The sequence below is a fragment of the Lampetra planeri genome, chromosome 2 (genome assembly GCF_965212315.1).
Source record: "Lampetra planeri chromosome 2, kcLamPlan1.2.h2, whole genome shotgun sequence".
Lineage (NCBI taxonomy): Eukaryota > Metazoa > Chordata > Hyperoartia > Petromyzontiformes > Petromyzontidae > Lampetra > Lampetra planeri.
This window is the reverse complement of record NC_136108.1, coordinates 14,234,213-14,352,199: the sequence shown is the minus strand read 5'-3', so window position 1 is coordinate 14,352,199 and position 117,987 is coordinate 14,234,213. Positions and strand designations below refer to the sequence as shown.

At 46.3% G+C, this 117,987-nt stretch overlaps 2 protein-coding genes and 1 non-coding gene across 3 annotated transcripts; 2 read left to right on the top strand and 1 right to left on the bottom strand.

Moving 5' to 3' along the window:
- Positions 1-15,131: 15,131 nt before the first annotated feature.
- On the top strand, positions 15,132-94,238 carry LOC144728639 (unconventional myosin-Ib-like). The gene is made up of 29 exons (XM_078608208.1): positions 15,132-15,478; positions 28,855-29,004; positions 31,401-31,516; positions 47,812-47,906; positions 50,668-50,772; positions 51,240-51,286; positions 51,991-52,054; positions 57,176-57,274; positions 58,979-59,085; positions 64,804-64,957; positions 65,680-65,798; positions 66,693-66,779; positions 67,384-67,449; positions 71,035-71,139; positions 77,134-77,196; positions 78,558-78,758; positions 79,439-79,665; positions 79,981-80,181; positions 80,902-80,995; positions 82,515-82,664; positions 84,699-84,767; positions 85,222-85,308; positions 85,466-85,540; positions 86,412-86,546; positions 87,581-87,687; positions 88,200-88,332; positions 89,242-89,394; positions 90,805-90,932; positions 91,585-94,238. Exons 2-29 carry the CDS (start codon positions 28,876-28,878, stop codon positions 91,706-91,708), a joined length of 3,240 nt encoding a protein of 1,079 aa, XP_078464334.1. The 5' UTR covers positions 15,132-15,478; positions 28,855-28,875; the 3' UTR covers positions 91,709-94,238.
- A 2,338-nt stretch (positions 94,239-96,576) lies between these two features.
- Positions 96,577-96,658, top strand: TRNAS-CGA (transfer RNA serine (anticodon CGA)). The gene has a single exon. It is a non-coding gene; the product is annotated as a tRNA-Ser (tRNA).
- A 15,703-nt stretch (positions 96,659-112,361) lies between these two features.
- LOC144728631 (stomatin-like) lies at positions 112,362-117,683 on the bottom strand. Its single transcript, XM_078608195.1, has 7 exons — positions 117,527-117,683; positions 116,148-116,251; positions 115,656-115,728; positions 115,443-115,525; positions 114,631-114,834; positions 113,549-113,683; positions 112,362-112,903 (listed from the first exon to the last, which is right to left on the bottom strand). Exons 1-7 carry the CDS (start codon positions 117,570-117,572, stop codon positions 112,706-112,708), a joined length of 843 nt encoding a protein of 280 aa, XP_078464321.1. The 5' UTR covers positions 117,573-117,683; the 3' UTR covers positions 112,362-112,705.
- Positions 117,684-117,987: the final 304 nt, after the last annotated feature.

Sequence of the window (117,987 nt, the reverse complement as noted above, 5' to 3'; positions counted from 1 at the left end):
CTTCGTGCACCTTGCCGGCCTTCATAGGTTCTGCTCGCTAACAGCACTTACCCCAACAGTTTGTTAAGGCTATACAGGTGTAGTATAGCACAAGTCGTAGACGAGGTAGTTGAAGGAGGCACCTTTTATTGTAACACCTTTCGACCGTTCACACACAGGATCGCATTCTTCTCGCTCCCGTTGCCATACAGCCCAGCCTAGACACAACCAGAACCAGCGTTGCACCGACGGCGTCGACCGAGACAGCCAACAACTGTTCGGCCGCGCGTTTATCGAGTGAAAGCGGGTAGCGACGAAGGTGGCAAAGACGACAGCGACGGCGAGAAGAGTCCACTCCCAGAACTGGTAGCCCGGAGCTCTCGCTCTCCACTGCTTTTATCCTACTCGGCACGGCCTGGCTCCGCCCTGGCCGCGCCTCCCTTCTCGAACCCACTAGCGGGTTCCAGGGGCTTCCCGATGAGGTCTTCCGTGACCCTTGCCCCAGTTCCTCCACCCTGCCGGCAACCACCCGTGTTTTTGCTCAATGGCGTGTGCGCTAATTGTCCACCGCAGTTGCCGCTGCTGGACAGCAGTCGGTGCTATGTCACTACACAGGTATAGTGAGCACTCTCCTCACCAATACGCCGAGACAAGTAAGGGTTCCAGTAATAAAACTAAACTATTTTGTTTTTCAGATCAAGCACACTTAGCTATTAGCTCTTTTCCAGAAGCGACCTGGCCACAAATGATATATAATCATGTGGAAATGTATAGCAGCCAAATAATTTAAACGCACGTTTCTAAATTGTGGAGGTAAAAACCGGAGGACCCGGATACAAATCCATGTGACCACGGGGAGAGAGACATGCAAACTCTAAATAGACAGGCGTCAGGGTCGTGATCGAACCAACGACCTCCTGTATACAAGGCGAGGGAGATAACATCTCACCACCGTGACGCCCCAGTTTGTTCATTGCACCTCCATCACACACAGTTCCCTCTTTCATACACCTATCTCTCTTGCCACTGATCACATATTGTTATACCGGGCGGTTAGTCCTGGTCAACCTGGCGCAGGGATTGACTTCGGCATGGAGGGGTAGGCAATGCTAATGTTGTGGGAACCATTATGGAGGACCATTACACGGGCAGATTTGTCTTCGATGTCTCGTGATGAAAGCGAGAGCTGCCTCTGCACTTGTTTTAATTAAGACACTTTTTTAAGACAAAATAAATCGAGATGAGTAATTTGACACGCGCCTCTTATTGTGGGAAAAAATGGTGGATAATCACAGATAATAGGAAGAAATAGGGCCACAGATAATAGTAGTTTTCATGGACCCTACAGCTGCCACATATACTAGGAGTTGCAGTTAACAGGGCCGCATATAAGATGAATGTTCTTGTCCATCATGACGTATGGCCCAGCTCTCAAAGGGGCTCACAAGAGACCGACTCGTGTATTCTCCACTCTCACTGTGATGAAACCGCATTCGCAAAAAACCACGTCAGATGCGGATACCTATTGCAGAAATGGAAAATTAAAAACTCTCCAGTGTGCGACTGTGGTCATCCAGAACAAACCATACAACATATAACGACGCAATGCCCGATCCACAAATAGGAAGGAGACATCACGGCAATACACTTCGCTACTCCTGACACGGTTGTCCAGCTTGACCACCTGAATGTGAAATTGTAGTTGTTGCTCTTCAACTACATCAGCCATACGTAAAAATAAGACCATGATGATGGTGAGCCAAGCATCTGAGATCCTAGTGAACTCCGCCACGTATTCTTCTCGTGTCGTACCACCACAGTCTTTATGTTTATCCAGCAATGGGCTCATGATATGGCCCGGTCTGTAGCCCTGGTGAGGTCCTTCACGGACAGACCAATGGATGTACCATGGTCTCTGTTTCACCGCAGTCACACATGTCAGAGTCGTTTAAGAAACCCCACTTCCGCATGTTGACCTTCATCTGCCAACTCCCCTTTAGACGGCGATTCAAACATATCCAGGTTGATCGGTGTCTGTACCAGCTGCAAGATGTCCGGCAACGTCGAGGAGTTCCATTGTGGCTATGAAGCTTTTCCGTGACTTCCAGAGGCTTACAGCTACGGTGTGACATTGTCTTCAACATGGGGTGATATTTCCATTTTGCTTGCGACCGTTTTTTTTTAAATGTCTGGCATGCACATACAGGCAGTTAATATTTGTTGGTTTTAGACGTCCGGTCATATATTGGCAGCTGTTATTAAGCACAGGATCCAGCTTCTTTGCGTGCACCCTTCTTTCCCACACCGGACATGCATTTTTGACTCCATCACTAGGGACTCCTTTTCCAGAAACCAGTGTGAGCCTCTTCCAGTGAGTCTATGAGGCTCTACAAATGAGTAAGTGATGCAGAACCAAAGCCATACAATATGGAGCCCAACTATGCTCCTGGTCTAGGACCGATAATAACATGTAGTGAATTACACAATTTGTGTTTTATCACCTAAAAAAATAGCAAATGTGAAAAGATCAATTGCATCTATCCACCTAGATACCCTTTGTATTGCATGGTTAACTGCCGTTGTTGAGACATCTTTTGGGAATGCTGCATCAAATGTGTTTTACTTGTTACCAAGTTTTAACTTTAGTAGACATGGTAATGCTCCAAATTACTAAATACAATTCTTTATTTACTATTATTGGTTATTTAACAGTTCAAAAGAAGAAATTCCCGCGCTGTAATTTATTTTAAATATGACTCTACAAAAATCTTCTTCAACGGAGCACTACCTTGCCAGGGCGAATACAATTGAGTACTCTTGAGACCTGAGTAGTTATAGTACTGGTTAAGGCCACCAATACTAGAAAGTTAATTTGTTTTTCATAAACTTACTCTTAGATGAAGAGGAGCTAACACTTGAACGAAGTCAATTCTGTCCTTTGCAGTATACTAGAACAAACGGTGTAACTGTGAATTTCATTAAACAAGCAGGAACACGTTTTTGAAACTAAATTAGTGGAATTGATTTACATAGAAATTAAATACCGAAACCATGGAATGATGTCTCAATCGTTCCTTTATTCCAAACGGGAGATCAAATCGACTTGGAGATCTACAGACGCATTTGCCTCTTATCGCAGGTTTATGAATAGTTAATGATTATCGCCGGAAACAGAATTATGAACAAATTATATGCAGACGATCAAGGGAACAATCAATGCTTTGGAAAGATTTCTCTACCATTGACCACATAAATCAGATTTTGAAAAAGAAAAATGTATTGCATTTATTTAGAATTGCTTTTTGTGTTTAGTTTGTTGCCTTTACCCGCACTTCCGATTTGCACGGTGTGAAAGAATTCAACATGCATACATACGTGTCTGGCTTTTGTAGACCATGCAAAAGCATTTGACCCAGTAGAACTGATGCACTCATACAAGCTTTCACAAGGCAAGGGTTATATATATTTTGAAATAATAACATTTATTTACGAAAATGGAACAGCCACACTAAGATTGCATGAATAAAGTAACACCACACGCTAAAAGGGGAGTCGGATAAGGTACCATGCTTTCACCAGGCTATTCACAGTGACAAAATATATTTTCCATATACGGTACTGTATTGGTGAAACAAAGGAATGCATATTAATGAAGAAAACATTAACCGTCTAATATTTGTTGACGACACTCATAATGACGTCCAATGGGAATGAACTGCAGGGAATGGTAGAATAACGTAACAGAAAAGGCTGCAAGGTTGGAATCTGGATAAATATGAGAAAACCAACAGTCAATGACAATCACAGCACAGTCTGTGTACTTGGGACAGCTAATGAAGGTGGACCGGAATAAAAAAAGATGATAAAGAAGCAGACGAAAGCAGGTTGGTGTCCTTTTGGAGAGCTGCAGTTCATAATGAAAAGTATATACCAATGTGCCTAAAAAATGCCGTTTCATAATCAGTGTGCATATGGTCATTAACAAAAAATATAGAAAACTGAAAAGTGTGCGAAGAAACATGGAGAGATACAAAGCTTGGAATTACATGGAGAGGCAGACAGAGGAAGGCATGGATTAGGAAACCTATGCTGGCCAATGGCATTATCTATAAATAACATTTAGTGGGCTTGTGCAGGACGTGTCACGGCAATAAGGAATGATGATAGTCAAGCATAATAACCCGGTGATAACCGAGGAATGGAACACGCCCAAAAAGAAGTCAACCGAGTAGATGGAGCGATGAAATCCGTTCATTTACAGGTGCTGTGGATGTATTGTTGCATTGCGAGACTGTGAGATGCGGTAGCGGCTTGGGGAGGCTTTCATCCAGCAGTGGATTGATCATAGCAGAAGATGATGATGACAACACGACAGAGGTCGCAAACGGGTTTTGATTCCTTACCCGTACCCGTACCCGGTCGCACCAGGGTCGCAAACGTGTACCCGTACCCGGCCGTACCCTACCCGTACCCGGCCGGGTATCGGGTAGGGTACGGGTATCGGGTACCTGATTGCGACCTCTGGGATGAAGCCATGTTGCAGGCGCGGGTTGATTCTACGAACTTGAATTGTGAGAAGAGACAAGACGTTGGGAAATGAGTGACAAACAGTTACTCACCAGTGACTCACGGCCTACCCGTACCCGTACCCGGCCGCACCAGGGTCGCAAACGGCTACCCGTACCCGGCCGGGTACGGGTAGCCGGGTATCGGGTAGGGTACGGGTATCGGGTACCCGGTTGCGACCTTTGCAACACGAGTATCAATACAGTATCGCCACCAAAGACACAACTCCAGCTTCCACAAGGGGGCGACTCAGTTGCACCGTTTCCTTCAAGAGAGCAACACGTTTTCTTGGCATTTACACATTCTCTCAGAGTTGACACATGGAAAACGAAAACAGTCTGTCGACTGGCTGGATTTTAATAGCGGTGAATTGTCTGAATGGATAGACTTCGGTGGTACCCTGGCAGACATTGTAAATCGACAATAGAGGCACCAAACACTAATGTAGTTCATCTTCTTGGTTCGTTCGGTAAAGTCACGTAGAAGAGAAATAATACAAGTAAAACATAATTAAATAAAATTCTCACGACGTTTGGGCCACAACGCAAGCAGCCGTCCTCAGGTGAAGAACAGGGCTGTCGGACGCTGTCTTTCGGACGCTGTCTTTCCGACAGCCCTGTTCTTCACCTGATGACGGCTGCTTACGTTGTGGCCGAAACGTCGTGAGAATTTTATTATGTTTTATTATTATTATTTTATTATTTCCCTTCTACGTGACTTTACCGAAAGAACTAAGAAGATGAATCCCTGCAGTCACGAAAGCTTTAAATCGAAAAAAAACGAATGTAGTTGTGTAACATTATGATGAACTGTATTGTTAATTTGTATTGATAAGTATTCACTGCTCTGTAATATACGTTGACAACAAGCGTCATCTCTTCATACTGCCAGATTAATTTTAATGGGATGCAATGTGACAGTGGTGGTGGTGGTTAAGGCAGTCACGCAATCGGTATTTTATTGAAAGCAGCTGCCACAAAAGCGGAAGATCACCACAGCATGGCATTGTTTTAGGTGCGATTTTAGGACATCTGTCTGGTCAAGGACTCAGGCTAACGACGCCTGCATATGTCAACTGGTAATGCTATGCCACCCCTCATCAACATTATTATAGATACATCTACACATTTTCTCCCCTTATATTGCCGTATCTTAAACCTTGCAGTGGAGTTCCAAGTTATATATATTGATGTTTATATACACCGCACACACTATAGAATTGAGTCTGTGTATAGGGTTTGCTACATCCACTAATGCTTAAATCGTGTATTAATGCCTACCACAAAAATGCTTCTCAACCAAAAGTAAATGTTACCAAATATCACGTGAAATTCCATTTCCATTTCTCGCTTTCCCAATAATTGCATTACTTTTAGCCCTTTCTGGCCTCTACCTGGCCAGTCGCTGAAACAATTACACGCCTGCTTTTCAACGTCTACCCACCTCCTTCCAGATGTCTTTACGAACGCAAGCATAACTGACACTGGGATCAAGTAAAATTTGCACAGTCTCCACGGATAGTAAGATGTTGTGTTTCCCAGCAGTATTTATTTAACCTTCATACGTAACAATGTTGATCATGCACGCTTGCGTGCGTGAGTGTATTTTCCCGTCTCACACATATGTGTTGGAACATTACTGCAAATCTCACATGTGGGTTCCAGTGGATGCATTTGGGGCGTGCATGCTGATGGAGATCAAAGGGGTGTTGGGAGGCAGTCCTTGCTCATGGTGAGGCCGCGAGAGCGATTTTTGTTGCAAGATGAAAGGCACACCAGCCACAGGTGTGGCAGATTAAAGTATGTAATGCCCAGGCGTAGTTTCCTTTTGGGCCTCATTTCTTTTTATTATGTTTAAAAACCACTAATTATTACATGTTGTACTCTACATGAAATATAAACAGCACCTTGTTCAGTTGAATGTAACTAAATACGCTTTCGCAGTATACGATATGATATCGCAGTATATGCTTTATAACACGTGCTAATATTTTAGTTATTTGAAATTCTTATTTTCAGGGCTGCCCTGCACCTCAGAAATAATATCGGTGGGCCACTGCCAGCATCGTTTGTATTGCTCTGTCACCTGTCTGGAGCAGTTTTGACTCAATAAATGACCGTTCTTATTGGTGGTCAGTGCCGGATTATTCTAGTAGCAAAAGTAGCTACATATGCTACGGGGCCCGCACTTTCAAGGGCCCCGCGCTGAATGCTTTCAAGCTATCAATTCGGGCTCAGTGATTCTGCACTTGCTCTATTACTATAGTACTATACTGCTTCAACTTTTCTGAACGACTGAGTGTTTAAGGCTAGCGTTTTGTCGTATTATCTGGCTGTATAGCAAATGAAAAAATACAATTACTTTACGATGTAAGTAAAAATGTTGTGTTTTAATATTTACGTGTTTTATTTATTTAGGGCCCCTTTATAACATATGCTACGGCCCCGCACTAGCTTAATCCGGCAATGTTGGTGGTCCGTCAAACGATGATGACCTTCGGCAGGCATCACATTGCTGAAGGTATGGGCGGAAAGTCGGAGGTGCGCACCGAGGACGACCTGATGAGCCGACCTCTGGGAGACGCAAGGGCGGCTACAGTTCTGACGGCTGTCGACAGGGTCGTTGAGCTGGGGCAGTAAGTTGTTGCCTCCGGTGGAAACGCCTCTTATTTACGGCTGCGACACGACTGGCCTCCAACGTCTGGGGACACCCGAGTGCACCGCAGAACGTCGCGAATCTGTGTCCTCCCAAGTGGTTGTGGAGATGTTATACTCATGCAAAATTATCCTCGAGTATGTCCTTGCAGCTCTGGAATTATATCCACTGCAACGAGGTCGCTTGCCGTCATCGTTATCACGAAGCCCGCTTGGAAGGCGACACACGTGCTTGCTCTGTCTGAGGTCAGGTAACCAGTGATGTAAACAAATAAATAAGCCGATCTGAAAAGAGTAGCAGTCCTAACATGGTATCCTATCCTCGCAATACTGATCTGTGCCTTCTCGAGTTTGTCTTTTGAGCCGAACTAAATACTGTACATATACTTATAAGACGTATAAGCACTAAATTGCTGTGACTACAAGTGGGCTTATTTTTTTACACAATAGCTAAAAGGTTTGAAATTCTCCCCATGAGTGTTGTTTTAACATATTTATGGCGTGCAATAAAAACTGACAGCTTAGCAAAACAAGAAACTACATTCACGTACATTTGAATTGAAGGAAATATATGCATGCCTATATTTCTCATGACAAGCTCACAACCGGGAAACACCACAGACGTTGGAGAGCTCTAACAAACCAATCTGTCATTACAATTATTGTTCAAAGCCAACAGCAACCAACAGTAAATTCTTAATGAGGAGACACCTGCAGCAATTTTAGCGACTATTAGTATGATTGCAAAGGGCTGCTGTAGCACCAAGATAAGTAGTTGATTTTAGGCCATTGTGCATATAATTGTCCCCGGCAGGCCGGCACAAGTGTTCCCTCCCATGGGCAGCACAGCAAGTATTTCCTTTGCACGACAATGAACGTCGGGGATATTTGTGGATAATTTCAGCTGAGTGTTGTGCGTGCACATTTTATTCTGGGCAAGGCGCAGTCCAGTCACACCTCTTGATTGACCTCAAATATGGTTGTGTGGCAAGCAGTGGCTCAAACATACAGTCACACTAGTGGGTTAACATTACCAATGTACTGTATTGTGTAGGAGTAATAATTACAGCAGCTTTTAATACAATCTTAAGGTGCTTTACATCAATGACAATGGGGGAGGGAGGGGAGGGGTAAGAAGTGGCGAAGTTAAAATAGGAAAAGCCTTCAGTGTAGGGAATTGAACCGAACGTCTTGAGGAATCTTCACCTTGCTCCTCATGTATGCCTTGCTGAGGGCTGAACACATGACAGGCCACTTACTCTCGACTCGTAAAGCAAGCACGGTGAACTCGGGTGGATTTACGTTTGTAATGTGGAGTATGTCCTAAGGGGTTATTATTTGGCGAAATAGAGGGCCGAGTGTGCTCTATGACTGTGGATGAGGCTCTTATAATGAGCCTTTGAACAACTCTATCCCTATCTCCAATTCAAATCCTAGCTCTATTACCTGGACAAAAGCATCGACCCCCACTGTAAATGATTGCATATGGTAATGTATTGTGGCTAGGAGAGACATATAGTATCACAGTTTTGATAATTCATGTTGCAGTTTATTTATGGATGTATAAACCTTGATGAAGTAAATGACGAATGTAAGTAAAAAAATATAACCAAAAATGTGCTACATGTCGCTTATAAATTATAATTAAACGTTTATACATCATATGTAGCGAGTCAATGGATACATTTCTACTCACAGTATCACATTCAAACACGTCCTCACTTAAAATGAACTCAAACTTAACGATGTTTTACTTTACCAGGTAAGGCCTACTGAAATTTATTCCTCTTTTTCAGAAGCAGCCTGGCCACAAATGATCGCTCGACAAATTGGCTTATCAAGTGTAAATGTACATAGCAGCCAAACACTCTAAACGCAATACTCTAAACTTCATCTGACACTTATTGCAATCTTAAAATTATGGCGACGGTGAAATTGATGATGATAATAATATCAATAAAATAACTTACAGCATTCCATATCCACTGCTGAATGCGGTCCTCCGCATACTGCGTCGCCCAGGGGATTATTGTGTCCGTCCGTCCGTCGTGGATCCAAAAATGGGAGGGGTGGGGCTGGGTGGGGAGGGGCTGGGTGGGGAGGGTGGGGAGGGGCTGGGTGGGGAGGGTGGGGCTGAGTGCGTTCCGTCCTTTGGCTACCACTTCATCATTCTAGCAAAAAGTCCTGCCCACTATTCTTAACAGTCAAAGTTATATCTCTAATCTACGTGTTTCTCTTTCTGTCCGTATAGTTCCAAGCATGTACCTGTTTACACAAATCTATATATGTCAGCATGCATTTAAAGTTATGATTTAACGTACAAAAATACATTTTTGGCAGATGAATTGCCTATGCCAGTGATAATATTAAAATATGTATTTTATCCATGCCTTGGGTATTGCCGTCACTCTACCAGTAAACATATCATGGGAAATGCAACGAGTGGGTATATACATTCTATCAACGTTAATTGTGTAAACTTTACGCAATTAAACCGTGTCACCTGTTTAATAATATAAAATTATCAGTGATTGAGTTCATTACATCGATGCATCTCTCCACGAACCAACCTCACCTCACCCTTCATGAGCCTAAGTTTTTATTAATAAAAAAACAGGTTATGGATAGCTATGTTTAGTGACATTCAATTTAAACCTAGCTCTACGAACTGCACCTCCAACCATCATATTAAAGGTTAGCCATCATACTTGCGTGACGAGCATCACCAAGAAGCAGAGGCGTAGTTCTCATGTTTGGTGGCGTGTTCAGTTAATCCATTCCCACCGCACCCATCAATGACACGCCAGTCCCATCCTCTGTTGCTCGTCATAACTTAATAACTCCAAGGACAGCATCGCTCAACGTCAGTGTTTCTATAAGCAGTCAAGAAAATGCTGTTCCCCAACAAAACTAAGAAGTAACAATCTGCCCATCAGGAAATGAAATTCGTGGGTCCGACAGGCGTGTCCGGTATGCATGGCGGCGTCATGGTGGTGGTAAAACACAGCTCACCACTGGCAGGGCCTGCGGGCCCCAGATTATTCACTGCCCACGCTGTTTAACACGAGCATTTTTTGAATTTTCAGTGAGCCAAACCCACTCGCGCGGAGAACGTTTGAGGAACCAGCTAGGTTTGTGCGAGTGTTTATTCAAATGTATGAACCTTATTCATCAGGAATGTGTCATGTCAGTGGTGTCACCAACACCTTAAATGAAGATTTTACTTCATTATACACGGATATTTAAATAGGAAACTAAAATAGATTTGTTTTACGTGAGCTGTTTCGTCTCTGGAAAATTAGTCATTGTAAATGTCTAAATATATATTTAAATGGATGCGAGTTACTCAAATGCTTTTCTTGGTTAACAAGTTCTCGTGTTATCAACTCAGAATAGTAACTACCACATATCTTCCCACCATCTACCACAAATTATTCTAGATTTTATGTAAATATATTTGGATTAGACAATTGTATCAACATCATTTAATGCTGTAGAACAAGATTTCTAAAAAGAAACATTCCTTCATACCCCGCAACAATCCGGATGTTCATCTTTGCCAAGGTGCAGTTGAATTGTTATAACTTAATTAACACTTGCGGGAGTGGTGGTGCAGTGGTTAGCACACTGCAGTTTATAATTCAGAGCCCAGAGTCCGATTAGGGACTCTCTTCCTTTCGCAAATTGCTACGATAGTGTCCCACAAGGCTCCATCTTTAGCCCCCTGCTCTTCTCAATATAAATCTTCTCTCTTGGCAAAATTAACTCCAGTTTTAATGTCAACAATATTTTCACACTGGTAAACCCCAGCGTACACCACCATTTACTCCATGAATCCAACTTCACTGTCCTATCACAACCTTGCTTGATGCGGTATCATATTGTATCGGTTTTAACTTCCTGTAGCTAAAAGTTGCCAATACTGAATCATTCCTCATCATCATAAAGTCCACTCTATGTTCAGACTCTAGTTTGAGAACTCACCTCATGGACTATGACATTGCAATTGCGAAGAGCATGAAAAACCTTAGATGTGTCCTTAATCTTGAGCTCTCATTCTCTTCCCACATACTTCAACTCTGCAGGATCTTCATAATCAACGTTTTTGGGTTTAGATTGCGTTATTTATATAAATGTGTCGTAACCCTCCACCACCCGACACGGCCAATCAGTAAAAAATGTATCACGTTGACAAAAGACAAATAGTTCACTGCTTTAGCCCACCGGTGTGTTGAAGCCACAACATTTACAATTTGAGTACGACGTTTCGCTGGTAATTGCATCCAGCATCATCGGGCAATTCGCCAGAATGGTGAGGCTCTGCTGTGTCTCCCGTTCTTATATAGAGCAGCAGCAGGGTGACGTCATCATTAACTCATTAACTCATCAGGTGCAAAGATTCAAGGGGGGCGTGATTGTAATTATATACTAGATTAGTAATCAGGCTATTGTTACGATGCGAGTTGTAGATTAGTAATCATTTGGAATGTGTTTTATTGTGATTATGCTACATTAGTAATCAGTTAGTGTTTGTTTCCCTTATAAGGAATTGTAATGTATCTTATTTAATAATACGCTTCCAGGCCGCACTAAGCCTGTAGCTGTCTGAGCGATTAAAGTTATTTCTGTTTCTCTCAATTTCAATCGATTCTCTAATTAGTCTTTGCCAGTAGTAACTAGTTTTACACAACACTTCCACGTTGTCAAAATCAATTGAGTGTCCCTGTTGGCATGCATGTTCTGCCACTGCCGACAGTTGTGTTTGTGATAGTTTAATATTTCTCTGGTGTTCTTTTAGTCTTACACTAACGTTACGCCCTGTCTGTCCAATATAGCATCTGCCACATACACAATTAATCCGATATACACCCTCTGTTGATAATTTAGGTAATTCGTCTTTAGTGCACGTTACTAGTTGTTGAATTTTGTGTACTGTACCAAATCTTACTGTAATGTTTTGCTTTTGCAAAACACGGGCTAATTTGTCAGTTACTCCTGAGATAAATGGTATTTTTATTGTTTTAATAATCTGATCGCTTTCAGCAGTGTTGCTTTTCGATCGTGATTTGGCTTTTAGTGCTCTGTTAATTTGAGCATTATTGTAGCCATTCTGCAGGATCTCTCAAACCTAGAATTTCCTTACGCCAGGTGCCACTGAGACTTTCGTCCATGCCTTAATCACATCCTGGCTCAGCTTCTGCAACGCCCCTTGATGGCCTCCCAAAATCCCTCGTTGTGAAACTCAAGATGATCCAATATGCTGCTGCTCAACTTCTTACCGCATCTGTAAACAAGACAACTTAAACCGAATACTGCAATCCCTCCACTGGTTCTCAAGGCCATCCCCGAACAATTTTAATGTCGTTACCACTATCTTCAAAATCCTCCATGGACTCGCTGCTCCCTATCTCTACCTGTTCATCTCACTGTCGTCCCGTCCACTCTCCTGTCTCCTCTTCAGCAAGTGAAGCTTTCCAGTAAACCACACTTCGCTTAGTGGGAGGTCACTCATTCTCCTCTGCTGCCCCCCACCACCACACCATCCATCTATCCTGTTAACTCCCTGCCCCTGTTCAAGTCCAGGTTCAAGAGACTTATTTTTTTCCTCTACCAATGACTGACTGTCTTTCTACACGATAAAGATGCCCACTCTTTCTGTACAGCGTCATGAGTTGCAATCACATTTGTATAAATCCAGATTTCGTTGTGTAATTTTAAAAGTTATGTGTTACTCATTTGTTATGAATGTTCACATGGAGAATATTTGTAAATTAAAAAAGTAGAATGTCCCGCTATGATGACTTTGTATTTAACATTACAGTTACATCCAATTGTTGGCACTTAAAGGACAATCCACTGACCAAGTACACGTAATAACAGGATTTTTCTTACATCATGAAAATAATAAAAACCTTTTGTTTGAGACCATTTTCTCTTCCATCGAGACACAGTACTGAAGGTAGACGTAACTTTTTAAATCTGGTGATCTCATTGAGGCATCACATCTCGTTGAAGGGAGACCTGACAATATCTGTTCCTGCATCAGAGGTACTCTTTGCTAACATGAATTAGTATGACAGGTAAAACAGAAACTCATGAAGCCTAGTAAGTATAATGCGCACAAACAATGACCTTTATAACTAGGTGAGAGCCCATTGAGACCAGATGTCTTGTTTTCAAGGGAGACCCGTACATATGTCAAGGTCAAGCAGCCATCATGGCCGAAGCCATTGGTGCCACCTTACCGAGCCGTTCCTTCCTTTTGCTAGATTCCATAGTGCACAAAGTCGATACTCTGCCTTAAAGGCCTCCTGCCCTTACAGTATTCCACATCTGGCTTACGTCGTAACCTTGATTGCTGACCTTTGGGTGTCACTTCAATATCTGTCTTGTAACCTGCCCTCCCCCATTCTGCACGCTGGTCTCACCAATCACACCCGCCTTTTAAAATTATTTCCAACGAAGATTTAAGTAATAAACACATTCTGTCCATCTGTAACATGAGGTCACACTAACTCTCATAAAGATGATCCGATATAAATTACATTTAAGTTCAAGCGTAGTGTTGCTGATAGGAACTTACTCCATTTAAAGCTAAACGAATTGATCAAAGGGTTGCCCAAAAATAATCTCAGACGATCGTTATCACCTGGCTCAGAAGATGATCCGATATGAATTAAATTTAAGTTCAAGCGAAAAGTAGAGTTGCTCATAGGAACTTACTCCATTTAAAACTGAACGAATTCATCAAAGGTTTGCCCCAAAATAATCCATAGACGATCGTTGTCATCTGGCTCAGAAGATAACGCAATGTATCATCAGCATTAGCCTTCATCACTGCTTGGGCGAAGGCCTCACCAAGCCACCACACATCCGAACCAAGAAGATGAATCCCTGCAGTCACGAAAGCTTTAAATCGAAATTTAATCCTTCAAGTACCTGAACGCGAGCTCCATCTCCATGCTGGACGCCCCCTCCCTTGGAAGCCACTCGGTGTTTATTCTCATCCCTTCTGCCCAAGCCCACTTACTTTTATTAACAGTCAGGATTATGGATTTAAATTGCTTATGTTCTCTAATCCATGCGTTCCTATTCCTGTCTCTCATTGTAATTCCACAGGCGAACCTGTCCTTACTGCTTTGCACCCTTTTGAGTTTGCATTGCATTTCCTTTTTTAATGACAATGTTTGAAATCTATATGTATGTATGTTAAACTTCTTCCGCACCGTACATAGCCAACCGCCCTAGTTGGAGGTGCGGAAACCTATAACGTATACGTTGCAGCAAGTAGCATGCAGTAATTAAACAAAATGATTTGTAACTTCGGACAAACGCTTGTTGGAAAGTGTAATAGAACCCATTCGTGTGCATTATTTTCTGTACTCCTTTTGATTACATTGACAGCACCTTCTTGCCACGGTCTATTCTGAACTTTCCAAGTTGCTTACCCTACACTTCTATAGATTATTCTAAAGGCCAGGGAGGGGCCAGTAGCATAACATGACTTAAGTTACGTTCCCTTTAGCTCATTCCCATTTAAATCTCTGTACATTAAGGCAAATAATTTGTTAATGCTACGTTGGTAGCGGTGCTCAGGCACAAGAAGAGCCAATTGCCCGAAACGCCACCAATTATGTATATTTTTATTTTATAACAGTGTGTGTTGTTGACGAGTGTACGTCGTTGTTGTAAATCGAGGCAGATTTTCACCGAAGGCGTTTTACATAACCAGCCATCGCAGTACACATGTCTGGTGCCTGTTAAATTGCAAACAGGCAACCAAAAGGTGACTTGAGTGCAAATCATGAGTTGACGTTCGGGGCGTGGTGCCAGAAAACAGCAGCAGCGGCGGCGTTGTTGAAGCAGCCTCCACGCCCCGATGTCAAGGTTCCGCCCCGTCCCAGTGAGAGCGAGGAGGAGGAGGGCGTGGGGGGGGTGCTCTCGGCGACTGTGTGAGTCGACTCGAGCGCGCGCGGTTGTCTGCTCGCTGTTCGCTGCCCCCCGTCTCGCGTGCCCCTCGCGCGCCTCGTCCGCTGCCCGTGCGTTGTCTGTGGACGCTCGCCTCCTGCGCCACCCCCGTGCCACGCCAGGGGATTATGGAGCGCGCGTGACCATGTCCTCTTGTCACGCTGCTCCTGCCGCGGTGTCGAGGCTGACCGCTCTGGGCTGAACAGCTGAGTTCCATCCCAGCGCCGGGTCCTTCTCCACCCAACCCCAACGCATCCTTCTCTTACATCCCACCGGCTGGCTGCAAATATCCCTTACCCGCTCCACGTACGGTGAGTGCGATTGAGCGTGTGCGCGTGTAAATGAGTGTTCGTGTGTGAATCCTGTGTATGACAGTGAGTGCGATGCAGATTATGTGTGTGTACATGAGTGTGTGTGATTGCGCGTATCTGAATGAGTGTGTTAGTGTGTGTGATCGAGTGATAAGACTGTGCATGAGTGTTTGTGTGTGTGAATGAGTGCGTTAGTGTGTGTGTGATTGCGTGATATAGTATGAGTGTGTGTGTAAATGAGTGTGCGAGTGAGTGAGTGTGAGTGTGTGTGAGTCTGTGAATGTCTCATTCATTGTGTCGATGTGTCAGTCTAGTTAGTGTGTGTGTGACTGGAGTATGTGAGAGTGTGTGTCATTGAGTCTGTTAATGTCTCATTCATTGTGTCTATGTGTCAGTCTAGTTAGTGTGTGTGTGGCTGGAGTGTGTGTCAGTGCGAGTGTGTGTTATTGAGCGTCAGTGTGTGTGCATCTCAGTCAGTCAACCCGTGGCACCTGACGTCTGTTCCGTGACCTCCTGCCAGCGGAGCCTTCGACACTTCGCGTGGCCTCAAAGTGCACCTAGCCTGGCACAAGCGCCTGTGGTAACGTCACTTTGTGGCGAACCGCGGTTGTTGTTGTTTGCGTCAAAGTGTCAGTGCGGGTGTGATTGAGTGTGTTAGTCTATGTGCGAGTGTGCAATATTTAATGTCAGTCGCGTCTAATTAAGCGGTGGTGCAGTGATTAGCACAATGCACCACGAACTCGACCCCACCCGAGTTCGATTCCTGGAATGACATTCGCGTTAAGTGTTCTTGAATTTGTCCTCAGCCTCCCCGAGGTGGACTCAGCCTTCAATGAGTAATTGTACATACATGTCAGCACTGGGGAGACAAAGGCGGTCGGGGGTGGTTTAGTCACACAAACCCCTCCTGTGGCCCGAAGTCTAGAACTTATTGATTTGAATCAACTATTGTAACCGTGCTGTCTAAACTATAGTATCTTCTCTGGTAGTGCGTTGTCTTTGAACTGTGCGCCTTTTGGCGTCATCTGGTCGAACACCATATGAGACTAGGCTCCAAAGAAAGCTGTCTCTGGTGTGGACCAATCAGTTTCAAAGACAATGCATAAATTATCAGAGTATTGTTTTTTGTTTGCATTTGACTGCAAGTATTGTGGTTAATGTAAGCATGATTCCTTGCAAAAGGTGTCAGTTTTGTTGCCAGAAAAAAGGGGAAAACCCCTATTAGTATATAGTATCTTTCTTGTAGTGTACGTCTTGTGTGTATAATGAATGGCCAGAGTAATGTGGAATTTCCACGACTGGAGGGATACTTTTCCCTGTAGGTTGTATGTACATACGCTATATCCCATACCGTCCTGTACATATGTAATTTTTGAATAATGTATGTGACAAAAGTAGCATAGGTGTACAGTTATACTGTATGTGTACGGGTGTAGGTATCGGTGTCCAGGTCTACCTGTGTGTACACGTGTACAGGTGTGCCTGTGTTGGTGCATGTATACCTATGGGTGTAGAGGTGTGCCAGGCATGCGCTCACCGTCACACTTCCGAAACTGTATACGCACCGACTTGGCTCAATATAGCCTGCACAGGTGTATCATCGCACACTCATTTACCTTCAAACACAAACAGGAAACTTTTGTGATGGATGCACAAGTGCACAACATTACACGTAGCAGAATCTCTCTCTACGTGTATCAACTGTAAGGTATTCATGACGTACACATATTGCTAAAGTGGGCATTGGCAAACAGATGACATCGCGTCTGCCACTTGAAGGGTCTAATTAGTAGGTGACTGGAGTGTGTGTCTATTATGTGGTCTTCGTGGTGTCATCGGTGACCCTTGTGGAAAAGAAGTGGGTGAGGTTCGTGCTATAGTAAAAAGTAAATGGTTGGCACATCTGGCCACCGTTAGTGGTATGTCAAGTATTGCGGTGTTCACAGTCACCCATACATTTCGTATGCAAGACCATTTCTATGTATTTTTTCCCCGGTACGTCCTTGAGTGTGGGAAAATGTTAGTGCGAGTTTGCTGTTTGTGATCACTGTGCTGAATTACAGTGCTGGTGAGCAGCCAGCCCCCTGGGTTAGCGTGCACGGTTACACCGACGCTGCCCAGAGAAGTGCACGCGATTAATACTGCATGGGGGACCCGCTACCTTCCGATTAAATTAGGGGCCGTCCATAAATGACGTCACGCGCTTCGAATCGCTTTAAACTATTGTCATTGTAGTGCGTATTTAATGTGGCGCTGCACTCTGATGTTGTAGGAGAAAACATTTATTTCAAGTCTATTTAATTCAGTAGAACGTGTTGTCTATATTTATTTAAAGTTGCGCATTTTGATGTGACGTCACATTTCTCAACCCCCCCCCCCTCGTCACACATCGTCACAAATGTCTGACCCCCCCCCCTAGGTGCGTGACGTCATTTATGGACGGCCCCTTAATCAATTTTTTTAATTGACACGTAATGTATCGCTTCATTGCTCAGTCATACTGTATTCGCGTTTTTGGCACACGGAAACAGCGTCAACTTGGGCATTAGTACATTGATTAATAAAAGAGGTGGAGTTAACACGTTTTTTTTGTGAAATGTGGGGGCCATAAAGGTGTGCAATGCGTCATAAACATGCATCATCATTATCATCTCCATCTATCCACTGCATCATACGCTTGAAAACGAATGCACAGGAAAAGTCAATTTCATCAAGTTAACAATACAGAATACTTTGAACAATATTAATGTATTTTATTATTGCTACGAGGTTGTATGTGTATGAGATGCTCGTAGTGTGTGTGTGTGGGATGGGAGTATCACTCTTGAGATATTTGTGTTTAACACATTTGCCCCTGAGATGGCATATTTCAAGGGTTGGAAGAGTACAATTGTACCTCTGCCAAGTAAAGTTATTATCAGAGGGGTTGTTATCAGAATTCAGCATCGGGTGTAAAGCGTGCATTGAAGACCCTGTGATGCCACTGCCAACATGAAAACAGAAATCATCCATAGTGCTCTCCCGAGCATATACAGCCCACCAATACTACAGAAAGTATGTACAGTACCCTTCGTGTATGGTTACCCCGCTAGCGGGTGGAGTCATACGATTAGGTGGGTGACTCACATTGGCCCAGTTATTAAGGAAATTGATCTCAAGATAGGTTAACCCAAAGCCAATAGATAATATGTACTATGGTCATTATTAACAGATTTCCTTCACAGCTTGGTGTTGTCTTTGAGCGCGACATGTATCAGTTAAGCTGGTGAAAGAGATTGTAGTTGGCTGCAGTCTTTACAAATAAGCTCCAAGTGACCCTACCTAAATTACTGTTAGACTTCACGGTAAGATCCATTACATTTTAACGTTACGTGTGGTTAATAGACTTTGCAAAACAATAAATACTCTCTAGCAAGAGGCCATGTGAACGAACACGCGTGCAGAGAGCGCTGATTAGTATCGATTTCATCGCAAGATGACAAGGCACCCATATTTGGCTCCGTCTTTTTGGCATCTTCTCGTGGAAATCTAGAAAATGCCAGCACGCTGGGGCCGCCAACAATCCCCCAAGGTGGCCTCTGCCCAAAACATTTTGTACCGCCACTGTGCATTACCTGACACTACAGTATTAAACGTGCTAAGCAGTTACTATACAAATATAGTTTATTTATTTTCAAAAACATTGTTTTGAAATGCTGCGCTATGGTAGAACGGGTATTACAGCCCTCTGAGTAGCAACATTTCAGATACACATTGCTCGTTTTGCCTGTGACATGGCCAAATTGCTTTTAGCCAGTAAAATAGTTTGGTCCAAGAGTTTCGACATACACAGGGATGTATTTAGTCAAAGCACAGGAAGTGAAATGGAATCTTTAGCTTTTTATTATTTGTGTAATGGTGCTACTCCTTCAAGTCTTGGCAGGAATTTCTCACAGGCTTGTGTGTTTGACAGCTTGTTGTTGGAGTTTCTTGCGTCTACCCGCCTGAGTTACTTTGCAAGGCAAAGTAATAGTTGCAGGAAGTATGATAATGACATGTGGCTTGGAGTGCTTTACTCTTGTGCTCTGAGCTAGAATGCGGAATTTGGTCGGCAGGAACACATCCTCAAGAGCAGTTCACTGATTGTGGTGTACTTCTGCTGCTATTCATTCTGTGATGACACCACAAGTGGCCCTACGCAGCGCTAATTTAGTTCGATTTAGTGACTAAAATATTCGTAAACAACAATTTTTTTCATGTGTTAGTAAATAATGGCTACGTGTGGACGAAAATCATAAAGAGTGACAATATGACTATCACCACCCACAAAAGACCAACGCAAGAATGACTAAGATGAAAAGAAACCAACTATCGTGAATGAAGACGTACAATAAATACATTTTAATAACGTCATTAAAGACTGCAGTGCACATGTACTGTATATAATAATAGTTGTTGAGTCTCCTGATTGGCTGACCAGTAATATTGGGGTAGCGAGGGAGGGTACATTGCATGCTCTTCACACCAATGTTTAACAGCTACAATTTCTTACCGCTCGAGTTGACAAGACTATGCGAAAGACCGCATGAAATCAACAGCCCAAGTAAGACTTGTCTAAAATTTCACAGGCCATCGTTGACCAGCCTAAGGCTGGCGAAAATAAAAATGCTGACTTAATTCAGGCTGGCCCCGTAGATGCTCAAGCAGGTTAATGCTGGTGTAATGCCATCATGATGGAGCCTTGCCGTGATGTCCAGCCACTGATGACCATACCTTCTTTCTAGGGTCACTCGTCTTATTGATTTGTTAATGGTGTTAATGGTGTCGGTTCTTTGTGTATGTATGTTGAACTTCTTTCGCACCGTACATAATCAACCATGCTCATCAAAGGTGCTGAGTTCTCCAGTGTGGATCTGGGCTCGGCACTCTTCAAATAACATTAATTTGGATTGTATGAACTTTGTAAGTGAACTGTCAGTAGCGTTGTAATTATGCATCTATTGATCAATTTATTTTGACTCTTAAGGCTCGGGATATATGCACGACTTTTGTTTTATGTAATGAGTTCATGTGATCCCTTCATGTGCTTACATGGAACAATTTATTTACATCAATTCACCATACGCATATTTCGCCTGTGGATTTTACTCAGACGCCTGAGCAAAAATTGGGTAAATGTTCCATCCTGAAATTGTGCAATGAGCACATGCATTGTTCAGAGGGAAAACTCATTCTGCTGCGGCCTGCTCCCATACAAAGACAAAGATCCCTCGTACAACCTAAACAGACCTTGGGGCAAGTGCTGTTAGCGATCTCCCATACATTCACTCATTCAGTCACGCACATACATGTGGACTTCATTTAAAATAATTCCTCCCACACATCTGCATGCACATCCAGAGATGTGTGTGGCTTCAGCTATACCTAATGAAACACATCTTTGTAATGACACACAAGGGTGGTCAAAACAAACGCCGTTGTGAACGGAATATCAAATGTAAGCAGTGTCAAACGCAACACAATTAAAAAATATATAATTCCTGAGATATTAATACCTTCATATGATTAATATGTAATCATGGCTAAAGCTGGGATTTCAAAATAAGCCTGCATTGGGGTTGGTTTGACCTTTATTTGAAACATTTAACTTTTTAAATAATTCCTCACTTCATGTGCTAGAGGGGGCACACACATACGCGCGCACGCACACATTCACGCGCTCACACGCATGCACACATTGCTGCTGCTTGTTTAGAACCATAAATTGCTTTTGCGTGAAGATCAAGTGACCTGGCATCTTGCCCGGCGTCGCCCGGGTGTGCTCACCAGCTTCAATGTGGACGCTGTCTGTGCATAATAATTACTTACCTGTGAGGCTACTGCCGCCACCAGCCAAGCTTGCCTGCTGGCGGTGAGCGTGTTTGAGATGCTTGCTTGGAGCCAGAGCAGCTTGGCGATCGGCCCACACCACGCCCGTGTCGCGGAAGCGAGTGCTGCATAACAGCAGATGTAATTGTGAGATGCGCATTTCGGTATGTGACACTGGGCGCTTTGAGAAGAAAGCTTCTCGTGATGATTCAGTGCTGAAGGAATCTCACGCTTGATCTGTGCTGCATTATATGGGAAAAAACACGTTTTAATATGTCTGCTTGAAACGTAGTATATATTAGAAAACGACTGAGAAATGTGGTATTGGTCAAACTATAAATTATCATATTTTTCGATTTAAAGCTTTCGTGACTGCAGGGATTCATCTTCTTGGTTCTTTCGGTAAAGTCACGTAGAAGGGAAGTAATAAAATAATAAAAATAAAACATAATAAAATAAAATAATTCTCACGACGTTTCGGCTACAACGCAAGCAGCCATCTTCACCTGAAGACGGCTGCTTGTATCATATTTTTGTTGGTCATAACAAAGGAAAAGAGAGTAAAACGGACTCTAAACCAAACAACAAAACCTTAATAATGCTTCCAAATTAATCGTTTCTCTTAATTTTTTATTCTCATTTAAAAAAAAAATTGTCATTGCCTTTTTCTAAAACGTTATCCTGATGGTGCTATTGACATCGTACGATGATAAGAAGAAGAATTCATTCAGAGCTCGTGAAGAGCTGTCCACCATGCCCTTGTGTTGGAGAAGAGTGAATGAGAATCACAGAGCTGCTTCTCCCGTCACTTTAAATGACTTCTTATACGGTGCACAAACCAGGAGTCAACACTCTCCCACCTGCCACGCTGAACAGACGCATGTTTAATTCTAGATTTGAAGTTTTCGTGACTGCAATGATCCATACTCTTTGGTTCTGTCGGTAAAGTCACGTAGATGAAAAAAAAAAATTTAGTTATTTTCATTTTATTCTTCTTTTTTTCATCTACGTGACTTTACCGAAAGATACATGTTTGGCACTTGCCAGTCAAACCAAGACAGCGTTTTAGGTCTCACGGCTGGAATGTTGCCATATTGAGTGTGAAACCAAACATGATGCGATTTTTTGTTAATGCAGTAATTGGTGACGAGGCTGAGACCATCAACTCACGATACTTGAGCACGTGGTTTATTCATGAAGGGTTGTCCAAATTCAAATCTACGTCCGTATTCTGAACTGGCCACCTGCAGTTGGACCATTAAATATTTTTTCAGCTAATATGAGATATTGACTCTATGTTTAAACCTTTAATCTCAGTTGTTTCATAATAAAGTTTATAACATTGTCAAATATTGCAACATTTTTATTGAGGAAACAAAACAAGTTTAACGTTTTTATATTTTGGGATTAGTATTACATTTATTTCCTTGTTTTGACTGACACAAAAAATACCCTAATATGTGTTTTGACCAATAACACATTCCTCAGCCTTGCACGCCACACAGTTCAGCATTGCCACATAACAACCAACACCTGGACCCAATAACACCAACAAACCCCGCGATGATGTTAAATGCATATCGAGGGGCCATTTGCTCATTGCTGGAATGTGGCTGTTGTGTTTCCTACAGTTGCATGGTTTTGTTTATTCCAATTAACTTATTATTTGGTTCTTTCGGTTAAGTCACGTCTAAAGATAAAATAATAAATTAAATTAAATAATAGAATACGACGTTTCGATTGCAACACAAGCAATCATCATCAGGTATAATGAAATAGCGACATAAAATCTAACCAGAAAACTATAGACAGACATATTAGCAGACAGATATCACCAAGATACATAGCGAGAGCAACACAGGTAACAGAGAGGGGTGATCGTCTTTGTGGGGTGGCCTTACATAGACAGAGGGGGGGCGGAGGCAGAGAGAGGGAGGGGGGTTAAAGAAAAAATTAGCATATCAATGAGTGGTCAACAGACGTGGTGCTGCAAGTACGATGAAACGGCAAGCAAGCCTGAAAATCAGGAGAAGGACACACTAAAATTAAATAACCTAGTAAAATATCGAAATGTAATGTAATACAACACAGAGGGTCGGTCAACACACAATTAACGCATAGCCTGGTTGATTGTGTGTTGACCGACCCTCTGTGTTGTATTACATTACATTTCGATATTTTACTAGGTTATTTAATTTTAGTGTGTCCTTCTCCTGATTTTCAGGCTTGCTTGCCGTGTCATCGTACTTGCAGCACCACGTCTGTTGACCACTCATTGATATGCTCATTTTTTCTCTAACCCCCCTCCCTCTCTCTGCCTCCGCCCCCCCCTCTGTCTATTTAAGGCCACCCCACAGAGACGATCACCCCTCTCTGTTACCTGTGTTGCTCTCGCTATGTATCTTGGTGATATCTGTCTGCTAATATGTCTGTCTATAGTTTTCTGGTTAGATTTTATGTCGCTATTTCATTATACCTGATGATGATTGCTTGTGTTGCAATCGAAACGTCGTATTCTATTATTTAATTTAATTTATTATTTTATCTTTAGACGTGACTTAACCGAAAGAACCAAATAATAATTCCTGCAGTCACGAAAGTTCTAAAATTAAGATTGATCCAATTAACTTATTGTAATTGAAACTGTGAACAAGTAATGATGCATTAGTGCACTGATATGCATGTACATCTTTTTGTCAATCCACTGCTGGATGAGGGCCTCCTCATATCATGTAAGTTATGGGTTTATTTTTACCATACTTCACCATGCCGATTAGTACAGGTTGGTGAACGTGGGAAGCACTAATGTGGTACTACAGAAATACAGTACAATAATATTTCTGAATTTTATCCCTGTGCGGCCCACAGCATAGGGCCACATCCTTTAACACCTGTTATGCACAGTTGTCATCCACCCAAGCAAGCACTATCAAGGCTCAACCCTGTTTAGCTTCTGAGGTCTGTGCAGATGGGATGGGATGCATTCCAGATCACTAGGTCATTGGCAACAAATAGTGTGGGCCATGAAATATAGTCAGAACCAAGAATCCTAGGGCCAACACTTCTGTGGTCCTGTATTTGGGAAGTTTGAAGAAAATAGTGCTGAAGCTTTGCTTTTCTAATATTGATATAATTTGGGGAAGGAAACCTGGTGTCAGGAGTCAGAGCTACTCACTTCAACCCACAATGGGGGGTGGGGGGAGGGGATTGAGAAGCGCGCCATCTTTAATTTTCATCTCCCCAGCTCATTCTCCAGATGCTGGCGCAAGTTTTAAACACCAATGGACATGGCACGAAAGTTCTAAAAACACATTCCTGCGGAGGGAGCTGGTAGGAACGTTGGGTTGCTCGGTCAATGGCCAGAGTCAATGCAAATATGCCCGACTGTGAGGGCAGGCACAAGCCGGCATGAGTAGGTTAAACGTTGAGTTTTATAAGGGCACCACGGGGTGACCAGCCCCTCCCCACCCAGCCCCACCCAGCCCCACCCTCCCCACCCAGCCCCTCCCCACCCTCCCCACCCAGCCCCTCCCCACCCTCCCCACCCAGCCCCTCCCCACCCTCCCCTCCCCACCCAGCCCCTCCCTGCACGACGGACGGACGGACACAATAAACCCCTGTGGGCTGGTGTAACCAGGAGGTTCCTACCAGTATAATGTTTGAAAACATGTCATCCGCTGTGCTTTTATATTTTTCATTGTTCACACACGAGCCCCACTATGTTCTGTCCAAGTGTTTCCTCGCCTGCTCCTTAGAGCTGTCGCCAAAAAAGGTGAGTTGAGAAAAATGTGCACCGGAGAACAAATGTGTACTTAAGCATCAGCAGCTTTACAGGGCGTCTCGGTATATATATATTTTTTTTTTGAGACCAGCAAAGCATTCATATGTTTTCAAAATAGTTTTTGCCAGGCTTCAACATGGGTGTCAATGGAACCCGTAACGCAGAGAAAACGATACCTTTTCAAAGTAAAGTTGTTTGAGAGGGCAGTGCTACCACCTGCCTCAGGTGATTATGAATCACTTGTGACAGAGAACATTGTCTTTGAATTGATTGTCAAAAATGCACGAAGATCTGTGGTTGCACATAGCTTGATGCAATTACAGATTTGCCCTGGTAATGGCTGTGTGCCTTTAATATGATATCTACCATACAGTATATTGCTTGTTATACTTAACCTTTTGGGATAGTTTAGAATTACAACTGTGTAAATACGAAAGAACAAGAATCCTTAAAAGGCAACATATTTGCTATCAGCTGTCTTGCAAATATGAGAAGTGTCATATGTATGTCGCTTACCATTCTGTTGGAAAAGCAGTCAAAAAATGTGGATGACAGGGTTTATTTTATTGTCTGTGTGACAGTTGCAGGGATATCCCACGGTGCCCAGGTCTCTCGCTGACATATGTCACCAGAAGCACACAGTCCCATAGCCCACGAATGGAAGTGCCCACACTTTACCCCACCAGTGTCGGAGGGCCACGCCAACCAAGCACCATTCGTGCTGCCAACACTCCCCAGGGATCAGTAAGAGCAACCTCTTGTTGGCCACACGTGCGAGTTGGCTCACTGTAGTCATCATCCCATGCTGGTGGTACACTTGCAGGGTGCATGCGGTGTTCAAATCTGGCGTGTGTGTGTGTCTGGCTCACCTTCATGAGCAGTAGGGGGGTGACATATTGCAATCAGTGGAACTTGTAGAATGTAAATCAGAGAGGCTGTAAGCCATGTTGAAACACTGTTATGTAACTCGTTGTTCAAGCTTCAATGCAGAGAGAATGTTATTAACGTTGTACGGTGTGTCTGATGGGCATTGCAAGGGGGAATGTTTGAAAATAAAGCAGTTATTTTGACACGTGTGGGTTATTAATCACACTGCTCATACCTTGTGAGGGTGAACTATTTTGTACACGTGAGGTCCAGGGCCTGCTTACACATCATTCATTAACATATAACAAAAATATATATCACACACTGTGACTTACTTAGCTGCAGATTAGTGGCCATCAGCATACAGATATGAACTTGTTGCGTTCAATCCAATTGACTATTAATATTCATCGATTCACTGCATCAGCATGGTTGGCTACGTAAGGTGCGAAAGAAGTTCAACATACATACATACACACGCATGACATTAAAGGTAATCCTCTGAAAATAAGAAAAAAGCTTAAATTAGTTTTGACAATGCAATGTTGACGAATATCAATTGTGTGTGGGGGGGGGGGGGCCTGTGGGCATGCTGTATTGAGCATCCTGTGTGAGCATGGTGTGTCCTGTGAGCATTGTGTATGAGCATGGTGTGTCCTGCGAGCATGCCGTGTCTGCGGGTTGACAGCCTTGGTGGCGTTGGCTGTCTCCCCTCACCCCGAAGTTGTTTGGTCTCCCTTGTCCGTCAGCCGTGGTATTGTTTCACCTGCTCGTCAGAGGTGTGGCCAAATGTCCCCTCGACCCGGGGACAGCTGGGTGGAGTCTCAGCTGCTTTTTCTTCTCTTATTTTGTTTCCTGCCACTTTGTGTGGCGTGCCCACTCGAGCATCCGGTCTCAGACCACCTAACGATCCGGGAGGTGACACAAGCCTGCAAGACATGCCTCTCGTTACGAATAAAACAATGGCTTCATGTTTGGCGCCCCTTTGATATTGCAGTAATTTTGCTGTCCCTGTTTGCTCGTGTCAGAGCAATCACCTCTTCGATGAAATGGGCTGCAAAAAAAAAACAATGTATAATTTGTACAATTCCATGGGGAAACTTTGAATTGAATTCAGTGTTCGGTTGCGTTCATGATCATTGCTGCTTAGGACAGCACGAGGTGAATGTAATGATGACTACTCTTCATTCATTGGCCATTCCAGGATGTCAGATGTAATGGAAACTAAGTACTGCCGTGAAGAATAAATGCTAATCTGTTGATCCTCTTAAAATTGTGACACTAAAAGGCCACAGAGTGCTTGCTGTTTGAAGTTGTTTAACTTGGATCCCGCAAATGTCTAAATCCTATCAACAAATGTTATCGTCCTATAGCGAGTTTCATTGAGACCCATTTGTCAATAAACACTATTTTCTATAGGTGTAGAATCTTGCACATGAACGTGCATTCTACAGATGTATGCATCAAGGGACTGATTATGACGATGCACGGTATAGAGGGCAGCTTATTAGCACATGCAAGGTGGCAAGCAGGAATTGTTTGTCTGTTATATGTGGATCACAGCCAGGCTGTCTGCGTGCAATCACGCAGTCACTCAAAAACCACACGCGCAGCCTTCCACGAAATGTGTCTGCTATTGATTTTCCTTACAAAGAACCCGAGGCACGTGGGTCTGGTTTTTTTTTGGTCTCCTTATATCTCGTCCTGGTCCCAACCGCTTAGGCGCTGGTCCCTCTCGCAAGCATTTTATCCACAACTGCCGCCACTCGACTGCTCGCGCACGCTGTGAGCGGTTTTTAATGCCGACCCCGCTTGTTTGTGGCAGTGGCGTTGCCCCTGGCGTGGCCGTTCCCTGGCAGCCTTTGTGGCTAAGCGATGACACGTGACAGCTGCTCGCTCGTGAAGAACTCCGGTGGCCCGTGGCCATGAACCAGAATCAGCCGGGCCTTTGTCCAGGACTCATCTTGTGGCCCTACTTTGAAGTAAACAGCATTTGGCAAATACGTGAAGACATCCGTAGCCGGCTGTGCCAATGGCGCAACACTCGTCGTGCTGCGATAATAACGTTGCTGTGAGCCTCGTAATTATTTGTATATGTTTGCGGTGATGCTGACAAAAGGTCTTGCAGCAGTCGGTGGCCATGTGTCCGCGTACGTTCGGGTTAACGAGGTCTGGGAATTGTTACCGCGCCACCATTCAAATGTGTGGCCAATTTAGCAGGGAGACATCTGCTCTTGGACGTAGTGTACAGTATTTCAGAAGAACTTAGCTCGAACTGCATTGTGAAGCCCTCTTAATTATTTAGGCTCATCCAATAAAAGCTTTTGTGAGAAACGGTGGCACGTGTGTGTAAACAGCAGGAAAAAAAACCCACACGCACATGCATTTTTCATCAGATAAAAGTGATAAGAATTTTAGCATGAGCTGCAAGCTCTATTTTTTTAGGACATCAAACAAAATGTTGTTATGCACCTGCTGTCTCACCAAAGTTCAGACGGGAATTATGTAACGGAGGCGTTGGAAGCACGGTTTGGGACTCAATCAAATCAAACACCGAGGCATCGTGAAGCAACGCGATTAGCTCATATCTATTAGAGTTTGTTCTCCGTGCATCTGAATTTATTAAAACCCTGCATGATCACAAAACACGCACAAACACATGCCGGCCCACGTGCTAGCATCCTCCTAACAGCAGCCTCATGTCAGTTGAATGATCTGGCTTTGTCATTGACGATACTGATTATGAACGGGTACAAATTAGGGACAAGGCGATTGTAGCAAGCTTTACTATGATGGTGACGACTACCCCTACAGAATAAACGTAAGTTTGTGCTGAGGATGGCGGTGATGGTGAGGGCTGTGTCGTGTGGTGTGCCGGCAGAGTGACAACGCACGCAGCACCATGGAGAAGGTGAGCACCTCATTCCTGGACGACATGGTGGGCGTCGGGGACATGGTCCTGCTAGACCCCCTCACCGAGGACTCCTTCATTGAGAACCTGCGCAAGCGATTCCAGCACAACCAAGTCTACGTGAGTCTCACTGCCCATGTCACGCCGCATCCTGTCAGGTCACACCGCCACCGCCGCCATAAACTCTGCCCCACCACACCATACGCAGCCTTAACACGGGCCCACCGCACCACACCCACCATTAACACTGCTGCACCTCCCCACAGTATAGATTAACATGTATGCATGTTCCTAGTCATACATTCATTGATCCAGATGCACTTTTATGCTAAAAAACATACGTCTAACCAGGTCTCAGAATGTCAGTGACAATTGGTGCAATGATTTGTATATCACATGCTAACATATCACGAGGCAAATAAAAACAACGAAACAGACACAGGGCCGAATGTACAATGCAGACACTCTCGATAGTAGAAGACAACAAAAACATATTTTTTTGTTCAAATAATGGCACGGACTTGTGACAATTTCCTGAATTGCCACAGAACATTCAACCACGTGATCACATCACCTCAACCAGTGCTCCACAGGAGGACCCGTGTGGAACTGCTATTGTAGGTTCAATGCTTGTACTTCATTAAAAACATAATCTATGAATTCAATAGTCTTTAAATTAAATGTTCTTTACATGTCTGGTACTATTTTGTCTGGAACAATATGACACGCTATGACCAAAAAATACATATATAACCTTTCCTCGTGTTTACAATGTGACCTTACCATGGCTGTGCATTGTATTAGGGAAAGGAACGTAAATTACTCGAGTAAAAAAACCTCATAATGTTCTGACAGTTATTCAATAAAAGCTACACAGTCGGCACAGTGTAGAGCAGTGGCATTTCTCACAAAATAAAGCTCAAAAGGCCATGGCAGGAAGAGCGAGTCGCCCCCCTGTTTGTTCTGGCGTGGTCGCTCCCATGGGCAGCTGTGCAGCTGAAGGGGCAGCCGTGCAGCTCGTAAAAGAATCCTCCTGCGGGAGCGAGCGATTAAACCGCAGCACTTGTTCTGAGTCCACATGGAAAAGTGGGGAATTGTAGCAATGACGCCTTGTGGCAGCCACGGTGGGGTGACCACTTATTTTATAGGTGGAATTATTAATTATTTTGTTTGCTTCACCGTGCCTCATCGCAGGCTAATTGCCGTCATGTTTGAATCCACAACCGCCGAAACACATTTTGTGGATGCACATGCTTTGATATCTTGATGTAATTTACACATGCCTCGAGCTTAACAATAATATACATTTTCACATTTATTTGTCCAGCGTGATATTTCAGAGGCAATGTAACGTGACAATTTGCATATTCTTGGTTCTTTCGGTAAAGTCATGTAGATAGAAAAAAAAAAATTAAATAAAATAATTTAAAAATAAAAGCAAAAAACCACGACGTTTCGATCGCAACACAAGCGGTCTTCATCAGGCGTGTTTGTCCAGATTAAGTTGCTCAAACTCGTCTTTGTTCAAGTTTTAGCACATAACAGAGGCTGACTGTATTGGGTGGTGGCGGGTTTAACGACACATATTTAGGTGATCTTCCCTCCAAAAATTAACCCCTTTAATGGATAATATTGTTCGCAAAAGCCTACCTGTAGAACCAATTTTAGCACAGTTGGAAGATCTGTTGAGAGTAATTTAACATCTCTACATCCCATTACTAAGCAAAGAATTGAAGCATGGAGTTACTGAAAGGTTACAAGTCAGGTTTACTGGGCGAAATCGTGGATCTTTTTTCCCTGCTCACAAGGACATGGGAGGAGTTCATTGATGTCAATTGTGGCCATGCAACCAAAACTATGGACCATACAGTAAACACCACTCTATTCTACACTCCTTTTATGGAGGTGGAATAGCAAAATTACAAAAAAAACTCTCTCCTGAAGCCCCTCTCGTGGCTAGCAGACCTCGACATTTATCTCTTGAACTTAATGTCATACGCAGGAAGAGAATTGAGGCTGTCGAGGTCTTGCGAGCTGTATGGTATTGGTTGCCACTGTTGGTGTCACATGAGACCGTGGGTCCGATTTTAGTGTTGGCAGAACACTCCCTGCTCTGGCAATTTTTTTTATGGGAACGAAACAAAAAAATCTGTCAAATTTGTGGAAAGTAGATGTTGTACTCATTTTCTGCCAGGTATTCGTAGAAGCTGTCTTTCCACCAATGCAGTGCACCAGTCAGTCCGTTGATGTGTACATTTTATACATTAAGAAAACGTTCGATAACACTCATTGTTCGCACAAGCAAAACACACCACGTTTTGTTTATTCAACGTCACCATGCTATGAATGCTTTTATTTAGAGTTGTTAAAGATAACAGCATTTCACCTCTGGTGGTGGGTAGCGAGGGAGGGCATATGTGTAAACTGTCCCGGCACGTGGCTACGTCCAGGGGAGAGGGTCACAGAGGTCAAATGATGAGGATTCACGATGGCACGGTGCCTTGTTGAATTTCCAGACATACATCGGGGGCGTGGTGATCTCCATGAACCCCTACAAGGCGCTGCCGATCTACACGTCCGAGAAGGTGGAGGAATACCGCAACCGCAACTTCTACGAGCTGAGCCCCCACATGTGAGTTTCACTGACGTTGTCCTCCGAGGGTTGTCGTTGTGGGTGTGATCATGCTCAGTAGTGAAGGTGGTGCAGTGCATTGTCACAGCAAAACAATCCCCTTCCTCCTCGTGGTGCCGGACAGGCAACGCTGTCGTGGGCAGTGCTGTGGGGGGAGGGCCAATTCCGATTGGCCTTTCCCCTCATGGGGTTTGTGACCACCACAGCGGCCTAATGGAGGCCCTGGACGGGTGCGAGGGGCTGGTAACCTTCAATTAATTACCGCTAAACCACGACGGAAAATTTGTATTAATAAGATTGTGCCGGAGGCCCCAGGGGGACAGGCGTCTATGACGTCTCCTGGCCAAACCCCATTTGGCAGAACCAGGAGACTGAATCCTTACCCTCGGGGCTCCTCCAGAAACAACAAAAAACCACTACGTGTGGCCACGTGGAATGTTCGAACGCTCACTGCGGAGGAGAGGCTGCCACTCCTCTGTCGGGAGCTGGACCGGTACCGTCTGGATCTCTGTGGTATTTAGGAGGTCCGGTAGACCGGCTGTGGCTCCTGCCACCATGAGGGGTGGACAGTCCTCTTCTCGGGGCAGGAGACTGCCAAACAACAGGGAGTGGCTCTTCTTCTGAACAAAAGAATGAAGGGGGCGTGGGAGCGTGGCGGTGAGGTGTGGGAAGCTGTAAGCCCCAGGCTACTTTGGGCTTGCCTTCCTATCACTCAGAGGTGAGGAGTGGTTGTCATGGTTACTTATGCCCCCACTGAAGACGAACATACATGGAGGGATGCAGGCAAGGCCGATGCGTCAGATGCCTTCTATGACCTCCTGTCACAGGTGCTAGCTAAAGTGGCCCCTCGGGATAGAGTCATCTTATTGGGTGACTTCAATGCCCAAGTTGGTCATGATGCTGGCACCTGGTCTGGAGTGATTGGAAGGCATGTGCCAGATCAGCTCAATAATAACGGTAGGAGGCTGCTAGATTTTTGTGCAGCCCATGGGCTTGTAATTACCAACACACTGTTCCGACATCGGCGCATCCACACAACATCATGGATGCATTCCGGGTCCAAGCAAGAACATTTGCTGGACTACATAGTGACGGAACAGTGGATGCGGGCCTATGTTCTTGACACCAGGACCTACCATGGAGTTGATCTCCCCACTGACCATCGACTTGCCATCTGTAAGATGCGCCTGCCTTTATTCCACTCCAGTGGTGGGTGTACACCCAGGACCCCATTCAAACCCTTAGTCTCAGCTAGCTGATGAAAGTTGCAAGCGAGAATTTAATAATCGCTTGCGGCTGGGGTTGGCATCGTCCCCCACTCCCCCTGATGTCGAGGAGAAATGGGCAAGATATAGGACTGTGGCTCATGCAGCTGCAATGGCTGCTATGGGTACACAGTCCAGACCTCCCCAGAGACCCTGGCTGACAGAGTAGGTGTTCAAGCTAGCTGAAAAAAAGCGATAGGCCCACTCTCATTGTCCCACACTCAGCTTCCCACTTCTAGCCCCGCCTATTTCCCCCCCTGCCTCACTTCTTCTCCCCCTAGCGCTCACGCAGCCCCCCGTCCCCCTGCTCCACCCCCCTCTCTCCCCCCCTTGCCCCTCCCCCCTTTCTTACCTATATAACCTCTTGCCACGGCAGCTCTCTCGCCTCCTTCAGCATTTTTCTTGCTGTAGTTGTTCCACCTGATGAAGATTGCTTGTGTTGTGATCGAAACGTCGTGATTTGTTTTATTTTTATTTCTACCTACGTGACTTTACCGAAAGAACCAAAGAGCATGTTAGTATGCCGATGATCTGGTAATTGCTGCTCACTCAGAGGAGGATTTGAAGGCGCTGCTGCTGAACCTGGAGCTTGCCACTAAGAGGTGGGGCCTTACCATCAGCCCCTCAAAACTAAGCACCTGCCTGGGTATTTTGTACCATCGGATACTCCACCCCCACAACTCCCAATTGGTGATGGGGCAGTTGTGGAGAGAGTGGAGAGTTTCCCATACCTGGGCAGTGTGCTCATGACCGGCTCCGGTTTAACAGCAGAGGTATCACTCCGAATCAGTCGAGCGGCATTATCTTTTCATCGGTTGCGTAACGCTGTGTGGAAGCTACCTGGTCTGTCGCTCCGCACGAAGCTTCAGGTCTTCTCGGCCACAGTCATTCCCTCCCTTCTCTACGCTTGTGAAACGTGGACCCCCTAATGAAACATCTTCGCCAGTTAGAAACATTTAGGCTGGCCTGCCTACGATCCATCCTAGGTTTAACCAGGCTGGATTGTGTGAGGAGCTCACAAATCCTTGAAAGAGCTGCATTGGCTGGGCCATGTAGCCAGCATGCCCAGTCACCGCATGCCTAAACAGCTTTTGTTCGGCCGGATTGAGGGGGCTAAACGGGCTCGGCACGGGCTAGAGAAGAGATGGAGTGATGTGGTACAGGAGGATGTGGAGCTGAGTGGACTTGCCGATGACTGGTACCAGCGGTGTCAAGATCGGCCTCTGTGGAGGAGGCTCGTGCAGAACGCTACTGGGCAGTTGGAGGCAGTCGCCCTCCAACAACAACGGAGAGCGGAGGAGCGACACTCACAATAACGAGCGGAGCGCCGGGTGGCTAAAGCACAGCAAGTTGGCACAGTAGGGGGCACAGGTGGTGTATCAGCCAGTTGTCTCAGTCAGTCGACCTGTGGCATCTGGGTCTGCCCTGTGACCTCCTGCTAGTGGGCGTTCGACACTTCACGTGGCCTCAAAGTGCACATAGCCTGGCACAAGCGTCGTGGTGACGTCACCGCCACTTAGTGGCGAATGGCGGTTGTTGTTGTCACAGCGTCTGGGCCGTGGTTGCCCAGCCCTCGGTGCCTATGGGATCAGCGTTAGTAAACATTTCTATTTATTTCACTTATCATATAAATCATCATTAGCACCAGCGCCGACAGTAACCTGGGTCAATCCACTGCTGGATGAAAGCCTCCCCATCCTGTCATGTAATAATTAACTGAGCACCTGTAAACGAGATGATATTAATACTGAAGCTTAATACTCTAATGCTGCTTTGATTTTTTGGTGATTGTAATTGTGAGTAGAGTACTGTATTTGCGCATTTCTGGATAAAGTCGATTGTTTGGGAAAAAAATCCCCAAGCACACGAAGAAATAACACTCAATTCTGTACGAAAGTACTTCAGCAGTTTATTTTCTGCATTCATTTCCACAGGTCACTTTTACAGGTACTGAGTGTGTCTCAGCCATAAGCACATTTGCTTGATCCACACATTCCAGCTCCAAAGCTCTTGTCATTACAGTTGAGCATTTCGATTTAAGAAAACTAATTCTGACTGTTATAATTGAGCTATTTACCAATTAGTTGCTACTTTCTCTCTCACTAACGTGACCGAGTGATTTTCCTTTTATTGGTTACCAACTTTTAATTCCAACTCGACATTTGGGCCTTGGGCTATGGGTTTGGATCATGGCCGCTGTGGATATAAACAGACTTCTTCACTGTGCTTTGACACAAAGCATCACGATTAATTTCCCTTGTTTCACCTGAAGATCATGGAGAGAATTTCTCCGAAACTTTAGACTCATTAAAGTAAACAAATTAGGTTGTTCCATGACCCTCACGTTGCTTATATAGCAATTCGGTCAATGATGTAATGTGGTAGTAGAAGACATGTAGGCAAGGCCTCAACAAACCTGATATGGAGCAACACTCATGCAGCAAAAAAACCCAACTTGGTCTTCCTCTGCGGCATCGTTTGGCAGGAATGTCATGAGGAAGCTTGCTAAGTGAAGTTTCTGTTTCACAGTAGTTTTGGACATGAGCTTAGCATTATTGTCAAACGCCAACGATAATACGGCACGACTGTATACCTGTTTGCACCCAAAGCTTTGACAGCCACCCTTTTCAAACACGTACTTTTTCCCCTTGCATCACAGCGCAAGTCAGGTCAGCACATTTACCAGCCCAGCAACTGAACGTTTTAATCACCGGTTTGAAACACAGACAGAGGTTGTGAATACAAAAAGGATTAAAATAAAGTCGTATTTCAGTTGGCTAGTCGACTGTGTGACTTATCTGCCTCGTGAGACCAAAGAACATATGCTTGAAAGTTAAGGAGGATGTTTTTGTTTGTGGTTGTTGCACCCTCAGTTCATGTTGGTGATTGCCACAGATAGCAGATTAAGGGCTGCTGTGTTACAGGACAAAACATTCTCGCAAATACGAAGGACCAAGTGATGTTGCTCATCTGGGCTATACATCCAGCTCTGTACTGTACAGCAATCCCCTCACTCATTAATTTCCCTTGAGAAACGTTGTCCATACCTATAGACTTACACTTACTTTGCAGTGCCTTGTCAATCCAACTTGGGATGAAGTCCTCCCCATGCTGTCAGTCCTGGGTTTTTTCTTTTTTTTACCATGCTTCACCAGTTTGGGAAGGGCAGGATCAGTTCAGATATCGCCCAAAACTCATGTTATCCGTGGCCGAGAGTCAAACTCGGGTAACAAAGTTAATAGCACACTTACTGGAGGTTCGGATCGAACAAGAGTTGCGTGATGTGTGCATGTGCCTCCGGTATAAATAGTTTGTGATGAAATATAGGTGTGCCTTTCGTATGGGCGATTAAGATCGTCGTGCACTTTTCAAATTCCTTCCGTTACTCAGTCCTGAAGCACAATTAAATTGCAACCCCACTGCCACCGAGTGCGCAGTTAAACACGGCCAGGAACGACAACCACTGTGAAAGAACAAAAAAACCCAAATGTGTCTGAACTCACTTGGTGTGAACAAGAACGGAATCGGTTCGGTTAGTCCTTCCTTGCTGTCGTTGCTGCTGCTGCAGATGATTTTGTGGGGAGCCCCAATTACCAAATTCCCATGGTCCTGGACCCAAATAACCAGGACAGGTCTCTTATGCAAGTGCCCATCTCATCTGTGAACGCTTTTTAAGCGGTATTCTTTCTCCGAAGCTTTGGTCGTTGTGTAATATCGTTGAGGACTCTTGGACGCCGGGGTTGAGGCACACGTATTTATTCCGCAACAGTTGTCACAACCGCGGACATACAATACTGGAGGGGGTATCGGCCCCCTCACCCGGCTAGCTGGGAATACACTGCTAGCTATCTCTGACCTACCTCCTAGTCCTCCACTAACGGGCTAGGGGAGGCTGTCTGGCCCGACACTGGTAAGTTGGGCTACGGTACCCGGAGTCCCAGAGCACTAGCTCTGGTTCTCGGGACCACGCCGCTGGCTCGGTCCTGCGCGGCCCTGACAAGGGCGGCATCCCAGGGGAGTCCAGGGCTCTAGCTAGACGATCTTCGGTCTTCACTGGTTTAGCTTTAACATTCTGCCCCGAGCCCTCTGACACATCCCCCTTTATACTCCACCCCCGCTGAGGGGTGGGGCCCCGGGCTGCCTGGTGCGGACGTCGTTGAGAGCACCCCCCCCGTGCACTCACGTAGCCCCGCCCACTGTGTTTGTTTCCCATAAGCTGCCAGGCATAACGGCTCTCTCTCTAACACCCCTACATCACCCCCCCCCCCCCGCATAGCTTGCAGCCGTCCCGGCTGCCAACATACAAAAAAAACGACAATAAAAGCGCATTTACCCCCTGACCGCGCGTGTGCCTCACTATTTTTCAACAATAACAAGAACAACACAACAAGAACGCAACAGCAAGAAGAGAAAACAACCCGACGCACCCCCCCGATTAAATACGAATTCCGTAAAAACAGTCTATACACAATTTGCAGGGAACCCACCACACACACAACACGCAATGAACACAACCTATGTACACATCTTCCGGCCTCACAACAGTCTGCGCATTTTAGCGCGTGTCCGTGCAGCGGGCCCCTCACACGGGGTAACCCCGGGTGGTGGACCGTCAGGTGGCAACTGTCCGTCTCGGAGTGAGTCCTCATCCAACGCCGCGTGACCCTTGGCATCCCCAGGAGGGGTGATCGGGCGTGAGCCCGTCATTCCTGATGCACCTGGAGGTGGCACAGCCGGCAAGGCATTAGGTGAGCGCGACGGAGACGGACCCAGTGAGTCGGTCGACCCCCCACATGTTTGGCCACGCGTGTGTGAAGTGGGGATGTGTACCGCAACGAAGGGTTTTAATCTAGAGGGGTGGACGAACCACCGCCGCTTCCCCCATTTGATGCGCACGCACTGCGGTCGCAAAACCTCGACCACCTCCACAGGGCCCCGCCACGGCCGCACCAGCTTAGAGGAGGTTGCGAGTGGCACCTGGGGACAATGCAGCCATGCCTTGTCCCCCGGCTTCCACTGCAGCATGTGCGCCCGACCCAGTCTGAGCCGCTCATTCCCGTGCCTCTGTCAATTTGGCCAAATTAAATTTTGCATGGTCAGCCAATTTAGTTTTTCCCTTAGGCGCGGGGATCTGCAGCTGGGAACGAACAGGCGGGTCAGGTTCGCGGCCGTACATGAGGTAGAAGGGTGAAAATCCCGTAGCTGCGTGGGGGGCCATCCGGTACGCCGCCAATACCCCTTAAATTTGCAAGTCCCAATCGGTCTGTGAGTCCGACACCTGCTGTGACAACATTGACACGATGGTCCGATGCAGACGCTCGACCATCCCGTCAGTCTGCGGGTGATATGGGGAGGTACGAATTTTCTTCGTGCCCAGGAGCTCACAGACTTCTTTGAGCAATTTACCGGAAAAAATTTTGCCCTGGTCGGTCAGCAGCCGCTCCGGAGCACCTTTGTCCAGGACATAACCCTGAACAAAGGCCTCCACGATGGCTGCTGCCGACTGGTTGGCAAGGGGCCAGGCCATAGGCCAGCGTGTAAAATACTCCACACCAGTTAAAAAATATCTATTGCCCCTGGGTGTGGCGGGGAATGGGCCCAAAATATCCAGTGCGACGAGTTCGTTAACTCTGGACACTTTCATTGACTGCAAGGGTGGGTTAGACACACGTGCTGGCGGTTTTCGTTGCGCGCACCGAGGGCATGACCCCAGTAAATCCCCGACATCCTTCATCATGCCTGGCCAAAAATAATCGAGTTGGAGTAAGGCGAGGGTCTTTTGGGTCCCCAGGTGTAGGAGGCGCTCATGTGCGGCCCACACCGCCTTGCCCCGCAACCCCGAAGGGACCACCAGCCGATGTCGATGGGATTTTCCGTCCCAGTGCATCAGCAGACCATGCACCAATTCCCATGCGTCGGCATCACCCCTGCCCTGCCCAGCACAGCCGACGCGACGACGCAACTCGAGGAGAGAGGTATCCTCCATCTGGAGGCGCCCCCATTCATTGACGGGCATCCCCAACAGGGAATCTTTTCCCTGTTGTGCGATTGAATTTGGAACCAATGTTTCGTCGTGGCCGGCGGCCGCCAGGACCGGAACCGGTATGTCCCCTGCTGGCCTGCAACGTCCCGACCCCAGGAGGCATGCACATTCGGAGGTGGTTGGCATGCGCGACAGAGCGTCAGCATTTGTGTGGCGAACGCCCTTACGGTAGGTGGTTTCAAAATCAAAATCCTGGAGGATCTCCAACCATCGGGACAATTGTCCCGATGGCTGTTGAACTCGCAGGGCGTACTGCAGTGCCGCATGATCTGTGCGGACGGTGAAATGCCGACCGTACAGATATGGGCAATACTGTTGGATGAAATAGACAATTGCCAACAGTTCCCGACGGGTGACACAATATCTTTGCTCCGCCGGAGACAACACCCGACTGCCGTACGCAACCACCCGTTCCACGCCGTCAACCACCTGGGAAAGCACGCCCCCAATACCTGTGTTGCTCGCATCGGTGTCGAGCAAAAAAGGCTTAGAAAAATCGGGGTAACTCAAGGGAGGAGCTTTTACCAGGGCATCCCGAAGGGAGCAGAAAGCAGCCTCCTCCTCCTGACCCCAGTGGAACCGAACCCCTTTTGATGTTAAAGCGTGTAGGGGTTTCGCAATCGTCGTAAAATCTGTGACGAAATGTCGGTAATACGACGCGAAGCCAATAAAACTCCTGACCTCTTCCACCGAGGTGGGAGTCGGCCAGGAGCTGACGCACTGCGTTTTGGCGGGATCGGTAGCAATACCTGAGCGCCCCACGATGTGTCCCAAATAACGCACCGAATCGCGTAACAGATGACATTTTTGGGGTTTGAATTTCAAATTAGCAGCCCGCATCTTTAGGAAAACCGCCCGCAACCTCTGGAGATGTTCGTCAAAAGTTTTACTAAAGACGATAACGTCATCCAAATAAATCAGGCACGAATCCCATTGCAATCCAGCCAAAACCAATTCCATCAAACGCTGGAAAGTTGCCGGCGCTGAGTGGAGTCCCATCGGCAACCGGTTGAATTGGAACAGGCCGTGCGGTGTACGGAAAGCAGTTTTAGGCTTTGAATCATCGTCCAGAGGAAGCTGCCAGAATCCCGAAAGTAAATCCAATGTGGAGAAGAATCGCGCTCCCGCCAAGGCGTCCAGCGATTCGTCCATCCGTGGGAGCGGGTATGCGTCGGCAACCGAAATTTTGTTAAGGCGCCGAAAATCAACGCAAAACTGCAACGAGCCGTCCTGCTTTTTAACCAGGACGATCGGCGCTCCCCAAGGGCTGGTGGAAGGAGAAATGATGTCGGCGGCTAACATGTCATCAATAGCCGATTTGACATGGTCCTTTTCGGCGGGACTTAACCGAAACGGATTCTGGCGTATTGGCGCGCTGTCACCTGTATCAATATGGTGACGCAGCAGATGAGTGCAACCCAAATCGTATTTGTCCCGACTGAAAACGTCGGAAAATTCCCGCAGTAGCGTTTTAAGCTGTTGACGCTCTGAATTTGACAGGTCTGTCGATCCCGCACAAAGCGCCTCGAGCCACCCTTCATCACTGTCCGAATGTGGTCGCGGCGCAGGGACAGCACTCACGTGATTCGCGACGGGTTCCTCACAGGGCACCGGCGTCGCGTGAGCAAGCACGGTCCCCTGCAGGACCACCACCGTCTGCGAGCCCACATTGAGGACCGCGATGAAGGGGTCTCCGTCCCCTCTTACTATGGTCTGGGCCGGAAGTAAATGAGGTCCACTAACCCCGGCCCTAGATGGCCCCAGCAGAACCCCTTGGGCCCCAATGCCCTTAGCGAAGGGCTGCCGAAGTTTCAAAGGAACCAACATTTGTGCCCCCGGAGGAACGCGCACCGTTCTATCTACAAACGCCGGCACCGTTGCGAACGCCGTCCGACTCGTACCGGGGGATGGCAGAAACGCCATGCGTCGGCCCGACGGGAGCTCAATGCATCCCTGGTCGATTAATATCCTAATCGGCATTTTGGCCAGGAGGTCCGTCCCCAGCAGGCACGGAACCGCCAGCGAGGAGGAAACAAAAATCGGCCCAGACAATTTAATATCCCCGATACAAATTAGGGCTCGAATCTGTCCGATGATGCCAAGTGAGCCCCCGTTAGCAGCAAAGAATGGCACGTTAACAGGCATCAAAGGACGGCTCTTGGCAGGGAGAATATTGTAAATTAACTCCGAAATAATGGTCGCCGATGCTCCCGTATCGACCAGGATGCGCACCTCGACCCCGTCGATGTGCCCCACAACGGCCGACGACCCCGACGACGCGGCAACAACACGATGGGCCAACACGGACCACTGGCTGGGTTCAATCTGAGTACCCAGAGTGGTGCGTGTTGGTGCGATGGTGCGCGATATTGGCCCCCCAATCGGTGCGGTTAATGAGTGTGTGGCGGGTGTGTGCGTGGGCCAAACATGTGAGGTGCCGCGACTCGCCGGGTTATGATGATGGAGCTTGGGAAGAGGGCCGGCGTCCCGTCGAGGTGTCGTCCCACGCTGCCAAGGAGAGCGGCACCCCGAGGCGACATGGCCCCGGATACCACAGTTGTAGCAGCGCGGGAGCGCTGGTGACGACGACGGATGATCGGGATGGCTCGAGCCGCCCCGGTCCGCCCGTACTCCCGCTCCCTGCCGCCGTTGATGGTCGATGGCGCAGATCTCCTCCGCCGGGAGGGTGGCTGCGGCCACGGTACGCCCGCTCGCCGCCTTGCTGGCCTTGCGTCGTTGCGCGAGCAGGTTTGCGTGGAGGAGTCGTGCTGCTTGGAGGGAGCACATCTCCGCGTCGTCCTGTGCGACGATGACGATCTCCAAGTCGTCCGCCAGCAGGAGTATCTTCTCTGTAACCATGGCGTCGACACCTTCGTTGTCCATCCGTGGAAAGGCCGCCTTTGCCAGTGCCAGGAGGCTTGTGCGGTACGCCAGAGGCGACTCCTTTGCCCCCCGCTTGCGATCGTAGAAGAGTTGGCGACAGTCTGACGGCGGACCATAAACTGCAGCCAGCACCTGCATCGCCGTCTGCAGCGTAGAGCGCCTCTCCTTCAGTGCCGATGTTAAAGTGGCGAGGGCGTCGCTGTCGAGGAGTGCTGGCAGCGTGCGGAGAGCCTCGGCGTCCGTCCACTTCGCCATCTCCTGGTGAGCGAGGAAGCGCCGCTGGAAGCCGCCCCAGTCGCCTTCCTCGCCCACAAATTCTTTGAGTGGAGGCAGTCGCTGATGTAGCGCAGCGGCTGCTGCAGAAGGTCGCCCTTCCTCGTCCCCCTCACCCGGCTCTGCTTCGGCGCGCACGACCGATGGCATCGCCGGTCGCACCCGTGGTGACGTCCCGTCCGTTGGCGATGACGCGGCAGGTACTGTATGCCTGTCGTTGGACGCGATGCTCAGGCCGGCCACGCCCTCAACTGCAGCTGCGGTGATGGCGGGATTTTCAAATTGGAGTTCCGCCGAAATGGCGGGAAGGCGCTGTGGTCGTCGGCTTTCGTCGCCCCGTGGCGGTCCAGCAGCCCCCAGCTGAGTGATGTGGTCCAGCATGCTGGCAGCGGCGTGCAGCAGCTCCATCAGCTTGGCGTGCGCCTGCCTCAGCCCCTCTGCCGACACCTCTCCACCCTCCTGTTGCTGCGGCGTAGCCGTATCTGGCCCCGACTGCTCCGTGCTCTCTTCACCCGTCCCGGGCTCTCCGACTGCAGCGGTGTCCTCCGCCCCCGGTATCCTGACCCGAGCTGACCGGCGCTTGTCCATGTTCATAGATTTTTACTTCTGACACCAGATGTAATATCGTTGAAGACTCTTGGACGCCGGGGTTGAGGCACACGTATTTATTCCGCAACAGTTGTCACAACCGCGGACATACAATACTGGAGGGGGTATCGGCCCCCTCACCCGGCTAGCTGGGAATACACTGCTAGCTATCTCTGACCTACCTCCTAGTCCTCCACTAACGGGCTAGGGGAGGCTGTCTGGCCCGACACTGGTAAGTCGGGCTACGGTACCCGGAGTCCCAGAGCACTAGCTCTGGTTCTCGGGACCACGCCGCTGGCTCGGTCCTGCGCGGCCCTGACAAGGGCGGCGACCCAGGGGAGTCCAGGGCTCTAGCTAGACGATCTTCAGTCTTCACTGGTTTAGCTTTAACATTCTGCCCCGAGCCCTCTGACACATCCCCCTTTATACTCCACCCCCGCTGAGGGGTGGGGCCCCGGGCTGCCTGGTGCGGACGTCGTTGAGAGCACCCCCCCCCGTGCACTCACGTAGCCCCGCCCACTGTGTTTGTTTCCCATAAGCTGCCATGCATAACGGCCCTCTCTCTAACACCCCTACAGTTGGTAGCAGCGCGTGTGCCTGCTGGGCAGCGTGCGTGCTGTGCCAAGTGGCTCAGTGATCGCATGTTGCGTAGGAGTGGCGGGTAATGTGTTTTAGGGGTACATTACTTAAATGCTTCATTCCTTTCTGGCAATATAATATAAAAAAAACACACACCCTACCCCTGGCATGTTCTATCTGGGGAAAATGTCAAGTGTGAAGTAATGGTCACTGGTGATTAAAAAGATGTTAACACCATATATTGTGTGTATATATATAGACGTAGTGTTTACTTTCCAAAGCAGTAGCATGTGTGGCAATGCAGCTGAGTACAGAGGCATAAAACCCAACAGAATGTTGTTCAGACACAGTTTAAAGCAGAACCAGTGCAGAGGAAATAATATCTCATTAAGGGGTGCACATATCGCTAGCACGGTACCAGCTAATGAAAGATGCATTCCCAAGTCGTCCCGATTTATGGTAAGCATTCTCAAAGCAGCTTTATAATTCTCGTGAGAAAGGCCTTAAACGATTTTAATTATTTTTTAAGAACTCCCCTGTGAACTGTAAATCTAGCCTGCCCGGCTGGCTGCTTGCAACTTGGACAAAGTGAAGCCTAGTGGCTGACCTATCGCGCTCCGCCAGTCTTAAGCGCCGTCGATCTCAAAAGAGTCGCCATGCCCCCTTACCAGAGGGACATTTGCACTTTTGTGCGTGGCGTCGGCTGTCAGTCAGCTGAATTTGTTCAGCTAAATGAGCGTCGTGAGCAGTATGACCTCATTGTGAGAACTGTGCTCACCGTAGTGTATTGACATGGAAAAAAAACACAATTTATTTTGGTGTCCATGGGAAGCGACTGTAAACATTCCATGTGGAATGTGGAACGGCCATCAATGAGTGACACCACAGCTCCATTCATGCCGCAAGCTCGAAAGCTGTGTTTGCGACCACCTATGCAGCCGTCCCGTGTTATTAAAACAGATATTGCACAAGGAATGGTATCAAAGGTACAATCGGAGCGGTGCACAAACATTGCATGCCGAGAATCTAGATGCTGTGACTCCCACTGGTATGGCTTCCAAAGCACATGGCCCTCCCCGCCTCACTCATTCCCACGCATGTTTTTTCCCAGTGAAGAACCCACGTCATAACGAATGGGTGCCTTGAGGCCACTGCTCAGCCCATGCAGATAACCTGCCGAGTGTGCGCGAATTGTCAGTGCCCGTTGCTTTGCTGTTGGGTGCCTGGCTTCGCATGCTTTGCCCTCGGAGCACCCCCGTTCGTGTGAGTCAGCAGGATTGTCATTAGCTTCATTGTCTGCGAATGTCTAATTTTAGCGGGCTCTACTCTAAAAGCAAAAGCAGTCCACATTTTAATATGGGCAGCTCTGTATTTTGGTCACAGCCTCTTGGTCTGGCTGAATGTGTCTGGGAGATATGCATTACTTGTAATTAAATATATGCTCATCACAAGAGCGTGATTGACTTAAACTTTTAAAGGATTGTTTTTGTTTCATTTGTATGTACAGTAGTGTACTTGGTAACTGGAACTAAATTCATTAGCCACCGGCAAAGAGCCTGAAGCACCTCGTTCGCATGAGTGCACTATTTTTAATCTCATAATTCTACGAGGATTTATCAACCCAGACAATGTTTTCACAATCGCGATTGCGGTTATTGGCACATCCGCAGCGACTATAGTTATTACTTTGACAGTGGCACACGCTGTTTGCTGTCGACAGAAGCAGCAGCAGCAGCAGGAAAAAACAGAAGCAGCAGTAGAAACAGCTGCAGCAGCAGAAACAGCAGGAGCAGAGGGTTAACGGCCAGAGACACGCTGAGGCTGCTCACTTGCCTGGCTGCACCTGCACTAAAGTGAATACGGATTGAGATTCTGCGTCACCTCTCTGCTTGCTGTCATGTCGCAAGAGATGCCTGCGATGCAGCGAGGCTCTTGAAATGGGGTTTGACTGCTGGAGGAGGTGTGGACACGAGAGTGTATCATGTCACAGGAATAACTTGGTTGGCAGCTTGCATGGTCTTTTGGCATTTTTTCCCCAATATATTTCCAGTAAAAAAAATAGCAATACTTTTCAGAGATGGTGTCACAAACATGGGATGTTATTTAATCAATTTTTTTATTGAGCGAAAACAGGGGTGTTTTTTGATGGAGATCAAATGAGGGTGTGCTGTGCACAGATTCTGGGGTATGCACCATGGCCCTGTTCTCTGCTAAAATACACTCTTTGGGTGTTTCTGTCTGTATGCATGTGGGCGTGGTTCAGAGTACACTGACCATGGATAACATAAGTGGCAGGTTGTATCTGAATCTTTTGTGGGTCTCTCCTAGTGGGCTCTTTTAAAAGGTGTGGGCAGTATTCCTTTATTTTGAGTGTTTATCTTTTCATGAGGATAATTGCAAATTATCGATTCATCGGTCTTGTTTGTCAGTGATAAAAAAAAAAAATTAATGTGGCAAGCGTGCTTAGATTTACATTGAGAGACAGAAACGGGATCACATGGATTTCAAAATATCCGGAGGCTAAATACATGATTCTAATTGTTGTGAAAAGTCAGTGGGCTCGGGCAAGACACGTCGCTAGAAGGGATGATGACCGATGGTCGAAAATAGCGATGGAGTCGCTATTCAGGGATGCAGCGTACCTGAGCAGACGTCAATCAAGGAGATGGGAGAGATGACATTTGCTCGTGTGTGGGTGCTCAGTGGTTCAATATATTGCAGGATTGAGAGAGATTGTGACGTCTTTCGTCTAGCAGCAGATTCATCATGGCTGATGATGATTGCAAATGATGCGGTATTGAGTCTTGTGAGTGCTAAAACAGAAATGTGGTGAGTGTGATTCTGGCACCACGAGTGTCAGTGTCGTCAAACTCAATTTGATTTGGGTACAGGAGGTCCATTTAAGCCCCACTTATTTCGATTTAATCTGAGCCAGACGACATTACTCGTGTCTGGTAAAGGGTGAGTCTTACCAGGTACGTAAAGTTCTCAGCTCACAAACAGCGCCTGCATAATGGGAAGTGTTTGTCTATAATTGTTTCACGTTGTTAAATTAAGAGACCGTTTTGAGGATCACTGAAGGCAAGTGCTTGAGTTTGGCAACACTGTGGATATGGATTAAGTGGTTCAGTTTTTATCGTGAATAAGATAGATTTTATTTTATCATCCCTGTAAAGCTGGAAATCTCTTCCACGAACATAGCGACATCAGTACAGTAAATCTTCAGTTCTTAGGAATACAATCCTATTCGGTGCTTATGTGCTATACAATATCTGGCCAGCTGGCACTGTGGTTAAAGCGTACGACTCCCAACCAGAAGGTTGTTAGTTCAAATCCTGGTTAATTCGTTCCATCTGGGATCAATAAAATAAGAACCACTTTGGTTAAGTCAACAGTTACCTAGCTTTATCTTTGAGTATGCCATGAAAATGTGGAGTTTCCACCGTTTGCTCAGGGCCCATTGACCGCCTGAACATCAACAGACTGACCTTTTGGCAGAGGCAAAATATTTCACGTGACTTCTTGCATTTATAAAACACTCCTAAAGCTAAGCAGCTTCAGAAGTATTTGAACGCATGCCTCTCTTGTGGCTCGGCTGGTTCACGTGTGTGGACGCTGAGTTACAGTGCAGCATAACCACGCACCTTGCGGGGGGCTTTGTTTCAGTTCACTATTTACGTCGTAGCTATGAACGATTGTATCATAGACTTGGTATTCTATTTAGTAAACGTAGCACAGTACACAAAGAATAGTAATAGGGGAGTGGCAGCCAAGGAATTTAACACACCCATGCGCAGGTGCTGGTGGATTGTTCGATTTTGCCGAACAATGACTCATGATCATGGCATGGGGAGACCTTCATTCACCAGTGGATTTATCATGGCTGATGAGTATGTGACCCACAATTATAAGGTTGTGTGTTCCTATCCCGAAATGACCCCTGCCATAGGAAGATATAATTCTGACCACAGACTCAGGACCATCACCACAAATGTGTACCTCTTGTTGTATTGTAGTTAGTGTATGGGCACATTTTATTGTTATTAAAAATAATACCTTTTATTTAGCCAGTTACACATCACTGAGTCTCAAACATTTTTTAGGAGGGTCCTGCGTTGGGATGTTTGGCCAATTCCATGAATGCGTGTTTGGTTTGTGGGAAGAAAGGATAGAAGCCAGAGAAAACCCACTCATACATGAGGATAACACTCAAAGCTTTGTGCAGGTACATTCAAGTACGAATTGCTGTCCTGCCATCTCCACAACCACCTCACCACCCAAGTGTGCAACACGAAATCAGAGATTGTCTCCCACCAAACTACTATCCAGTTTCAACATTCTATGATGTGTTTCATGGCTGTTTCGCTCCCCGGGTGCTAGGAGTTTCCAGCACATGGAGAAAAACGTCGGTCATCGTGCAGAACAACACGTGATCCAATACCAAAAAAAACGCATGAGAGGGCTATACAGCACAGCTGTCAAAATCTACGAAGTAGACTTGAACATGCTTAGCCTCAGAGATCTGATGAGATTAGGAACATGCTGGGTGATTTGGTAGTAGGCATGATGAATATGATGTTGTGGTTGAGGAGCCATCTGTTTGTAAACTTGGAGCCCACGTGCAGTGTATGTAAATGCGCACCTACCCTGTGCTGTGCCTGCAGATACGCCATCGCAGACGAGGCGTACCGCTCCCTGCGGGACCACGACCGCGATCAGTGCATCCTCATCACAGGAGAAAGCGGAGCCGGCAAAACTGGTGAGTGACATGGTGGCGGGAGTTGGGGGGGGGGTGCACAGAGGCAATCGATACATTTTTTATTATTATCAAGTAATCTATAAACCAAGAAAATAAACCAACCAGCCAGCCAATAAATCAGTCAACTAACCAACCAATCAGCTGATCACTCATTTAATAAACCAAACATTAAATTATCTATTCAATCAATAAGTGATTATAAAACCAATAAAATAAATTATAAATAATTAAATTATTTTTTTAATTATTGAGTCACTAGGTTAATCAAGGAGGTGATGAGTTCCAGAGTCTAATAGTGCGGGCACTAAGGAAGACGCGAAGCATTTCACGTGCCACTCTGGCAAGAAAACGCATTGCACTCCCAGTCTCCATTTTCACCTCGAACGCTGCCCGTCACCCATGTGGAAACTCTAAAACAAGGGAGGGGCACTTCCTGGTGATGAATGGAATGCCGAGCAATTTTTTGTGGGAGTTTTTTTTTTGTTAAAGGTCGTAGGTGGTGCTGGGCCTCACCTGTGAATTGTTCCATTGTTGTGGTAGCGGAGTGAGGCATCGAGCCACTGCGCCCGATCCTCCGGGTGGGGTGGCACTCAGGTTCACCCCTGCGATTTCCTGGGTTCCGTAGATGAGCGGAGCGCGCAAGCACGCCTTGCTCGCTGTCTGGGCTGCTGCTGCCGCCAGCAGTTGAACTTCTGGGCCCAACAAAAATACTCGTCTGTCAAAAACTGCAAGCATGTGGCCAGGACTCTGCAAGGCTAATTCATTATTCTGACTCCAACGCAGTAGCTCGTTTGCAGAACTCGCGGAAGACGAGCGGTATGCTGCGCTTCCATTTAACAAGTTGTCGTGTTGTGGAGAAATGTCTGAATTGTGACACAGTGGACTAACACTTGCCAGTGTAAGGCAAACCCAATGCAGGCTGCCTTATACGATTGACATCTCGTAAATTTAGGAACGCTTCGCCCTGCTGGGTTTATCAGAAATATTAAACACGAAGCCTTGTGCCGTCACAACTCAGGCTCGGTTATGTTTCATGAAGCCGTGGAATCTCACGTTATCTTCAGAGTGATGTTGTGGCTAATGCCTTCCATGTGTTTCCTTCAGTAAGTGCTCCTATTTATTCCGCCGCTCATGATTTAGCCAAGTTATGCGGCCAAGCGTGCACCGGTTTTTCTCACACCAATAAACTCACAGAGAAAGGGAGCTCATATTTGAGGTTCTGAAAAACACCCTAAGTGTAGCTTGTGTTGAGCACCAACACTGTCGTTGATTCTCTCGTAGATCCACATACGCTCCTTTCCCATTCTTGGGAAGAGGCTCACAGTCAGTTAGTTCTGCCTCCAAAATACTGCATCGTCATTCCCTGGACTTTACTCCAGTCCCACGTCAATTGAAACCAGTTTCCAAACCCCATTTTCATTTATGTCGATCGATTGGGATTTATCAATCAATCAATCAATCTTTATTTTGCGTGCCAATATTTCCCTCACTAAAGTAGGCATCAGTGCACATCACAACGGAATGGGAATGGTCCACGGGGCATGGAGCAGCATGCCCTCGGTGGCCAACACCGACTGAGCAAAGTAAATTGCAACCGCGTGGAAAATAAAGTGCAACTGTGCGCAACAATATTTAGTTATTTTGTTATCGTTTACTTCATCGTCGTCATCGCCAGGCATTTTCTAACCACTACTGGATGAAGACATCCTGTTGTAGGCGAACCAGGATCAGAATGATGAATTAAAGAAGCAAACAAGCGTCTTCCTCTTGTGTTCACCTCTTACGTGAAGCTCCCAGAGGCAGGTGGCAGCAGTGAAAATTGATGACTGTTCTGTACTGGTGAGTCCTACTAAGGACCAAACCAATCTATATGTGGTTCTTTAAATATGTAAATGGGGAGAGAAAACCCCATCGTAACAGAGTAACCATGCAGGTTGGAACACCATGAGTTTCAAAAAGGCTCAAATATGTACTAAAGCACACCGCCATTTGTGCATATGCAAAAATCCAACGGCACTTCCTGAACAATGCCCTTCTTCACAATAGCTGTGGGCTTTTTACACGTTTTTGTGTCTTGTCTGAAAGTTGAGTCTTCGTTTTGCTGCTGTCTGTCTGTCCACATGTTTTTCCCAATTTATTGAGTTGGTGATCTCTGATAAAAAATGGTCACAATGCAGTTCTTATGAACTAGTGGTCTGCGTAAGGCTGAGAGCTTTTGTACATGCATTTCACATATTTTTTGGGTCTTTCGGTAAAGTCACGTAGATAGGTTCAAAGAAAATAACAAAAAACTACGACGTTTCAATCGCAACACAAGCAGTTGTGTTGCAATCGAAACGCCGAAGTTTTTTGTTATTTTCTTTGAACCTATCTACGTGACTTTACCAAAAGACCCAAAGAATATGAATTCCTGCAGTCACGAAAGCTTTAAGTCAATATTTATGCATTGCACATCTTTGTTGTTAAATATACCTCGTGTGTGGTAAAAATAAAACAATAAGTCCTATGTTTGATCTGCGTGCAGGATGTCACATTAACACATTTAACATTTTCCAAATAAATAAAATGATTACATTAATAATAACCGAATTAAAATGACTGAGCTCCTTGAATCTAATGAACCAGACAGCAAACAAATATTCTCAGATGTGATTGACATTGAGTAATTGGGCTGCGGGTCATGGTTGTTGTGAGTGAACCTGACTGCACGCGCCTCTGTCTCTGTGTGTCTTTGCCTTTCGTTTTCTACATGGCGCTACAGAGGCCAGCAAGCTGGTGATGTCATACGTGGCTGCCGTGTGCGGGAAGGGCTCCGAGGTGACGAAGGTGAAGGAGCAGCTCCTCCAGTCAAACCCAGTTCTGGAAGGTGATGCATGGATATGTGTGGAGTGCCGGGGAACCTCGTAAAGACATTTTGAGCTGCCAGCAGTGACAATAAGCAGTGAATATGCCTCCACGCGAGAGATGGGATCTCATTTAAAAAATTACATGGCTGGAGATGAAATGGACACCATTCTCTTACGAGACACGCTTCATGTAGGTCGTAGAAAATAGAGCAGAAAGTGCCCTTTCTCCCACCTCGTCTGATGCTTCCCCACTGCTCTATTTTCACCCGCAGTTCCTCACCAGCTAGGCCTGAATCGCATCCAAAACTCGAGAGGAGAGGGAACCCAGTTTATAAACTTCTCCGTTTGGTTAAATGCGTCGTTTTGATCATTTTCATTTTGTTTTGCACAATATCTAAAAATGTTGTTTTTCTGAGTTCCCACATTCGTGCATGTGGTTTGCATTTTAAAGCTGGGTGCATGTACGTGCGTGTGTGCACATTCGCAGCTTTCGGGAATGCCAAGACCATCAGAAATGACAATTCGTCACGTTTCGTGAGTGTTTTTCTCCTCTACACTTGATTTCTTGAGCCAATTTATTGATTTGATTGTTCACACGAGGGCCACACACGTTGGGCTATTTCTGCCCGTAGGGAGGGATTGTAAAAAAATGCGTATACAGTTTTTTTTCCATCTGTCGGACTGCCAGGAGCCGTGGCACCAGTAGCTTCAGTTTTCTAGTGGAGGCAGTTCAGTCTACACTGGTTTATTTATGTGAAGTCTGGTAATTCGACAAACATATACATGTTGTAATGATGGTGTCCATGCTGCTTGGAAGCCCCCACAGGCAGTGTTGTGGATGCTGACACAGAGCCCTTGCTGCTGCCACACACAGAGCACCTGGTGGTGCCAATATTTTACTATGTGTATCCTAACGGTCATACTGTACATTACTTACATTAAATCGCTGATCAGCAGTTTGAAAATGTGGAAGAGCAGATAACATGGTGCATTGAGAGTTAACTAAGAGTATCAACTGAAAACGACCCAAAAGTATATCTAACTTTGTCTCAAACAGAAATACGTAATTGTAAAGCCAATGCATATTTAGGAACCATTTCACCGGCTCGTATCCTTCTGTTTAAGTGAAGCCATGTTGATTGATTGGACTTTGTGCTTGATGGGTGATGGTGAGTTATTGTGCTGCTCTTGACGAATTGGTTCAATTCACGTCGTAACGGCGTTTGCTGCTCTCGCAGGGAAAGTACATGGACATCGAGTTTGACTTCAAAGGAGACCCTCTCGGAGGCGTCATCAGCAACTGTGAGTCTTGCGCTACTTCGCGAACCCATTTATTGTTTGTGTTCTTCTCTGAGGGATATATCTGTGGTCTCCATGGTGCAGACTCCCACAGGAGAGAATCTAAATCTGTATTTATCCTGGAGAAATCCGATGAGCTGTGAATCTACTTTTCACAGATGTCCAGTCGGAAATATCTGATCGCAGTGAATGGAGAGGTCAATGTGTGTGCAGCATTTGAATGGAGTGGTTGGAGAATAAATAGACATCGCTCACTTCTCAGGCACCTTAGAAGACAAGCTGCGTGTTGATCAAGGGAACAAAGAGCAGAAAGTGCCCTCCTCTGCAGACTCACCTGATGCTTCACCTGCCGCTTTAGTTTAATCTGAATGTTGTTCATGTGAACCATGCAGGGAGGGGTCAATGGTTTTGGATGGAGGAGATTGCATAAGGACACATAGAAACCATGACTCCTGCATTCACACACATGTATATATGTGTATATATGCATGTTCAGATTTATTATTCAGAGGCAAATATTCCTCCTAACATTTGTGGAATTGTATTTCGTGTCCGCATTAAGAGACGCGTCGTCTTGTTTGAGCTGGCACCCTTCAGTACAGAGCATGGAAATGTAACAGGCGGGGTACTCGTTGCGTACATTTTTGGACGTATTTTTTACCACGGTTGTTTTCGGAAGTTTCCAAGGTACGTGGATTTTTTAAGAGTTACTTTAGTTTATATATTTATAACATATTTAACAATCCCAGAGTTAAATGTAGCATTCCGAGCAGCCCTACCCCGGGGCAATTAAACCTGTCCTTGCTTCGCAGGGTGAGGAGGGAAGTTGGCTTGGCACATGCAAGCCCTGGTCCAAATATAACCAAACTGACACAGCATCTGGGGAAGCTCTAAATCCGTCAGGTTATTGTCAGTTCAGTTCTCATTTTTTTTGTACTATGAAACAATGAAAACCTGTGTTTAAATTCATGCTGTGCCACTGCGGATACTTGCTTGCTAACAAGGGACCGTCTTTCAAAATAATTTAGAAAAACCAGTTGTGCGAGTTGAGTTTTTTGTGCACAGGCACAGTAGGTGGGATTTTGTAAATTTCAGAGACAAAATCAGGACATGCTCCCCCACCACCCAGCCATTCGTAACCGAGGCACAAGTTCATTTTACTGTCCTGTGCATAGCAGCAGGACAGTTTAGCGAGAGTAATGAGTAATGAGCTTAACTTGACAGTAGCATCAGTTCTCTCAAACCCCTGCTGGGTTTACAGCAGTGTTTTTTTTCTTCCAATGTTTGGCTGCTCTTATGCAGTGTGCTATTTTGCACGCTGTGCCTACACACTATGTGAGGTTGTTTATGTACATATATTCACTTATATTAGGAGACGCTCAACCTCTCTAGGGGGTCACTAGATTGGTCACTATATTAATCACAAGGTTGATTTAAATTGTGACTATCCTCATCACTGCATGGAAGGCGATGAATCATTACACTTCTGTTATCCATGACTGGGACTTGAAACCAGGTTACCCTTTTTATACATGCACAGGTATATGCACATCGACGCATGGGTGATTATAAAACCAAGCTTCCACAGCAGGGTTGAGGAACCGGAATGTGCTTTGCTTCGAAACATAACGTGAAGCTAGGTTTCACACTTATGTCCTGAATGAGGTCCAGGGCAGGCTCTCATCATATAAAAATCAGGATAGTATTCCGTGACTACTTTATATTCCTTGCAATTATCTTCACACGTAGCTGCTTGATTAGGCGTTGTGTTTATTATTATTATTTAGTTCTTTTCGGTTAAGTCACGTCTAAAAATAAAATAATAAATTAAAATAACATATTACGACGTTTCGATTGCAACACAAGCAATCGTCATCAGGTATAAAAGAAATAGCAACAAAAATCTAACTAGAAAACTATAGACAGACATACAAGCAGACAGACATCACAACGGCACACAGAGAGAGGACACAAATCGGCACAAAGAGAGGGGTCGTTTCTGTGACGGTCCCTTAAATATAGAGAGGGGGGGCGGGGACGGAGAGAGGGAGGGGGCAGAGAGAATTAGCATATCAATGAGTGTACGGCAACGTACTGCTGTTGCAAGTAAGATGACAATGTGGAACGGGCACGCAAAATTGAAAACGGGCACGCAAAATTGAAAATTAGGAGACAGGCACACGAAAATTAAATAACCTAGCAAAATATCGAAATGTGATGTAATACAACACAGAGAGTCGGTTAACACACAATTAACGCATAGCCTGGTTGATTACGTGTTTCAAAATTTGCTAAGTTAGAATTTTAAGTGTGAAAATTCCAAAGAGAGGACACAGGCAGAGAGAACAAATTGCCAGAAAGAAAAAGGATAAGCTTAAAACTTCCCCGTAGAAGTGGTTCAATCTTAATTTAGGAGCTTTCGTGACTGCAGGAATTATTCTTTGGTTCTTTTCGGTTAAGTCACGTCTAAAAATAAAATAATAAATTAAAATAACATATTACGACGTTTCGATTGCAACACAAGCAATCGTCATCAGGTATAAAAGAAATAGCAACAAAAATCTAACTAGAAAACTATAGACAGACATACAAGCAGACAGACATCACAACGGCACACAGAGAGAGGACACAAATCGGCACAAAGAGAGGGGTCGTTTCTGTGACGGTCCCTTAAATATAGAGAGGGGGGGCGGGGACGGAGAGAGGGAGGGGGCAGAGAGAATTAGCATATCAATGAGTGTACGGCAACGTACTGCTGTTGCAAGTAAGATGACAATGTGGAACGGGCACGCAAAATTGAAAACGGGCACGCAAAATTGAAAATTAGGAGACAGGCACACGAAAATTAAATAACCTAGCAAAATATCGAAATGTGATGTAATACAACACAGAGAGTCGGTTAACACACAATTAACGCATAGCCTGGTTGATTACGTGTTTCAAAATTTGCTAAGTTAGAATTTTAAGTGTGAAAATTCCAAAGAGAGGACACAGGCAGAGAGAACAAATTGCCAGAAAGAAAAAGGATAAGCTTAAAACTTCCCCGTAGAAGTGGTTCAATCTTAATTTAGGAGCTTTCGTGACTGCAGGAAGTTTTAAGCTTATCCTTTTTCTTTCTGGCAATTTGTTCTCTCTGCCTGTGTCCTCTCTTTGGAATTTTCACACTTAAAATTCTAACTTAGCAAATTTTGAAACACGTAATCAACCAGGCTATGCGTTAATTGTGTGTTAACCGACTCTCTGTGTTGTATTACATCACATTTCGATATTTTGCTAGGTTATTTAATTTTCGTGTGCCTGTCTCCTAATTTTCAATTTTGCGTGCCCGTTTTCAATTTTGCGTGCCCGTTCCACATTGTCATCTTACTTGCAACAGCAGTACGTTGCCGTACACTCATTGATATGCTAATTCTCTCTGCCCCCTCCCTCTCTCCGTCCCCGCCCCCCCTCTCTATATTTAAGGGACCGTCACAGAAACGACCCCTCTCTTTGTGCCGATTTGTGTCCTCTCTCTGTGTGCCGTTGTGATGTCTGTCTGCTTGTATGTCTGTCTATAGTTTTCTAGTTAGATTTTTGTTGCTATTTCTTTTATACCTGATGACGATTGCTTGTGTTGCAATCGAAACGTCGTAATATGTTATTTTAATTTATTATTTTATTTTTAGACGTGACTTAACCGAAAAGAACCAAAGAATAATTCCTGCAGTCACGAAAGCTCCTAAATTAAGATTATTATTTAGCTTGTTTACCCTGGAAAGACTGACTGAGTTTCATGACTCTTTCAGGAAAGTCTTGCCAAAATGTAGCAGTCGGGGGTGATGACTGCTATGTATAATCCCAGTTGTGTATTTTGAAGGTACATTTTTTTTATTTCTTTAATTTGGACCATAACGTCGGCCCACAGTGGCCTTCTCTTGTGAATGACATCATGGGATCTTAAACGTCCACCGTGAATCAAACGGCACGTATTTTTAAGATTAATACACCCACAGTATTAATCAGGGTAGCTACTGATTTCGAACCATGAACCTCTGTAACAAGCGGCAATTGCGCGACTGCTCTAAATTACATCGTGAGGAACCGGGCAGAGCTGAGACACGTTATGTATGTTTGTATATATGTTGAACTTCTTTCGTAACATACGTAGCCAAAACATAGTAATCAGACGCGGGTATTCGCGTCTCTGTGCATGTGCTCGAGTTAAAAAAAAATAAAGACATCGTTCAGCACCATGCATTTTATGACGACTGCCCCTAGGAGGACCTTTAATAGAAATCCTGACAGGTACTTGGCTTGATAAGTTGAACATTATGATTTCTACGGCAACATGGAATGGATTTTTTCGGTACTCAACACTGTGCATGGTGCGGCGGGATCTTCCAGGGGTTTGAGGGATGTGTGTCATTGCAGTGCAGTCTCCCCTGCATTAATGTGAGAATAGCCTTGCTGCAGCTGAGTGGCCTGAAGGTGGTTTATTTTAGTGCTGCCTCTATAAATATGAGCATCTGCTCCTGGGAAGCTTGTGCAGGAAAGGGCTATTTTTTCTGGCAATGCTGCCGTGGGTCAGGTAGGTGATTGGTGTTTTCTAAAAAATATTGCTCTAAATATATAGAGCGTTTTGGAACAACCTTCATCTGGAAAGGGTTATTTGAGAAGACTTATTTGGGAAAATGTAGGTCTTTATATCTTGAGCTTTTCATGTCTTAAACATGACAAAAATAGTTTAACACTCATGAAAATACATACGACGTCAATATTCTTTCGAATATTTGATATCCCAGATATTGTATGTGGGCAGACATAGTGATGCCAATAGTGATATTCATAATATTAAGTTCCTTAGCAATGGGACGTTTTCAACTTCATTTTGTTTTTGTGTAGTCATTTCGCTGCTTCCACAACCATCATCCTGCTCCTTACCCTGCCCTACCTCACTGCTCACGACTGCTTCCCTTGCCCCACTCAGTCCCAGCAGTAACACAGTGCATGCTTGGCATGCACGGGCACAGGAATCAGTTGTGAAATGCGTGGGGCTGATAGCAGTAGTGGCATAGCTTTATTTCAACATTAGCCTTGCACCTGCTTGTATCAGTGTCCTCACTCTTAACCCCTTCCCCCACGCAGACCTCCTGGAGAAGTCACGAGTGGTGGGTCAGGCACGCGGCGAGAGAAACTTCCACATCTTCTACCAGCTCCTGGCTGGAGCCTCGCCTCATTTGCTGGGTGCGTGCCACAAACACCAGGTCGATATCCACGAGACACGACCATCGCCCACCACCGATCCAACACCACATCCCACCACCCGCCCACACTGCTCAACCCCAATGACACTTTACGTTGGCCCCTGCCGGTTGGCGTGAGCAAGCCAGATCAAATCTAAGTGGATCATGTTTTTGCCAAACAGTAGCCTCCAAATGTAAGCGGCCCTCAACAATTTACACATTTACCCAATTATTAGATTTACTCAGCATCAGTTTAACTTGCTGTTGAAACATCTGTACTGAGCACCAAGGTCGTTGAGCTCCCTAAACCAGAGTGGAAAGGTGAGTGTGGGAATGTGAGTGGAGGAGAGCGTCTGAGTGAGATTGACACGCGAGCGAAACGATGTGTGTGAGTGGCGGGCAAATGAGTGGATGAGCATGAGGGCATGTGAGTGAGAGTGTGAAGATTGTGTGGCCTCTAATTTGACACCTTGACACCTCCACCATTGCTCAGGATTAATTGTAATAGACTGATTATTTCCTGTGATGCATACTGTCTCCAACATCCATTATTTAGGACGCATAATTGATCTTCCTTTTGTCAAATTTCACAACATTGGTATTGAATCCCATTATTTATTTTCCAAAGGAATAACGTTCTTAACTGCTGCAATCATATTCATACTCTTAATTGCTGGTAACTTTATATTATTGGCTACTGGGCCTGTGCTCAGCATCCAACAATGAAAACAACGAAGAAAGGTTATGCCCGTGCATGGATTCTGTAACGCGCTTCAGCATGCATTTTTGGGAGGAAGTATTTAATGAGTGATAATATCATAACGTAATGAGCTCATGTGGAGGCGTGGTTGTGCACGGCATATGATGTTATGACCTTGGCCATATTAGCGTATCAATTTAGCATTGCTATTGTATCGCCAAGTTATTTTAAACTCTTTAATTAAGTTAGCCGGTTTTCCAACCGGTACGTCCCTAATAGCAACATGAACATATTTTTAAATAAGCTTATTTTTACAAGAGTTAAGGCTGAAACCTGTTCCAGACAGACAGAGCTAATGCATAAACACTTTCGACCACTATTGAGTCGTATGACAAGCCAACACGGTGGCATGTAGCATAGTATCGTCAAGGCTCGTTGATTGCAACTCACTATGCTACGGGACGTCTGCCAAAAAACATTACCAAGCTGCAGCATGTACAAACTTATTTGACACGTGTCGTGATGGGTACTAAAATATGCATGCTGTGCTCGCTGAGCTGCATTGGCTTCTGGTTGCTGAACGAATACATTCTAAGGTCGAACCATTACACACAAAATGCTTGCTGCAAATGAACCACAATACTTTGCTGATCTCATCAAGGAACATAAACCATCATGAAAACTCCGGTCATCCTCGCAGCGGCTTTTGTCTGGCCATCAAACAAGGACGGTCACTTCAGTGTGTGCTTTCGGATGCACTTCTGCGGCCATCTGTAATGCTCTTCCTTCTGATATTTTCAAGCCACTGGAACTATGCACTTTTCAATTAGGATTGAAAACTCATTTCTTTAAAACTGCTTTTTGTGTCTAGTTTGTTGTCCTTCCCCTGCACCTCTGATTAGTATGGTTGGCTACGTGCGGTGCGAAAGAAGTTCCACAAATGTATATACATTCAACATTAGTCATGTTGCGTTAAAACTGCCATTCCCACTACGTTTGGTGCAGAGCGACTGAAGCTGCAGCGCGACGTGGCAACGTACAGCTACCTGATGCAGAAGGACAGCGCCCACGTGCCAGGCATGGATGACGCCTCGGTGTTCCAGACGACGCAGGTGAGGGCGAGGCAGGAGCGATGGGAGGCGACCGCGTGGGTCAGTGGCGCGAGATAAATGCTGTGTGTATGTTGCATGTATGTATGTTGAACTTTTTGTCGCACTGTACATAGCCAACCGTGCTAATTGGAGGTGCGGGGTAGCATTCTTGCCCTGTGGCTACTCTGTGCTGCAGGAATATGGCTGTGAGAGATCAACGACTGATCGTGAGTGCGTACGGTCGGGGCCTTTATATATGTGTCAGTCTGTGACCCGTTTGTAAATTGGCCCTACATTCAAATAACCTACACAGCAGTCATCTACAGATTCCAGAATGAAATGTGGTAGTGATGTTGGTCATTTGCCATGCGGTACAGCTCCATCACGGCAGAGACTAATTGAGCATGCAAGAGACTAATTGAGCATGTGAACTTCGTTGTAAAAATTTTTTGTCTACATCCTGATCCCTTTTTGCGTGGCACTATGGCATTGTGAGCTCTCCCACACCTCATCCTCCTGATTATCTAGCTGCTAATCCTCTTATTCTTCTTGATCCTCCACCTCCTGGTCTTCCTCCTGGTCCTGAATCTCATCCTCCTTATTCTCTTCATAGAACTCCTCCTGGTCTTCCCCCACTCGGTCCTGAATCTCATCCTCCCCGCTCCTCCTGATTTTCCTGGTCTTTCTGGTTGCTGAAACTTCTTTACAATCCCCAACAGTCCCACACTCCCTCCGACCCCTCTAATCCTTTGGATCATCACTCGTATTCCAACCATTCCCTCCCCCACACTTCCGATTAGCATATGAACTTAGCTCTCCAATGCATTTCACTCCACGTGTTGGGAGTGTCTTCTGCAGGCATGTTGAGCGGTGCGTCCGACATCATGCCAAACAAGACGCAGTACAATCTGAAATCACATCAGAGAGAAAAACAACACAACCGCAAAACCTACACATTCATGTTATATATGTTAAATTGCCAACAGTGCTTCACAAATAACATTCATTATCAACACCAGTTGAAATGCTACAGTCAAACGCTGCTGTAAAAATAACCAACAGTCGCATTGTCCACTCAAGTCAGGAGCGCACATTGAGGAATGCAGACAACAGGTTTATGTGTCGGGTCATGTTGCTGAGAAGCAGGTTAGTGTTGTGAAAAATAGCTTCATAGCTCATACCTCTAGCTCAGGGGTCGGCAACCTACGGCTCCGGAGCCGCATGCGGCTCTTTACGGGCTGCTTCTTGACGATATGTACGTATGTACAGTATGTACTCAGATGCATTGCGGCTCTTGAAATACTGAATTTTGTACCGAATTGGAAAGAAATGGCTCTTCTTGTTATTTTGGTTGCCGACCCCTGCTCTAGCTCATCTATATACTGTATATAAAAGGGAAATTTGTGAATGTGTGTCTGTTTGAAATGTTTAGCATACTTACCGACATGCAACAAACTTGAAATTTGGCATGTGGGTAGTTTCCAGACTGTACACAATGCAAAAAGTATAAACATTTACTTTTGTTATTTGGGGGGGAAATAATGGATATAAAATATTGCACAAGTGAGCGGTGACGTCACATCTGTGATGTCACCCGCATGCGGCAGTGTCACGCAGGGTCCCTGCTGACGTCACGCATCCCCCCCCCCATCCTCCGCGTAGGCCATGTATTAATCCAAAACAAGACTCCAAGTCTCGGGCGAAGCCGGGTAGTAAAGCTAGTTCAGTATAAATACATATTCTGATTCTGGTACACCTGACATTGAGACATTTATTTGATCCTTATGGCGGTACCCCAGAGTTCCAAATAATACAAAATGGCCGAGGCAATTAAATATTTTATTTTGGGGACACTATTTTTTCCAGGGGTGTTACTTAACTCCACAACTGGGGTACCAATCAATCCGAAATCAGTGCTACTCCGCGATGTCGAAACGCAGCGAGGACGATTGCGCCAAAACCCTATAGTGCATCGTGTACAGCTCGTCGAGATGAGTCGATTGCCGCATCCCCGACCATCAAAAGACTAAAAGTGACTGCATCACGGACATTATGCGAGAGCCGGGGTACCGTGATAAGGTTCATTTCTCTGAAGAGAGAAGTCACAGCAAGCCAGGAGCTCTGTGAGTTTCCTCACTGATACCTCGTGTGCACTCTCCGCACACCTCAGTGTTTTTCTGCATTCCTTTTTCAAAGGATGTCTTAAATGCAGTTGTTGCTGAGGTTGGGTGAATTCTTTCCTTGATCGTCTTCCTGTCATTTGTCATTCGTATGTCACAAGACAAAGACATATGTCACACACATACCAACGTGTCAAGCCATTGTTTACCCGTGAAACTGATTTCGAGAGTAATGCTATTCATAAATAAATCGTCGTCATCAAAATGAGCCACGATGGATCCAATGCTGGGTGAAGGCCTCCTCAACCTGTGGCTATTTAGCATGGTCCCCTGATTCAATAGTTCATCTGCTTTTTGCACGAGAGCTGATTTCATCGCTCCACCTTTGCAGTGGTCATTTCCTGGCTGCCACTGTCATTATTCTTGACCACCGGCCGTAATACCATCTAACGACGTGTTCTGCCCATGCCCACTTACTTTTCTGACAACAGTTAATATATTTGTCTCTGACTTGCTATTGCTTTCTACTCCTCGTGCTCTTCATTGTATGTCATTGTAATTCCATGCACGTGCTTCTCCGTGGTTCTTGGCACACTCTTCAGCATTTCTTCCATTTTCTATGTCAAAGTCATTATTTCTGATCTGTGATCAATTTTTAAACACTTTCTTCTTTCGGCACATTGTTTTTTTTTGCATTTATAAGTTTAGTAACAAAAAACAACCTCACTACTCTTGTCCTCTTTATTTAATAATTTTGATCCTAGTCACATTTCAACAACTGCCCTGGATATACACACCTTGATGCATTTTCCAGTTGTGTCCCTCCAACATATTTCTTACGTTGTTACGTGAACTTGTACATGACTTTTATTTCATATTGAGCCCAACTTTGTGGCCTTCTTTATTCAGTTCTTCAATCATTTCCTGTGGCCAATTTCCGTTTGTTGTTACAATGGCTATATCATCAGCAAATCTGAGATGTTTCATATTTATTACGTGTACACTTTTGACTTTTTTTTGTCTACAATCCAAGTTTTCGGAAAATATCTTCAAATGTCGTCTATGAATAACTTTGCTGAGAGAATGTCTACTTGGCTGATGACTCTTATCATATGTATCTTGTTACTTCGTTCCATAGATTTAACCAGGTAAGAGCCTTTTGAGATAAGCATGTCAGACTCTGGGAATGTAAAACAAATTAAATGTCCAAAATGTATTGTTGAAGACATAACACTGTGGATGATGAAATCTACATTTTACGTAACATGACAAATACCAAAACACTTTATTTCTCATACTGTACTTTCAAATGTATTTTTCCATACTGTAGTTGAAATGTGCGCATCTCTGTGAAATCTGTAGCTTAACTGTCGCTAGAATATGACCAATCTATGCACTCTCAGAGGCAATTTATAAATGTCATAAAATATAACCTTGCCTCAGTGTATCCAAAGGTGTTATTTTCAGGAGGGCCCTTGTTGTTTTTCTCCCGCACCTCCGATTAGCGCGGTTAGCTATGTATGGTGCACAAGAAGTTCAAAATACAAACATTGGGAGCGTTTGACCAATACTATTGATGAGTATTTGTCACTGTGAAATAAATTATGTACAATGTACTCTTATAGACATGTTTACTGTAAAGGCAGCAGTGCTAAACCAGCTGGGATTAAATTAATTACTTGGATAACAGCGCCAGCTGCAAAACATAACCATAGTTTTTGCTGCTGAAATAAACACATGTTTGACAAAACACTTTCCGCTGCGCGAGCGAGAAGTGAATTTCACCTCAACAACAAATAACCACGGCTAGAGTTGCCACCTTTGAACAGCAGTCGGTCATCACCAGCTACTGGCTTAGCAGACTGAGATACACAGAGTTGTGATGGGGGCCGTGCGGCTGGAAGCCAGGACAAATGGGTACTTTCCCACGTTATCGAATGCGACTCGAGACGGGCTGTGATGCCGGAGATAAATGGCTTCGCTAAATTTAGGCTCTGGCATGAGGGGGGCCGTGGGCCGGGTGGTCCAGACTGCTCTTCCGCCACTTGCGCCCGCTACCCTTCCGCCCTTCGCAGAGGAACGCACGGTAAAATGTTCCGTCACGCTCCTTGCTTTCAAAACACTAGCACCAGACGTGCGTTTGATTAATGGTTGGCATTGAAAGATTTTCATTGTCGCCACTCTTTGAGGGTCCCTTTTTTAGTCCACGTTTTTTTTTCTCCACTTAAAAAAATGTAATTCTGTTCGACTGCTAAGTCAATAAATACTACACGCAGCTTATATGTTGAAATGAGAGAGTGGCATCATGGAGGTCCCGCGTGGCTATGTTGAGATGCTGAAGGAGTTGCGATGGTTTCACTGCCTCTCCAAACGCCACGGTGGAAGTGCAGATGGGTCTATCTCCCCTTTGCCGGCACAGACGTATTCTTCCTGTTTGTTTTGCACGCTTGCTGGTTGCTTTCAGTGGTGGAAAAATACTGCTTCCCATGGCTGCAAAAACCGAGCCACTCTCCATTTGGCTGCGCTGATAAATGGGCACCTCCCACCAGCCCCACGGACGCTGGGGTCAAGGCTGTGTGAGGAAAGCTGTCTGCTCGAGCATGATTGGGGGTATTTATAGGCCCAAGGTTTATGTAGCTCACCTTGCATCTGTGATCCAGGGTCATGCAGCCCACCTTGCACCTGTGATGCAGGGTGTTAGTGCATAATAGACGCGAATATACCCCAACCACTACAGTTTCCTTCCACTCCTGAAAACACTGGATGACGATTGGTCAATAACCCAAGAAGAACCTGTCTTGAAAACATGTGAGATTCAGCTCGGACTTTCCTGGGCAAGAATAACGGTTATTATAACAGTCGCTCTTGTTTCCCAGCACCGATGCGATGCTGCTTTACTGCAAGTCAGCAACCGCTAATAAAGTCACACTCGTCCTCGCCACCACTTCAGGGCGATCATGATGACCGTCACAAGCGGTCGGGTTTGAATGGCAGTTGTATGACCGGAGCGGAGGGGGGAAAGGGAAGAGGGTGCGATCTTGAACAAAAACAATGCAGCTGTGATGAGATACGGGGGCGTCTGATGCTGAGAATGTGCGTGGGTACGGACGAGTCGGCTTATGTCCACTCCCTCCGTGTGCTTCCCACGCGTCGTATGAACAAGCACCGCACGCTGCGACGTCTGGCTTGCTCCTCTGCCTCGTGGCAATGGGAGTGGCTCCACATGAGCAAAGTGAAACCCAACAGTTCATATGAATGGTTGCCACCTCTGAGGTATGTAAAACCAGGACATCTCATGGGAAGAAGAAGAAGAATATCTCACCATAGAAGAGGGGAGAACTACGTGCTAATGCATTGTCTTGGAGTGGTGTATTATTAGGCAACTGGCAGAAACCCGGACGTTAAATCTTCGCTGCAGATTTCCGAGGACATCTACCTGAAACAGAAGATGATGCATGCGTGCTAACCAGGTGGCAATGCCCGTGTATAGATGCAGCAGCCTCCCTGCAGCTGTCCAGCTCCCACGGCCCTTGTAGAGTGACAAGTGGCGCCGCGCGAGCCCCGCGCGTGACCTGCGTGGACCGTGCGATGACGAGCGCCGTGCCGTGCCCATCTGCAGAGAGCGATGCAGGTGATTGGATTCGAGGCGGGCGAGGTGAGCAACGTCCTGGAGGTGGTGGCCGCTGTGCTCAAGCTGGGCAACGTGCAGCTCTCAGGGACCGGGTGGGCCAACGGCGTCGAGCAAAACGGCGATACGACGACCGGCACGTCAGGTTGGTGGCAGCTCAGGATGGGGGACGGTGGGGGGGGGGGGTTACAGACGTTGTTCACACCTGGTGGAGTGTGATTTCTGTCCCGTCTAAAATGTAATAATCACACTCCAGAGGTATTGTAGGTATTCAATTGTTGCTGCTTCAGTGATCTTAGTAAATAACAGGCGCAGTTAAAATAAAAACGTGTTTCCCTTCACTGAGAGGAAAATTCTATTTTGACAATTCAGATGAATGAAGAGGGCCAGTTAGCCAAAACACATACTTCTTCCCGTTTTTATTGTTGCTCAACCAGTTTTTTTAGGGACAGAGCTATTGGAACTGACCACTGCATGTGGATGAACTTGTGAGGAGGGCTGGGTGGAGTAGATTGGTGAGAGTGCGATGAGAGTCTGTCTAAATGCAAATCCTTCTTTTCACGAAGTCACTTTAGTTGACGAGTTTTGAAAGGAATGAAAAAAATGATACCTGTACAAAAAGTCATTTTCACTGTGCTCAACGAGCATGGGGCGGCACTAATCTCCAATGGTGGACTTGAGCTGTGCCACATTCCAAAGATGAAGATATTTTTTTGTTACCAAGTAGATATACTGTATATATAAATTCTCCCTTTGTCAGACAAGGGTAAAAGTCTGCTAGCTTCAGCACTCTGGTTCCCTGTGATTCTACACTTCACTGTGGCGCTCTTGGCCGCACTTGCTGCTGGCTGTGTACTCTCCTCACAGACTTGCTGGACGTCTCCTCTCTGCTGGGACTGCAGCCTTCGGTGCTGGGCCGGGCACTCACCACCCGCACCGTCGAGGCGAGACAGGAGAAGGTGTCAACGACGCTCAACCTAGCCCAGGTACAACTCATTTATCCATTTTCTAGTGGCACATTTGAGCTGTGTTAGCACGGGGCCCTCGCAGTATAGGTGGGTTTCCACTGGCTTTTCTCCAAGCTGAGCCGGAACTAAACCGTGATACGCAGGCACACCAGACGTCTGAATCTGGTTCTGTATCGAGCCAGGCTGGAGGTCGGGTATAATGATGCATTAATTGCCCGTGACATCAGTCACGCAAATAAAACACGTAATGATGGAAAGCTGTAATCCAGTGCTCTGGAAGCAGGGTTTCTGAGACTCCTAAGCCCACTGCGTTGTGATTTAGCTGTAACATGACAGTTCAATGAATGGGTTCTTGACCCATCTATATGGACTATTGAGTGTTTTTCCTTTTGTATGTCTATGGGTTTTTTCCCGGGTATCCAGTTTCCTCCATCATGTAAAACACTTCTTAAAAATACATTTAACAAAAATCCCAATGAAGTACTCTCCTGAAAATACTTTTGAGTCTTGATCAGGATTTCCTGGATGATTTAAGGACATCCATTTACTTGTATTCACACTCATGCACTTGTGTGGGTGCTAGGGTAGCCACCTCTGATTGACAAAAAAACAGGACATATCATGCGAAGATTATCTCATAATACCAGAAAAGTGGAGAATCACGCATAAATGCACTCTCTTGAAAGAAGAAAAACTAATTGGACTTATGTCCAGGAATGAATTACAGATTTCCCACGACAGATGTATATATGTTGAACTTCTTTTTCACCATATGTAACCAACCATGCTAATCGGAGGTGCGGAGACAGCTACCTCGAAAAGAGAATGTTGGGAAGACCAGGACATGTGGCAATCCTAGTCGGAGCGTGTTGTTGTGCACGCTTTCTTACGTTGCACGTGTCACTACACTAGGCGTACTACGCCCGGGACGCGCTCTGCAAGAACATGTACAGCCGGCTCTTCTCATGGGTCGTGAGCCGTATCAACAAGAGTATCAAGGTGCGCACTGTCCCCGGACACCCCTGCTATCCCCCACCGCACGCCACTGAATTTTTCATCCGAGCGCATTTACTCACCTCCAGTTTAATAACCGTGCTTCAAAGGAGGCCCCCGCCAGGGATGCAGGGAGTGCGATGCTCACTTCCCCCTCGGGTACTGAGCACGTGAACATAGACCTCGGTACAAATGCAGGAGGTGCGAGAACACACGTTTAATGTAAATACTCAATGAAATGTCAACTGTTAAAAAATAAAATCTTAGTAATATGAGCTTCGTTCCCGAGGATATTGTGAGCATCGTATCAACTTTAATCGGGGACTGCTATACAATCAGGCCTCTTATCACGTGTTTAATATTGTCAAGTGGCTGGGAAAGTGACTGCAAATCGTACATTGTAATTGGCCATTGGGTACCACTGATTGATTACACCTGTTTTATTTATACATACTGTTATATACATATAAAAACATGCATTGCAAAATAGTATCATATAATTGTACTCGGCAACAAAAGTGGCTGTCCCTCACAGAGAAAATGATCCAGTGTCCAAAAATTACATAAAATGTTTCTGTAACGTTCATTGAATTGTATCTTTCATTTTCAGGTGCAAAAGCACACCCAGAAGAAAGTGATGGGTGTGCTGGACATATATGGCTTCGAGATATTTGAGGTATGGTAACTTCATAGTGTAAATGAACCCGATGTGGTGTGACCCTATAATTTAAGCTAAAATCTGTTTATTTTTTCACCTGTGCAAGCATTTCTGTACAATTACAAAATGACAAACAAAAGTTTAAAACAGCACCGTTAAAATATAGAAGAAAAAATATATTTTAGAGCTACGATATGTCTGCCTACGTTATTATGAGATAGCGCCTTCTTCGTAAGTGGTTCCATGCCAACAGTGCCACGTGTTATTGCGCGAGGTGTGGTGAGATGTGATCGGCCACTACAGCTCGACGTCTAACTCTCGCCCAAGGATCTCATCTTCACACACACGTAGAAACCATCACATGCACGTTACATAAAATGTTGAATGTGTCAGTCATAAAGTTAACGACTGTGTGGGCTTTTTGGCGTCATCTGGTCCAACCCATGTGAGACTAGGCTCAAAGAAAGCTGTCTCGGGTGTGGACCAATCAACTTCAAGGACAGTGCATATATTATCAGAGTTATGTTTTTTGTTTGCATTATGGCTGCAGGTATTGTGGTCTATGCAAACATGCCTCCTTGTAAAAAAGGTGTCAGTTTTGTTGCCAGATAGAAGGGTAAAAAATAAAAATAAACAATTATCATATGTTTTTACTGGCAAATGAGGTTCCAATGGTGACTGTGTGGGCTTTTATTTAATTAAACTTGCATCCACTTAAGTAAAATGTGGGTCCATTTAACATCTCGCTGTTGTTTGTGAATATAATTGAAGACAAACTGGGGGTTGTTACTGCGTGTTGCGCGAGTTAATCTACACGCATGGATGTGTTGTGATCATAACCGATTATCCGTCTCACACCCCCTTGCCTGTGTGCAGTCCAACGTGAGTAACCTACGGCCACATGCATGCGTGTGCGCTATAAGCGTTTGTGTGTGCAGTGCTTTTCACTGTGTCCATGTGGAGACAATTCGTTCGTGTCTGCGTAGTCTAGGGTTGTCATCTCTGGTGTACAAAAAACCAGGACTTATCATGGGAAAAAGAATGTCTCACAATACCAGAATAGGGAAGAACTACTTGTAAATGCATTGTCTTGAATGGTGCATTAATAAGCCCACTGACAATATACATGCATTTAACATTGTGGGACAACTTACAGATTTCCCTATAAAGCTATTTTAAAAAGATGATCCTGGGAAAACCAGGACAGGTGGCAACCCTAGTGTAGTTGTACACTGTGTGTTGTTTTCATGGTGTCGCAGTGGTTAGCATACTTCACTACAATCAGTGGTATCTGAATCTGACCTGGGTCTCTGTGACATCAAACCAATGAGTGCCTGGTTTGGTGTGAGCACTGGGAAACCCTAGATGGCCAGGCGTGGTGCTTGCCAATACCAGTCACTTGTGTGGCATGTACTATCATCAACATTTAATTTGTGTGCCTTGAATTTCACCTTCTTTAATTGTCTCCCAGATCTTCCTTGGAAAAGAGACATTTTCCTAGTGGTTTGTTATCTACTTTTAACTAATGATTGGCTGTAGGATCTTTATAACACATTCCTGCGGAGGGAGCTGGTAGGAACGTTGGGTTGCTCGGTCAATGGCCAGGGTCAACGGCGGCGTGGTGTATTCCATTCCGCAAATATGGCCGACTGTGAGGGCAGGCACAAGCTGGCGTGAGTAGGTTAAACGTTGAGTTTTATAAGGGCACCACGGGGTGACCAGCCCCTCCCCACCCAGCCCCACTCCTCCCACCCCCCACCCAGCCCCACCCAGCCCCTCCTCACCCTCCCCACCCAGCCCCTCCCCACCCTCCCCTCTCCACCCAGCCCCACCCCTCCCATTTTTTGATGCACGACGGACGGACGGACACAATAATCCCCTGTGGGCTGGTGTAACCAGGAGGTTCCTACCAGTAATAATGGCACTTGCTCATACAGCTTGTACGACTTAGTGATGGAATGTTGTATCTGTGTGCGTAAGGTGTACAAATGTCCATGTAAACATGTTTAAATGCACGTGCGTGTTTTTGCATGTGTGTGCACATTTTGATGGCACGCGTGCGTGTTTGTGCATGCGCGTGCTTGCACCTGTGCCTCTGCGTTCCGGGGCATATGTGTGAGCACGCGTGCGATCGCTGAGCTCCATCGCGACTTGGCTTCTCCCCTGCGGGAGGTGTGACCTCCGCGGTCGTACTCGCGTGCGAGCGAGCGTGCGTGTGTGTGTGCGAGCGAGCGTGCGTGTGCGCATTCTGTCATCGCTTGCAGCCCTGCACGCGGCCTGCGGGTCGCCGTGCAGAGCCAGCGCGAGCTGCTCGAACTAAACAAAACTAACCCCTCGAAAGCCACCGCTGCTGCGTGCACTCACACGTGGTGCGGTTGCATATGCTGACACGTGACGATCTATGTATGTATGTTGAACTTATTTTGCACCGTACGTAGCCAACCGTGATAATCGGAGGTGTGGGGGAAGGACAACAAACTTAACACAAAAAGCAGTTCTAAAGAAATACATTTTCAATCTAGTTTTAAAAGTGCATAGCTCCAGTGGCTTACAAATGTCGGAAGGAAGAGCGTTCCAGACAGCCACAGAAGTGCATCTCAAACCACGCAATGCAATGACTGTCTTTGTTTGATGGCGATCCAAAAGCTGCTGCGGGAATGACCGGAGTTTGCGTGATGGTTTCTGCTCCTTGACGAGATCCTTAATGAGATTGTGCATTGGCTCAATCAATCTGAGTTTGACTGCATGATTACGCTGTTCTTGTTTAAGTGATTTGCCTGTGAGTGGCTGATTGCGGTGGTAGATGCGATGTGTGGTGCCTGTGAGGCTGCACAAAAGAGCGGAGGCTGTGTTGATTGGAAATGGCTCAACTCCATTCCTTCTAGATAAGGCCTCTCTCATTTGTCTACTCAGCTCAGCATTTAAATGTTAGAGAAGTAAAAAAAAACTTTCATGAATAATTACATCGCACAGCTTGGATGTATATAGCATTAAAATACAAAAGTGCCGCCGACAATATCTCGATATAATAATGCTTTGTCAATGCAGAATAACCTCAGCTGAGTTGGAAGGTTTTTTCAAGAGATTCCTGCGTACAATGGTTGGGGAAATTTTGAATATTAATAATAATAATAAAAAAAATCACACATATATGCAAGTATGCATATGGTTAGCATTATTAAGAGATGATCATTAGCATATTAAACACGAGGGAAATATATTTACATTTTGATGCAGGCATGAAGGTGTTTTTTTTTATTCATGTAAACATAGCAAAAAAACTGACTAATGTTAAATTGTCGGCTGGTGCTGTGTACACCTTGTGCTGCAAAAGGGAAAGCTGCCACTGGGTGTCCCCTTGGCTAAAGCAAGGCATTGGAATGGTTGAAATGAGGTGCAATATCCAGCGCTTTGAGTTGCTGTGGTATTTAAGCTCTCTGTAAATGCAATGCTTTATCATGTGTGATTTTAAGCGACACCAGCAAGGCTTTTGAAAGCGCTGTGGTCCATGCTCTCCGCTGCTCTGGCCAGTGGATATATGTGCGCGCGTACACATTTGAGTTTCACACACACCTAACCCATCGGTGCCTCTTCTCTGCGCAGGACAACAGCTTTGAGCAATTCATCATCAACTACTGCAACGAGAAGCTGCAGCAGATCTTCATTGAGATGACGCTCAAAGAGGAGCAGGAGGAGTACGTGCGCGAGGTAAGTCATGAGAGGGACCAAGCACACACCAGGAGCATGTTCAGGTTACACCTGTAGCATGTAGCAAAGTACTTAACGCATACATAGACAGCATGTGGTTACAGCAGCAAATAGAGCAAATCAATGATATTCTAATAAAAGTCAATAGTTACTCTGCATTCAAAAACTGCTTGGTTGCCTGAGCCTGTTATGAATATTCCACATTTCTACGGCAGGAGCCAATATTGTTGAAAGGACTTTTCACAAATTGATGCTCAGTTTATCAATCCTGCATCAGGATTTGAATTTACGAGTTTCTGATTGTGAGTTAAAACTCTGCCGCAGCACCACGTGGCTGAAAATCAATGTTCCCGATACGTGTTCTCTCTCTGTGTGTCTGTGTGATGTCTGTCTGCTTGTGTGTCTGTCTATAGTTTTCTGGTTAGATTTTTGTTGCTATTTCTTTTATACCTGATGATGATTGCTTGTGTTGCAATCGAAACGTCGTAGTATGCTATTATTTAATTTATTATTTTATCTTTATACGTGACTTAACCGAAAGAACCAAAGAATAATTCCTGCAGTCACGAAAGCTCCAAAATTGAGATTCAATGTTCCCTCTCAATTTAGTTTTTGTATGATATTGTGTTAGCACTGAAGTGCATCGAATATGTGACTTTGAGCGAGACCTCTCTTGGGATGTGTTCAGTATATTATGAAACGTTCTCCCACTGTGAAGCCGTTCCTATACACGTGAATGCTCACTAAGTACCGCGTGAGCCTCAAGTTTCTGTGACAATGGGCATCTTCCCAGCTCCACTGAAGGGAGTGAGGAATGGCGACCGGTTAAACAGACGTGCCTCACAATTGCTTTCTCATGCCACTGCTGGCGAAGGGGGTCTCCACCAGAGGGAGCTCTAGAGAGCCCCTCCAGAGGGTACTTGGCCTACTCTTCCATGCTGGCCAGACGTCTTGGAAGAGACGGGAGTACCCACATTTTACCCTACCACACACGACTTGCCGATATAACTATGGTGTGCCACTGGGTAGAACAGTGCGGGCCGGGAGATCAAATCGATCGGGTAACCATTACACCATGGAAGCAATCCCGAGGACTTGTTGACTCGACAATTACGCTTCAGTTGCTGCGACGATGCAAGATGGAGACTGCCGTGCTGTGACCCAAATTTACATGCGAGAGGTCTTCAGGGCTAGAGGTATAGGCGTCTTCGAGCGCGCTTACGGCGATTGATTCATGAGCATTCAAACACGGCGGCTTTGAGGATTCAGCAATCGTGCCAAACGCACATCAACACATCAACTATGCATGAAGAACCCCCCCCCCCAGTCCAGCAGCCCACCACCCCTATTGTTAAGTCCAAATGGCTTTTCGCGTCACACGCATTATCTACTTAAAATTACATATTTTTTTCCAAATGGATTATTTATAAGGTGTGAAGCAGCCGTTGAACGTAGCCGTCAGGTCCCCAGTGCTCGCGGCGTTGCAGGTGCGTGGTGGCAGGCAGGCGCGCTGCTCGCCCGCGTGTTCCACAGCAACCGGGGTGATGGCCACGCTCCTCGGCAAACTCGCTTCAATTCCTCACGCCCGTGGAGTTTAAATTTAAAAAAATGTGTTGACTTGTTCTCGTGGGGCCTTCAAGGAAACTAACAAAAAGAGGTAAAAGTAAAGCCACAGTCCTTTCAAAGGACCTGTTCCCGACACCGACGGAGGACCTGCTGCCGAACCTAGCGATTTGAATCACATAATTGTTAACTAGTTTGGAATTCTTTTGATGATAACATATTAGATTTTTTTGCTGTGGATATTTTTGTCAATTTTAGTTTATAATATACATCTTCTTAGGTTTTTTTTCGGTAAAGTCACGTAGAAAGTAAAATAAAATAAAAACAAAAATCACGACGTTTCGGAGGCAACACAAGTCTCCGTCATCAGGTGGGACCGTCACAGCCAGATTAGCTGTATCAAGTGGCTGTGACGGTCCCACCTGATGACGGAGACTTGTGTTGCCTCCGAAACGTCGTGATTTTTGTTTTTATTTTATTTTACTTTCTACGTGACTTTACTGAAAAAACCTAAGAAGATGATTCCTTGCAGTCACGAAAGCTTCAAATCTAGAATTATAATATACATGTCACGGCTGTGCTAACGGTAGTACTTGGCACATGAGTAGCCTGGGCGTTAAAAAAAGGCGTAGAAACGAAGCGGAGTTGTGGCTTGTTTTTACTGTTTGGGAGTTCCCGAGGGCTCGGCAGGATGACAGATGGCGCTCTTTGCCAGGTTCCACCGTGGCTGTGATGAGTGATTGTTTACCTTCAAACGGCATAAATGCGCTGCTGCTTTGCTCAGTATTTTTCCAAAATATAAAGCGTTTGTACACTATAAAATACATTAAAGGGAAGCTACTGATTAATGAAATAAACAAAAAAAGAATTAAAGGCCTTGAACACAATGGATCAAAAACGTTGTTGGATGAAATTATGACTCTTAAATGGGGTTTGCCAAATTATTTGACACTCAATTAAAAAAAAATTAACTGAAGGAGATGTTCCTATTGTAGAGGATAATTGGTACATTGGGACAATAATCAATATTGCCTGCACAACATCACCTGGAATGCACCCAATCTCATCAGATCTTGGAAGCTAAGCAAGGATGAGCCCGATTGTGCTTGGATGGGTGACCATCTCTGTGCACAGGGTAACCCATTTTTCCGCACCCACCCCACCTTGGCCAATTACAATAGCCATTGCACTCTGCAAGGCTTGGGCAGGCCCTCATCCAGCAGTGGATTGACAAAACTGGCTGTACATGTACAATTCAATAGGAGCTTGACAATGAAGACAATATGCTCATTTTATAAAGTCGCTATATTTAGCCTGTTAACTCCTAATTCTATAAAGTTGCTTCATTTAGATTCACTGTGTTAACGCCTCAATCCCCAGCGTCAGAACAAATGAGTTAGTTAAAAGGTGTTTATAATGCATGCCTTGGCACCAACGCAGCTGTGGTTTTCTGTGATAAGCGGAACATTTTTGGCCGTGGATTTTCCCACAGAGAGCGAACACAGACACGCACGGGGCATAGTGTTTGCAACACGTATTATTACTGCAGATATGATATCACTCTATCGTTCGGTGTCTAAGCTCACTGCCAGTGCCGCTGGCATCTGCTTTTTAACTTAAGCTGATCTGTCAGCAGGGGCTTAACAGAGCGTGTTTCAGGGAGACGCCGGGACTTTACCAAAGGATGCTGGATTATGGGAAAATGGGTGAAATTAACAAAGCCTGTGTGTGATTAAAAGAAAACCCTGTGGTCAGCAGGAAACCCCACACAAGGGTTCAGGATTTATTTTCACTGGGATTGAAGCCTAAATTAGAGCTGTGTGGGACAATCCGGCACTGCATTGCCCGCCCATCCCCCATTCCCTGTTTGACTCGTGTGTTTACCCGTCAGACCGTACCAAGCAGTGCCCAATCGGAGAGTATGAATCTCAATCAGAAGGTTGAGTTTCATTTCCAGTCAGGGGTTGAGTCAGCCAATATATTTCCTGGGAGAAACGAGGATTTTCCACCACCTGCTTAACAGCTTGCAGAGGTGATAAGCGCCGTTGCATGATTGTTTCAGCAGGCAGACACGATGACGTGACTTGATTGTCTGTATGTGCAGACCACTTTGGGATATCTCACTTGAGACCTGAACCACTCGGCACATGGAGCGACACAGCTCACCACAACTTCGAGTCTTGAGCCAGCTGAACCATGCCGTCCCATTTACACTCTATTTTTTTCCCAAATATAACGATTTGAACGTCTTACGTTTAGCCTGTTTGCCGACTGTGTTGTAGGGGACATTCGTGATGTACGAACACAGCAACAACAATACAAAACCATCAACATTGTTGAGAGCAACAGCGTCCTTTCAGGAATATTTGGACAATTAAAAAAGGAGGTTTCTAGCGGTCGTGAATGAAACACACACGAGTTAAAAACAGAGCGGGCGTAATGGAACAAAGTTAGGTACATGTGTGCATATCTGTCAACCCCTTATCAGTGCCTACCTTATTGCAGACCAATTCATACATTATTGGTCCCATCACAAGGGAGAAATACAAGCAAATAGACAAAAAGAAAATTGCGAATATTGAAACGGCTGTATGCTGTATGGGCCTGACAACTCAATTACCCTGTACAAGAATACGGCTAACCCGTATGGGTTGACAGGCGTGATGTACAAGTAAGCTCCATATTTTAGTCGAACAGTGACATAAACACACGCAAATTTCATGGGGAAGTTAAGAGGGGGGGCAGTGAAGGGAGGGACCCAAGCGGTAGATGAGCAGCAAGGATAATGCAGAAAGAGTGGATCAGCAACGCGGAAAGACTTTTTTTTCCTCAATTAATTGAAGTCATGCACTTTTGAACAACAACAACAACAAACAGTATTGGGGGGGGGGGGGGGGACGTTGAAACGAATTTGAAAGAGATTCACACTGCCTTTGCTTGTTTGCTCCCTTACGACATTCTTTTATTCTCACTGGCAAGAGTGCGTGTGCCTCTCTGTGCGTCTCCATCTCCGCTAAGACTGGCCCTGTCTGTGTCTGTTTCCCCTTCTCCCTCGGAGTGTGCGACACTCAGTGGCCGCTGCTGCAGCTGCTTCTTCGCGTTCTCGTAAGAGCCTCCTCCCTCCACTCTTCTTCTTTCCCGCTTGAGTCACGATGCTGCTGCCTTCGCTGTCTGATCCCCGATATGACTGCCTAGGATTTCTCAGTTGCGCTGGACAGCTCTTCAATGTGTTCTTTTTTTGGTTCGTGCCGCGTCTTGTTCAGCGTGGCGTACGGGACACCCTGCCGAGCAATATGCGGTAACATATCTTGACTTAAAGCTTTCGTGACTGCAAGAATTCATATTCTTTGGGTCTTTCGGTAAAGCCACGGAGATAGGTTCAAAGACAATAACCAAAAATCTACGAGGATGACGATCGCTTGTGTTGTGATCGAAACGTCGTAGTTTTTTTTCTTTCTTTGAACCTACCTACGTGACTTTACCGAAAGACCCAAAGAATATGCGGTCACAATCCGAAATCGCGTCAGAGAGCCTGAATGCTGATCTCCAGCCGGCCTGCCGCAGCAGGAACGATTGGGCTGTCGTTGTGCCTCACGTCCAAATAATGAAATGCGTAAATGTCCATTAGGACAGCCTCCCTTATTGTGTTTCAATAAAATTTTTTGGGAGTTTCGACCGATTTCAAATTTTATTATTTTTCGTGTGGTTTAAATCAGAGTACCCAGAGAAAAATCCAAGCACTATATGGAGATAACATGTAAAAATCCATACATACAGACAGATCACAAATATTCTTGCTCTACTGCTCTCTACTTGCAAACTCGTAACACTCAAGCTTGAAATTCGCATTCATATATTTGGCGATGTGTGCGTGATCCACCAATCCTGACTCCACAGCGCCGGATTACCAGACTGCGATCTTCTTTAGTAAGAACTCGCACTGTTTACTCGAACCCTATTCGTACATCATTATGAAGATGTTTTCTCGTCACCTCTCTTCAGACCCAGTGTGGTGTTGGCAGCATTCCTCCATTCTTTTCAATCCTGTCGTTCTGAGCTCTTGCCTCATCCAGCTGAAGCTAGTTTTGTGCGATTATGTGCGGCTCGGTCTAACTTATGCTATGTTACTTAAGCATTGTCAAGAGCCCAAAAAATCTTTACAATTCACCCTATCCAAGTGTACATGATTTGTAAACATGTTTCGTGGACAACATTGACACACGTTGACACAGGTGTTCGTTTCACATTTTTATTTTGTTTTGCCACACCTACATTGTTTTCATTGTTGAGTTGCCTCGTCGTTGGCGTCTCAATGAAGGGAATAATACGTGGACGCTGATGTTTGACACGCCACAAAAAATGAGGTCAAGACTGAGAAATACGTTTACAGACGTAATGTTTATTATGCTGCGTGTGTTTGTTTTTCTACAGGGGATTGAGTGGACACATGTGGAGTATTTTAACAATGCAATCATCTGCGACCTCATAGAAAACGTGAGTTCTACTGTGGATGTAATAATGGGGTGGAGCGGCAGCGTAGTGGCGTCCTGGGTTCAGTTTCCAGCTACCTGGGTTCAACGACTAACATTAGCAGCAAATATCTGAATTAGCCCTGGACCTCCCCTAGGGCAACTCAGCCTTACATGAGTGTTTGGTGCCGTGTAAACATCAGCACTGGGGAAACAAAGGCAGCCGTGCATGGTGTTGGCCACACCGCCCTCTTCATGCACTGTTTGACCTTCATAGGTACTGTACTTGCTACCAGCACTTGCTCCAACAGGCTGATAAAGGTTACAGGGGAATCTTCGTGTTTGTCTTTTGTCAATAATAACCGTGCTGACATTGGCTTTAGGGTCAGTGGAGACGAATTATCTGGGTGGGGCTATGCGTCATCCGTTGTCACGTGCCCGTACGACGTCCTCGCCAACTGTCGTGTACAATGCACAGGTTGTCTTCAGGAACTGACAACCACAATGGTTGTCTTCAGGAACTGACAATAGTTTTAGCATAATGCACAAAGGCTGTGTACTTTTTACACGTTTTTGTTTGTTGTTAGAAACCCATGTTTGTGTTTCGGCCTGCACTATTTTTCTGTTATGATGGGTTTTTTTTACTTACGGATTTAATTCCTGGATTCCAGCTGATTATTAGGATGGCGCCACTGTGCATTTGTTCCCTGCCGAGTAGGCGTGTAATCATTCACCACCACTACCACCACGCCCCAGTCATGCCATGTTTTTTTTATATTCAAGCACAGGTTCTCAGTCTGGTTTTTATTTTTAATTCTGGATCTCTTTATTTCTAATTTGTACAGATTTGTTCACTTCAATAGCCTGAACGTAACATGTGCACGTAATTCGCATAACATGGGAATATTTTATTCCTGACAACATGAATTGATGCGTGTTTGTTGATTTGATGTGTCCACTGCCTAGGGATACATTTGTTTTGTTATTGAATTATTTCATTTATTGCTTTTGAACTTGTCTGCTTAAAAAACTAAATTTACTCACAGTGGTAGAGAAAAAGTGCATTTGTCTAACAATACAGAGATTGTGGATTCAGTAAACACAGCAAGTTGGCACAAGGGGGAGCCCAGGTGGTGCATCCACTAGTCAGCCCATGGCGCATGGGTCTGTTCCATGACCAAGAGTGAGTTTGCCTTTGTCGCTGCATACGGCCTCATCGTTTACTTGGCCTGGAACAAGCGCCGTTGTGATCTCGTTGCCACTCGTGCTAAGATTCCACGGCCCATTGTAAGTCAGTTTCGCGAATTAGGTTCCATGGGAACGCAGCATTCGTGGTAAATCGCAGATGTGATTGCTGCTGCTGTGAGCATGGACATGCCGCCCCAGCCCCAGACAGGCATCCTGGCTATGCTGGACGAGGAGTGTCTCCGTCCGGGCTCCGTGTCGGACCAGACGTTTCTGGACAAGCTGGGCTCCGTGTGCGCGCACCACTCCCACTTCCAGAGCCGCCTATGCAGCAACGCACGCTTCCTCAGCGACACGTCGCTGCCGCACGACTGCTTCCGTGTGCAGCACTACGCCGGCATCGTGAGCACGCACCCCTACCAATCACTTAGACCCCCGATACTGACAACTTGTGTCGTTAGCATTCAGACAGGCCGACGTAATGATTAATATGCAGGTCAAAGTGCAGCCCTGCAATTACTTTCTCACACTACTGCTGGTGGAAGGGCCTCCTCTAGGAGATCACAAAAGCCATCTCAGCAGGTATTTGGCCTACTCTTCCACGCTGGCAAGACATCTTGTAGGTGGTGGAAGCACTCGCACTTTATTCCACCACACGATCGACTAACTGTGGTGTACCTCGTTACACTGCTGGGTGGGCAGAGGTCGGGGGATTTAAATTTGGCAATTTGTTCAGGAGATGGAATACAATTGGTGACCTCTGGATTGTAAGTTCAGTGTTCTCACCATCACATCATGGCAGCATCCCACTACTCACAACAATGCCCCTCAGTTACCCAGAAGAGCCTCACTTCGTCTCAAGAATAATTATGGAAAGCCCCTGTGTTGGAATGTTTGGCCAATTCCATTCATGAGTGTTTGGCATGTGGGAGGAAACTGGAGTACCTGGAGAAAGCCCACATGTATGAGGGAGTAAAACATGAAACTCCACAGGGGTCACTTCAGTTCTTTGCTATACCGCCATCTTATGGAAACTTCGATGTGCAAGATGTGTGTGTGTGTATGTCCAAATTGTCGAGCAGGTGACATATCGCGTGGAGGGCTTCGTGGACAAGAACAACGACCTGCTTTTCCGGGACCTCTCCCAGGCCATGTGGGGGGCCCAGCAGGAGCTGGTGCACAGCCTCTTCCCGGAAGGAGATCCAGCACGACCCAACCTCAAGCGGCCACCAACTGCCGGGACCCAGCTCAAGAGCTCCGTGGCATTCCTCATGCGGAACCTTCTCAGCAAGAACCCAAACTATATCCGGTCAGCGGGTCATGCATAACCCTCTCCCTAGCATACGCACGTGCAATCCCAGCATCATGAGCATCAATGAATGGAGCCAGAGAAGTGTCCGGCTGATGGATGGACCACCATGCCTCCAGTGATGTAGGGAAGTTCTGTAGATGGATCTCTCAGTTAAGCTGCGGTCCTTAAGTTAAGTAAGGAGCTTATCAGTTTCTCTGGGGAAGATCTTAGGCTGGTGATGGGATTGTTGGTGAAGCCAAAACACCTGATATGTCGGCATTACAGGACACTGATGGATCCTCTGTGTCCTGGGACACTTTCCTCCTTGTGCAGGTGCATCAAACCCAATGACAAAAAGTCTCCGAACTTGTTCACCCCGGAGCTTGTGGGGCACCAGGTGCGCTACCTGGGGCTGCTGGAAAACGTCCGTGTGCGTCGTGCTGGATTCGCCTTCCGTCAGCTCTACGCCCCCTGCCTGCAGCGCTACAAGATGCTGTGTCCCAGCACCTGGCCCCACTGGAACGGCCATGCCAGGTCCGATTGTGCCACTGATCTTCTTACCCCTTCTTACCTCTTTCATTTCTCAAACACATCTCTTCGTCACTTGAGCATGTGGTGTCACACGTGGCAATGCATCGGAGGCGAAGTTGGCAAATCACATGAGTGTAACCACATGCGTGAAACTCTCAATCTTCAGCGCTAAGAGGTGGCCAATAGGCAGTATTCATTTTCTCAAGTAGAGTTTATGGATGCCCGTTTCTGTGTTTATCTCTGGTACACATGGCGTTGGTCTGGATACTGTTTTATCCTTCGAACTCCAAATTATGCATCAAGACATTAGCCAAGCATCTGAATGCTTGAGCCTCCTGACAACAATTTCAGGGACTCGGTGAGACTCTCCTGAGGACATAAATAACTATTATTATTGATCCTGGCAAAGTGGTAGTGCAGTGGTTCATGCACTGTGAATCCAGAAAACCCGAGTTTGAGTCCCTGCCATGTCTAACATCAGTGACAAGTGATGTCTGAAACGGTACTCAGCCCCACTTAGATCAACCAATAGTAATCAAGATGGTGAAGTCAAACAAAGGCGCCACGAGACATTGTGCAATGCACATAATAAGTGGAAATTATTATTTAAACAGTGGCTTGACAAAGGGGTGAAATTGAATGTTTTCTAATTGTTGCAGCAACTGTGTTTGCGGAGTGTGCGCATTGGTGCATTGTTGCTGTCATACTTGGCGTACCGTTCAGGGACGGCGTGGAGACGCTGCTGACAGAGTGCCATGTGCCACATGACGAGTTTGCCTACGGACGTACAAAGCTGTTTATCCGCAACCCACGCACGGTATGCACATGCCACACACACGTCACTGTAAAGATATCACCTACATGTACAGAACAAGATCAAATGTTAGTTAAAACATGATCTCATAGAGAACATGATGATCCATTGTATTGAGATATTTACACATTTGATATCCTGTAATTAATAATAAGCATAATTGTATTGTTTAAAGTACACTGTGATGCAAATTACTCGGGTTTCCATGATATAATTTCTACTGTACTAAATAATTTCCAAGATTTGACGATTATCGCAATATCAGGTTCACATAATTGTGATTATACTTCACAATTGAATTGTACTTCGCTGTACTTCCAGTGTCGAAACGGATTGCTCTCCTTTGTGTTTTATGGTTGTATCGCGTGTTGTTTGGCATTGTCTGACATTTTGCTGCACGTACTGAAACCGTTTGCAGGAATAACATGCGGTACAATCCGAAAACACAATGCGGCACGATCGAAAACACCTACGCAGCAGTAAAAATTAAGATTACCCACACGTCCTTAAACTACAGTTCACTCAACCCATAAGCCTGCCAAGCGTATTTAAATAATCACAGCAGCACAGTTTATCATGCTTATAATGCACTACCATCAGCTACAGATAAATAATTCAATATTTAGATGATTTACAAGAATGATGAGGTCACATAACCACCATGCCATAATTTAGTCCAGCACCAATTTGCAAACAATTTATTTACAACTGTATTTTGTTCTTGTTACTTCATAAGTATTTTGGCAAGACATGAAATATGAAAAATAGACCAACTATGATGATGACATCAATACTTTACAAAACGGATGATGTCATTGCCGTGGAGCCTTTACAGTACGATATATTTAGAGTATCGCCTTACCATGGCAACCCTATACATGGCTGCATCTCGAAATATGCCAGTCTACCACAACTAGTGGCACAGGCCGCGTCTATAATAAGGTCTGTCATTGTATTCAAATATATCTGCATTTTGCAGAAACCTTCGTGAGTTTATTGAGTTTTTTTGGTGAAATCTCGTTCTGCTGTCTTTGTTATACGACTCTCCCAAACATTAATTGCAGCTGCCTCCTCACACACAGACACACTCTAAGTCACAATTATGTAACTCAAGCTGTTCCCACCAATCACGTGTAATAAACATTCCTGAGTATTTTTAGGAATGAAATACAAATTAAGAGGATTCATAATTAAAGGTGGCAGACGCTCTTGTGTCAATGCAGGGGCGTTTCGAGAATAGTGGTTCATGAATTTGATGGGCTTTGTTAAATGTTACTGTATTGTTAGATGAATTTCGTTCAGGAAGGAGCTATTGTGTGCCATGTAGTTATCTGACTCAATCTTTAATACCTGGGTCTGTCCCATGACCTCCTGCCGATGAGCTTTCAACACTTCACATGGCCTAAAGTGCACCTAGCCTGGCATCAGCGCTGTGGTGACATCCCCGTCACTTACTGGCGAATGATGGCTGATGTTTTTCTATGCACGTGTATGTGTGTGTTTGCTTCCTTGTGCACGGCAGCTTTTTGCGCTTGAGGATGCGCGCAAGCGGAGGATGGAGGACCTGGCCACACTTATCCAGAAGATGTTCCGTGGCTGGCGCTGCCGTACGCGCTACCTCCTCATGCGGAGCAGCCAGATCGTCATCTCCAGCCGTTACCGGGGATACTACGTGAGTTCCGTCCTGTCGCACGGCTTGCAGTGCATCTAGGCATGACAAACCCTAACTAAAAAGCATAGGGGGGCCCAAGTAGCTCAGGGGGATCCAAAATCAGATAAAAAATATTTGATCGGGGTGTATCCAAAATCAACTCTAATTCAGAGGCCATTAAAGGTAGAAAGCGAGCCATTCTAATGAGCTATTGCTTCATTTAATCTGGAGCAGTCTGGAATGCTGTTCTAGGAATTATTTTAGCACACCACATCCATTGCGCCTCACTTGATTCTCATTATACTTTATTTCGTTCTCCTATGATTATAGATACATACATGGGCGTAGTTTGCAGGGACGGGGGGGGGGGTCACGGGGTGGGGTCAATGCCCTCCCCAAACTAGACACCTTTATTGATTTATTTTCAGAAGTTTACAATTAAGACAAAACATTAATTAATTATATGCACCTGCGATTCCTAATGCGAGGGATAAAGTGAACCCCTGCCTCCCAAATATAGAAGTCAAACTCCCCCTATCGATATATAGGGTGCAATAATATAAGATTATTATGGATAGGGGTACCTTGTACTGTAGTCAAAGTGTCTCCCACGAATCATCCTTACTCCAAGCCAGCCTAGCAGCATTGGAGACGAATATCAAGTCATGAATTAAGCTCCGCTAATAACACAATAGAAAGTAGTTTGATATAATTGAGTCTATTATAACCATCCATCATTTCGCTATATTTCTACCCAGGGTATAAACCCTTGCATCTCACTGAAACTCTACTTTTTTGCATAAACTTCTCCCATCTCACCACACACCTCTATCCCTTGTCTATATCTCTAGCGTCATCTCAATTTGAGTTCATAGGATTGGGCGTGGGGGCCGTGAGACAAACAAATTATTTATTTATTGCCCCCAATGGACCAGCACCCACCACCACTTTGCACGGCGCTTGACAGGGCGACACCTAGGGGTGTAATAGTGAAAGTGTTGAAGCCTCAGTCAATTCGGGGTGTAAACTTGCATTGATTAATCGACATTGACTCCGAAGCTTACAATACATTTGTGGAATTGTGCGTTAAGAAACAATTCCTTTTTTTCCCGTTCGTATGTTTTGTGTATACTGTAACGGGTTCCCGTATTCACGGCAATGTTTGATATGGAATAGATTATTCTGTTAATTTTCGACAGTTCATCGAGTCGCGAGGGGGTAAATTGTTACAGCCGTACCAGTCACTGTCAACTTCACTTGCTCGGTACATTTAGACCAACACAATGGGCGACAGCTGGTATTTTCTTTATCGGTGGAAAACCTCAAATAAAGTTCCCTTTGTGCTCAACCAGGACAGTCAAATATAGCGTTGGTGGGGAATTGTCTTGCTGCCCATTACCATACTTTGACCTATGCAACATTCAAATACAAATGGACTTATTCATGGCCTGTAGTGTGGACATGTGATAATGAAAGCTCATGGCCTCCTGCTGGTTAGAGTGACACTGTTTTCCATAGCCATGCTCTATAGGTACGTGACGAGCGCATGGCTCAGTTGACTCTTGACAACTCTGTGCTCTATCAATGGTACCTTTTTGCCAGTATAAAAATTATGGGGGAAAAAAGCTTTACCCTTTCTGGCAATAAAACAGGTGTTAAGATGTTCAAACACCAAATAAATCCCTATTACGAGGCATCAAGTCTGTATCAATCACACATTTGTGGCAAATCATGCAAACAAACATGCTCTAATAATATATGCATTGTCTTTGAAACTGATTGGCCCTGTCACACCGGTGTTAGACCAGAGAACGCCAAAAGGCGAACAGTACAAAGGCAATGCAAGTATCAAAGTATGATTAGCTCGAGTTGAGCAGTTGTATCTATTTTTTCAAAACTCTGTGCTGAACAATTACATATGTCTTGGCTGTTGAAATTGCCAACATGATGCAGCCTGCGTCGACCTGATTTAATCCAGTGAAGAGGATTCACTTTGTAATGTATCCAACGTGCAATGCGCCATGTTCTTGTGGTGGGTGTGTGCGCGTCTCACAGCAACACAAGCGGTACCAGCAGCAAAAGCAGGCGGCCACCACCATCGCCTCGTTCGCCCGCGGGACAAAGGTGAGACTTGATGTCGCTGGTTCCATGTGTGTGCATGCATGTGGGGGGGGGGGGGGGGGTTCTCACTGTTTGTCCACCTGTCTGCATGCTGCTGAATTATCTTATCATAGTTGTGAGATGGAAATACCGATGATGATGCAGCACATGAATGAGCATGATATGACAGGTCCCATATAACTGAACCACACCCGTGGTTCTGTTATATGTGTGGTGCTTAAACTATATTTAGCTCCTTATAGTTGCTATTAGGCCTCAGATGTTTAGAATTAATGTGATTTGCATTCTGGAAATGTTAAGATATATTTCAAAATACATCTGATGATACCAATGGTGATAACGATGATGATAAGCATGATGATGATTTTAGGGGTAGTCATCACGAATAAAACAGTGATGGTGGTGGTTAGAATGATAATAATGACGACACTTCATAAATGGCTCTTCTTCACCTAAGGCGAGACAACTTCTCAGACAGTTGAAGCACGAGAAGAAATGCAAGGACTCGGTCACCACAATCGCAGCTGGCTGGAGAGGCTACCAGGTGAGGGCTGGCGAACGCTAAACACGAGGCTCTTGAGGCAAATCATGTGCAGCTACATTGGGTCCGCTTATACGGTCAGATTTGAGTGAATGTCTGCATCGTAACACAATTTACCGGGACACCGAGTGGTAACTGATTCACCTTGCTGTCTGTGCAGGTGCGTAAGGAGTACCGGAAGTTTTTCCGAGCCAATGCGGCCAAGAAGATCAGCAACTTCACCATGCAGGGAATAGTAAGTGTTAAACCGCACAGATGGTACCGTCGTGAGTGCAGTGTTCCCATGTTTTATACCCTCTAGGTTTGATCCCCGAGTATACCAGGTGAACAGGACACAGATGCTGGGCTCCTGGTCTATATAGGCCGAGTAGCAACGTTTGTACTCTTCTGATATTTTATAAAAAGTTGCTGTTGTATCACTTGTATGGCTGACGGTAATGCTGTGCACATCATTGCAGTACACAGTAATATCTCGATTATCCGGCTTTCCGATGAACCTTGCATGTTGAAACATAAATGAAGCATCTTCATGCGTGTGCTGGTTTAAATGTTAGTTGTTCCTCAGTTGATGAGAGTCAGAGATACAGTGCCCATTTGACTGAAAACATGTCGGCAAGAAAACCAATTACTGTAAGAATCAATCAAAACGGCGGTGCACATTCTTTGTCTTAATCCCCATTTGAACTAGGTAAACAATAAATGTGTTTTCATAGCCTTATTAAAATGTGCCTTGATTGTTTTTATTTTATACGGGCCAGCCCTCCCCCATTACCGTGGATAATTGAGAGTTGCCTTTATCGCTCTATCATAGTCTTATATTGATCGTGGGCTAAATTCCAAGTCAGAATAATGTGCTATCACCTTTATAACTTGAGGTCTGATCCCCTAGGTAGACAGACAAAGGGTTAATGGTGCCTCTTGGGCCAAGAAGGGCTCTTATGTCAGGAAATGTTAATGTGATCGGCCCAGAATCCATTAAAGTAAATCGATTTTATGATGAGGTCCCCAGAGGCTTATTTACAATCTGTGGGCGGATTGTTTGCAGCATTATCCTGCTTGGTCACCGATTGCACATCCAAGCGTGAAACTTCCTCTCTCCCCTACAGCTGTCTAGGTACTTCCTGGATCTGAAGGCTGCCCTGCCTTCCATGTCCCCCATAGACCAAAGCTGGCCGGACCCTCCCAAACGCTTCCTGGAACCCACGCACGCGCACCTGCGTCGCTTGCACCACCTGTGGCGGGTGAGTGATTACACTACAGGACGAGGGTTGCCACCTGTTGAGGTACAAGGATCAGGACGTATCATGGGAAGAAACATATCTCTCAATCACATAAGAGGGGAGAACTACACGGAAGTGCATTGACTTTAGTGGTATATTATTACGACTTTTAACGTCCCAGGAAGACTTACAGATTTCCCTGGATGACTACCTCAAAACCAGGACAATCAAGAGAAAGCCTGTATAGGTGGCAACCACATCAGAGGTTGCAAACGGGTTTTGATTCCTTACCTGTACCCGTACCCGGCCGCACCAGGGTCACAAATGGGTACCCGTACCCGTACCCGACCGGGTACGGGTACCCGTTCCCTACCCGTACCCTACCCGAAATGAGTGACAAACGGTTACTCACCAGTGACTCACGGCCTACCCGTACCCAGCCGCACCAAGGTCGCAAACGGGTACCCGTACCCGTACCCGTACCTGGGTACCGGTTGCGACCTCTGAACCACATGTAGGTGGCTTGTATGGAGTCAGGGATGTGGAGTTTGCGATATGGGTAACGGACAAAGGCTGCTGCTGTGTGTGGCAACGCCTTCAGTCGAGTCTGTGAATAGTGCCGGCTATCAAGTGACGTCACCAACTGCCAGGCAGGGACCATCTTCATCACATGTAGTTGAGCTGTAGTCAAGGAGAGCTTTACACTGTTTATATATTGTTTAATAAGTCGAGGCTCCAGCAATTGTTGGGCTCTTTGGTTATTTTAGTCTCACTGACAATATTTATGCAATTGAAGCATTTAACACCAACTGGCAAAATAATGTTTATAATGTGTGAAAACTGTTAATTCCTGCATGGGTGTGATTGACGCATATGTCCCATATTTGTATATTTCATTGTACTTGAGGAGATACATGTTCATGTGTGCGCTCGCTAACATCACTTTCCCCAGCAGCCTATCTAGACTATTCTTGGCGGGGGTGGGGGGGTTGTCTTTGATGTGTCTTTGTATTTGTATGTGCGTGTAACAATCTTTTCCTGTGGTGACAACGCAGTGCAAGGTGTATCGCTCGCAGCTCACCGAAACCCAGAAGGGCATTCTGGAGGAGAAGCTCTATGCCAGTGAGCTGTTCCGTTACAAGAAGGAGCTCTATCCACAGACGTGAGGAGTCACTCACTAAACATACCCCCACCCCCTCCAAAAAAAACAACACAACCCCCCACTCCGTGTGAGTGACTCTGCAACCTTACCCGGTCCTGTGCATCTCCCCCTTAATTCTAAAATTCTTTCACGAACATTCTAAACACACAAATCAAGCCACTGGATCTTGCAAGCCTCCTCTGTCCATACAAACATATCATTGTGTCTGCGTGTGCACATATTGCAGCGGTAGCATGGTGGTTAGTGCTCTGCGCTACTAATCCGGTGATTCAAGTTCGATTCCCACTCACGACCATTAACAGTAACGAATATCTGAACTGGACCTCCACTAGGTCGACTCAGCCTTATACACGAGTACCTGGTGGTGTGTGTAAATAGCAACACTGGGGAGACAAAGATGGCTGGACACGGTGTTGGCCACCCACACCCTCGTGTGTTGTGCCAGCCTTCAAAGGTGCTCACTAAAAGCACCTATCCTAACATGGAATATATTGTCTTTGTATCTATTGCAGGGTTGGGCAGCTGTTCAAAGGGCTGTACCTCCCAGAAGGTATGGGGCCTCGGCACGAGAAGCTACTAGGATCTGTGCAGGACAAACTGCTTTACTCGGAGGCTCTGCACAAGGTCAACCGTGCCAATGGCAAGGTGGGCTCAAGCATCCACAGGCATCTTGAGGTTTTCGAAGCGGCTGAGAGACTCACGCATAACTTCCTTGTCATCACCACACATTGAACAAATGTCCCATCTCTGTTATTTACGCAATGGAGTATGCCACATTGGCATTTTTAAGTCCAAGAGTCCAGTATTAATCCAGGATGCTGGGCCAAATCCTGAGGGAGTACTTGGTGAGATATTTATAGATACCCCACTGAGATATCAATGACCTCAGCTTATGCATCATTTAATCTTGGAAGCAAATCAGACCTAACAGAAAATGGCTCAATTGACATAAGAGATTGGTGCCTGAAAGATGTGCACTACTTGAGCATATTTAGCCAAAGGAAAGTGGAAACAAATTACGAAATGTGCAGTGAACACCTATGGGCTATCTGCCCATGGATCGTGATGAAATCAGACCCGCTGTGTTTAACAAAGTGTATCAGGAGAGTGTTAAATAGTTAACAAGTGCATTGAGATTGGTGGGAGACATGAGGAGGTTTTGCATACTAATGTTATTTCCCCCTCTATTATTTTAGTGGCTATTTATAAATATATCACCCTGTATTTTATGCGGGAGAAAACTGAAGTCACTGGAAAAAAACACACCAATGCTGAGAAGGGTATATCATTTAAAATTCATACAGATTGGTCAGCAACCTACTTTCTAAAGCACCATCTGCTGGCCACCTCTTATCCGACAGGTGTTTGTTTCAGACAGTAAGACATCTGCATAATTTCACAAAGCCTTGCCTCATTAGCATCTGGCATTGTTACGCAGTGACCACATGCAAAGAGATGAAAACTTTCTCCTTCACGAAGCCCAGAGTGAGCGAGAAGGTTGCTCAGACAGGGTGCTTGTGTAGTAGACACGTGTGCCACGTGTGTTTCTTGCAGGTGGCAGTCCGCATCCTATTACTCACCAAGACCAGCCTGCTGCTGGCTGACCACAAGACAGCGCAGATGAAGGCGCTCGTGTCGCTGGCCGACGTGGATGGCCTGTCCACCAGCGCTCTGTCCGACGGAGTCTTCGTGCTGCACGTCAAGCAGGTACCCCTCGTCGATCACACACACACGCGCATTAGCCTCATCTGCCGTGGCGCAGGGCCATATTATCCAATAGGCACAGTAGGCACTGTGTACAGTAGGCACTGGGCCTAGGGCCTACGGAAACTAAAGGGCAGAGGAAAAACAATGTGACCATTTTTTTTGTTTGTATGATACAAATTTTTACCAATATATCTTCTTCAATAAATATATTTATATGACTGTTCGTTGAAATTTCTTTGCAGTGGTAACAAGTCGTTGACTCGTAAGTCAGGCATAGTACACCTAAAATAATAGCCAAACAAATATTTAAGCTTCAACAAAAGTAAAGCAATATGGCGCTCGCCATGCGGTCGTCCTGTCAGAACATTGCATTTGTTATCGATGAAAATGAACGTCATCCTTTTTAAAGCTGTTTCATTCGATATGATAATCATAGTCAAAAAATTGTTGAAGAAATTTTCGCTCCAAATATTTTTAAGCTTACCTTGTTTTTCTCAATTTAAAATTAAATCTGCTCATCTGCGGCACACAGCGCGCTCCCATCGAATTAGGGCACAGACTAAATAATGAACGTATCAGTAATGATATCTGTCTAGCGGCTGGATAAAGTACGCCTAAAACAAGCGAGTGACAGTGGCGGTAGTAACATGGGCAGTACCAACTGTCGAAAGTTATTACTGAAAGCCGACGAAACAGAAGTGCCTAGGACCTACAAGAACCTTAATCTGGCCCTGCCACGGCGTGCCTGTAGTCCGCATCTAGGTGAGATGTGGCACTCACGTGTAGTTGGGTGTCCGCTGGGCTTGGTGCACAGCTGCTGAGAGGCAAAAGCTGAGCTCCAGTGTTGTGTGTTGAGACATCGGACATCATTAATACAGCTCACATGTGCTACATGCCATGAAATGTAATCACCTCCTAATATTCTTGTAACATTGCTCCCCTGGTGGTCCCGATTAAATTGAAAGATCGATTAAAATAATGTACATTGATAAATGTAGCTAGCCCCTCTCGTGGCTGCAAAGGTCACATGAATCAACTACGTGCAGCATATATTAATTGAATATAATTGATTAGTACAAGCATGATTTTATGCACATGTTAGTTTTCAGTTATAAATGTATGCATTATTAGATGCCTTCCATCTAAAATTTACCCTAGCAACAATAAAGGTTGAAAATAATACAAAAAATTAAAATACAAAACAGACTGGCTGACCATGAAATTTACAACAGAATGTACTTGAAAGCCAAGGATATGCTTTGAATAAAACATGCAAACCATAGCACCTGGTGTTGTTTTTCATGCCGCACAGTTGAGGCAGTGGTTTGGCACAAGGTGTTTCAAGTTGCTGTGTCGTTCGGAAACGATGACCGCCAATGGGGGGGACATGCATTGTTGTGGCTTGGCCAGGGCACGTCAGCGGCAGGGAAGGGGGACTTTGTGTTCATGAGCGAGCACGTGGTTGAGCTCCTCACCAAGCTGCACCGCACCGTGCTGGAGACCACGCACCAGCAGCTACCGCTGAACGTCTGCAACGCGTAAGCAGCGCACACGCACACACGCACCCCCATACCCAGTGGCTGCGCTGGGCATAAGCAACCCAAGAAAACTGCTCGAAGGGCCCCGGGATTCATTAAAACAACAAAATTTGTGCATCAAATATGATTTAAATTTCAAATCCTTATAAGCATGACAAACTAATTAACAATTAAAATATATATCTCCTACGTCATCTCATTTGGATTGTATAAATTGAAAGGGGCAGTCCCCCAGAAATAACTTCTGCTCAGGGCTCCTAATGGTGCAGCACCACCACTGCACATATTTGCATGCGTACTCACACACGCATGTGCCACAACCGATACTTTTGTGTCTTTGACATGCTAGCAGATGTCCGCAGCGCATTAAGCAGCAATGTTACTGCAGTGAAATGTTTGTAATCAGTGGCGTAACCTCCTTATCAGCTCAGTGGGTGTGGCAGTTGGTCAGGTGGGACCCAAATCCTTTTGAAGACGTGTCTCATGGTGGTTGTGAAGGGGGTCCCAACGCAAGTTATGCTACTGCTTGTAATGAACCAATTAGATTGAATTGTAAGTCCTCACAACATTGTGCATTTTAAAAAAGCGAGTGCAAGACCGCTCTTGAAGGTCGTGAGGTTTTCATTTTCCTCTTCCCTGTTGATCCGTGAAGGTTTCCGGTGCATTTCCGCGAGGAGAGTGTGAACGTGAATTTCGCCACCGCCACGCAGCGCAACGGCAGCCTGCCCGTGTGCAAGCGCAAGAACCACACGCTGGAGGTCACCGTGCCCGTGTAGCCGGAGACACCCGGCCAGGACTTGATCCTCCTCTTCCCCAGCTTCCTGAGAGAAGCATGGAGGCACACACTCGCTCCACCCTCTCCCCGAAGACCAAAGAACACCCAGCCCTATCCTTGATCGTGTCCCCACCCAACCCTCCCACCATCCGCCACTTCCGCTGTGCACAACACTCGCCTCGTGCTGTCATCTTCTATTTGCGATGCCTGGGGTAGCCATCGGACTAAACCCGTGCACTTTCCGAATTGTATTTGTGTGCTGGACTGTACAGTCGCCAAGTGCACTGGCCAAATATTGACCACTCACAAAACATGCTTCTAAAACCAGTAAAACAAGGTTGGCTTAAAATGGCACAGCTCCACTGCAACGACTGAAACATTACTACGTTTATAAAGTAAAATTGACTGCGATTAAAATGTGTATGTCGATCAAGGGCTTCATTTGTGAGGAGGAAATGTAGCGTCACATCATACCACCCATTCCAGCCTTACCCTGACCCCACTCTACAGGCAGTTGTTTATTCCAAAAACTGAGGGATGTCTTGTTATGTGATTTTCTTGAGTAACTTTTTGAAAGCTTCGGAAGGACCCTTAACCTGGGAATCCCAGCATGATGGAAATTCGCTCATGAAAACACTTTGACATATGTGTATTACTGTTTAGTGTGAGTGGTAAACTCATGCAGATGACTAATTTCACACTGATTTGCATATGCAATAGTTACAATAGTTCTTAATGGCAGGTTTTGTGTACATAATGTTTAGACGCCAGGATTCTAACATAACATCCACGACATCTCCGTCTTGACACTCGCTCTCATGATAAGATATTCATTCACATATTTAGTCAGGATAGCCCATGCTTCCTTAACTTAGCCTTATATATGTAAAGCGTATTTTAAAAAGTCTACGTCCACAAATGCTTAGGAGTGTAAACTGTGCAAAGCATAGCAATGTAGCTAGGCAAAGAGTGTCATTGGCCGGCCATACATTGGATTTTATTGTCCAAAAGCAGCACTCGAATAATAGACCTATTAACAGTCTCCCATGCAAGAATCCACTACCTTTGCCTTTTGCTGAAAACTCAATGTCAGACTTCAGCATGCTTGTTTGCTTACACTTGAAAAATTGTGCCTTTGTGATTAAAATCACACCACTCTGACGCTTTTGAATCGCCACTAATGTATTCCTATTGGGCTTACCACATTTTACGCATCCTCTGATGTACCTATTGTTTTTTTTACTTAATTTTTATTGAACTGTAATTTAATGTTGGGCATTAGTACTTTTCAATAAGTCCCTTGCATCATTTAAAGGTTTGTACATGATATACAGCAGTGTAATATGGTATTATGTAATTTCTGGGTATGTTATTAGAGCATATTTAGAAGCAATGTTTATACATCTGTCGATGGCAAATGAGTTTTAAACTAAATTCCAAGGCTTATTCTTAGATATATTATTGCTAATGGATTGTAGGCATAAATGGTGCACTTTCAGTTGTACGTATACACAATATTGCCTTGTAAAAATGTACTTCTATACAATGTAAGAAAAATCTCTGCACTAACTTCATTGATATTTTTCATCAGACGTGTGAGCCCAGCTGATGTGTCTGTAAATGTGGGTTCTGATAATGATGAAGTGTGGCGTCTGTTTTAAAACGGTAAATAATTTCTGATGAAAAGAGAACTTAAGATGTAGAGAAATATGGCTTGTACTGTGTAATATATTGTCTGCTTCAGGGTGTATGGCCATGGGTGTACATTTATGTAGCGGTACATCTATTTAACAACTTAGACAACAGCTGTATCAGTGTACGTAAGTTTGATATAGCACGGGTTTCTAAACATCTGAACAATATAATCTACTTACCGTATTCTATTTTCGACTTGCCTGTGGTTATATTTTTTGATTATCTTCCAGATTACACCGAAAAGTGTTTTGTCTGTCATAACAAGTGATTAAGAAGCATCGAAAATGCGGCTATATTGCTGATTGACACTGGCATAAATATTAATTATGACAAAATATATACCATTGATAATTTTATTTTAAATGTACTATATCACTGCGTTTAGTGTATCCAGTATAGACTGACTGGCTTTGCACGTAAATGTGATGTACATTAGCATAGCTTGTTTTCACAAATATGTCCACTCACCTCCCGGTCAGTCTGTGTTTATCAATCCACACAATTCATGATAAACTTTGCTGGATTTGCTTCTTATGAATGATTCAGTCAGCTCTCAGGCGATTGGTGGGCTTGTTCATACAAATGAGCATTAAAATGTCTGGATATTTTTTTATTTACCTGACGTGCTGCTTGCGGCATGTTTTATTTGATAAGCTTTAAACTCCAGTAATTCCTCTATGTTCATGTGGTTTTTTTCCAATTACAATAACTGAATACTTCTATGTTTGAGTTTTTTTTAGCTTCGATTAAAACACTTGTTGTTTTATATTCAACTTGTTTTTAAATACTGCAGTTAATAATGCAAGAATAAATTCTGCCAAAAAGGAAAACAAAAACTCCTTGCTTTTATGAATTTGATGGGTCTGCCTGTGGCATATCCATCATGGATGGTGGTTAACTGGTTAACTGCACTTTTATAGTGATTTATACTGCATTACTCTGAGTGCAGCAGCTTGCATGGAGTGCAACAGCATGCATTGGTACATTTGTAAATAGAACGTGTTGCCCTTCCACTTGATCCAGTGAGACTACTTTCCGTGTCACAAACGTCCTAAGAGCACCACTCACAAACACACCATAAGGTAGTCGGAAATAAAATAGTAAAACAAATCAAATACTGAATGTACAACACATCATGCCTGGGCCACCACCGCAGTTCTCGTTAAATTATTGATGGGAAGATCATAATTTGGAGCAGTCATGCATATGCTTGCATGACTGCTTGTTGTAACTTAGTTTGGAAAAATTAGTGAGAATTGAAATGCAATGGCAATGTGATAATTGCACATGAAGTCTCTCGTGTAATCTGGCAATGTCAAGGACTTCAATAGAATTTTAAGTATAGAATAGTATATTTGGCCAAGCAGATTATTATTCCTCGCGAGAAACATGAAATCCAGCTACTGCCCCTAAACTGTATGCGTTTGATTAATTCATAGAGCAGGGCAGCATTTGCAATATACATCATTCGGTCTCAGGGGAAATCCCTGCAGATTTTATTTTAGAAATACTAATTTTAAATGGGATGTGTTTTATGAAGACCACTTTTTCCAGGATAGTTTTATGAATTCTTAAGTGACTTTACCGAAAGAACCAAGAATATTAATTCCTGCAGTCACAAAAGTTTTAGGTCAAAATATAGATTAGTCCTGAAATGCTCTTTGCGATAACCTTTCTCAATCAACTTGGACAGGGCATTCAAATGGCAATATAGTTTCCCTTGAATGTTATTTTGCTACATTGAGCACCAACATACTATATCATACTGACTGGCTGGAGGGACGGACGAACGAACACGTCCAGATGACGTGTGGGCTGCGAGTAGTACAGAATTATTGAAGCAAGCATGAGGATTGTATGTTGAGACAGCCCTCTAGTGGCCAAATAAAAGTTATTACTTTTACCCAAAATGTTTTGTCTACAAAATCGAATTTGTATTTGGGTCACATCCTGTTAAAAGGGCTACAGATACAAAAACATCCGCTTTCCGTGGTATAAGGTGGGAAGTAGTGTTTACGAGATCCTTTCTCTGTGGCCACAAATTATATTTCCCAGAAAGTGACAATGGTTTTGTGCAGCATTAGGTGAGTTCCACATCCTTCCCGGACAAATTTCAAATTCCCAACCACCCCCTCCCAACTATCCATTAGCCACATCTTGATCCGTTAAAATGAATTAAAATATGCAAATCAATCATTTGTAATATATTACATATGCATTTTAATTATCTAAAAATCAACTCACTAGCCAAAGTAGTTGCGAGCATGATTTTTTTAAATGCTAAAATGAACTGGATTTATGCGCGCGCTCAAGTAATGAGCCCTCAGTGTGACCCTATCAGGTTATGGGGTCTCCTCAATTGAATCAAAAGGAGTGCATGGAAGGTCAAAATAAGTCGGATTGATAGAGATTCTCGAGATTGGCGTGACCCATGACACGTCGAATGAGATTTTATTTGGTCCGTGGATGGGTGCCCAGGCTGTAATAAGACGGGTTCAGTTATTTAAAAACCGTCTCATTACACACCAACTACAATTGAAAGCACGATTATATTCTCTAAAACGAGGCTAATTTGTTATTCATAATTAGTTAATTTTGGGTGAACGAAACTCGCGAGACAACTTGATTCGACTCTGTCGGGTGGTGAAGGGTTACAGATAAACAATGACGCACCTACACGACGATCGAACCCTGAATACATTATGAACCATTTAACGTCGGTCGTGAAAGCCCATTGTATGTAAAAAATGTAAGCGAATGATTGCAACACGGATTCATTTGGTGACTGCTGGAGTTACTCGAGGACGGAGAGCTCCCTGACAAGTCACGACTGCCACTGACAGAGCCCCAGAGTTGAGCTGGGCAAGCGGGGAAGGTCGTCGCCCCGTCAGAATTCCTGAGAACCCATCCAGCAGTGGAGAAGCCAACCAAATCGGCAAGAGCAGCAGCGAATTCCCCATGAGCAACAGCGTCGGTTATACATGTTGTCATGGCCTTTTGAGGCCACAGTGTTGTTGTAGGGTTTGTAATTGTTGTGCTTGTGCAGGACTCGTCAACGTAGCAGCAGTATCACCCACCAAACGAATTATTTCCTTCTGGTGCCAACATGAGGCCCTCCCCCCGGCCATCGGTGGCCACGCTCAAAAGGAGCTTCCACTGCTGTTTTCCTTGTGTGTCATGGTGGCCGAGTGGTTAAGGCGTTGGACTCGAAATCCAATGGGGTCTCCCCGCACAGGTTCAAATCCTGTCCATGACGATCGCAGTAACTTTTTATTTTATTTGTTACGTCTTATATATGATTGCGAACGATTTATTTTTCTACGCGTGTACTTTTTTCGATGTTGTCTTCGCGAGTTCACTTTCTTTCCCCTACTCAACAAATTGAGATTGGCTGCGTATCTCGGGGTTGTCTTTTTTTCCGCCCTCAAAGCGCGGCGTTAGTTTAAAAAATGGAGGAAGGAAGGAGGGAGGGGAGGTTTCGTCGTCCAGAAAGCCCCGGCTCGGGGACTGTAGGGGTCTCCTGCCTGGGCCCGAGGACGCTGGGCCGGCAGAGGGCGCTGTGAGACGAACCCCACAGGCACGAACCCCTCCCCCCTGACCTTCCACGTGAGCCACTGTAAGACCCAAGCACACTGAAGCAGGGTTGACCCATTGGAAGTCAACTACACTGAGCTAGGTTTGACCCATTGGAAGTCAACCGCACCAAACCTAGGATGAACCATTATGTGTCAACCACACTGATCCAGGGTTGACCCATTGGGAGTCAACTACACTAACCCTTCGGTTGATCCATAGTCAAGCACATTGACCCCGCGGAGGCAGGAGACTTGTGTTAGTCAACCACACCAACCATGCCACTGACCCATGACCCATGATAAATAAAGCACATTGAACCCTGCGGAGTCTGTTTATACAACTACGGTGCCTAGCAACATGAAATCCGACTTGCATGTTAACATGTCTAACCCTCAGGTAAACCCGTTGTTTTGGTTGCTCTCTCTCTCACCATGCCTTATTAACCTATTAACAGGTACAGTATTATGTTAAATGCAGAGCCTCTATTGGAAATGAGGGTCGTGGTGTGGCCAATAACATCCTGAAATGTCTTTGTCGCCCCAGTGCGGATGTTTAAAAATGGCACCAGATACCCATATGTAAGGCTGAGTTGACCTAGGGGAGGCCCAAAGCTAGTCCATATATCTGCTACTGTAAGTTTTAGCCAGGAATCGAAACCAGGTAGTCGGGTTCAAAGCGGCAGTGCACTACGCTGCCGCTCCACCCCATTATTTAGATCCACTGTAGAATATTTCACTATACCAGTTTACAGGTGATTGCATTGCTTTAACTCAATACCCTGTGGGCAAAACAAACAAGCATATACAGTACCGTAATTAGCGTGGCGACAGGGGGTGCCTTGGCCTCTCTGGTGGCCAAAGCTACGAGTTGGGGCCCCCTTGACAACCACCATGAGATATTTGTTTTTTAAAATAGTGTTGGGCCAGGTGCGGCACATAGCATATATTGGGGTCCCACCTAACCGATTACCGCACTCCCTGAGCTTAATTATGTAGTTACGCCACTGAGCATATACATTAAGACATCGACCACGAGGCATTTAAAAAATGGGAACATTGTAGGTGTGGAAAAACAAATTTACGTGCAAGGAACACAACGCTGTCCAAAGAGCATATCCTTGAAAATAAGGTTCACTTGGATGGGGTGAATCATTAAATATCTTTAGGCTCTTGACAACACTTAAGTCGTCTTCTTCATACGGCGTATAATGATGTAGAGCAACAACTATATTTCTACAGTGAGGTGGTTGAGACAATTGCCTCATAGTAACTATGCAGAAGTCAGAGCGAACGTCCTGAGAATGGGTTTGGCACCAGATTTCGGTGCACATACTCGCACAAAACTACCTTCAGCTGGACGAGGAAAGAGCCCAGAGCTACAGCAGTTGGAACGGAATTGATTAATGCTGCCTACACCACACTGGTACTTGAAAGAGATGACAAAAACAGCTTTACAATAGGGCACTAATAGGATCACAGTCTGCTAATCTGGCGCTTCTGAGTGAGGATTGGTGGATCACGCAAACATCACTCAATATGTGCATGCGAATTTCAAGCTGCAGCGTGAGGAGGTGGCCAGTAGACAGCAGTTAATAAAGTATGTGTCTGATCTGTCTGTTTGGATTTTTACATATTAACTCCATGTATTGCTGAGGTTTCGTCTGGGTACCCTGAATTACACCACACGGAAAATAATACAATTTGAAATCGATCGAATCCAGGATCATCTGTGGGGGGTCGCTAGCCCCCGAGATCCCTCCCTCGATAATGTTAACGGCCGTGCAAGCATCATCAATCGCCCCCCCGCTGCTAGGTTCCCCACCCGTGGTGTGGGAGCCGTCGCCCGAGGATTCCCCTCCACCGCGGGTCCGCGTAGCCGGCATGGTTAATTTACGTACGCGCACACCCACACACAGCTCTGCGCGGCACTCACTCAACACGGAGCACTCACGTTGTGATCGCACACCTGTGTCATATACGTAGTGAACACACGCGCACCCACACGCGCACCGCTCTGCGCAGCGCTCCCCCGAGGCGAACCGCAGCACTACAGAACCACTGCGTACACACGCTTCCCCACGCGCTCACACTGCACGACAAGATCACGCGAGAACACGCTTCGCTATTAATGATTTATTCCCTGGTAACTTAATGTTGAATCAGTGAGTCGACGAGGCTGGCCTATTCCACTAAACCGGTACCTATTCCCTATTTATCGGCTATTATCCTACCTCACCTCCCCACTCATTGTTTGGCGCCCGTGGAGGTACCTCGATACGTCGCACGGACGTCCGGGTCGCTGGCTGCAGCTGCTGCTGGTCCGCTGGCCTGGAGAGAAGCGCGCCCCTTCCCCCTTGCGCCCCCCTATTTATTCTCCCTACCTCAAAGGGGTGCTGCGCTGAACAATGGGCTCGTAAATCCTAATTAATCCCTTTCTCACGCAGGCCCCCATCATCGAGGTTCATGCGGCGGCGTCCATTACAAAGGTGCGCCGTGGGAATTTGTGCACGGCTGCCCGCGTGCCCCCGCTCTCCAGGTTATTCATACTAATAACCTTATTCTTTAACTCCCCTAATAATGGTGCCTGCGTGCCCGAGCGTAATTACGTCGTCCCTCCGCTGCCTGTGCGGGGGTGCCTGATTATGCGTTCAGATGCGCTGCGTGTTTTCTAACGATGCTCCTCTATCACAATACTTATTCCCTCTGCCTGCCCCGTCGATACTCGCGTGTGTGGGGGGAAATGCGCCTCAACCGCGGTGGCCGAATGCCCCACGCCGCGACCACACCATATTAAGGCTGGCCGCAGCGCCGTGGTGCCACGTAGCACGGGGGAGGTCATCCAATTCCCTGATCGCCGGAAACCGTGAGAGTTATTCCCGATAAGGGTTTCTCGGATAAAAAACGGTCGATCAGGTGACCTTCCCTTCCAGCTCTATGGGGGGGGGAATGCGTGCGGGTGTGTGCTTATGTGGGGGGGGGGGTGATGGGGGGCAGTGCGGTGGGGGAAGCCGGGCGGCTCCCTGGCTCGGCAGAGCGGCCCCGTCGCTGTGGCACCACATAGCCCCCCGGGGTGCCAGTCCACGTCCCGGGTTGACTGGAGCACCTCGCCTGGGTTGCCCCCACGAGGTATCGCCGCGGGGTCCGCGGGATTCGCCCGGCCCTTGTGGCTGGCCTCGGGGGTGGCGGCTCCGTCTCCTGGGGCTCCGGCGGTGGTCTCCTCCTCCATTCCAACGGCTCCCCTCGGCCCCTGGCACCTGCGGGCTGGGGAACAAACTCAGAGGCGGTGGGGTTTAGGGGTCGCCGTCCTCGTCGCCCCCGGCCCCGCCCAGGGCCCCTCAGAGCCCGGGGCTCCGTGGGGCCCATATACTGCGCGAGGCCCCCGGGCACGGAGGGTGGGGGGACCCCGGGGTTTCGGGGTACTTGGACGGCGGGGCTCCCCCCCTCGGGGGTTGCTCGCCATGGCTTCAGTCGGCGGATGTTGACCACCATCTCCCGGCCCCTCTCTCCTCCCTGAATCAGCACCATCCATGGTGAGATCTGCCGTCTCACAATCCAGGGTCCTCGCCAGTAGGTGGTCAGCTTCCCCACCTGTCCGGCACCGATGCGGGGAGTGTACAGCCACACCTCGGAGCCCCAGTGTAGAAGGGGGGCTCCATACGGGGTCGGGCGCCCTGCTCTTGCCGCTGGTGCGCGGCCTCTCCGTGCGGGTAGGCTCGGCCCCTGGCCCCTCAGAGGGTCTCCAGCAAGTGCTCCACGGGGTGGCTCCCTTCCTCCCGTTGCGGCGGAGGGACACCGAACAGCAGATCTGCGGGCAGGCGAGACTCGCGACCAAACATCATTAGGAACGGGGTCTGTCCTGTAGATGTGTGAACGGTGGTGGTGTAGGCGAACAGGGCATAGGGGAGGTGTTCGTCCCAGTCCTGTTGATTCGCGGCCGCCATGCGTTTAAGCTTCCCGGCCAGAGTCTGGTTCATCCTCTCTACCATCCCGTTCGCCTGGGGGTGATACGCCGTGGTTCGGTCCTTCTGGATCCCGAACTCTCGGCACAGCGCCTGGAATAGTTCGGCCTCGAATTCACTACCCTGGTCTGTAATGACTCGTTCGGGGATCCTTAAGTACATAGTTTTCCACGAAGGCCCGGGCCACTACGAGGGCTGTTTTATCCGGGATAGCCACCGCTACGGGGTAGCGGGTGAAGTACTCCACCGCTACGAGAATATATCGGTTGCCCCGGTGGGATCGTGGAAAGGGCCCCTGCAGGTCGATTCCGACCAACTGATTCGTCCGACTGACTCGGAACGGCCTCAGGGGTACCTGGTACCTCGCCGGTTTTTGCCCACACTGCTGACAGGCCCGGCAGCCCTGCACCCAGGCGGCCACATCTTGCGCCAATCTAGGCCAGAGATACTGGCGACGCAGAGTCTCCCGGGTGCGCCGTTCCCCATCATGGCCCCCGAGCGGGTGGTCGTGTACCAGTCGTAGTAGTTGGGGGTCGCACATGGGCGGGAACGCAGATGCACCCCGGCTGCCCAGCGTCGGCCAGTTCCCTCACCACCCCGTTTTCTACACACAACCGGGCATACAAACCGCTCCAGGGCCCTGGTAGTGCATCCTTCTTCTCTCGCAGTGCCGCCTCCACCGCCGCCAGGTCCGGATCCCGCTGCTGGGTTTGTCGTAGCTGCTCGTCGTCCAAGCCCGGGAAGGCGCAGCCGACATCCTCTTGGATCCGCCCGGTTGGGGTGGGATGATCCGTCTGTCCCCGGGCTCCTTCTGCAGGGGTTCCTGTGGCGCACACCGCACTCTCTCTCGGGGGGGGGGAGTTTAGTTTCTGCGCGCTCTTTGGGTTCTGCTGCCTGGCGGCAGCGTCCCCCCGTGAAGCACGGGCAGGCGTCTCCCTCCCTCGTCTCAGCGCGCACCGCGGGCCGTCTTGACAAGGCGTCCGCGTTCGCGTGTGTCCGCCCCGCTCGGTACTCGATCTGCAGGTTGTACTCCTGCGCCAGCCATCGAGCCATCTGCCCCCGCGGTTCCTTGAATGTAAGGAGGAACTGCAGTGCATAATGATCGGTGCGCACACGACATCTCCTGCCGTACAAGTACGGTCGGAACTGTTTACACGCGAAAATCACGGCATACAGTTCCTGACGGGTTACGCAATAGTTCAGCTCGGCCCCGCTCAGGGTCCGACTGGCGTACGCGATGACCCGCTCCGTCCCACCCTGCACTTGCGACAGCACCGCGCCCAGCCCACTGCTGCAGGCGTCAGTGTCCAAAATAAAATCGGTGGTGAAATCTGGGAAAGCCAAGGTGGGGATGTGGGTGAGGTGGTATTTGAGTGTGGTGAAAGCCGTCTGACAGGCCTCCGACCACTGATAGGGGTTCTTAGGGGAGGTGAGTTGGGTGAGGGGGCGTGCAATCTCACTGAATCCCTTTACAAATCGACGGTAATAAGTGGCGAGTCCTAAGAATGCCCTGATCTCCGTCAGGTTCCTCGGCCGCGGCCAATCCACTACGGCACGCACCTTCTCGGGATCGGTGCTCACCCCTGCCTCGCTGACTCGGTGTCCGAGGTACCCCACCTCGCGCTGCGCAATGTAACACTTACGCGGCTTGAGCTTGAGATGAGCCGCTCGCAGTCGCTGGAACACCTCTCGAAGCCTGGACCAATGCTCAGATAAAGATCTACTGAACACTATCACATCGTCCAAGTAAATCAGGCACTGTTCCCACTGCAAGCCCCGCATCACCAACTCCATCAACCGCTGGAACGTCGCGGGCGCGTTAGTGAGTCCGAACGGCAACACTCGAAACTCAAACAGGCCCATCGGGGTGGTGAATGCTGTTTTTGGCCGATCCTCCTCCGTCATCTCCACCTGCCAGTAACCGGACGCCAGATCGAGGGTGGAAAAATACCGCGCTCCTGTGAGACTGTCGAAGGTGTCGTCGATGCGGGGTATGGGGAAGGCATCGCCGAGCGTGACTGCATTTAGTTTACGGTAATCGACGCAGAACCGGGTTGACCCATCCTTTTTCGTTACTAGTACCACTGGGGCTGACCAGGGGCTCGCCGAGGGCTGAATTATGTTATCGCAAAGCATGTCCCCAACTGCCTCTTTGATTTGGGCGCGTTCGGGTGCGCCCACTCGGTACGCAGGGAGTTTGATGGGTCGGGCTGCACCGGTATCAATTTGGTGCTTAACAAGATCGGTCCGGCCCACGTCCGAGTCGTGTTCACTGAATACGTCGGCATACTCCCGCAGTAACTCGCGCAGCCGATCGGCCTCTCCCTTAGGTAAATCCGCCCATGGTACATGTAACGCGTCGAGCAGGGGAACGACCTCGGCTCGGGGAGTCAGGCCGACTCGCCAGGCCAGGTCCTGGTCACCCTCAGGACGCCCGGGGTCCTCAGCCCAGAGTGCGAACACCGAGTCGTTAGAGTGGCGTGCGTGCAGGGGGTGTACGGTGGCTATCGGGGTGCGCCGCCGTAGTATCGCTGGGGTACTGTGGGGGTTAAACATCCGCATAAACAATCGGTCCCCATCTGCGTTTACCAACGTGGCGGATCCCACGACCCCATACCGTTTTGCCAACTCCGGGTGAGGAGTTAGCATTACCTCCCCTGATGGTCGGAGCGCGGGGTCGGTGGGGGATGTTGCCACCGGCACCAGCATCTCGGTGAGCGGGCCGATGGTGACTGCCGTCGCCAGGATAGCGGCCACAGGTGCGAAGCGGGGGCGCGTCGGTTCTCGTCCCAGGAACGGTATCCGCTCGCCGTTGCTCTCCATGGTGGCGCATCGCTGGCGGGGTTGCACGTTGAGTCCCAGCCGTTCTAAGAGGTCGGTACCTGCGATACACTCGTGACACAACGCACTCGACACGTAGAACTCCTGGGTGCACACCTGGCTGCCTATGCGGACCTCTAGGGTGGTTCTCCCCAGCAACCCCATTCCGGCTCCGCTCGCCGTGTGCAGCGCGCGGTCCGGGGCCTGCAGGTGACGCACGTCGACCCCGATCGCGCTGCAGTGCGCTGCGCTCACGAGCGAGGCCACTGCCCCCGTGTCCAGCAGGATTCGGGTACGCACTCCGTTTGCCTCCCCTTCCACCAGCGACGTGGCCCCCGTGATCCCCGCCACCAGCTCCCATAGCCAGTCGCCAGGAGTCACCGTTTCTGTGGGCGTTGTTGCTGGAACCTGTGTGGAGATCACTCGCTCGCCATTATTCTCATTATCGTATATTTGTATCGGGACCGCGTCGATTGCACCCCTAGTTGGTCCGCTTTCTAGGGGGCATTGGAGTTTAACCCCCGCGTCTGCCTAGCTCGGGTGATTTCAGGACAGTCTCTCACTAGATGCCCTCGGCGGTCGCACATATAACATGCCCGGGGTGGGGGGGCGGCTCCGTAGCGGGTCCCCTGTCCGCTCACTATCCCTCCCCCAGTATGCAGTCGTCCCACACCGGACTCTAATTGGGCTACCCTCCCGGCCAGCCCCCCTACGGTCGAGCGTAGTACCCCATCTCAGTCTCAATGGTAGACTGTAGCTTGGCCATATTTCGGCTCATTTTATCGTCTACTTGGGTTATCGTATCTCCCATGCCGGCCTGTAACCCAGCTACCCACCCCGGGGTTTTCTCGCTGGGTCTCTGGGGCTCCCTTGCCCGTCCCCTTCCTGCGATGGCGAGCTCCTCCTCCTCGAGTAGGCTCGCTACGGCGCACTCTCGTCCCCTCCCTCGAGGCTGCGCGCGCTCACCAGAGAGCTTCTCGCATTTACGCGCACGCTCGACAAGTGTGTTAAAGGAGAGGCGTGCACCGTCTATATTTGGCTGCCACCACGGGGTGCGTGCCAAATATCGCTGGACCTTCCCGGCGGCGAGGCTCTCAATTACTTTCGCCTCGTGCTCCGGGTACGCGAGCTGGGTCAACATACGTACGTCCTTGGCGTAATCTCGCAGATCCTCGCCGGCCTGGCGGCGGCGTGCCTCTAAGGCCGCCTGCGCATCCTCCTCGCCATAGGCGCCGAAGCGCCGTTCGAGTTCGCACATTAAATTTTCCCACTGAGTTTGTGTGCTTGCGGGCAAAGCTTCCACAAAGTCGGCTGCCCGTCCATCTAAATGTAGTTCTAACTGCTGCAACGCCTCCTCATCCGACCACCCATTAACCTTTTTAGCCCCCCTGATGCTGCGGGAAAACGATTTCCATGATGGAATTCCTTTGCCTGTAAATGTGCATTTGATTTTAACCTGGGTTGGGGGGCCTCTTTCCCTTGGGGGTGCGGGGGATCGTCCCGTTTCTGACACCAATATGTGGGGGTTGCTAGCCCCCGAGATCCCTCCCTCGATAATGTTAACGGCCGGGCAAGCATCATCAATCGCCCCCCCGCTGCTAGGTTCCCCACCCGTGGTGTGGGAGCCGTCGCCCGAGGATTCCCCTCCACCGCGGGTCCGCGTAGCCGGCATGGTTAATTTACGTACGCGCACACCCACACACAGCTCTGCGCGGCACTCACTCAACACGGAGCACTCACGTTGTGATCGCACACCTGTGTCATATACGTAGTGAACACACGCGCACCCACACGCGCACCGCTCTGCGCAGCGCTCCCCCGAGGCGAGCCGCAGCACTACAGAACCACTGCGTACACACGCTTCCCCACGCGCTCACACTGCACGACAAGATCACGCGAGACCACGCTTCGCTATTAATGATTTATTCCCTGGTAACTTAATGTTGAATCAGTGAGTCGACGAGGCTGGCCTATTCCACTAAACCGGTACCTATTCCCTATTTATCGGCTATTATCCTACCTCACCTCCCCACTCACTGTTTGGCGCCCGTGGAGGTACCTCGATACGTCGCACGGACGTCCGGGTCGCTGGCTGCAGCTGCTGCTGGTCCGCTGGCCTGGAGAGAAGCGCGCCCCTTCCCCCTTGCGCCCCCCTATTTATTCTCCCTACCTCAAAGGGGTGCTGCGCTGAACAATGGGCTCGTAAATCCTAATTAATCCCTTTCTCACGCAGGCCCCCATCATCGAGGTTCATGCGGCGGCGTCCATTACAAAGGTGCGCCGTAGGAATTTGTGCACGGCTGCCCGCGTGCCCCCGCTCTCCAGGTTATTCATACTAATAGCCTTATTCTTTAACTCCCCTAATAATGGTGCCTGCGTGCCCGAGCGTAATTACGTCGTCCCTCCGCTGCCTGTGCGGGGGTGCCTGATTATGCGTTCAGATGCGCTGCGTGTTTTCTAACGATGCTCCTCTATCACAATACTTATTCCCTCTGCCTGCCCCGTCGATACTCGCGTGTGTGGGGGGAAATGCGCCTCAACCGCGGTGGCCGAATGCCCCACGCCGCGACCACACCATATTAAGGCTGGCCGCAGCGCCGCGGTGCCACGTAGCACGGGGGAGGTCATCCAATTCCCTGATCGCCGGAAACCGTGAGAGTTATTCCCGATAAGGGTTTCTCGGATAAAAACCGGTCTATCAGGTGACCTTCCCTTCCAGCTCTATGGGGGGGGAATGCGTGCGGGTGTGTGCTTATGTGGGGGGGGGGGGGGTGATGGGGGGCAGTGCGGTGGGGGAAGCCGGGCGGCTCCCTGGCTCGGCAGAGCGGCCCCGTCACTGTGGCACCACACATCCCCAAAAAAGGTATTGTTGAGGCTCTCAAGGACAATTAACGCAATAATTTGTTTTGTTCATCGGTGAATTTGCACGGTGAGTATTAACGCGACGATTGCCCTACGAGTGCCAGATTTGTGCCACGAAAGGTGTGTAAACAACCAAAATAATCTTCGTTTTGGCTTTACTCTGCGCTCGGTGCCCTTCGCTCGGGACGCACTCAGAGTTAACATGCACATTGCTCTGTCCGTAGCGTGAGTGGACGCGAGGCGCAACGAGAGCCCCAGTCGCTCCATGCCAGCTTGGAGAGCAGCTGACCTCGACAAAAACACGTTGACATTGTGAGAGAAACCCATCCGAACGGATAAATAGTGTTGACCTGGAAATAACACCGTAGGTTTCCAATAACACGCAAAAATGTTTTCAAAACATTGAGCTTTTGTTAATTACCCAACAGACCATCAGCAGTTCTGGGAGCAGTGCATCGTGGTCCGCATTTTGCTTAAACTTACAGTACTGTATAAGGTAACTTTGAAAAATTGCTAAATCACCCGGAATGTAGCAAAACTCGTCAGATTAGTGCTGTAATGTAAGCAAAGGACAGCTTAGAAAAATGCAGTACATGTTACTTTACAGGTATATCTACGCTCCCAAATCTATTCACCTTGCCTCCACATCACAACTTTCAAACATGGTTAAGTGTGGTCGAATAACCCCCATGACCCGCACGGCATGGGGAGGCCCTCAACCAACAGTGGATTGACAAACGAGGTTTGCATGCACAGTACATAAGGTACGATACAATACATAAGGTAGTGTTAATAGCACAGATGATAGCTGGTGTATCCAGCTATCATTGTTTTAGTTATGATATCTGATTTCGATTTAACGATGTCCATTTCGCCTAAAGGGTACATATTACCTGTATTCAAGGTAACATGACAACACGTAACAGGTGAGCTCCAAGAAGACTATCGTCTCCATCATATGGTAAAGTAATGTGGCCTTCGCTCCTTCAACGGTCGAATATGAACAGTATATGGGCTCTCTCCTGGGGCCCTCTCGTGGGGATATCAGACCTCCACTTTGGCATTTAGCTCCTGAACATATTTTGTACACAAACACATTCCTGCGGAGGGAGCTGGTAGGAACGTTGGGTTGCTCGGTCAATGGCCAGGGTCAACGGCAGCGTGGTGTATTCCGCAAATATGCCCGACTGTGGGGGCGGGCACAAGTCGGCGTGAGTTGGTTAAACGTTGAGTTTTATAAGGGCACCACGGGGTGACCAGCCCCTCCCCACCCAGCCCCACCCCTCCCACTCCCCACCCAGCCCCACCCTCCCCACCCAGAAACCCTCCCCACCCTCCCCACCCAGCCCCCCCACCCAGCCCCTCCCCACCCTCCCCTCCCCACCCAGCCCCTCCCTCCCTCCCCACCCAGCCCCTCCCTGCACGACGGACACAATAATCCCATGTGGGCTGGTGTAACCAGGAGGCTCCTACCAGTATAATAGACTATAATTTGCCCTTTCATAATTGATGTAGGAGCCAAGCTGAAAAGAAAAGTTGATGATGCCATCATTTGGAAAAAAACATGTGACAACGATATCAGGTGGTGACAGTCACATGACACCAGTGCCACGTGGAGCCAATGTGGACTTGTGAGAAGCAGACTAGGAGAGACTACAAGGACTCTTGGAGGATCACATGGTATACAGCGTGAAGATGGAGGTGGTGTATTTGTGTTGAACTTCTTTCGCACCATACGTAGCCAACCATTACTAGTCATGGGTGCGGGGTAAGGACAAAAAACGAAAGACAAAAAGCAGTTCTCAAGAAATGAGTTTTCAATATAGATGTAAAAGTGCATAGCTCTTGTGACTTTCTATTATCGATGAGCGTTACAGAAGGTTGCAGAAGTGGATCTGAAAGTGTGCGATGCAGTGGCCGTTTTTGTTCGATGGCTAGCCATAAAGAGTAAAATACACTGTTGGGTCACAAGGTTATCCAAAAGAGAATTATCCTGACATCGGATATGGACAGTGGCACGATAGTTGTTTGGGGTGGAGTCGCGTCCACAATAAGAATACAAAAAACATCTAATTAATTCACTAGCTCCCCTGTGCTCTATACAGGGTTTGTTATCAGTGGACTGAGTATGGCAGTTTGCAAATCTCTATTTTATATTTCACAAAGTACAGTAATCACTAGCATCGCTGTAGTGTATATAAATAAAAAATCGATAAGCATATAATGTTTTCTTCATATATCTATATCTTCACATTGAAACATTTAACTACACCACCCATCTACCCAATGGCCTTCTGGGTGTGCAAAACGTCAGCTGAATTCAGTACACGCAATCCTTTTGTAATGAGAGTGCCATCTATTGGGCAGCAAGGGGTAACCGCACGGCCACCACCAGGTAACGGGTATCCAATCCTAAGCGGGGATATATCTGGGCCAAGGGTCATGGACGGAGTCAAAGGGGGAACGTGCGGGAACCATCGGGAAGGTTTCCAGAGGGGGCGTGGCTAGAGGTGGAGCTAGAGGAATATAAGCAGAGGCAGGGGAGGACTCGAGGTCGGTGTGTGAATCCTCGAGTCTGGACTGTGTCACTGCCAGAGGTCGCAAACGAGTTTTGATTCCTTACCCGTACCTGGCCGCACCAGGGTCGCAAATGGGTACCCGTACCCTACCCGATACCTGGCCGGGTACGGGTAGCCGGGTATCGGGTAGGGTACGGGTATCGGGTACCCGATTGCGACCTCTGGGATGAAGCCATGTTGCAGGCGCGGGTGGGTTTATTCTAGGAACTTGAATTGTGAGAAGAGACAAGATGTTGGGAAATGAGTGACAAACGGTTACTCACTAGTGACTCACGGCCTACCCGTACCCGGCCGCACCAGTTGTCGCAAACGGCTACCCGTACCCGGCTGGGTACGGGTAGCCGGGTATCGGGTAGGGTACGGGTATCGGGTACCCGGTTGCGACCTCTGGCTCACTGCAGAAGCCTCTCCTCGCCATCGACCACGTGGCGGAACCCCATTGAGGCTCGCCTCTCCACCCGGCACATCGCCAACCAGCGATGGGATCGGGCAGTGAGAGACGAACCTCAACGGCGGAACAGAGAGAACGGCTCGTCCCCGGCCGTAGAGAGAAGGGAAACATACGGGGAGAGCTGTAGTGAGCTGTGCAGGAATTCTATCAATAAAAGACGCCAGTCAAGATCGTCATGGAAGTCGTTTAATGACACTTAGGCTAGTTTTGACATACAGCATCTCATTCGTCACCCTTGCGTCAAATCTGGTGAATGCCCAAATACTATATTTGCATTTATTAGATAGCTGCTTACAATTCCTTAAAACCTGTTTGCATTGAAACATTTTATAATTGTCGTTAAGTGCGCTTTTTCGTCTTGTCACCACCAGTCTTGATCAGCCTTTTCACATGCAGTTTTATATGTCGACACAAGCACATCGACATGCTCATAACACAATGCTCATCATGAACAGCCATGGTCAATGTACTATTGAATGAAGGCCATCTCACGCTGTCGCCATCCTCCATGGTCCTTTGATGCCACAATCTGTCTCCCTCTGGGACAGGACCTCTACGGTGGCTCTCCTCTAAGCTGTGTTCCTTATTTTTAGTTGTCATTTTGTCACCAGTCTTATCCATCGGCCATCCTTTCTAGATATATGTCCTGACCAGGGTCATTTACATTCACTAACAGTGAGCCTTTTCACATGTGCTTTGTGTGTTGGCTTCAGTCATCTTGCACTTCCCAATTACCACGGTTGGCTACGTACGGTGCGAACGTTCAAAATACATCTTGATATTCATGTTTGGCATAAGCACCCCCATACAGTGCGGTTCACATGCCATCCCATTGGCGGGCTCCATGAGCCATTCCCAATGTGTGTTGACAAATATTATCATGGCTACATTACCCTGACAGCACTTTCACATAGCGGTTAGGGCTGGAAAATCCCGTGTTTAAGTAAGTTCGTAACGGTTCAATGACTACAAAGCTTAAAGTGCACTTACGTCTCACACACAGCACAGTCATACATTACAGTGTTAAAAACTTGGTTTTACAAAACATGGAATTTTCACTTTTTATATTTTGGTGCCACGACATTTCAGACTACATACTGCAATGCTCTTCACTATCACCTCGTCTCAGCTAAAGTGTCATGCAGCCTACAGTTATAACTATGTTAAAAAGCAATATGTACACAAATGTACAATGCACTGTATTTTCAAGCTTACTATAACCGTGTAATATTTTTTTTATGAAACCGTCAATTTGAATTTATGGATGCACTTACAAATTTAATATGGCGAGATTTATGTATATTTTCATCACGTGAATTTGTGCATATGAAAAATAAAGAGCATGTTTACTACAGTAAAACATGCCATAGATGGGTAATGCTGCGTAATCGTATCACGTGGATGATGTATGCAGTAAGGAGATCTTCTCTTATCCATTTTTAAATGGGTGACCCATATTGCAGATCTTATCATTTGCAGGTTTATCCGGAAATGTTCTCTCCTTAACTGCACGGGGGAAAATGATTTGCAAATAGTATGAATTTGCTGTGGGACAACTTATCTTCAGAATAATTATGGATAATAGGAGTAATGTCTTAGGCGAAGCAATGCCTAATACCCACGGATAACCCCCAGATGGAATTTCCACGTCACTCCATGTATCAGCGAAAACATGGCAGGTAATGAATCTTCAACAGGTGGTGGATGTATCTCCTTTTGGCTGTCTGAGAAACGCAAGAAAAAACTGAGATATAAAGACAGAGACACACAGATACCGACATAGACACGGAGACAAACACGGAGATAAAGACCGGCCGCAGGAAATAGGACCTTTTGCGGACCCGACAGCTCCCGTGGATAATAGGAGTTCTGTATTTGTAGAATTATTTCTTGAACTTAGCACACTCCACGAGTCATTCAACAGCTTTGTCCTTTCCATCTCAGCTAGTTTCGCCTAAAAAGTCCAACAACGACTCAGCCGTTTCATTGTTTATATTTAATCAGAAAAAGCAATATATAACATTGATGTAATAATATATGCTGACAGATAAACTTTGTTACAAAACCAAACAACGTAAAATTCGCAGTGTCTGTATTAGTATATTTTAACTTTTATATAAAAAAAATTACACGTACCTTCCTGTACCAACATAACCCCAACAATAAACATTAGGAATATACTCTTTGGTTCTTTCGGTAAAGTCACGTAGATATAAAATAAAATAAATTAAATCACGACGTTTTGGGCGCAACACAAGCGTCCGTCATCAGGTGGGACAACCACAGCAATAAAGCAATTGGTGAAGTGGGCAAAAGGGCTGCTGTGACAAGAGGCTATATAGGTGGAGCCAGAGAGGGGGGGAGGAGCCAGGGAGGAGAGATAGAGAGGGGGGTGTGGGGTAGAGGGAGTGGGGCGCTGCCAAGTGAAGCGCTGCTAGAAGGGATTAAAGGGCGAGTACGGAAAAATGCCGGGGGGGGGGGCGGGGGGGAGCAGGGCTGGGAGTGGGAGGCTGCGTGACTTTACCGAAAGAACCAAAGTGTATGGATCCCTGCAGTCACGAAAACTTAAAGTCTAGATTAGGAATGTAATTTATCACAACTCAACAAAATATGTATTTCACATTGTCAATGGAACTACTTCTCGCAGCCTCAGGGTTCACATGCATTTAATAAAAAAAATGTACACGCAAAAATAGTTCTTAATCGACACACATTTATAGCGCAAGAATCAATATTTATTTATGAATTAATGCATTGTAATGTTGACCCCAAGTCAACACACAGCCACATAATTGCTTGAATGCTGATTACAACCTCGGGGCATACTTGCCAGGCATACCAAATTAAGTGGAAGGTTTACATTCTTAAACCGTTTTACTGGATGCCAATCGATTTTCAAAGCAAAGATTTGTAAAAAAAATGTTTCAAGATGGATATGATAAATTTTGACCATCGGTATGCAGTAGCAAGATTTTAAAACTCGGAAGCCTACTACTTAAATTAGTAGGGTTGACAATTATGATCAGGGTGTCATTCCCTGGAATCTCGATGAAAGGCTCATTTCTTCCATGATGCTCCCATGCCCTGCAGCAGATCCATGGGCAGTGGGAATATGATGGTGGAGTTCTTCTCGGCAGCAATGGTATTGAGGGTCTGCAGGTAGCGGAGCTGCAAGGCTGCTGGGGCCTCCCCCATTACCAGGGCCGCCTCCTTGAGCGCCCGCGATGCGTGCATCTCTCCCTCCGCTGAAATCACCTGCAGCGAGTGGCATCGGGGTGGTTACCACACAGAAGCTTTGCTCTGATGAAAATGCAAACAATGTATGCATGTTGGGATGAGGACTGAGTAAGCAAAATGTACACTTTAATTTTTTCAGCATCATAAAATATTTACTTATTATATGCTGCGTTTTTTCATTGCGTTATTTTGTTGGGGTGCTTGATTATGAAAATATAACCTTCATCATTTGTATTTAAGCATAGTGTGCTGACTGTAACTCATGGCAACCCAGCCAAAGTGCAAGACACTGTAATCACGAGGGTGTGTTTCTGCTAACTGTAGGGCTAGTGCCGAAATCAAATAGGGTGGTGCTCGATTACATAACAGGATTTTCACATTACCAAGCCAAGACAGCGGAAGATTGAATTAAAGCTAAATCTTCCATCACTTCTCGGTTATTCACACATTTATAAATCCTGTAGGTTCACTGAAGATCCACTGCATTTTATCATCGTAGATGCACCAGTCGCACGGGTCGTCTTTTCAAAAAGGTTTCTTTGAAATAAAATATAACAAGAAACCCAGCATGCGTTGCGAAGCAAGATGAAATTATTGTGGATATGTTGCACACAGGATATTTATTTTCTATCGTAATAAACATTTTCACAAAGACACACAAACCTTGGCTCTAGCCTCTCGTGTTGCCTCAGCCTCAGCTGCCATTGCCCGCTGGAGCTGGTGGGGCAACTTGACGTCCTTGATGTCCACTCTCTCCAACTTTATTCCCCAGTTGTCTGTAGCATCGTCCAGTGTGAGCTGCAAAACCAAAGAAACCACAGCATGGCAATGCACAATGTTTCACCATATGGTCCTAAACAGCACTGAAGAACCAAACTGCACCGGCAATGTACAGTTCTTAGACGAGCAAACAACGATATAACATTAAGACAGAGACATGCAAAGTTAGTATCAGCAGTAACTAATGGTTTTCTGAGGTGGAATTAATTTAAGCTACAGGCGGTCCCTGCGTTTACGACACAATGCGTTCCTGGCAACACCGTCGTAAATTGGAACGTCGTAAATTGGACCCTACTTTCCCATAGACAATAGGAACAGTAGAACCATCACTTGCCATGTGTTTTTTTCCTTTTATCAGACATATTTAACACGGATTAATGGGAGAAAAATCCACAAAAACACTTGAGAATAACAAAAGCTCCACACCAAGGCACATCGGAAACCAGACTGTTCAAATGTGTTCCGAGTCATGTCTTGGAAAATGCGTCTTGAATCAAGTTTCAGCATCGTAAACGATCCGTGGTGGCATTATACAAACGTCATAAATATGGATTGTTGTAAGTCTGATCGCCGTAAACCGCGCCTGCACTTGGGAGCAGAGGATAGCTCGGCATGCTGACACCTTGGGCAAGGTACCATCCTCACAACCCCCATTGTTATTTTAGTTACAATTTCACTTCAGTTTAACACATAGGCTTCCGCGGCCAATATTATTCATAAAGGTTTTTTGGTGAGATTACATAATTTGTATTACGTGACAAAGCTTATTAATTGGCTGTGTCGGGTGGTGGTGGGTTAACCATGCATTTATATTTGCGAGATCTCACCCAAAAAGCTTTTATGATGAAATTTCATTTCAGTTTACAAATTGCACGTCTTCACTTGCACATTACTAAACCTTGCGCAGTTGAAAAAAATCACTCCACAGTAAACAAAGTACTGTACAGGCATCTGTGCAGACCCACCTGCATGGTGTGCGCGATCTCCTCCCGGTCAGAAAGGATCTCGGACAGGTTCTTGGTGCCCAGCACATTTCGGAGCGTGGTCTGGGCAAGCAGCTGTGTGGCCGAGTTGGCATTGGTGATGTTGGCCACAGACAGGATGGCGTTCTGTACACGGTAGTACACCACGCCGTCCACACTCACTGTCACAGAGTCCTTGGTGAGAATCTGTGGGGAAGTGCAAACGGGCACACGGGTGAGTAATCATATATGGTTTATACTTGCGGCACAAAGATGGTCAATAATTAAAAGTTCAAAAAGGGTAATATTTGTAACGATTTTTTTTTACTAAACATCAGTTGCATCATCAGAGTTTGACCTGTTAAAAGCTACTATATAACCCACTAGGTAACCCATAACCCAAAAAACCTGTGTATTATGGATAACCCATTGCTATAGGCAAGACTTATATATGAAACTATGTGTAATGTATTATCCATAGAAGTACATTACACACCACCTCGGACTGATTCACCTGGCATACATCTGCTTTGATGAGATCTTGGAAGCTAAGTTGAGTTGATACTGGACAGTACCTGGATGCGTGATCACAAATCATAGGCTACTGTGGGGTGTTATAGGCTACTGTGAAGCTGCATTGTGGGCAGCAGGCCAGTGCTGCTAATCCATTATAATATATTTACATGCTCACACATATATGATTCCCGCCTTCACCAACCCAAAATGACCAGCATGTTGAAGTATGGTCAAATAACCCCCATGAACCATATGGTGTAAGCGGTGGATTGACAACATGTCCACATAGACCACCTTACCTCTTGAGGAGGGATGTCAAAGTTGACTGTCCTCATGTCCACCTTCACGAAGTTGTCTGTGCAAGGTACTATCCAAAAAAGACCTGTGCACATCCACATAAGGTACAGTATACATCAATACATATGTCACTGACAAAGAAAATGTAACAAAAGCTGAAAATTTTTGACTTTACAGAACAAGAAACTCTGCTCTGTCATAATGAAAATATTTACCTGGGCCCTTAGCGCCTCCTGGTTTGATTCGTCCTAGTGTGAAGATGACGGCTCTTTCATATTCTTGCACTATCTAATAAAGATAGAAAAAGGAAAAACACAAGACACGCACGGGGTAATTTTTTCCAAGGTCACCATGTGTGTAGTCGTGTAAGATTCAAGAGTAGTTAAGATGTGTTGCTTTGTTTTCTGTCAACATAAGTTCATGCAGAATGTTTAATACGTGCCTCTTCCCCATACGTCTGGATGAAAACTGTGTCTGTACTTAGTTACAATAAACAGATTATGTGAGCCAGTGGTTTGTCTTAATATGTAACCGCTTGGACTGTGCCCCCTATTCTATACTGTAAACTCTACACAAGTTGATGAATCCAAGCTTCATACAAAATGCAGCCAAATGAAAGCTAACATACGATGCTCAGTGTTTTAAATGAAATGTATACAATACTTAAACACTGTATCCATGGTTTGTATGTCATTTAAATAACTTACCTTGAAACACATCCATATGCTGATTGGGAATGTGATGAGTATCAAAAGGTAAGAAAGTCCGATTAACAGGTAACCACAGCAACCGACTCCACTGCTAGAAGGATCTGAAAATACACACAGATTTATCCACTTTAACCTTGAGTAGACAATTAATAATACTTCCACTTATCAGAAAACGGGACCACAGGTAAATGGGAGTTGTTCAGCCCCTTTTATACATTTAACAAAGTTAGGTGAGCAGATGTATGCAAGGTGCAGTAAGTAAACACACCAGCACAGTACATGCACGAGGAGATAACACCAAAGGTTGGAACGAAAACAATGTGTGCACACTTTAAAATGTACAAGCTTCATACCCCTGTCACTATGTGCCTTACACGGCAACAGCCGCCATTGGCCGCTAAGTGTCAGTGACGTCCCCACGGCGCCTGTGCCAGGCTAGGTGCACTTTGAGGCCACGATAAGTGTCCAAGGTTCTCTGCTGACAGGAGGTCTCGGGGACAGACTCCAAGGCGCCATGGGTTGACGAACTGAGACGACTGGCAAGATGTGCCCCCTACTGTGTAAACTTGCTGCGTTTTATCCGCCCAGCGCTCCGCTCTTTGTTGTGAGCGTCGTTCCTCTGCCTCCTCACGGACACACCTGGCACCGAACATTAATCTGATACCTAACACCAGACACTTACCACACTCACCTGTCATCTACATATGAACAAAAGGCAACTGAAGCCAACCACTCAATTTACATTGGCACTCCATCCATATTTACCAACCCTGCTAATTTAGGCGGTAGGATTCCGATGTGAAACCTATTTACCATGTACCGACTTGCATCGCAAATGTTGCATCAATAATTATTCCACGATTGCGTAGAGCGGTATGTCACTCATCACTTACTAGACGCAGGGCTCACGATTCAGCTGACGCCACTCACAAGACTCACGACTACCACCGCGCACCACACAGTGTTTACACGGATGGACGCAAATACATAAACATCGCTGTTGCTAATTGTTTTTTTACCCTTCTATCTGGCAACAAAACTGACACCTTTTATTTTTACTGGCAAATGAGGTTCCCATATCGCTGTTGTTGTTAAGACGCCAAACGTTATCAACTAAAATACATCAGGAAGTGTTTCGGACGATGACAATGAATAACAAAGGCAACCACTTTTTTGTTTGAGAATACAAAATACACGATTTAAACTACACAACGCATTAGTAAACGTCGTACACAGTATGCAAAAGTGAGATGTCAACTCGAATTCTCAACATCGCCTTATAACACAAAACGAACACATAACGCAATGCTTGGCCACACGTTTTTTTTTTAAAGCCACACACTTTTCTCCCAACGCGCATCGTGTTTGTAACCTACCGGCAGAACTATACAACTGGTTGTCGTCTGGATTCCTCTTCGACATTTCTGCACCGACCGAATAGGAACACGAAGACAGGGCAAGAGACGTGAGAGTTCTCTGCAGAATAGTGGATTCTCGACTGATTTATACACACGACGCGCCTTATGACGACATCGATGACACGTGCGTCTTTTTCCACACCCCTGGGGACCTCGTGCCCGGGTGACTCACGACCCAAACATCTCTCAGGTCAACAAAGCACCTTACGCAACTGTTGGACACGCCCCATTCGTTTTGATAGCGTTGCTCACCACGGAAAGAAGATACACATTCGTTTGAATTGAATGTTTTTTTCCCCCAATCCTGCACTGGTCAACCTTGTTTTAGTATAGGTGTGCCTTGGTATGCAAGATGATAGATTCACATGTTATGTCGAAACCGGTCCATTGGGTTGCATTCTTTGAATCACTGAAGGTCG

Bases quoted from the DNA above. Each gene is read 5' to 3' on its own strand.
- LOC144728631 (XM_078608195.1), bottom strand. From the start codon at position 117,572: ATGTCGAAGAGGAATCCAGACGACAACCAGTTGTATAGTTCTGCCG. The intron at 115,526-115,655 runs GTAAATATTTTC...GGATGTGCACAG, and splicing joins AGGAGGCGCTAAGGGCCCAG to GTCTTTTTTGGATAGTACCT. The intron at 114,835-115,442 runs GTAAGGTGGTCT...ACTTCCCCACAG, and splicing joins TTGACATCCCTCCTCAAGAG to ATTCTCACCAAGGACTCTGT.
- LOC144728639 (XM_078608208.1), top strand. From the start codon at position 28,876: ATGGAGAAGGTGAGCACCTCATTCCTGGACGACATGGTGGGCGTCGGG. The intron at 51,287-51,990 runs GTGAGTGTTTTT...CTGCTCTCGCAG, and splicing joins ATGACAATTCGTCACGTTTC to GGAAAGTACATGGACATCGA. The intron at 78,759-79,438 runs GTGAGCACGCAC...ATTGTCGAGCAG, and splicing joins TGCAGCACTACGCCGGCATC to GTGACATATCGCGTGGAGGG.